The 144,179-nt window shown below is 37.8% G+C and overlaps 1 long non-coding RNA gene across 1 annotated transcript; it reads left to right on the top strand.

Moving 5' to 3' along the window:
* The first annotated feature begins 60,116 nt into the window (after positions 1-60,116).
* On the top strand, positions 60,117-62,560 carry LOC131065592 (uncharacterized). The gene is made up of 2 exons (XR_009111434.2): positions 60,117-61,134; positions 61,819-62,560. It is a non-coding gene; the product is annotated as an uncharacterized LOC131065592 (long non-coding RNA).
* Positions 62,561-144,179: the final 81,619 nt, after the last annotated feature.

Raw genomic sequence — 144,179 nt, 5'->3', positions numbered from 1 at the left:
TTCGAGAAAGATATAGGAATGATGTTATTTCCTTATGTAATTGTGAACTGTTAATAATTTCAGTACATGTTTCTAGAATAAGCTTGATTCAGTTATTCATGTGGGGAGCATAATTAAAATCTTCCTTGAATAGATGTCAACGTACGGAAAAGTACTCCCCGTAAATGTGACTAAACCAGTACTGGTGTATTCGTGTGTATTGTAAGAAACCAGTACTTATTATATGTGCCCATGGATTGGTGAAGTAATCAACCATGGAGGATATGTTGCTTATGAGTATGGGAAACCATACTGTTTATGTGATGTTGCTTATTTGTTTCCCTACTGAGTACCAAACCTCGGGTTGTGGGTAACTCAGTATGTTAAGGGGTAGTATTCGAAGTAACCGTTCCTTGAATAGTATGGATTGGCATACGAGTAATGTTGGCGCGAAGCGACTTTAGCTTCTCTACTTCGAGGAATGATATAGTTGTACTATTAAACTGTATCAAAGGTGTACTCAATACTTTCCCTTTTGATGAATCTATTTATAGGTTTATATGTGACAGCCTATTCCTCTCCTTTATTTGAGCATATTGATGGTGATTCTTGTGTATAGTGATGGTGTAATTTGGAGGATCCTTTGCCTTGTCTTCATGAAAGGTAGGTTTATCCACATGAGCTGCCAGTTAGTACGTGTTGGTGGGCATGTGGGTGGACCCTAGTCATGTATACCTCTGGCTACGACGAGTATCCTTCTAGATACGCCGCTATGCGGGACGTGACCTGCGCGTGCTTGTTTCCTCTAGGTACACTACCATGCGGGATTTCTCCGCTTGGGGTATTGCCATGCCACGTGACGACGTGATGTGGGGTGATGTCGAGGTGCACACCACCATGCCATGTGGGTAGTGTGACTATGTCGCACCACATGATGAGCTACTGCAATAGCTAGTCAGTTGTTCCTTCCTTCCTCGTTGGTGGCTAGACGCTAGTCACATAGTGGTGTTATGTGCAGTTGTGATATTCTTATTATTTCTTTGGGGATCAGCAATTTATTTTACTTTGACTTTGAAGGTTTAGCCATGAGCTTGTGATCTTTTGCACTTTTGATTTGGTGTTGCAATTCCGGATTATTTTCTTGCCTTACTGTTGGAATTGATGATTTATTATCTTTATTCATCTGTACTTTTGTGGCTAAACTGGTTTATCCTTATTGTTTTCGTATGCTGGTCTTGTGTTGAAATGTGAAATTCCTCTCCAAAGACGTATGATACGGACTTGGTAGAGTGTGTACGAGGAAGTGGACGTAAGGAACCTTGAGGATGGGGGTATGTGAGGCTATGATGCAGCTAGGATCCACTACCTACCTATGTGTGGTGACTATCTCTTGGAGGCTAACCACCTTGCTCAACAAGGGATATTCACAAAGGTCTTGTATGGAAGGTAGCACCGCTATGGTGTGCCTAGCACCATCGAGCCTTGAGTGAGATATTGGATATTTATGATCATATTGTTGTTCTGAGATCAGGCATAGAGATGCTGATCGTACATGTTATCTTTGACCGAGCATTAGACATGCTCACATATGGCCTTTGAGTTGTGCATTCCAGTTATGTGGATGGTTATTATGTGTATCATGGAGTAAATTGTGTTAACTTGTCACTATGTTATGGGACATAGTCTTTGGAAAGGTTTTCTTATGCCTGGCAAGTGTAAACAATTGAGTTATTTGCGTTGCTCTTATTTCATGAAAGTTAATTTGGTTGTAGAAATTGATATTTGAAGCTAGTTCTATGTGATAAAGTTTTATGAAAAAGATGGATTGGTAAAAGAAATTGATCATGATGACATGTTTTCTTGTCATTTTTGGTAGATGATTATGGTAATTGTTGTTTACCTCTTTGTAATGCTTTAATTTGGTGTAATGAAAGAGAGAAGATTCTTATTTCTCTACTATGATTGTGGATAATTCCTAGAACGTTATAAGAAATGTATGTATTTAGATGTATCTTGCCAATGGGTAATGGCATTCGTAAAGGATTTTGCAATAATATTTCATTTATTTATGGAAAGATTCCTACGTGCAATTTAATATTTGTTGAATGAGTTTCAGGGCTTATGCATGCGATATGTTCTCCATCTAGCCTTACGACTTCCAGGAGTAAGTCGGAACCTAGGGGGGAAGAATGTAGTACCCCTGCCCTAATCAATTTCCAATCTCGGTTTAATCTTGGTTAGTTTATCATAATATAATGATTATAGTCAGATGTGTTGATTTAGTGCATATCCGTTAATGTGGTTTTCGCATCAGTTGTATGCAAGTTGTTTAGTGTTCCTATTTCATGGTATTAATATCGGGCTAACGCTTTCATTAAGTTTATATATGTATGCATGTATGACTCTTGGTTGCAGGAGATTTCAAGTACAACATCGCATGAGTGCAAGGTTTGAGTGTACCTCTTTAATCCTTAGAGTTGGATTAGGTGGTCGTAAGACCCTAGTTGACCATAGTCGTGCTCAAGTGAGCATCGTCAGTCATCGTCGGTATTCCCTTTTTGTTTGGGTTTGCGAGTCATCTGTCTGGTTGACCTTCTTGGTTTGTGTGTTTGGTGTGTATGGTTAAATTGAGTAATTTAGTCCCTAGTATTTAATTTGATTAAATATGTGTTCGTGCATTAAAGATTAATAGACTAAATTAAACAGGGTTTCATTATGCGATTATCGTTAATATTGAATTGCTCGTGTCAGTTTAGGAGCAAGTTAAATTACATGGTTGATTTTAAATATTAAATGCATTTTGTATATGCTGTTGAAAAAGAAAGTTTTGTATTTAATTGCAATAGAATTAATTGTATTCTGTTGGCTTTTTAAATTAGAAAGGTTAATTTCAGTTAATTGAAGAAATCAATTTTAGATTGAAAAACAAGTAAATATATTGATATAGTTGGAAAATAAAGATTTTTGTGATTTATTTTAAATAAAAATTTTAAATCCAAAAATGAGATTTTTGGTCAAACTTTTCCTTATAACCTAGACTTTTGGAAAATATTGAGGATTGAATTTTTTGGAAAAAAAAAAAAAATTTGGAAAAATATTTTAGGATGATTTTGGGGAAGAATTTGGGGAATTTCTGGTGGAAGGATTTTGGGTATTTTTGCAGGTGGAACTCATCTTCAACACCTCCAGGATAGCATTCAAGGTTGGTATTTTGGTTAATCCTTTGTTCTTTTTTGTTGAATTTGCTTGAATTTAAAGGAGCTTCCTGTGTGTGTAGCTGCCCTTCTTTCTTTAAGAAAACCCCTTCATTTTGGAAATGAATTGAACAATTAATTTTGCATTGAATCCTTTGTTTCATGGATGCAAATCCATTTCTTCATTTTGAAAAAGAAATGATGGGTTAAATTTAAAGTGCTGTGTGTAAATAGGATTTGTAAGAAATCCAAAATTCCTCCAATGAATCCTGCAATTTGGTTTATAGATTGTTAAATTAGTTGTGGGAATGAAAATGTTTTGTTTTAAATTGATTAAATTCATTTTCTGTTTTGTCTCAGAAAATTTCTGAGTATATTTCATTTGGGGTTTGGTTTGAGATTTTTTTTGTTAAAAAAAAATGTTTATTTATGCCTGAGGGATTTGAAATGAAAATTATTTCCCAGAAATTAACTGAGAATTTTTTGTGTCTGTTCATTCTGTGAGGGCAGAATTGTTTAAATTTATAAAAAAAAATTCAAAATTTAAATCAACCAAAAAAAAAAAAACATTTTTATTGTTTTACGTGAGGTGCGGGAACCAAGGCTCAACCCCAACCTCACGCTTGGGCTGCCAAAAGCCAAGGCTTTGGGGACATCCCTTCCCAAAGGAAAGGGGAACCACATGGGTTTCCCCTTACCCTTTTTAAAAGAAAAGAAAGTTTCTTTTTATTATTATTACTTGTAAATTAATGTATATTATTAATAATATTTTAATTTTTAATTACTAATTAATATATATATATATATATAGTAGTGAATTATAATTAATGAGTATTATTAATTATATATTAATTATCTTTATTAATTAATGTATATTTTTTTTAAATATATATTAATTGCGGTTGAATTATGAATTTATAAATTATGGTATATATAGTTAGAGATATATATACTAATTATTATTTTAGGTTTGTATATTTGTTTAAATATATGCAAGGAAATATTTTGGGTAATTTGAGAGATGTTTATCTATTTTTGGTTTCTTTAAATGTATATTTCCTTAATATGAAGAGAGTAACTTGGTTCTAGAAAAAAATGAATTTTGAGAAATTGTTTCCGACCCAGTGTGAGAATGATGTTTTATTTTGATGAATAAATATCATATTTTAATTGATTTATGTTTATTTATTTATATTCATGTGAATTTGGTTTGAAAACTCATGATGACGTATTTATGTAGTTTTATGATGTGAATGAACTTTACTGAGTTAGAAACCATGAACGACCTGTGCCTAGGCAAGGTAGACAAATTGCAATCAAACTTAGATCAATTAGAAAATTGGATCGATTTTAATGTTTAAATCAATATGGAAAAAGATTGTCTTTCTTTCGGTTATTGCCTATGCGAGTTTAATTTCTGTATTCGCTTTGGCTTCAGTAATGGCAAGCCTTGCTTTGTTTGATTGGACCCTGTCGTATGGTTGATTTGGGTACCTGTTTCTGTCCTCGGTCTCGAGTTGACTGTTATTTTGTTGTGGTGTTGTATTGGTCATATCCTTTATGTGGGTGTCGAATAATGATTCATGGTTGACCATAGTTGGTCAGGTCTTTGGTTAGAGTACCGTCAGTAAGTGTACCTCTTTTGAGTCGTGTTTGACCAAATGGTTGTTCCCTCCTTTTTGAATTCCGTTGGCTTGACCATGTGTGTCCTTGATGTCTGAGGTCGCTTGAGTATAGTCTAGTGTCGTATGGGAAAGTGGCTGCTGGGTAACCCATTGAAAGTGAGTTTAATAAGTGATAACCTAACAGTAGGTTAGAATGTTAATCTCTAAGTAAGATAATTGTGCCTCACACATGAGACGAGTGCTAACACAGACTCGACATGCTATGAGAAGGCCTGAAATGGCAAACCATCATCCTTGTCTTCACGAGAGGATGTGTGGGTCCGCATGAGGCTTGGATGGGCTGGAGGTTCGGATTAGGTTGCCAGGGTAACCCAGTGTATGGGGCCGGAACCTATGAAGACCTACCAGGGTAGCCATACCAGGTTGTGTGATGACACTTGTCCCTACGTTCGCTAGTGTGTTGTCATATTGTCCTGTTAGGAGCACGTTTGTGGGTCGTCCTATTGTCTATCCCCTTGTGAGTACCGAGTTGCATGTTAGACCTTGGGTGGTGATTACTCAGTTTTGTGGATGCTCTAATGGACCTTGGTATTAGCTTCGATTGTTGTTCAGCTGGATCCTTTCCTTTTCAAGGATCCTTTATGTATTTATTGACCGATGCGGTCGCTTGTATATTGTTTATGTTTCGCCTTGATGGCAGGATTGTAAATTATGAGAACCTCATGTATTCTTAACTTTATTAATTATCAGAGGGGTCTTGCAGTTGAGAAGACCCGGAGATGTAGCCCTTTAGGGGTGAACTCCGAGATCATCTTGGTGTTATGTGATGCTTTTATTCTTATATTTCATGTTTAGTGTTAGCATGCATGAATGCCATTTTGATCAAATGCATAAGTGGTTTAGATGAGATTTATCGTAGATGCATGTATGTAATCATCTTTTAAAATGCAATAAATTGGAATATGAAAGAATGTAACTTAGAGTAATGGAATCTATTCAGCTGTTGTTAAGGAAATTAAATATGCATGGAAAGATCTCATATGTTTATGATAAAATTCTAGTGTGTTAGAATATTAGATGCATGGCTTATATTTTAATGAAAAGCTTGAATGAAGATTATGAATAGATCTTAATGGATGAATCTTGTCTCGTGATTTATATATTTCCATCTTCTGAAAGAAATTATCCTTGTTTAAGAATTATCTCATTTTTAAGATAATCAGCTTATTGGATTAATTGAGAGTGTTAAGTTAAATGTGTAATTAAATAATCTCGTTTGGAAACTCTTTAGGTGTTAGTTGATCTCTTCCACTATGTAATCTGAATCTTTGATATCTCGTTGTATCTTAATGTTGTGTTTATCTTAAAAAAAAAATTATTGCACTCTATTCTTGTGTTATGGCTTAATCCCTTCGGGGTTTCCTGGCGGGGCATTACAAGAGGAAAGCTACGAAGATGTCAAAGCTGATTAGAGATGATTCGGGATCAAGAAAGTTGCAAGTAGCCACTCCAAGAGTTGAGGAGTACGAAGGAGAGATCACAGCTGATGAGTCTGACATGGAGACTATTGATTTGGGTCTACTCACCTCTGAGCAAGCTATAGGTGATGCAATTGATTCATTGAAAGTAGTCAATGACATGTTGAGAGCTGAAATAGAAAAGAATAGAAGATTGGAAATGGAAATAAATGCGTGGAGGGCTTATGTCCAGCAATTTCAACAACCATTGAGGCATCAGAGTCCAGCAGCCACACCACCTCCCTTGCTTCCTCTAGAATTAGTTGATCATATGGAGAAGATGAGGAACTCCGCACCATTGATGGATGCATGGATAGAGGATTCATATACTAGATTTAGCAAATTCATGAAGGAAATAATGAAGATACTCAAGATGGTCATAAAAGTCCTTGGGAGAACTAATGTTCTCATAGAAGCCTCCAAAGCATTTGCTCATGCTAGAGATATCATCATTCTAGTACTTCAAGTAATCAGGAAAACACCGAGGGAAGTCTTATCAAGAGAAAAGATAAGGAGAGAAGGAACAACACCTAACCATTTTACAATGGAGTAGCTTACTTCACATGAAGAAGATCATCTTTGAGGAGATTGGAAATGGGTGTAGTCAAGTTCAAGATGATATGCACTGAATCCATGATAAGATAGTAGAAGTAGCACATATTGTTTTGGAAAGAAAGATTGATCTCGGAATGATTATAGAAGCTAAGGAGTTGGAGGAAAAAATAAGAGCTATCTTCCATGGGACTGATGGAATGATCACCAAGGAACAGTTGAATAATATGCTCGAGTTCGTAGTCTTAGCAAGCAAAACTCAAGAACTCGAAGCTAAATGGGAGGATGTCATTGCCAAAGCTTTCAATGAGGTCATGCACATGGAGGAGCAATTGAATTCTCTACCTGAGATCTTGATACGGAGATAGATGATATGGTGACCTAATTCATCGAATATGCCAAGAAGGAACGTGACAAAGAGAGCCAGATTCTAGAAGATAGTTTGTTATGATCCCACTTAGCATTTCATTTTCCTATTGGAGGATGCTTCCTCGATTTTCATGTCAACACATGCTATTTTCTCATTGGTTGATTTTGTAGCAATGTTTATCTAGATAGGGTTTCATTTGTATCAAACCCTAATTAGGGTATAGGTGGCAAGATCTTGGCCCTTGATCTTCATTCGATCTCGGCCCTTCATTGTATTTGGGAGTTCTATATAAACTCTACTCATTTCATTTGTAAAGGTTAATAGAATAGGATAAGATTAAGAGCAATAGGAGAGAAATAGGCTAAGGTGATAGAATAGTGACAAGAGAAAGACTTGAAGAATTGTTGTTGTTTGGCTATTGGATAAATAAAACATTGAAGTTATGGTGTTTTTATTCAATCCTTGAAGTCTATTGCGTGGTTCTTTATCTTCTCAAGTCAATCTTTGATGTTAGTTTAAGCATTAGATTAAATAATGGAATGTTGCACTTGATATATTGTGAAGCTCGTTATCCATACCACTAGCTTCTTGTTGATTGTAAGATAGCCTTGTGTGGTCAACTGGAACCTTTAAAGTTGTTTAAGTTCGATTATTGCTCAATCATCGATATGCATTCAACTAATGGTGTCTATGATTAGTAGTGATTTGAAAATCTCCAAACATCCTTAGAAGATTGCACTAGTTCTAGTGGAGTTGTTCATGTATGGCGATACTATGACTAGTTGAGTTTCACTTGTGTCATTCTTCATCCATTCATTTTTAGGATAGCTTAGAACCTCTTTAAACCTCTATCTTTTGCCATTTTCTTTGGATAATCATTCAGTAGTATTAGGAAGAAACTTCATTGCATATCATTCGCAATGTCCTGCATGAAACCTTTTGTAACCACAAATGCCCCTTGATGAAATAACAATTACAACGACCAACGAAACTTATCCACACGTAGTGACCCTACATCCATGAACCTTGGGGTCTATCCATGAACCTTGGGGTCTTCTCGAATGATCCTTAAGCTAATCTTCAGCATCCTAGAGATTTTGTTCAAGAGAGGATAAGATACTTAAGGTATTTTATTTTGTGTTTGCGTGTGCCTAAAAATACATCAACAAAATTGGCGCTAGGAGGGGGGTTGCTTTGCTGAAGTAAAAGATTTATGGTAGATCACGATGCAAAATGGTATTGCCTGAAGAATATCTCATTTTAGGTGAACAACAAGATATCATCTCACAGTTGAACACTCTTTCTTGGAGAGACCAAAGAAGTCACGTTGAATTCCGACAAGAGTCGTAATTGATAAAGAAGAACATTTGGGAAATCTACTTTCAGTCATCATCATTTCTAGAGCAAGAAATACCAAGAATCTACCGGATTCCAATCAACAAAGAAGAAACTGAAGTTAGACCAAAGGTTGTTGTGTTGACTATGAATCACTATGGTGCTACCTACTCCTGCTAGAAGAGGCGAACCTGCTAGAGAAGGTGAATTCAGACAACCAAGCTTAGGAGACGAAAGAGATATTATAGCCAGTTTGAACAACCTTGCTTGGGAAGTGAAAACAAGTGCACCACAATACATTGGAGTAACTTTTGTGTTGGACAAAGAAGAAGAAATAGTGGATAGAATTGAAGCTCAAGTTGAGAGAGATTTGGTCACCCAAAGATTGCAAGATCGTGTTGCTCCCAAATAAGTCATTAAGAAACAAGCTTAAATCAAGGGATCGTCATTTTCAATGGTATTGCCACATAGAGGATTGGATGAAGTAGTACAAACTTGGAATTAGGCAACGTGCAAGAAGAAATCCTCTTAGGATTGAACGACCTAGCTTGGAGAGTCAGGAGAAGTGAAGGAGAGTACACAAGAATCCAAATTTTGCTAGACCGAGAAGAAGCAAAAGCTGAAAGAATTCGAAGAGTTGTCGCAAGAGCCCTTTTCAATCAACAAAATCCACTGTGAGTTTGAAAGGATAATCACTTCACGCTGGAGCGTATAGGTTCTTTCTCACCTGAGAAACACCAAAGGATATTGAGATCTATCCTAGGAGAAAAGGAGCTCACTGAATTGCAGTTCACTTCAAGATCAAAACACGCAAAGAAAGGAGAAGCATCAAGAGAAACTGTATTGAGAATACAAGATCTAACTAGTTCATCTAATCAAACCAATTCATCTCAAACTCCATCACTCCAGGAGCAAGTTCAAGTTGCAATTCAGACGAGTATTCAAGCAATCACACAATCAGTAAGTCAAGCAAGTTCTACTTTGACAAGTTCTCATTCTACGTCATCAAGCTGCCAATCAACATCGCGAGCAAGCTCTCAGTCGGCCACCCAATCAAGTTCACAAGGAGAAGGAAGTAAGATCTCCCAACAAGCACCTCGCCCTCCTCCTCTTCATGCGTTCAATGGAGCTACGTGGCTGGTCAACAATCCATCCCCACTGGAATTTGCAGTATATCATGAAATGTTGAAAAATCCGGAGAATTTCTGCCCTAAGTTCAATGCAAATGATTTCAATCGGACAACAGAAGATCACATCAAGATGTTTGAAGACCTCCTACACAATAGGCAAATTGAATATGGAGATGTAGCATGTAGACTTTTCCCGTACTCACTAGGAGAGGAGGCATACTTCTGGTTCATTCATCTACCTATAGGATCAATTAGAACATGGGATGCGATGAAAGATGCATTCATTGCAAAGTTTGGTATTCCAACCACTCCTGTTGAGTTGTATAGACAATTCGTGGAAATCAAAAGAAGAGAACATGAGCCTATCACCTCTTTTAATAACTGGTTTCATAGAGCTTACACGATGCTGCGATCTTCCTATCTCATCGTGGATGGAAGAGAAATTTACTATGGGGCCTTGGATCATTTGACTTCTATGTTCGTAAGAGCCTTCCTTGCACCAAATGATTTGAATGCAACATATACAAAGGCTATCAAAGTGAGCAAGAATATGGGGGAAAACATCACTGGACCATTGCTTCACATAGGACCTACCGTGACACCTAATCAAATGCAAGCTATAAATCAAGCCTTGATGCATCAAACTCCATTCCTAAATGCAATTCCGCAAGTAACATATCCTAGCATGCAACCATCTAACCAATTGGTACTTCACCTAGGAGTCACACTCTCTCAAGCTCCACCAGCACATCCAGTCTACCTGCAAAATGCATCAACATCCACAAGAACACAGGAAGAAAAGGATGAGATGAACGAACTAATTGAACAAGTCAAGAAGTTATCTACCAAAGTGACGTATTAAGAAATCAAAATAATCAGTTGCAAAACATGCAAAGGAGTAATCAAAATTATCAAGCAAACAATCAAAATTATCAATGAGGTAATAATCAAGGATTCAGGAGTAACAACCAAGGATATCAAAGAAGAACATGGAATACAACTCCTAACAATGGAAATGTAGTTTCACCGCTAGATAATCCACCTAGCTCGCAAAATCAAGAAAATCGTCCAACTGACAAAGTATTCTTAGCAGAAGCAGCATTGTCTAGTTGGTGTCGATTACATAATACAAATCAACACTCGGAGCTCCAATGCCCTCAATTCAAGATAGCTGCTGACATATTTCAACAGGAGATGTGCAACACAGTGGCACTTGAAAATCCTCCAACAACAAGCTATGAAATGGTTCCTACAGCGCGATATGAAATGGTTCCTACAACGCGATATGATCAAGCATTAGTTGTTGAAAGCTACAAGCCTGCTTTTGCATGCTTAGAGGATCAATATCCCAAAGCTCCAATGGTGCCACCAGGTTCTCCATTTCCACCTGCTTTTGCAAACGGACCCTTTGAAGACTCAAAATATGTCTTTCCTCCTCTCAACAACAGTGTCATAGTTGAAGGCATAAAAGTACATACACTGCAACAATCATTGGGAAATCAAGGAACAAAAGTATATCAGAGGAATCATAGAAATCAAGATCCATTGACAATGTCAATTCCTCTGAACAATGCCAACAATGTTCCAAGCTATCCACAAGATGCATCAGAATATAGACAAAGGAACATCCCTTCTCCTCCCAGGGACGAATTGAAGAAACTCAGCCTATGTGTGCTCGAGGAGTTCAAGAAGGTCAAAGTCAACCTATCATTATTTGAGTTGATGAAGTTACCTGAAATTAGGGAAACATTGGTCAACAACTTGAGTGATGCCACAACAACAAGGCCAAACAATCATAACACTTCCAACACTTCAAGGGGAACAACCAACATTCATCAAGCTAACATAAATGTGATTCAAGAAGAAGTGATTAAAGAACAACAACCAGACAATGACAAATGCATGGTCCAAATTTCATCCTTCTTGCCAAAGAAAGAAGATATGTTAGAAGGAAAGACGCTGCTTAAAAGAGACAATAAAAGGACCTCAAAGACCCTGATAGTAGAAGAAAAGCCCTCTTCGAGTGAGATTGTTCCAAGAAAAGAGACTACCATAAAAAGAGATCCAATCAAAGGAAAAACATCAAAGCAAGAAAATCATGTTGAAAGTGAGAGTTCAAAAGAACATAACAATGTCAACAGAAATGAATCAAGTGAACAAGAGCAGAAAGACAAATCTATAGTTCTATGTCAAGGGAAAGATGAGCCAGCTCCATTCCTACTTTCAATAGGAATTTTTGGGAAACTCCTACATAACTGTTTGTACGACTCATGAGCTTCAAGCAATGCAATGCCTTTAGCTATTTGCTAGAGGCTGGGAATAACTCCTACACCTACTACCAAGAAAGTAACTCAACTAGACAAGTAAGAAGTTCCAGTAGTAGGAGAACTCAATAATATCCACATGCAGTTGGCAGCGGACCCTAGAGTTCAACACTTCATTGATATTTCAGTTGTAGAGAACCCTGATACCTATGACATGCTTTTAAGTAGGGATTGGTCATGCAAATTGATTGGCTACGTTTCAACATATTTTTCTCACATGTGGCTACCATGGAGAGGAGTTCCTAACCAGATCAAGATTGATAGTACTCCCAGGTTGAAGCTGATGATAACAAAATACGGTGAGAACAATGAAATTCTATTCCTTGAGACAGATCTGGGAACCTACAAGCCTAAGGTTGAAGAAGTCCTAATGCTACAAGGTCATGATGAAGAAGATAATACACAAGAAATCGTGGAGTCAAATAAGGCTATTGTTGAAAGAGACCGTGATTCAGATAGCGAAGGAATGTTTGAGAATTTCAGAGGATTTGTCCACAAGAACAATCAACAAGGGATTGAGTTTGGAGGTTCGGCATGTATCCAAGATCTACTATTGCCAAATTGGTGTAGGATACATAACGCCTTTCATGTGTCCGAACTTTCATGTGCCATGTGCAAAATTGCTTTGGAGCAAGTTTACAAGAAGATTCTTGAATCTATAGTACTAGAAGAGATTGAAGTTCCAGAGATTAACAGTTCATCCGAAGAAGATACTTCATCCAATGCATCAGAAGAGAGCAACAAGGAAAATCAAATTCTACCAAAAGAAGAAAAGGAAGACGAAGATCAAAGCTTGGACTCTAAGATTTGATGGTTCAAAATCAAAGCAAGGATCAGGAGCCGACTTTGAGTTAATTAGTCCCTCAGGAGAAACATATTTGGCTGCCCACAAATTACAATTTCCTTGTACAAATAATGTTGCCGAATATGAATCATTGATTTAGGGGTTATTGCTAGCTATCAAAAAGAAAGCAAGGATCTTGCATGTGTTTGGAGACTCAAAAATTGTCATAAGGTAGAAAAAAAAACAATGTGTGTCATGACAAGAGGCTAACAAGATACCGCAATCGAGTGTGGGATCTCATTGAGAGCTTTGATGCTTTCAATATCAAATCACTATACAAACACAAGAATCAAGTAGCTAATTCTCTTGCTAAAGCTGCCAGCTCATTAGCCCCACTCGCCATGGAAGGATTGAAGAAATTCACGGTGGAGTTGACGCCAGTGCCTTCAGTTCCAGTAATGTCACAAATTTTCAAGTATTTGAAGACGACAAACATATATTGGACTTCTTGACCAACACAGATGTCTTCTTAACCCAAATTATTGATGAAGAAGATATAGAAGGTGCCGAGTTTGATCCAGAAGGCATCCTGAATTTGAAAACAAACACTATTCTAAAGGGTATGATAGAATTGGAAAGAGTTTTCAACCGAGATAAGTTGCAGGCAATCAAAAGTCATAATGTGGAAGGAAACGCATGTGAGACCATCAACTTGGGCAATGAAGACAAATCAAGAATGTATTCATAGGCAAAGCTTGCACACCGCAAGAAAAGGAGGGTATGGTATTTTGAAAAATATGAGATTTCCTTGATGTTATTGCATGGAGTTATGAAGATCTCAAGAAATATGACACTTCAATCATTACCCATACAATACCCTTGAAGTCAGGAAGCAAGCCATTCAGACAGCGGCAAAGACCTATCAATCCACTTTTGGAACCACTAATATACCAAGAAGTCAAGAAGTTGCTCTTAGCAAAAATCATTTTTCCAGTAAGACATTCGACGTGGGTCGCCAACTTGGTTCTTGTACGGAAGAAGAATGGAGAAATCAGATTATGCACGGACTTTAGGAATCTCAATAGAGCTTCAGAAAAGGATAACTACCCGTTACCTTCGTTGGATGAAGTATTGCAAATTGTCAACAGATCACAAATGATGTCTTTTCTAGATGGATATTTAGGTTACAATCAAGTGATGGTTGAGCCTGAATATAGATTGAAGACAACTTTCACAACCAAGTGGGGAACATTTGCTTACAAAAGAATGCCTTTTGGACTTATCAATGCAGGAGCTATCCAAAGAGTCATGGATATTGCATTTAGGGACTTGATAGGAAAATGTATTACCATTTACATGGATGACATTACAGTATTTTCAAGAAAAAGAGAAGAACATGTGGAAGATCTCAGAAAGGTTTTTCAAAGATGTAGAAGATATGGAATCTCATTAAACTCGAAAAAATGCATGTTTTGTGTCACGGAAGGAAAACTGTTAGGACACGTTATTTCTAAGAAAGGGATCTCTATTGATCCTGACAGAGTTAAAGCAATCTCGACAATAAATCTCCCTGCAAGCAAGAAAGATCTCAAGTCATTCTTTGGCAAAATCAATTTTGTTAGAAAATTCATCATTGATTTTGCAGAAATAATCAGGCCACTAAATGAAATGTTGAAGAAGGATGCCAAGATGGAATGGACTACACCAGCCAAAAAGGTGTTTGAAGAAATTAAACAAGCAATTGTTGAAGCTCCAGTCCTAATCAACCTAGACTACACAAAGCCCTTCTATCACTTTCGCCTCAGAACACACATGTGCAGCTATTCTCACCCAGTGAAGCGAAGAAAAACATGAGAATTGTTGAGACATGGACCAGCTAGGACTCAAACCTAGGACCTTCCATACGCTATTGGAGTACTCTACCACTGAGCTACTAGCCCATCTTGGACCAATCCATTGTCGGTCAGGGTGTGTCTTATTTCCAACACCAACACCCCCCCTTAAGCCACACATCTCGTGTGCTTGGGGCTCCTAGCCTGGACCTGGCTCTGATACCATGTTAATTTTTAGTGATTAGATTAGCAATATAGAATAGAAAATCAGAATGCAAAGTAAATCATACGCATAACACACACGATACCTTGGGAAAACCTCCCTCTTGGAGGAAAAACCCAACAACAACAATCTCAGATCTGATTTGATTAAGAAGATTACAAGTTTACCCTTCCAGGGCATAAATCAACTATAGAAAAACTTATCTTAATCTGGAAGTCAGGGTGATGTGCAGATCACTGTCAAATTTAGACAGCCTTTGGGTAGCCTTGACATGCTCCAGCAGACCTTAGGCAAATTCGACAGCCCAAAAGATCTTCGCCCAGCCTAGTAGACAAATCACTGACTGATAAGCATTCACTGCCCTAGAGTGCAGCTCCAGATTTGCTGATCATGGATGCTGATCAATGAAGGAAATTGCCGATCACATACAATAGAAGTTCACTAACCTTGCAGAGGTAATTCGCTAAGTGTGTATATATTATGTTGATGCTTGCATTGCCTTGAATATATATGAGCTTTTTACATTTTATTTGACTTAGGTCGGCCTTTTGTAAGGCATCTAAAGTTGGCGCCCAAAATAGAGTCTGACCCATAATAATTACAAGTTACATATTATAGGGTCAGCCCTATCACATCAACAAGTTACATTATATCATCCATTTAGGGCCCAACATGAATCACAAGTTACAATGCCCATTTAGGGCCAGACCAAATTACAAGTTACACAAGTTGAGCGCCCAAATAGGACCTGCCCTTTAACATTCACAAGCTACATAATACATAAGTAGGCCCATCAAACATTTACCAAGCTAGGTCAGCCCAATCAAGGAATACGACCTAGCTATATTTCAACACTCCCTCTTAGCTAGGGAGGATTCCTTGAATAATCACGTTACACCGTGATCATGTGTCATGGACTCTTTCCATGATATCCACTCAAAGATGCAGAATTACGGTATCCTAACATTGAAAAGCAAGCTTATGTGCTTGTGAAAGCAATCAAGAAGTTCAAACATTACATTTTAAGGAGCAAGCTCTACGTAATAGTGCCTGATGCAGCAGTAAAAACCCTTCTCATGCAGAACGAACTAGGATAAAGAAGAGGAAAGTGGGTCGCCACTATCCAAGAATATGATATTGAGATCCAGCCAATGAAGCTAGTTCGAGGACAAGCTCTCGTGCAAACTCTGTTTGTAGAAGGACCAGGATTGATTCAACAAGTCTATGAATTAGATGATCTCACACCAGATGAATGGTATAAAGATATTGTGACTTATTTGCTCAACCATAAATGTCCCGCACATATGACTCCTACACAAAAGAGAGCACTCAGATTGAAGAGCCAACATTATATGCTCCAAGGCTCAGTTTTATATAGAAAGAATCATGAAGGAATTTATTTAAGGTGTGTTGGCAAAGATGAAGCAAAGCAAATCATGGAACACTTTCACAATAAATTTGGAACAGGACATGGAGCAGGCTTAGCTACGACACATCATTTATTAAGGGCTGGATACTATTGGCCTACACTATTTAAAGATACTCATGAGCATGTAAAGACATGTCACACCTGCCAAGTAGCAGCTTTTCGCAAAAAGAATCCAGCAATGCCACTGCAACTAGTAATAGAGTCCCGACCTTTCGCTAAATGGGGACTAGATTTCATTAGTATGATCAATCCACCTTCCTCGGCACAACATAGGTACATTCTAACTGCTATCGACTACTGTACTCAGTGGACGGAAGCTCAAGCCTTGAAATTTTGCAATACTGATGTTGTAATTAAGTTTGTGGAAGAAAATATCATAACTAGGTTTGGATGCCCTCATGCATTAGTATGCGACAATAGTCCTGCTTTCACATCATTAAGATTTTCCAATTGGGCTTTTGAATATGGAATTACCCTCAAGTTTTCATCCAATTATTATCTGCAGGGTAATTGGTTTAGCAAAATCTACAAACAATAACCTGTTGAGCATAATCGAGAAGCTATTAGAAAGGAACCCGAAGGATTGGCACACCTAGATAAGATTTGCTCTTTGGGTAGATCGAACTCGAACTAAAAATTCCTTAGACTTCCCCTTACTTTCCAGTTTATGGACAAGAACCTGTCTTTCCGGTGCAATTGAAAATCACAACATTGCAATTCATGTAGGAATATATGGAAGGCGACGACAAAGTACAAGCATGTTTGGCACAACTTATGAATCTGGAGGAAAAGAGAGATGCAGCGTTGGAGAACTTCGCTAAGCACCAAGGGGTGGTGAAGAGGTGGTTCGATAGACAAGCAAGGATCAATGCCTTTAGAGTTTCCGATCTTGTGCTCTATTGGGATAAGGCCCATGAGAAGAAAGGAGAACACGACAAATTTGATAAACTTTGGAAAGGTCCTTATCAGATCTCAGAGATCTTGGGGGAGAATGCCTTCAAACTTAAGATCTTAATAGGAGAGGATGTCCCATTGCCTATCAATGGACAATTCTTCAAACACTATTTCCAATCATGAATCCCTAAGAGGTTTACCTTATACATAGTTAGTCTAGGTTTCCTTCTTTGTTTGCCTTAGTTTAGTTGTTGCGTGTTTTTCTGCGTCTTTGTGTGTTTGGGTTCTGTTTGTGTGGGTTTGCCTTAGTCCTAGTTTGCTTTTGGTTTGGTTTGGGTTAGTTGTTTTGGCCTGGTTTGGGTTTGCACTTTGCTTTTAGGGTTTTGCTTTAGTTAGTTGTTTTGGTTTGCCTTTCTGGGGATATCTATTTAGAGAAGGTGAATGTGTTATGATCCACTTTGGCATTCCACTACTTTTTGTTCAAGTCTATTTCTTGAATAAGAATCCATGAAGACTGTTTGAATCCAAGGACATTTTATCGCCGTGGTATCATTTGTTTAGGATTTGTACACAACCTGGAGAAAATCTTCTATTTTGTCTTCATACTGACATCTTAGTGATTACTATATCTTTACACACTAATAAACTCTGAGTCATTATGGTTTATAGGTGAAGCCGTGGTTAGTGAAAAATCCAAAATCTCGCTTCAGTGCCACCGCAATCCTCAAACCCTAGTAAGTTTCGTTGCTTACAAGCCAAAGGAATTGACAGAATCTGGAAACAAAGAAAAGTTATATTCAAAAGAAAAAGGGATGAAAAAAGAAAATCAAAATAAAAAAAAGAAAAATAGAATGAAATGCAATATCAAAATTGGCTAATGGGAACATGCGAGTATTTCCATCGGGGCTATGGATGCTCGACTGGCAATGGAGAAATATTCGTGAGATTGCGACGATAACCACGTCGGGGCTATAAACGTTTGACTGGCAGCGAGGCTCTATCCAAGATGCTTATGAAGTGGAGATAAAACTATGAGGCTAATTATGAGGGAACTTGGAGGTCATAATTGTCTTGTTGAAGGGAATGAACTCAAGTGCACACACATAGATAATCAAAGATTAAGTATTTTGATACAATTTGAGATTTTTTGTCTTGTTTGTGAACATTTTCTAACCTTTTGTTTCATTGGATAGAATTCTCCAAGTTCAAAGGTATGGATTGGGTTTTATTCTTAAATATTCAGTAACATTTTCTTAGTGGAGTCACCAGATGTTGTGACCATTTCACACATCGCCCCATCAAAATGGGGACCCCCTTTTTTTTTGAGTCCTAGCTACTTAGTCTAGTCTCTCTCTCCTTTTGTAGAATGAAATGAGTAAGTTTGTAGGGTTTGGGTCCAGATAAAGGTCTAAAGAAGTTGCTAGTAGTGACAATCCAAGAGTTCAAGGTTGTAAGTAGACTCCATTGTTTTAGATATCTTTAGTCGAAGTTGTTCCCAAGAGTCTTCATCTCACAAGATTGAAGTGAGAGAATGAATCAAGGTGATATGCAAATGAGCAATTTTAAGATGTCAAATAAGATTAGTCTCCAAGCCTCAAAATCGTGAATTTTTCCCTTGAGTACATTGTTTGAGAATACGTGTAAGTATGATTTTGAGCATTTGAATGAATTATTTCAACAATTGAATTCTTGTGCAATGTAATGGTCAATAAGCTCATTTGTAATCTGTCTCATCTCTAAGTCTTCCCTAGGTTTTTTTTAACTTCATGACTTGACAACTTGAAGTGAACTTCATGAGTGAGAGATTTGGAGCAAATTTCATGTTTGAAAGGTATGGAGCAAACTTCATGAATGAGGAGATTGGAGCGAATTTGACTATTCAAGCATTCATGAACGAGTTTGGTAATAAAGGAATGACGTGAAGGATTTGAGAACACTTACTTCGTGATCAAACACTCAGGAGCGAACTTCATGAGTTGCACTTTTGGAGCGAATTTCCTACATCATGAGTTGCACCTTTGGAGCAAATTTCCTACTTCATGAGTTGCACTTTTGGAGCGAAATTCATACTTCATGAGTTAAGATATTGGAGTGAGTTTCACCTTCAAAACTTCATGAGCGAAATGAAAGATAAAGAGATGAAGGAAATTTGGAACTACTTACTTCATGTTCAAGCATTCACAAGTGAACTTCATGACTTGGCATCTTGGACCGAACTTCATGACTTGACATCTCGGAGCGAATTTCCTACTTCATGAGTTGAGCTTTTGGAGTGAATTTCCTACTTCATGAGTTGAGCTTTTGGAGCGAATTTCCTACTTCATGAGTTGACCTTTTGGAATGATTGAAATAAGACTCCATGTGCACACAACTTAGAGAAAATTTCAAACACACTTCATGAGTTGATGATCTCAAGCGAACTTCATGAGTTGACAAGTTGGAGTGAATTTCAAGTTGGAGACATATGAAGCGAACTTCATACTTCATGAATCAAGAAAGTGGAGTGAATTTCATGCAAAGATGAACTTCATGAGCTAACAATTTGGAGCGAAATTCATGATCAAAGGTAGAGGAGCGAACTAGAGTGTGAATGCACTTCATGAATTTGTATATTAAAGCGAACTTCATGAGTTGGTGATTAGGAGTGAATTTCACATAAAATGCACTTCATGAGTTGACAAAATGGAGTGAAGTTCTGTTGTGACCTTTTTCCACACATCGCCCCATTGCTATTGGGGACCCTCTGATTTTCCTGCTTTCTAGGGTTTTGTTAGCATCTTGTGACCTTTTGCTGCAGTTTCACCAAGCCTTCTCCTGTTCAGAGCATTTTAGGCCCTAACGATAGAAAGTTAGTTTTTGCAAGTTATGTGATTCTGGAGTGTGACCACCACCAGAGTGCTTAGAAAGGCCAAAGGACGAAGATCGCAATCGATTTGGACGAATTTGGACAACATTCTATTTTTTGAAAGTTTTCTTTTTTGCTTTTTCCTATTTTTTAGGAAGTTTCGTTTTTGGCATTTTTAGCCCGATCCCCGGTATGGCTATTTTTAGAAAGCTTTTCCTTTTTTTAGGAATGTCTGCTTTTTGCTTTTTCGGGATGCAAACCTAGGGTTTACACTTGCACCACTGACCAGCTTCGACCGGAACTCAAAAATTCCAAGTTTTGACCTAAAAAAGCTAAATCCCTAGATTTTAGGCTTTTTGCTTTTTCGGGATGCAAACCTAGGGTTTACACTTGTACCACTCACCAACTTCGACCGGAACTCAAAAATTCCAAGTTTTGACCTAAAAAAGCTAAATCCCTAGATTTTAGGCTTTTTGCTTTTTCGGGATGCAAACCTAGGGTTTACACTTGTACCATTGACCAGCTTCGACCGGAACTTGAAAATTCCAAGTTTCGATCTAAAAAGCTAAATCCCTAGATTTTAGGCTGTTTGCTACTTCAGATGATTCACCTAAGCATGGATTTCAAATTTCAAGTTAATCCGATTAAATTAGTTTAAATTTTAAAGTTTCTCTGAAAAATTATGCTAAGTCTGGCTAACAAAGGTTTTTTTTGCAGGTTCAAACCCCACCATGATGCAAGAGAGGCCATGAAGGAGCCTTGCCTGAAGTCCGCCATGCCTTAGAAGGCTGTGTGGGTGCTCACCCTGAAGTCCGCCATGTCTAGGGAGGTCACATGGGTGCTCACCTTGAAGTCCACCATGCCTTAGAAGGTTGTTTGGGTGCTCACCCTGAAGTCCTCCATGTCTTGGGAGGTCACATGGGTGCTCACCTTGAAGTCCGCCATGCCTTTTGGGGTCACATGGGTGCCAAGCCAGAAGTCCGCCATGTGTTGAACAGGCCATGATGGCCAACACCACTAAAGTCTGCCCAAGGGCTAGAGAGGTCATGTGGGAGCTAAGGCCAAAGTCCGCCATGCCTTAGGAGAGTCATGAACAGGGACCTTCAAAGTCCGCCCCAATGCCTTAGCCAAATTTTCTCCTTGATGGAGGCCATGAAGGAGCACACCTCAAAGTCTGCCCAAGGGCTAAAGGGGTCATGTGGGTGCCAAGTCTAAAGTCCGCCCAAGGGCTAGAGAGGTCATGTGGGTGCCAATTCTAAAGTCTGCCCAAGGGCTAGAGAGGTCATGTGGGCGCCAAGTCTAAATTCTGCCAAGGTTGGAGGCCATACTGGAGAAGTGTTCAAAGTCCGCCCAAGATCTTCACAAGGGAAGAGGCCACCAAAGTCCGCCCAAAATAAGAAAGCCATGGAGGAGCCAAGTCTAAATTTTGCCCAATGTAGGAGAGATGCCTAAAGTCTGCCATAGGCTAGGAGGGTCCTGAGGAGAGGTCACCAAAGTCCACCCAAGGTGGGATAGATGTCTAAACTCCACCCTAGGCCATATTGGAGATGTGTTCAAAGTCCGCCAAGGGTTATGAGGCCATGAAGGAGCAAAGGCTGAAGCTCGCCCCATGCCTTAGCCAAAATTTTGCCTTGAAGAGGGCCAAGAGGAGAGGTCTCCTAAGTCTGCCATACCTTGGAAAAGATGGAGATAAAATTCCAAAGTCCACCTACACATTGAAAAGTCAACATGATGTCACAAAATCCACAGAGATTTCAAAATTAAATCCAAAATGAAGAAAATATCTAAGAAATATCTAAAAATCCTCAAAATAAATCCAAAATGGAAAGTTTTTTTTTTAGAATATTAAGAGAATATTAAAAAATTATTGAGATATTAATTCAAAATGGAAAGTTTTTTTTTGAAATGGAATATTGGAGGATTGATGAATATCTTCAAACTTAAATCAAAATGGAAAGTTTTTTTTAAGAATTAGAAGTATGAGTTGGATGATTTTAGGGGTTTTGCTTAACCTTGTCTACAAATACTTCATTATCAACTTCATTATTACACCAAGAAGTCCAAAATTACTAAGGAGAGCTTAGTAAAGTATGTCAGTTTGAAGATCATCTGGAGAAAATTCTAGATATTGCTGGAAGTGGGATAATATTTTTTGGCAGAAGGTTTACAGATTTCTGGAGAAGGCAACTGATACGAAGAAGAATCGTCCGAGCTTTTCTAAATTTTTTGAATATTTTGGAGAAAATTCTAGCCTTACTCCTATCCAAGTCAAAGGTGAAATTAAAATTGTGAATTTTCTGAATATTTTACAAAATTTAATAAATGATTTTTTTTGGAGGAAGAAAATCATTTTTTTGGGCTAAGTATGAATTTTTTTGAAAGTTTTGACACTTGGTGGTAACCACAACCAACCTTAAGACTGAGGGTTTTAAGGTGAAAATTCGATTTCTATGGCTAAGTATGAGAATAAAAAAATAGAAAATTTTCCAACACTTAGCCATTTCGCAGCCCCGTTATTTTCAAAACTTTGCAAATCCTTTCCTAACTTAAAAATTTCCATTGTTTGCCTGCAGGCCTTATACATTATGAAATTCCAGGTAGACAAAGATTCTCCTCCAGAGTCGAGGATGACTTCAAAGTGGAAGAACATTAGTGACACCAACCTCAGACACATCAATCTGAGGGAGTTTAAGAAGCAACTGTTCGGTCTGGACAACCTTGTGCCTACCACCATTGCGCGAAAAATGATGAAGAGTGGTATCGTGCACGTTGTCGGCTTCCTCCCCACCATGCAGTGCAATGAACTAGTAGTTGAATGTGCCAAACACTACAACCCCATCAATAAGGATATCATTGCACCTGATGGAAGAGTGTTGGCGAATGTCAGTGATGAGGCCATCAGAGAGGCCTTCAGGATCCCTGAGTACCACAACGCAGTATATATGACAAAGGACGAAGCTGACAGTCTGTACCACGACCACCTGGAGGAATATGATGCCATAGTTAACCATTCCTGGCTAGACAAGCCGAGGAAGGGCACCTCCAAACTCTAGAGAAAGAGCCTAGTGCGTGCATACTTCAAGGAGGACATTGGGGACATGATTGTCTTGCTCAATAGAATAATAGGAAATCCTCAGGGAGCTCCATTCGAACCCTGGATGTATTATTTCATTAATGAAATAATCAATGGAGTAAAAATGATAGACTGGGCCCGTATGATCAGCGACAACCTAGACAGCAAGCTAAAGAATCTGGAGGTGAATAGGACTTTCTTCATGAGTTCTTACTTGTTCTATTCTTTGGCCAGGACCTATAGGTACAGAGGTCTCACTTGTAGAGGAGAAGTTGGGAACAAGGAGAACCAATTTCGAGTATATGATTGCTATCCCCAGCTCCACATGGAGGAGAAGTTCCATTTCAAAAGGGTGAAAGATACCTTCCTGATGCACATTACCCAGAGCCTTCAAGATGGCCTGCACCAGAGGCTCTCTCAAGAGTCTATGGACTTCATCAGTCGGTTCGGGTGTTGGTACATCCAATATCCAAAGTTCACTTACCTCCGAATTCAGGGATTCTATGGGCCTCCATACAAGCTTCCAACTTACCCTACCAAACGAGTGGTACTGCTCGAGGTTGTGAGATAATTGGAGGAGTATATAGTGATTCAAAGGGATAAGCAGAAAAAGGCAGGGACGTCCTCACTTACAATTGGTAATGGGCTGGAAACATGTCCATCATCACAGGCTGCAGCCACCGCTGAGAAAGAACTGGCTTGGTATCCCTTCTATCAATACAAGGCAAGAAAGGATTTCGATCCATTCCATAGGATAAATAAGATCGAAGGGACAACGTTTGAGCACAGACTGGATCTGGAAGACTACTAGGCTAATGCAGCCGATAGTTTCGAGATCCGGAAGAGGTTCTAGTCAAGAATTCCTCTGAGTATGGTGAGAGCAACAGAAGTATTCAAAGTTGCCGATCAGGTAGAAGAAGGCCTAGAACTTTAGCAGCCAGGTTTTGAGAAGATGAAGGATGAACCCTTAGTCTTGATAGATTGGACAGAGGGAGAAAAATCAGATCTAACAGACCTCATGAGGTCGGTGGTTGAGTACTGAAGGTGGTGGGCGTCCGAAAAGACAAAACAGTTGAAGACCAAAGGTGTGGCTTTAACTTATGAATTAATGCGAGTAGATGATACTCTATCCATCAATCCTTATACCTCCGTCGGTGATGCTCGGAATCCAGAAAGTGTTGGGTCTCGAAAGAGGAAGGAGTTGGCTGGAAGCTCCACAAAGGTCACAGGGAAAAGGGTTGTAGGTGAGAGAAGAGAATCCAGTGAAAGCCACTCCATCCTAAGTGCTGCTTCCATTGCGCTTGATCACAGTACAATTGGGGAGCAAGAGATGAACATCTATGTGATTGATGATGAAGTAAGAGTGCTTTCCTAGCTAGTTGAGGAAGTGGTGGAGAAGGTCTTCCGAACTCCAGACAGGGGGCAGATTGAGGCCCCTACAATCTTCTTGGATGGCATACCAACGAACCCAGGAGAGGCAGATGATGAGTTTGATCGGAACACTGTAGAACAATCAACCATTCTGGATTGGCTGAGAGCAAGGATAAAGGCCAAGGTTCCCAAGGAGGCCCACTCAACCGAGGAGGTCACCGCAGCATTCCTGGAGAAAGTGAATGAACCCGCTATAGCTAAACTGCCCAAACTAGTGAGGAAGTTTTCCCTGATTTAGAGAGACAGTGCCGGATTTAGGACAGTCCAGATATCAGTGCCCAAAGAAGGGAAGACTAGGGACAATGTCACCGCAGATGATTACAAGGTTACCACCATAGAGATGGGTAAACCTACCCAGGACCAAGAGATCCAATATTTTGTTGACTCCTGCAACGTTCTAAAGATGAGGCTGGCTCATGAAAAGGAAAAGAGGAAAAAAGTGGAAGAAGAGAACCGACAGTGGAAGAAGTATGTTCTCCATCTTACCAGCTCGCTCAACCATGAAGTCTCGGCTACTCCACCACAACCTCTTCAACAGGGATCAGTGAAGGACTATGATGATATGAAGGGATTGTACACTCAAGAGAAGGAGTGGATTTCAGATGCTTTTGTATGTGCTGACACCCTGGTAGAAAACTTAGTATCGGTACATGAGGCAACTTCTTTGTTGATTGATCGTATCCGGGATCTAGCATCCAATTGGGAAGAACTGGATGAAATTCAAAATGAAATACTCCCTCACCTGAAGGTTATCCAGGGCATGTCAAAGAGGAGCTTAGTGGATGCAGGCATCATACAGACAGGAGACAGGTATGACTTTGGCACGTGGTACTATGCTCTGGTCACTCGGATTGAGGTTCTGAAGAAATCCGAGACCAAGTGTTTTGAGACAGAGGCAAGGGTTAGAGAGATCCTGGGCAAGGTATTCTGTGTGGCGTCAGAGATCTGGAAGAAGGAAAGCCTAAGGGAGAAGCATTTACAAGCAGAGAACCTGAGAGCCAGGATTCAGGTGAGCTTCTTCCGAGATTCAGGGATGATTAACAAAGGCGATCTTTCAAAGATTGCAAACTTCCTCTCCGTCGATGACAACTTCCTCACCCAAGCAGTGGAGTGGGAAGGCATCCTTGCCACATGCGCCGACGATGTGGACCTCATCGACTTCCAGATTGGTTGTTTGCCAAGTGTCACCATGGAGGAGATCAAGCTCGTTGTGTCCAAATACGTTGAATCTCTGAAAGAGGAAAGTGGCCACTCACCTCAGTAAAATTAGCAGTTGCGCCACTTGTCACTCTTTCATTTGCTTAAACTGATAGTATTTCGGGAAACCCTAATTAGGGTTTAGGACTTTCAATCTTGGCCCTTGATCACTATTTGATCTCGGCCATTCATTTATTTTTGAGAAACTATATAAGGTTGCCTCCTCTCATTTGAAAAGGGTGAGGTTTTTTGATGTATTGTTGCTTAAGGTCATTTCTAGATAATATATTGCATGTGCGCTGCTTTGTAATCTCTATTATTTGAATGATTTGCATGGTTTCAATTGCCTCAACACTTAGTTAGAAATAATTCTTATTTGCTTTCATTGTTGTTAATTTGAATGAAGGATTTGATAAGTGTCAATTGATGGTGTATTTCCGCTCATACTTTTGGTAAATGGATGATTTCCATTCTACCTTGCAAAGTTAGTTTGAGCCTATCCCCTGTGCATCCCGACATCTTGATCATAAGAAAAACCCATTGAAGATTGCACCGGCCTTGTGTAGTTGTCCCTAGTGTGGCGAAGCAAGGTTTGGTTTCTCGAAAGCACCCAGTTGATACCATCTCCGGAATTCGTAGGACTAGATTAGCCTTCCTAAACCCTATCTCTTTTTCCCTTTCTTTTGAAAGTCTAAATCCCAGAAAATCCCGAAAAAAAAAGAAGAGCCTAAAATTGCTAAGTCCATCTAAGTCCAGCAGTTCAAGAATACTTGTCAAATGTAAGTCCCCCTTGAAAATTTCAGCATGCACTACCGAAGAAGCTATTCCACTAAAGTCGCTTGTTCGCACATATAGACCTTGGAATCAGTAGTGATTTTTCAGGAGAGGATAGAATACCTTCGGATATCCTATCCTAATGTTTGGTAGATGATAAAATAGACACTAACATAAAATGGTGCTAGAAGGAGGGCTGAACAATTGACATCTAGATTCTATCAATTTATGCTTGTGGGAGTAAATTTTAAGGACTTTTTTTATAACCCTTCTCTCAAGCGCAACATAAAATGGCGCTAGAAGGAGGGCTTGATCATTATCAAGTCTTCACCAGCTGAACTCGAGTTTGTACTTGCAGAAGTCGTCCACAAATTTTTCTTTACTCTCCTCCCATGCACCGACATAAAATGGTGCTAGAAGGAGGGCTGAACAATTGACATCTAGATTCTATCAATTTATGCTTGAGGGAGTAAATTTAAGGACTTTTTTTATAACCCTCCTCTCAAGCGCAACATAAAATGGCGCTAGAAAGAGGGCATGATCAAAATGAGTGATATTTGTAGCTTTTGAACAATTGACATCCAGATTCTACCAATTCATACTTGTTAGCAATTACCCAGAGCTTTTTAACCCCCCTCTCAAGCACAACATAAAATGGTGCTAGAAGGAGGGCTTGATCATCGTTGAGTTTGGACCAGCTAAAGTAACCTATTCTGGACAGTAGATATGAGGCAGCATGGTATTGCCGCATGAATTCCCATTCAATCTGCCTCTTGAACAACCTGAACAAGGACTAAATCAGTCCTGCATTACAGATCAATTGTGAGCACTTGCTTGGAAATCAAAAGTAAATTACTCTCAGTTCAGACAAGTAAGTCACATTATTGCCACGGAAGAAGAAAAAGGAAGACAAATAGAGACTGTGATCAAAGAAAATCTAGAGAGACAAAGGATTTCTACCCTTCACAAGCAAGTTCTGAAAGAAATCCTACAATTTTCTTCCCAATCCACTAACATGGTAAGAGATGGGTTTGCCCATCAATCCTCCTGAACCAGAAAGAGACCCCAAACCAGTAATACAACCAGATTTGAGCTTCAACGATGAACAAGAAGACACCACCATTGAGTTATATAGCTTAGCCTAGTCTGTGAAAAGAAATTATCCTGACTAGTGTCGAATGTGCTTCATCCTAGAAAAGGAAGAAGAGATTGCTAACCACATCAATGCACAAAATCAGAGAGAACAAGAGGAAGTTAATCCAGCCCCTGAACCTGCTCCTGCACTGCCTCAGCAAGAATAAACACTACGCTGGATCACATAAGTTCTTTCTCCCCGGATAAATTTCAGAGGATCCTTAGATCAACACAAGGTTCATCCAAAGAATTCATAGAATTGGAACGACCCACCAGATCTAGACAAAAAAGAGAAGTTTCGCCAGAGAAAGGAGAGAATCAAGCAGAAGAAGATAGACCAGAGGTGGAAGACATTTCCAATTTATTCCAAACCCCCTCCCCTCAAGTCCCAAGCACTTCGCCTTCAGTCTCCTTTACACCAATTGTCCAACAAGTTCAGCGAGTGATTTCCCCAGCAAACATCCCAATGGCGTGGCGCCCGGCCAATGCATCCCCTATGGTCTTCACAGCCTATAATGCAATGCCAAAGAGCCCTAAACACTTCTGTTCTAGGTTTCATAGTGGTGACCTAAGTCACTCAGCTGATGAACATATCAAGATTTTTGAAGATCTCCTGCATAATAGAGATATCTAGCATGAAGACGTGGCTTGTAGGTTGTTTCCTTACACCTTTGATGAAGAAGCCTCTCACTGGTATATCCACCTGCCAGCTGACTCCATTCATAATTGGCAAGAGATGAAAGATATCTTCTTAGAAAAATTCAGATTGCTAATCTCTCCATCTGAATTATATCGACAGTTTGTGGAAATAAGAAGACAAGAACATGAACCTATTAGCACTTTCAATAATAGGTTTCACAAAGCATATACAAGACTAAGAGATCCCTACAACCTGAATAATGTTGTTGCACTGCCTGTTTACTATGCAGCATTGGACCGCCTCACTTCTATGTTTGTAAAAACAAAAGGGACCCCCCCAACCAATTCGAAAGAAGCTTATGCTTCAGCTATTTTAGTTAGCAATGATCTGGAAGTAGGTGCCGCTACAGGACCCTTGAACTATCTAGGAAATCCCGCTGCACAAGGACAAGTCCAAAATATCAATAGAGCATTGTCTCAGAATACTCCGGTGATGAACCCAATTCCTATAGCTAGTAATCAGTTGGTTCTTCACCCTGGAAATCCTATCTCGCAAGTACCTCCGCCGCAGCCAGTATATCTCCAAAACACGACAACTTCAAGTCGGACCTCAGAGGAGAAAGAAGAAATGAGGGAATTAATCAATCAAGTAAAGAAACTGTCGGCGGAGGTAACCTATTTGAAAGGATAGAACAACCAAATGCAGAGAAATTATCAAGGAAATCATCCAGGACAAGGTTCTTCCGGATATAGAAGAGACGGTCAAAATTTCCAAAGAGACAATCAGAACTACCAAGGGAATAATCAGAATTTCTGAAACAATAATCAGGTTCCCCATAAGAGAACATGGAATACTGGGCCCAACAACGGTACTGTACCATCCCCTTTGGATAGCCAACCTGTTGCAGATAGTCATCCCGCAGACAAAGTATTCCTAGCAGAAGTTGCACTATCAGGATGGTGTAGGTTGCACAGTACTTATCAGCATTCCGAGTTACAATGCCATGAATTCTAGGTAGCAACAGACATTTTCCAAAGTGAGAGAAGGAATTCAGGAGTAGAAGAAGCTCCGCCGACTGGGTATGAGATTGTTCCTGTAACAAGATATGATCAAGCTTTGGTCATAGAAAATGTCAGGTCCCCATTCCAAAATGGTCTATCATACCAGCCTAACCAAATATTCCCACCCACATCTGCTAATAGCCCCGTGGAACTGCCACAAGGTCAAGTTAAGCCTGAAGTCCAATTAGTATCGAACCAGCCAACCACCATCAATGGCTGTAACGTCCCCCCATTATATGATAGTATTTTAGTTGAAGGCACTAGGGAAGTACAAGCATTCCAACAAACGTCCGGAAATCAACCTCGTGTATACCAAAGGAATGCTCGATACAATGAGCCTTTAACCACATCTATTCCTCCCAACAACTTTCAAACCCCACCAAATCCCAATGCCACCAATGCACCAACACCTCCTAGGGATCCTCCTGAATATCACCAGCAGAATGTCCAACCTAGTAGTTCAAAACCTGTCAGTTCCCATCAAGTTGACCAAAGGCGACTAACGGATCCCCAGCTAGGGCCCGTTCACACCCAGACAAAAGACAGCCCTAAGGAGGAATTAAAGAGGCTAAGTTCCTTTGTGTTAGAAGAATTCAAAAGGATAAAAGTCAGTCCGCCTTTGATTGAATTGATGAAAATGGGACGGTCAATGTTCCCGCTAATACCAATATTGTGTCATCTGATGTCCCACAACAATCTCCAAATTTTGTAGGCATGATGTAGACTTCAGTTGAAAACCAAGAAAGCATCACACCAGAAGAAGTCCTCATGGACACAAACATATTCCAGGAAGAAATTTTAGCAAAAGAATTATCACAAAGCTCACATAGAGGGGATTCTTCCTTCAAAGAGCAAGAAGAAGAACTAGGAAAGAACCAAGTAGTTTTCTACCAACGAAAAGATGAACCTGCTCCATTCCTGTTGTTGGTAAGGATATTTGGTAAAATGTTGCATAATCACCTAGTAGACTCCGGGGCCTCCAACAATGTAATGCCACTGGCCATTTGTCAAAAATTAGGACTTGTTTTGGCAAGGACTAATAAGAAAGTCACACAACTAGATAAGACTGAGGTACCGGTGATGGGAGAGCTCAACAATATTCACATGCAATTGGCAGCAAACCCGAGAGTGCAAAGTTGCATCAATATCTTTGTCGTAGACATCCCAGATGGATATGGCATGTTGCTAAGTAGGGATTGGTCCAGAAGATTGAATGGATACATTTCCACTGACTTCTCTCACATGTGGTTGCCATGGAAAGGGGTTCCCAATCAAATCAAAATTGATAGTACCCCAAGACTCAGACTAATGATTATAGAATATGGAGAAAATAACGAGATATTGTTCCTTGAAACAGACCTAGGGTCCTATACACCTAGGGCCAATGAAATTCTGACACTACAAGCCTGCTCCATAGGGGAAACCAATGGAAACAGGGCCAACTTCACAGTGATGGATGATCCAGATAAAGAGAAAAGATTGTTCGAGAGTTTCAAAGAATTCATATGGACGAACGTGTGTCGGAGAGCTGAGATGAGGAGTAAGATTCATGAGCTATTGCTGACCAATTGGTGTCGGGTTCACAATGCATCTCATTCAGAATTCACTTGTAAAGAATGTCACAAAGCAATCACAGAGGTTCGTCGGATGCTACAACAATTTGCAGATCCCGGAAGTGACACCGAGAGTAGACAAGTCCATCAGAGATTCTCCGAGCCTCAGCGGAATATAGAGATAAATATGGAAGAAGATCAACTACAAGATCGTTGGAGATGCACCTTTGAAATACAAGCTTCACCATCCTATCATACAGTCGAACAAGAGGTTGAAGGTGAGATCAGTCAGATATTAGAAGAATTCAACAAAAATACCATGGAAACCCAAACCCTACCACCCCCACAGGAGGAAATGGAAGAGCAAGCTCCAGTATGGTCTCAATATGAAGAGGTAGCATGGATCCTGAGGTTTGACGGATCCTATTCCAAGAAAGGGGCAGGAATTGGTTTTAAGTTAACCAGTCCTGACGGGGAGATGTTTCTCATAGCTCGTCGACTCCAATTCCCCTGCACCAACAATGTAGCTGAGTATGAATCGCTAGTTCATGGATTATTGTTCGCCATAAGTAAGGGAGCTAAAACAGTACAATCCTACGGTGATTCAGAGAGAGTGGTCAAGCAAGTGAGAAAGCAATATGTTTGCCATGATAAGAGGTTGTCCCATTACCGTAACAGAATCTAGGATCTTCTGGAAAGCTTTGATGCCTTCAACATCCGGTCAATAGGGCGAGCAGATAACCAAATTGCGAACACGTTAGCTCAAGCAGCCAGTTCACTGGAACCTCTTACCATAGGAAACATGGATCATCTGTCCATAGAGTTGTCACTGAATCCCTCAATCCCAGATAACATCACAAATTTTCAAGTATTCGAAGACGATGGTCAAATCCAAGAATTTTTAACAAGCTCAGACATATTTACAACCCAAATGATTGATGAGGAGGAAACAGAAGAAGAAGCAGAATTGGACGATGACGGAGTTTTGAACTTGAAAACAAATTTCATCCCTAAAGGAATGATACAGTTGGAAAGAATGTATGATCAAGACCAAATTAATGAGATGAAAGGTCAAAAGACTAATGGTGACCAATTTGAAAAGGTCAATATGGGGACTGAGGACAATGCCAAAAATGTGTACGTAGGCAAAATTTGTACACCAGAAGAAAGGGTCGGAATAATTCAAGCCTTAAAAGAATACTCTGATATCATAGCATGGAGTTATGAGGACCTAAGGACCTATGATACTTCTATCATTACCCACACGATTCCTCTCAAACGAAACAGTAAACCTTTCCGGCAATGCCAGAGACCAGTCAACCCATTACTGGAACCTCTTATACACCAAGAAGTTAAAAAGTTGTTAACAGCAGGGATCATATTTCCAGTACGCCATTCGACGTGGGTCGCCAACTTGGTCCCAGTCAGGAAGAAGAGTGGAGAAATTAGACTGTGCATTGATTTCCAAAATTTGAACAAAGCCTCTAAAAAAGACAATTACCCCCTGTCATCCCTCGACGAAGTATTACAAATTGTGAATGGTTCACAGATGATGTCCTTTCTAGATGGATACTCAGGTTATAATCAAGTACTTGTGGAATATGAAGATAGATTGAAAACCGCGTTCACTACAAAATGGGGAACATTTGCTTACAAAAGAATGCCCTTTGGGCTGATCAACGTTGGACCTACGTTCCAGAGAGCTATGGATATCGCCTTCAGAGAGCTGATTGGGAGGAGTATAATCATCTACATGGATGATCTTACTGTATTCTCAAAGGAAAGAGAGAGTCACGTTAAAGACCTAAGGAGGATATTCCAAAGATGCCGAAGGTATGGGATTTCCTTAAACCCAAAGAAATGCATATTTGGGGTCACCGAAGGCAAGCTGTTAGGACACCTGATCACAGAGAAAGGCATATTGATTGATCCTGAGCATATTGATGCTATTTCAAGGATCAATTTTCCATCCAGCCAAAAGGAGCTGAGGTCTTTCTTTGGAAAGATTAATTTTGTCAAAAAATTTATCACCGGTTTCGCCGAGATAGTAAAACCTTTAAATGAGATGTTGAAAAAGGGTGCAAAGATGGAATGGACACTGTCATCAAAGAAAGAATTTGAAGAAATCAAATTGGCTATAGCCGACGCACTAGTTTTGGTCAGTCCAGACTACACTAAGCCATTCTACTTGTACTCCTTTGCATCTAAACATTCGTGCACCGCAATACTCACACAGCGAACTGAGGAAAAGGAAGAGCATCCTATAGCCTTTATGAGCTCGCCTCTCAAGGATGCAGAGTTGAGATACCCAAGTGTTGAAAAGCAAGCTTATGCTATATATTAAGGAGTAAGATCTTCGCCATTGTACCTGATGCTGTAGTTAAAACACTCCTGATGCAGAACGAACTAGGGAAAAGGCGAGGAAAGTGGGTCGCCACCATCCAAGAATATGATGTAGAGTTACAACCAATGAAATTAGTCCGAGGGCAGGCTCTAATGCAGACTATGGCAGTTGAAGGACCTGGACTAATACAACAGACATATGTCTTGACTGATGTCTCTCAGAAAGAATGGTACTATGATATCGTGTCATATTTAACAGACCACAGATACCCTGCTCCCATGAATTCTGTACAGAAATGAGCCTTCAGACTCAAGTGCTAGCGATATATGCTCCAGGGATCAGTGCTCTACAGAAAGAATCATGAAGGTATATACCTTCGATGTGTTGGGTACGATGAAGCCAAGAGAATAATAGAACATTTCCATTCCAAGTTTGGAACGGGCCACAGAGGGAGTCAAGCCACTGCCTTTCAAATCTTAAGGGCAGGATATTATTGGCCTACTATTTTTAAGGATGCCTATGAACACATAAAGACATGCCACATTTGTCAGGTTGCCGCTATTAGAGAAAAGAACCCCGCAATGCCATTGCAACCAATCACAGAGGTAAGACCATTCGCCATGTGGGGGTTAGATTTTATTGGAGCAACAAACCCACCGTCATCCGCGTAGCACAAGTACATCCTGACAGCAACCGATTACTGCACCTGGTGGTCTGAAGCCCAGGCATTGAAGAACTATACGACAGACATAGTAATCAAGTTCCTTGAAGAGAACATTATCACCAGATTTGGATGCCCTCATGCTCTAGTGTGTGATAATGGCTCCACCTTCACTTCTCTAAAGTTTTCCAACTGAGCATTCGATTATGGCATCACTTTGAAATTCTCATCGAATTATTACCCCAAGGTAATGGACTGGCAGAGTCAACCAACAAAAAATTGCTCAATGTGATCAAGAAGTTGCTTGATAAGAACCCGAGAGATTGGCATACACAATTGAGGTTTTCTCTATGGGCAGACAGAATGAGAGCTAAGCAATCTCTAGGCACTTCCCCATACCACCTGGTCTACGGACAGGACCCGATTTTCCCTATTCAACTAAGGATCTCGACTCTAAAGTTCATGCAAGAATTTTTGGATCCAGAAGAGCGAGTCCAAATTCGTCTCTCCCAACTACTTTTTCTAGAAGAACAAAGAGATCAAGCCCTGGAGAAGTTTGCCAAGTACCAAGGGACAGTCAAAAGATGGTTTGACAGATGAGCCACTACGAAAGCATTCAGGATCTTGGATCTGGTCTTGTATTGGGATAAACCCCACGAACGAAAAGGGGATCACGACAAGTTCGATTGCTTATGAAAGGGACCATACCAAATTGCCAAGATATTGGGAGAGAACGCTTTCAGGTTAAAGACTTTGACAGGTCATGACATTCCTTTGCCCATTAATGGGCAATTCCTGAAGCATTATTTCATGCCTTGAGTTCCGTGGTGGAATTCATTTGTACATAGCTAGGGTAGTTTTGCTTTGGTTGTGTGTCTAGTTTAGTTGTTTTTATTTCCTTAGTTTAGTTTGCTTTGTCAGCTTAGTTGCTTTCGCTTGCTTCCGCGTGCTTTAGTTTAGTAATAAAGGAGGATTCCCTTTGGTGAGAAGGTGATGTTGCTTAAACATGCACACATTGTTTTGACCCCGCTAAGCTATGTTCGGGGTATTCCTTTGATGAATATTTATGAAGAGCTTTTAAAATTTTAGATTAATTGTTTCTAAAGTATCTCAAAGTTAGGACGAGCATTTGACTAGAAAGGGAATCATCAGTTGTATCTCGACACTAAGTCTTTTAGTCATTATATCTTGTACACTTTAAGAATCCTCTGAGTCATTTTTGACCTCCCACAGTGAAGTTATGGCAGGAAAACATAAGGAAATTCGTCAAAAGTCTTACTTCAGCGCCACTATAATACTCAAGCCCATGGTACACTTCATTGCTTACACGCCAAAGTGTGGAAATATGTGAAAAGAAAAGGAAAGGAATATCAAGAAAGAGTAAAAGAAAAGAGAAGAAAATCAAAATTCTTGGCATTTGAGGTGTGCGGAAATCTCCATAGGCGTATCCTTCAAATCAAAGTATAAATTTCCGGAAGTAGAGAAATCTCTGTGAGATTATATAGATAACCTTGCTGGGGCTATGGATGCTCGTTGGCAGCGAGGCTCTATCCAGGGATGCTTTTGGAGTAAGGCAAAGCACTTAAAATTATGCAACTTGGCATGATGGAACCAAAGAGTCATAATGATCGTAAGAGATGGGAATGAATGCATTTTGCACAAACTTATAATTGAAGGATGAAAGATCTTGATGCAACTGAGGATTCCTCTTTCCTTTTGAATGCCCTTCCAAGCCGGCAAGTAAGTTAGTTATAATTAATTTTTCATTATAAATGTTCAGAATGGGTTTTATCCTAGGAATATTTAGGAACATTCCTCTTGTGGAGTCGCTAGATGTTGTGACCTTTTTCCACACATCGCCCCATTGCTACTGGGGACCCTCTGATTTTCTTGCTTTCTAGGGTTTTGTTAGCGTCCTGTGACATTTTGCTGCAGTTTCACCAAGCCTTGTCCTCTTCAGAGCATTTCAGGCCCTAACGATTGAAAGTTAGTTTTTGCAAGTTATGTGATTCCAGAGTGTGAACACCACCAGAGTGCTTAGAAAGGCCAAAGGACGAAGATCACAATCGATTTGGACGAATTTGGAAAACTTTCTATTTTTAGAAAGTTTGCTTTTTTGCTTTTTCCTATTTTTTAGGAAGTTTCGTTTTTGGCATTTTTAGCCCAATCCTCGGTATGGCTATTTTTAGAAAGCTTTTCCTTTTTTTAGGAATGTCTGCTTTTTGCTTTTTCGGGATGCAAACCTAGGGTTTACACTTGTACCACTCACCAACTTCGACCGGAACTCAAAAATTCCAAGTTTTGACCTAAAAAAGCTAAATCCCTAGATTTTAGGCTTTTTGCTTTTTCGGGATGCAAACCTAGGGTTTACACTTGTACCACTCACCAACTTCGACCGGAACTCAAAAATTCCAAGTTTTGACCTAAAAAAGCTAAATCCCTAGATTTTAGGCTTTTTGCTTTTTCGGGATGCAAACCTAGGGTTTACACTTGTACCATTGACCAGCTTCGACCGGAACTTGAAAATTCCAAGTTTCGATCTAAAAAGCTAAATCCCTAGATTTTAGGCTGTTTGCTACTTCAGATGATTCACCTAAGCATGGATTTCAAATTTCAAGTTAATCCGATTAAATTAGTTTAAATTTTAAAGTTTCTCTGAAAAATTATGCTAAGTCTGGCTAACAAAGGTTTTTTTTGCAGGTTCAAACCCCACCATGATGCAAGAGAGGCCATGAAGGAGCCTTGCCTGAAGTCCACCATGCCTTAGAAGGCTGTGTGGGTGCTCACCCTGAAGTCTGCCATGTCTAGGGAGGTCACATGGGTGCTCACCTTGAAGTCCGCCATGCCTTAGAAGGCTATGTGGGTGCTCACCCTGAAGTCCTCCATGCCTTGGGAGGTCACATGGGTGCTCACCTTGAAGTCCGCCACGCCTTTGGGGGTCACATGGGTGCCAAGCCAGAAGTCCGCCATGTGTTGAAGAGGCCATGATGGCCAACACCACTAAAGTCCACCCAAGGGGTAGACAGGTCATGTGGGAGCTAAGCCTAAAGTCCGCCATGCCTTAGGAGAGTCATGAATAGGGACCTTCAAAGTCCGCCCCAATGCCTTAGCCAAATTTTCACCTTGATGGAGACCATGAAGGAGCACACCTCAAAGTCTGGCCAAGGGCTAAAGGGGTCATGTGGGTGCCAAGTCTAAAGTCCGCCCAAGGGCTAGAGAGGTCATGTGGGTGCCAAGTCTAAAGTCTGCCAAGGTTGGAGGCCATACTGGAGATGCGTTCAAAGTCCGCCCAAGATCTTCACAAGGGGAGAGGTCACCAAACTCCGCCCAAAGTAAGAAAGCCATGGAGGAGCCAAGTCTAAAGTCTACCCAAGGTAGGAGAGATGCTTAAAGTCCGCCATAGGCTAGGAGCGTCCTTAGGAGAGGTCACCAAAGTCCACCCAAGGTGGGATAGATGTCTAAACTCCGCCCTAGGCCATACTGGAGATGTGTTCAAAGTCCGCCAAGGGTTATGAGGCCATGAAGGAGCAAAGCCTGAAGTCCGCCCCATGCCTTAGCCAAAATTTTGCCTTGAAGAGGGCCAAGACGAGAGGTCTCCTAAGTCCGCCATACCTTGGAAAAGATGGAGATAAAATTCCAAAGTCCACCTATGCATTGAAAAGTCAACATGATGTCACAAAATCCACAGACATTTCAAAATTAAATCCAAAATGAAGAAAATATCTAAGAAATATCCAAAAATCCTCAAAATAAATCCAAAATGGTAAGTTTTTTTTTGAGAATATTGAGAGAAAAAAAAAATATTTGAGATATTAATTCAAAATGGAAAGTTTTTTTTTGAAATGGAATATTGGAGGATTGATGAATATCTTCAAACTTAAATCAAAATGGAAGGTTTTTTTTTAGAATTAGAAGTATGAGTTGGATGATTTTAGGGGTTTTGCTTAACCTTGTCTACAAATACTTCATTATCAACTTCATTATTACACCAAGAAGCCCAAAATTACTAAGGAGAGCTTAGTAAAGTATGTCAGTTTGAAGATCATCTAGAGAAAATTCTAGATATTGCTGGAAGTGGGATAATATTTTTTGACAGAAGGCTTACAGATTTCTGGAGAAAGCCAACTAATACAAAGAAGAATCGTCCGAGCTTTTCTGAATTTTCTGAATATTTTGGAGAAAATTCTAGCCTTACTCCTATCCAAGTCAGAGGTGAAATTAAAATTGTGAATTTTTTGAATATTTTCCAGAATTTAATAAATGATTTTTTTTGGCTAAGTATAAATTTTTTTGAAAGTTTTGACACTTGGTGGTAACCACAACCAACCTTAAGACTGGGTGTTTTAAGGTGAAAATTCGATTTTTATGGCTAAGTATGAGAATAAAAAAAAAGAAAATTTTCCAACACTTAGCCATTTCGCAGCCCCGTTATTTTCAAAACTTTGCAAATCCTTTCCTAACTTTAAAATTTCCATTGTTTGCCTGCAGGCCTTATACATTATGAAATTCCAGGTAGACAAAGATGCTCCTCCAGAGTCGAGGATGACTTCAAAGTGGAAGAACATCAGCGACACCAACCTCAGACACATCAATCTAAGGGAGTTTAAGAAGCGAATGTTTGGTTTGGACAACCTTGTGCCTACCACCATTGTGCGAAAAATGATGAAGAGTGGTATCGTGCACGCTGTCGGCTTCCTCCCCACCATGCAGTGCAATGAACTAGTAGTTGAATGTGCCAAACACTACAACCCCATCAGTAAGGATATCGTTGCACCTGATGGAAGAGTGTTGGCGAATGTCAGCAAGGAGGCCATCAGAGAGGCCTTCAGGATCCCTGAGTACCACAACGCAGTATATATGACAAAGGACGAAGCTGACAGTATGTACCATGACCACCTGGAGGAATATGATGCCATAGTTAACCATTCTTGGCTAGACAAGCCGAGGAAGGGCGCCTCCAAACTCCAGAGAAAGAGCCTAGTGCGAGCATACTTCAAGGAGGACATTGGGGACATGATTGTCTTGCTCAATAGAATAATAGGAAATCCTCAGGGAGCTCCATTCGAACCCTAGATGTATTATTTCATTAATGAAATAATCAATGGAGTAAAAATGATAGACTGGGCCCGTATGATCAGCGACAGCCTAGACAGCCAACTAAAGAATCTGGAGGTGAATAGGACTTTCCTCATGAGTTCTTACTTGTTCTATTCTTTTGCTAGGACCTATAGGTACAGAGGTCTCACTTGTAGAGGAGAAGTTGGGAACAAGGAGAACCAATTTCCAGTATATGATTGTTATCCCCAGCTCCACATGGAGGAGAAGTTCCATTTCAAAAGGGTGAATGATACCTTCCTGATGCACATTACCCGGACCCTTCAAGGAGGTCTGCACCAGAGGCTCTCTCAAGAGTCTATGGACTTCATCGGTCGGTTCGAGTGTTGGTACATCCAATATCCAAAGTTCACTTACCTCCGAATTCAGGGATTCTATGGGCCTCCATACAAGCTTCCAACTTACCCTACCAAACGAGTGGTACTGCTCGAGGTTGTGAGATAATTGGAGGAGTATATAGTGATTCAAAGGGATAAGCAGAAAAAGGCAGGGACGTCCTCACTTACAATTGGTAATGGGCTGGAAACATGTCCATCATCACAGGCTGCAGCCACCGCTGAGAAAGAACTGGCTTGGTATCCCTTCTATCAATACAAGGCAAGAAAGGATTTCGATCCATTCCATAGGATAAATAAGATCGAAGGGACAACGTTTGAGCACAGACTGGATCTGGAAGACTACTAGGCTAATGCAGCCGATAGTTTCGAGATCCGGAAGAGGTTCTAGTCAAGAATTCCTCTGAGTATGGTGAGAGCAACGGAAGTATTCAAAGTTGCCGATCAGGTAGAAGAAGGCCTAGAACTTTAGCAGCAGGTTTTGAGAAGATGAAGGATGAACCCTTAGTCTTGATAGATTGGACAGAGGGAGAAAAATCAGATCTAACAGACCTCATGAGGTCGGTGGTTGAGTACTGAAGGTGGTGGGCGTCCGAAAAGACAAAACAGTTGAAGACCAAAGGTGTGGCTTTAACTTATGAATTAATGCGAGTAGATGATACTCTATCCGTCAATCCTTATACCTCCGTCGGTGATGCTCGGAATCCAGAAAGTGTTGGGTCTCGAAAGAGGAAGGAGTTGGGTGGAAGCTCCACAAAGGTCACAGGGAAAAGGGTTGTAGGTGAGAGAAGAGAATCTAGTGAAAGCCACTCCATCCTAAGTGCTGCTTCCATTGTGCCTGATTAGAGTACAATTGGGGAGCAAGAGATGAACATCTGTGTGATTGATGATGAAGTAAGAGTGCTTTCCCAGCCAGTTGAGGAAGTGGTGGAGAAGGTCTTCTGAACTCCAGACAGGGGGCAGATTGAGGCCCCTACAATCTTCTTGGATGGCATACCAACGAACCCAGGAGAGGCAGATGATGAGTTTGATCGGAACACTGTAGAACAATCAACCATTCTGGATTGGCTGAGAGCAAGGATAAAGGCCAAGGTTCCCAAGGAGGCCCACTCAACCGAGGAGGTCACCGCAGCATTCCTGGAGAAGGTGAATGAACCCGCTATAGCTAAACTGCCCAAACTAGTGAGGAAGTTTTCCCTGATTTAGAGAGACAGTGCCGGATTCAGGACAGTCCAGATATCAGTGCCCAAAGAAGGGAAGACTAGGGACAATGTCACCGCAGATGATTACAAGGTTACCACCATAGAGATGGGTAAACCTACCCAGGACCAAGAGATCCAATATTTTGTTGACTCCTGCAACGTTCTAAAGATGAGGCTGGCTCATGAAAAGGAAAAGAGGAAAAAAGTGGAAGAAGAGAACCGACAGTGGAAGAAGTATGTTCTCCATCTTACTAGCCCGCTCAACCATGAAGTCTCGGCTACTCCACCACAGCCTCTTCAACAAGGATCAGTGAAGGACTATGATGATATGAAGGGATTGTACACTCAAGAGAAGGAGTGGATTTCAGATGCTTTTGTACGTGCTGACACCCTGGTAGAAAACTTAGTATCGGTACATGAGGCAACTTCTTTGTTGATTGATCGTATCCAGGATCTAGCATCCAATTGGGAAGAACTGGATGAAATTCAGAATGAAATACTCCCTCACCTGAAGGTTATCCGAGGCATGTCAAAGAGGAGCTTAGTGGATGTAGGCATCATACAGACAGGAGACAGGTATGACTTTGGCACGTGGTACTATGCTCTGGTCACTCGGATTGAGGTTCTGAAGAAATCCGAGACCAAGTGTTTTGAGACAGAGGCAAGGGTTAGAGAGATCCTGGGCAAGGTATTCTGTGTGGCATCAAAGATCTGGAAGAAGGAAAGCCTAAGGGAGAAGCATTTACAAGCAGAGAACTTGAGAGCCAAGATTCAGGGATGATTAACAAAGGCGATCTTTCAAAGATTGCAAACTTCCTCTCCGTCGATGACAACTTCCTCACCCAAGCAGTGGAGTGGGAAGGCATCCTTGCCACATGCGCCGACGATGTGGACCTCATCGACTTCCAGATTGGCTGTTTGCCAAGTGTCACCATGGAGGAGATCAAGCTCGTTGTGTCCAAATACATTGAATCTCTGAAAGAGGAAAGTGGCCACTCACCTCAGTAAAATTAGCAGTTGCGCCACTTGTCACTTTTTCATTTGCCTAAACTGATAGTATTTTGGGAAACCCTAATTAGGGTTTAGGACTTTCAATCTTGGCCCTTGATCACTGTTTGATCTCGGCCATTCATTTATTTTTGAGAAACTATATAAGGTTGCCTCCTCTCATTTGAAAAGGGTGAGGTTTTTTGATGTATTGTTGCTTAAGGTCATTTCCAGATAATATATTGCATGTGCGCTGCTTTGTAATCTCTATTATTTGAATGATTTGCATGGTTTCAATTGCCTCAACACTGAGTTAGAAATAATTTAGATTTGCTTTCATTGTTGTTAATTTGAATGAAGCATTTGATAAGTGTCAATTGATGGTGTATTTCGGCTCATACTTTTGGTAAATGGATGATTTCCATTCTACCGTGCAAAGTTAGTCTGAGCCCATCCCCTGTGCATCCCAACATCTCGATCATAAGCACAACCCATTGAAGATTGCACCGGCCTTTTGTAGTTGCCCCTAGTGTGGCGAAGCAAGGTTTGGTTTCTCGAAAGCACCCAGTTGATACTGTCTCCGAAATTCGTAGGACTAGATTAGCCTTCCTAAACCCTATCTCTTTTTCCCTTTCTTTTGAAAGTCTAAATCCCAGAAAATCCCCCAAAAAAAAAAGAAGAGCCTAAAATTGCTAAATCCATCTAAGTCCAGCAATTCAGGGATACTTGTCAAACGTAAGTCCCTCTTGAAAATTTCAGCAGGCACTACCCAAGAAGCTATTCCACTAAAGTCGCTTGTTCGCACATATAGACCTTGGAATTAGTAGTGATTTTTCAGGAGAGGATAGAATACCTTCGGATATCCTATCCTAATGTTTGGTAGATGATAAAATAGACACCAACAAGTTCATATGATGTATTAAAATTAGCTAAACATGATTTTAGTGCCCAAAATAAAATTTGAAATTAATCAAGAGATGTAGGTCAGCCAAAGGTAATTTGTTATTTTGTTTTAATTTAGCCAAGTCGGCCTCCATAGGAAAATACATTAATTTCACCTTGATCGCCTATAAGAGGGTTTGAAATATCAATTTCAACATCAAATCAAACGAATTATTCCTTCTCTCTTGAGCGAATTTCATCAGCAGCCAGCAATTTGTAGCGAATTTCATTAGCAGCCAGCAATCTGTAGCTAATTTCATCAACAGTCAGCGAATCTAGCAGTAAGAAGGCAAATTTACCACAAGAGCAGTGACAACATCATCCTTTGAAGGGCGAATTTAGGCAGATTGGAGGGCAAATTTCATCCTCCAGTGGCAAAGGATTAAGGATACAACAAACTCTTGAGCATTAGCAGTTGCTTCATTAATTAGATTTTGAAGTTTAAGTTCTGAAAGCAGAAGTAAGTTCATTATTTAGGCTGATGTAAAGTAAGGAGCAGATCTGATTTGAGATTGATAGTCATTTTGTTAAAGTAAATTAGACCTTCTTAATGCATGTAATGAATAGATCAGTCTTATTTTGCAATTGATTTCACATTTAAAGTGCAAAACTCGTTTCATAGTTAAGTAAATAGGCTTCATTGCATAAGCACTACTCTAACTTGCACATCTCTCATAGGTAAAAGATGGCGGCTCCTAAACCAAACAAGACTCTTTCCCACCAAGCGCTCATCAAGGAAGATTTGAAGGGGACTGCATTCAAAAGAAGGATCACGTCGAATTGGAGCAAAGTAGGAGACACTTATCTCGGGAAGTTCGACACCAAGAAGTTCCACCACACATCATACATCAATGAACCTACAGCTACATCCCAAGAAGATGATCGAAAGTGGAATCATAAATGCAACAATCTTTCCTCTTGCGATGCAATGCTACGAGCTCATTGTAGAATGTGCTCAACACTATGACTCTGCCTCAAGGAGAATTGTGGCGAAGGATGGGACAATGCTCGCATATCTCTCGGAGACAGCAATCAGCGAGATATTCCATCTACCCGAGCCCAAGGACATGATCTACATAAGCTTGGAAGGAGCTAAATCAGCCTACGACGATGATCCAGATGCTTGTGCAAATATCATTGACAATTTTGGTTGAAGAAGAATAGAGGAGGAAGAAGCAGGTGGCCCGATAGACTCCATAGGATAGACTTCAATGATGAATAGAGAGACTTCATCACCTTACTTCATCGATTCGTTGGTGCATCTGAGGCTTCATACTTTGAGGATTGGATGTTCTACTTCATTGAGACTATTACCCATGACAAGAAGGCAATCAATTGGGTGAGACTCATCAGCAACAACATTGATAAATAGTTAAGGAGGCTAATGCGCACCAAAACATTCTATATGATTTCTTACGTCATATATTCCATTGCGAGAAATTTTGATTATCTGGGACTCATGTACACGAGCATAGTTGGAAGGAGACCTGGACAGATTAAGGTATATGACTGTTATCCACAACTTAAACATCCACCAAAAAAACACTACAGGAGGGTGAATGATGCATTATATCACGAGGCAGTTTCGAGGTGGATCACAATTGAGAGACTCTCCAGAAGCGCAGGCATTGGTAGAACAACATGGTGCATGGTTCATCCAGTTCCCAAAGTTCACATACATCAAAGTTCAAGGATCTCCTCTTCTTCCCTACATGTTACCGCGCTACCCAAAGAATAGAGTGGTGCTACTCGAGGTGGTGAGACAATTATTGGCATACATCAAGGCATATAGACACAAGCATGGACCCGATATCTCTTTTCCTATCACGCTTGGAGATTCCATTGAATCATGCCCATCCATTCATGCAGCAGAAGATGCCGAGCAAGAATTAGCACCACATTCACTCAAGCTATTCACAACCAGAGATTTTTTTGATCCATATGGTAATGTGAAAGAAGTCCTGGGAAGAAAGAATGGACACCTCTGGCATCTTGAAGATTATTGGATGAACGTTCAAAATGATGTGGAGGTAAAAAAGAAGATGTATTCCAGACTACCTCTCGATTTCATCAGGGAAGGCAAGTTGTTTCATGTAGCTGATGAAGTTCAAGACAGTGGTAAGTATCTCCAAGGAGCCTACGCCAAAGAAGATAAAGAGATCAAATTCAAATGGGCAGATATAGAAATTGATGACTTGAAAGAATTAATGAAGCGAGACTTGGAGTACACTCGCATATGCATAGATGTACAACACCAGAAGTTGAAAGAGCAGAATATAGCACCGACATTCCACTTAGAAGAAAGGGCGGATGGTGAAGTTGAAGCTAGTGCAAGTGGGAGTGCACCTCAATCATCTCAGTCAAGAGGATCAAAGAGAAAGGAAGATCGTGGTGAAAAGGATCCCTCAAAGAAGAAGCATAAATCAAGTGCGAGTCATCCTTCCTCCAGACAAGAAGAACAAAGGATGGAAAAGACGCCGAGTCAAGGAGCCAATGAATCAGCAGAGTCTAGAGTCCACAATGATAAAGGCAAAGAAAAAGCATCTCAAGAACAAGAAGATCTCACTCATCTCATTCAAGAGATCGAAGAAGGCAAACAAGATAACGATGAAACTACTTCACCACCGAGAGATGAACAAATGTGCGAAGAAGCACAAATTCAAGAAGGAATATCTTCTATTCTGGAGTGGTTAAAAGAAATATTAGCTCAAGAGGTGATAGTGGTTGAAGAAGAACAAACATATGATATAGCAAGCCTTCTAAGCCAAAATCGAGAAGCCATTGAGAAGAGGAAAGCTATGAAGATCTCAAAGGTGATTAGAGATGATTTAGGATCAAGAAAGTTGCAAGTATCCACTCCAAGAGTTGAGAAGTACGAAGGAGAGATCACAGTTGATGAGTCTGACATGGAGACTATTGATTTGGGTCCACTCATCTCCGAGCAAGCTATAGGTGATGCAACTGATTCATTGAAAGTAGTCAATGACATGTTGAGAGCTGAAATAGAAAAGAATAGAAGATTGGAAAAGGAAATAAATGCGTGAAGGGATTATGTCCAGCAATTTCAACAACCATTGAGGCATTAGAGTCCAGCAGCCACACCACCTCCCTTTCTTCCTCCATAATCAGTTGATCATATGGAGAAGATGAGGAACTCCACACAGTTGATGGATGCATGGATAGAGGATTCATATACTAGATTTAGCAAATTCATGAAGGACATAATGAAGATACTCAACACGGTCGTAAAAGTCCTTGGGAGAACTCATGTTCCCATAGAAGCCTCCGAAGCATTTGCTCATGCTAGAGATGTCATCAATCCTATACTTAAAGTAATCAGGAAAACACCGAGGGAAGTTTTATCAAGAGAAAAGATTAAGGAAAAACACCTAACCTTTTACAATGGAGTAGCTTACTTCGCATGTAGAAGATCATCTTTGAGGAGATTGGAAATGGGTGTAGTCAAGTTCAAGATGATATGCACCAAATCCATGATAAGATAGTAGAATTAGCACAGATTGTTTTGGAAAGAAAGATTGATCCCGGAACGATTATAGAAGCTAAGGAGTTGGAGGAAAGAATAAGAGCTATCTTCCATGGGACTGATGGAATGATCACCAAGGAATAGTTGAATAATATGCTCGAGTTCGTAGTCTTAGCAAGCAAAACTCAAGAACTCGAAGCTGAATGGGAGGATGCCATTGTCAAAGCTTTCGATGAGGTCATGCACATGGAGGAGCAGTTGAAGTCTCTACCTGAGATCCCGATATGGAGATAGATGATATGGTGACATAATTCATCGAATATGCCAAGAAGGAATGTGAGAAAGAGAGCCAGATTCTAGAAGATAGTTTGTTATGATCCCACTTAGCATTTCATTTTCCTATTGGAGGATGCTTCCTCGATTTCCATGTCAGCACATGTTATTTTCTCATTGGTTGATTTTGTGGCAATGTTTATCTAGATAGGGTTTCATTTGTATCAAACCCTAATTAGGGTTTAGGTGGCAAGATCTTGGCCCTTGATCTTCATTCGATCTCGGCCCTTCATTGTATTTGGGAGTTCTATATAAACTCTACTCATTTCATTTGTAAAAGTTAATAGAATAGAATAAGATTAAGAGCAATAGGAGAGAAATAGGCTAAGGCGATAGATAGTGACAAGAGAAAGACTTGAAGAATTGTTGTTGTTTGGCTGTTGGATCAATAAAATATTGAAGTTATGGTGTTTTTATTCAATCCTTGAAGTCTATTGCGTGGTTCTTTATCTTCTCAAGTCAATCTTTGATGTTAGTTTAAGCATTAGATTAAATGATGGAATGTTGCACTTGATATATTGTGAAGCTCGCTATCCATACCACTAGCTTCTTGCTAATTGTAAGATTTCCTTGCGTGGTCAACTGGAACCTTTAAAGTTGTTTAAGTTAGATTATTGCTGAATCATTGATATGCATTCAACTAATGGTGTCTATGATTAGTAGTGATTTGAAAATCTCCAAACATCCTTAGAAGATTGCACTAGTTCTAGTGGAGTTGTTCATGTATGGTGATGCTATGACTAGTTGAGTTTCACTTGTGTCATTCTTCATCCATTCATTTTTAGGATAGCTTAGAACCTCTCTAAACCCCTATCTTTTGCCATTTTTTTTGGATAATCATTCAGTAGTATTAGGAAGAAACTTCATTGCATATCATTTGCAAAGTCCTGCATGAAACCTTTTGTAACCACAAATGCCCCTTGATGAAATAGCAATTACAACGACCAACTGAACTTATCCACACATAGTGACCCTACATCCATGAACCTTGGAGTCTTCTCGAATGATCCTTAAGCTAATCTTCAGCATTCGAGAGATTTTGTTCAAGAGAGGATAAGACACTTAAGGTATTTTATTCTGTATTCGCATGTGCCTAAAAAACACATCAACAGATCCCAAGTTGGGTTAAACTCTTTGATGTAGTACGTCTTTTTTCGACCTTTACAATTATTCAACATGGCAATTTGAAACTTTCCTATGACCAACTTTTTTATTTCCTCATTGGTATTCGGACATTCGTGCAACTTGATGCTCCATTTATTCAACCACTTTTTGTTTTGTTTCATCCAAGTTTTTTGCCTATGGTTAGGTCCCTCTTCCATGGCAATTTTGGGCCACCGTTGATTATCCGTGATTTCCACCTTCTTCAGATAACTTATTAACCTGGTTATCGCTGAAGCCTCCAATAGGAAAGTATCTGCTTTCGCTAAAAGGATTTCATATGGAACTAATGTTTTAACTTTGAGATTGCTTGTGATTAGGTTTTTTTGAACCCTCTCTAATTCTCTCCATCCACAGTTTGACATGCTGCCTCCCCAAACTTTGCAACCATATAGAACAACCAACGTAACCACCAAACCAAAAAGAGTTTTCTTGGTTTTCCAATCCCACAATTCAGCTTTTCTGCACCTATTTTGGAGTAGAAACGATGATTTCCATCCTCCCTATACCCTTTTCGCTCTACTAGTCGCCCAGCTAAGCTTATAGTGGAAGTCAATCCCTAGATATTTGTATTCTTTCAAAATTTCTAGTGGGCTGCCATCAAAAAGGAAGGTAATTTGCTTTTCTTTCCTCTTTAGAGAGAAAATCATGATCTTGGTTTTAGTAATGTTCACCTGCATCCCTACCTCCTGACAAAAGTTCTCTAGTGCTTTTAAGTGCTCTCTGAGCCCATGAGCTGTTTTAGAAATTAGGATAAGATCATTGGCGTATAGAAGTAATTTCACCACATATCTCGCAAGTTGGACGCCTTCTCCCTCTGTTTTGTTCAACCATCCTTCTAATTTATCAATGTATAAACCAAATAAAGTCGGGGATAAAGGACATCCCTGTTTAACACCAATATCGCTACCAAAACACTCAGACATTCCATCACTACTTCTGACTTTAGCTCTAACTTTCTCATAAAGTCTATGCACTGCAACTCTATACATGTCGGGAACACCCAATTCTTCCATTCTATTCCATAGCTTGTCTCTAGGCACTGTGTCAAAGGCTTTCTTAAAGTCCACAAAACAGCAATATGCTTCTTCCCCTTGATTGTCCAATATTTTCTCTATCAAATGCTGAATAGTGATGCAGTGATCAGTGATGGAATGCTTCGATCTGAAACCTGTTTGTCCTTTGGCTCTTTTTCCTTCATTTTCTGCCCAACTGCTGATTCTACACTCTATCATGCTCCCAAAAAGTTTGCGTAGAAGGGGGTTGACTATGTGTTGTGACCATTTCACACATCGCCCCATTAAAATGGGGAGCCCCTCTTTTTTGCTTTTGTTTTGCCTGTTTTTCTCTCTGCTTTAGGGTTTTGAATTAAATGAGTGAGTCGTCTGGATTAGGGTTAAGCTTTAGGAGTTGCCTTTTGATATTTTCAAGCCGAGTCCAGTCTAATTTTGAAAGATTATTGAGCATCCTCGCTGAGATTGCAAATTTTGAATTAGCTTGAGTCTGTCAGGAAGTTGAGTATGTCTCAGGATGAGTCTAGTCAGAATTTTGAAGGCACATTCAAGTTATGATTAAGTGTTAGCATTTCAATGATTGAATTATGCAATTTTGTCCGGGTGAATTTTGCCCAAATTTTTGAAGGTTTGCTAACTTTCCCCTGGCCTTGGAGATGACCTAATTTTGCCTTGTCAAGTGATTGAAGACCAAAAATGTGGATATTTTGGCCTACAGAGGTGAAATCGCCCCTGTCCCTCACCCAGGGACCAGGGCGAAAGTGATATTTTGTGCATATTGGTTATTGACTTGTTTAAATTGTTTTGTGCAGGATCGCCAGGGGATATGATCGAACACAAATTGAAGATTTTGAAGATTTCGAAGACTCAAAAACGATGAATTTTGAAGATTCAAGACAAGTTCGCTCCTGTCCCTCACCCAGGGACCAGAGCGATTTTCCTCAAACACACCTTCTTGGACATTTTTTTGGATTTGGACTTTGTTCATAACTTGTGAAATGATGGTATCTTCCCCAGCAAAGGAAATTTGAGATGATAATTATGAAGATTTGACCCTAAGGACCAAAATCGCTCCTGTCCCTCACTGAAGGACCAGAGCTTGTTTTTCAAAGTTGCACCGTCCTTGCAGGGCCAAGACATTTTTTTGATTGGAAGAGGTCAAGGAGGGCACGTTTTGTCCATTGAATATAATTTGAGCGACCAACTAACAAGGAAATATGCTAAAATGACAAGGATCGCTCCTGTCCCTCACTGAAGGACCGGAGCTTGAATTCCAAACTTACGTTGTCCACACAAGAGTTAAGTGATTTTGCGATTTAAGGAGGTCAGGAGAAGAAGGCTCTGTTCATTGAATATAACTTGAGCTGTCTACGAAGTTGAAAATCAACCCAAATTGGCTAAGGCGCTCCTATCCTTGACCAAGGGACCAAAGCGAATATCAAAGGTAGCTCCTGTCCCTCTCCTAGGGACCAGAGCGATTTTCCCTCAAGACATGTTTTTGGCCAAAGTAAAGTGAATTTCAAGATTGATATGAAGGAAAGAGGGCACAATCAACCCGTTGAAGATAATTTTGAAGGTTGCAAAACGCAAAGTAAGCCCATAATGGCCAAGGCGCTCCTGTCCCTCTCCAAGGGACTAGAGCGATTTCCTCATAAGGCAAATTTCCCGCAAAGTTAGAACGAATTTCATGTTGGAGATGAGTGAAAGAAGGCACAATCAACCCGTTGAAGACAATTTTGAAAGTTGGCGAAACACAAGTGAGCTTATAAATGCAAGATCGCTCCTGTCCCTCTCCAAGGGACCAGGGCGAAATATAGATTGTCTAGATTTCCCTTCCAAGTTTGGTCGGATCCAAGCCAAGGCGCATGATGGAGATGATATTAGGAACGCTTCGAAGAGGAACAAAGTTGCAAAGACCATGAGAACTTGATGGAAATGGCCAAAGCGCTCCTGTCCCTCTCCAAGGGACCAGAGCGAAATATTCAAGTATGCCTAATTTTAAGAGGCCACTTTCGTTTCAAACATTCAAGATGGAGTAAGCAATAACATTTTACGCCTTGAAGACAATTTGATATCAATATGATTGAGGATTTGCGCCATGGACTAAAGTTCGCTCCTATCCTTCACTGGAGGACCAAGGTGATTTCTATTAAACTAGTCATTTCCTTCCAAAACCATATCAAGGCGAAGTCATGCAAGGTCCGAAATGTCTTTAGGAAGACGATGAATAAGGGATTAACGTCAAAAGTCAACAAATTCAAGCTCAAATGCAAAGTTCGCTCCTCCTGTCCTTCACTGGAGGACCAGGGCGAAAATCCTTAGAAGGGCTCGTTTTGTCTTGAGAAGGCGAATTAAACATGCATTAAGCGGACAATAGAGATCATTGATTACCTCACATCATAAATTGACAATTTGGAAAACGAGGATCAAGGACAAAAAGATGAAATCGCTCCTGTCCCTCACCAAGGGACCAGGGCGAAAATGGTTCTAAAGAGCATTCATTCAAAAATTGAATAGAGCAAACTCAAAGTCACGAATGAAAACCCCATTTTGGACGTAAAGAAAGAAATTTCAAACGTAAAAGGCAAGAAGTATGAGGTCTAGAATCAAATCGCTCCTGTCCTTCAGTCAAGGACCAGGGCGAAATTGCTTTAAAACAAGTTCCTTCCAAAGATTAAATAAATTAAAACCCAAATGCCAAGCAAGAATGCTATTTCGGACATCCAAGATGGGACTTTGAACGTGAGAAGCGAGAGATACAAGGCTAAAATGAAGGGGCGCTCCTATCCCTCTCCAAGGGACCAGAGCGATCTTGTTAATATCTATTGTTTTCCATGCTTGGGCGCCAATATCATTCAAATTGCATTAAATGCCAAGTTCGATAAAACCTTGAAACATTTTGAAATTAAAATGACATTTAATAAGTACGCATGGTATTTAATAATTAATTTTAGCCTTTTAAAAAATCAAAATTCAATTGCAAAGGCATTTAATTAATTAATTAAATTATTAAATGAAAGGAGTGCGCTTGGGGTTTTATTTTAAATATTTTATAAAGGTCGGCCTCCTTTTTATTTAATTTTGTTTATTATTTGCTTCATTTCCACCAAGTCGGCCTATGGGAGAGTATAATGGTGAGCGCCTATATAAGAAAGGTATTTTGAAACATTTTGATCCATCATTCAATCATTGTTTAAATGCGATTTGGAGAAGCAATAGAAGGAGCGAAATCTCATCCAAGGAGGAGTGCGAATTTTGTTGGAGGTGGAGCGAATTGTTCCTCAAGGCGTTGAAGACCTAAGGTGGTGAAGTTGATGAAGGAGGCGCCTTTGCTAGAAGACTTCGATCTTCATTTTGCCTAGCAAATCTCTTAATTTTTGCATCTTTTTTTAGAGCTAGTTCTCCAAGAAAGGTATGGTGAAGATCTTCCTAGCCTAATTTTGAAATTTTGAATTTCCAATTGCATAATCGTATTTAGGTAATGATAATTCAAAGATTTATCATGAAGTTTCCTAAATTTAAAGCTTAAACTTAATCTATATTTCTACGTTCCAAGGTATATTGCTCATTATGAAATGTTGTGTAGGTGTCAAGATGGCGACCCCAAAGCCAGGAGCATCCACCAGTCGTCCAGCCCTTATGAAGGAAGATCAAAGGAACAAAGAAATGGAGACCAAGATCGTATCAAAATGGAGCAACATTGGAGATACCAACTTGGGAAACTTCAGTGTGAAGAAGTTTCGAGAGGTCCCCTACATTGGAAAGCCATCACCTGTCGCAAGGAGAATAATTGAGAGTGGCATCATCAAGGCGGCTGGCTTCCCTCCAGCAGTCCAGTGCCATGAGCTGATGATCGAGTGTGCTCACCATTATGACCCACAGTCAAGATCGATCGTGTCCAAGGAAGGAAACACTTTGGCTTATCTTTCAGAAGAGGCTATCAGTGAAGCTCTCCATCTGCCAGAACATAAAGATATGATTTACAAAAGCTTGGAAGGAGCTAGATCTATGTACAAAGATGATCGAGACACTTGCTTGAGCATCATCAACAAGAATTGGTTACTCAAAAGTCGTCCTCGCCTGAGCAAGATTCCCAACACACCACATAGGATCGACTTCCAGGAGGAGTACAGAGATTTGATAACCTTACTCAATCGAGTTACAGGGGCTCCTCAGGCCTTCTATTTTGAGAAGTGGATGTTCTTCTTCATCCAAGTGATAGTTCAAGGAAAAGGAACAATTCATTGGGCTAGAATTATTAGCCATTGCTTGGACGTACAGTTGAGAAGACAGAAGGCTACTAAGTCTTTCCACATGAGTTCATACATCATATATGCCTTGATCAGGAGTTTTGAATATGCAGGACTACCTCACAAAGGATCGATTGGAAGAGGACCTGGAGAAGTCAGAGTTTGTGAATCTTATGTTCATTTGCATCATCCACCTGGGAGTAATTACAAGTTAGTCAATGATACCTTCACAATGAACATCACCAGGACACTGCAAGGCGGGATTCATAATCGGCTATCTCAGGAGGCACAAGAACTTGTAAAGAGGTATGGTGCTTGGTTTATCCAATTCCAGAAGTTTACATATATTAGAGTTCATGGGTGTCCTTCACCTCCATATATGTTGCCAAGATATCCGGCAGACAGAATAGTACTACTTGAGGTGACTAGGCAACTGGCAGCTTATGCGAAGGCATTCAAACACAGGCATGGAAATGGGATTCCTGTACCTATCATACTAGGAAATTCAGTTGAGGTATGTCCTAATGTTCTAGCTTTAGATGATGCAGAAAGGGAGTTGGCCTTGTATTCATTTTCGTTCTTTTCATTGAGAGTGAATTTTGATCCTTATGGGCATATAGAAGAGACAGTTGGTAGAAAATACAAGCATGAATGTCAGGTAGAAGACTTTTGGATGAATCTCTCAGATGATTTGGAAGTGAAAAGAAAGATGCATTCCAGATTGCCTTTGGATTTCATCAGGAAATGCAAAGTTTACAGAGTGGCCGATCAGGCTCAGGACAGTGGCAGGCACCTCCAATCCTCTTATGATAGAGAGGACAAGGCAGTAAAGATAGATTGGAATGAACCTGAGGTTGTGGACTTGAAGACTTTGATGGATCCAGTTTTGTCCTGTACTCGCAAATGGGTTGATGTGCAACATCAAAAGTTGAGAGAGCAAAATATATCAATGACTTTTACTTTGGAGGAAAGGTCGGCAGAAGGAGCAAGCGTAAGTGAGGGCCATCCTCATCCTAGAAGCACAAGCGAAGGCAATCCTCACCCCAGAAGCGTAAGTGAAGGCAATCCTCATCATAGAGGTGCGAAGAGAAAGGAGAGACCTAAAAAAAGGAATCCTCCAAGAAGAAGCAAGAGGCCAATCGAGATCGTTCATCCGGCACATCTTCTCGACAAGAGAAGAGGACACTTGAAGTTGAGGAATCTATGGAGTCAATGGTTCAGAATGATAAACCTGAAGGAGGACAGGCATCTCAAAGTTCATCAAGTCAATCTCCCCAGGTCAATGAACTACATGAAGACCAGAATGACGATGAAGCGACGTCTCCTCTCCGGAAAGAAGAGTCACTACCTAAAGAAATACAAGGTAGAGAGACAAGGTCCGCCATTCCAGATTGGTTGAAAGAGAGACTAACAAGGGTGATTGTGATCGAAGACGAAGATAATGTGATTGATTTAGATAGCCTTGTTGGAGATTCTCAGGGAGTAACAGAAAAGAGGAAGGCCACCAAAATGTCCAAAATGATCAGAGATGAAACAGGGTCCAGGAAGTTGCAGATAGCTACACCGGCAGTGGACAAGTACGAAGGTGAGATCCTTGCAGAAGAGTATGATGTAGAAACCATTGAGCTTGGTCCACTCACCACCGAGCAAGCATTGGATGAGGCAACTGATTCATTTGAGGTGCTTAAAGATAAACTTAAGGAAGAAATGGAAAAGAGTAGAAAACTTGAGAGAGAGGTCGGTGCTTGGAGAGGCTACTTTAGCCACCTCAGTCAGCCTTTGGGACGTCAGGATCCAGCAGTATCTCCTGTGCAAGCACTTCCCCTTGAATCAGTTGGTGAAGCAGAGAAAGTTAAGAGCTTGGTTCAGCTTATGAGCTCTTGGATTGACAAATCCCATACCGTTGCCATTGAGTTCGCAACAAGAATGATGCAGACCACCCATCGAGCTATCCAGGTCCTTGAGATCATTCATAACCTAATGATAACAGTAGCCGCCTTTGCTCACACTAGAGATGTTATCATTCCTGTCCTGCAAGTAATAAGGCAAACATCAAGGAAGATCCTAGCACAAGAAAAGATAATGGATGGAGGATCTCATAGTTTACTCCAATGGTCAACTTTACTCCAGATGAAGGAAGTTCTTTTTGAGGACATCAGTAACAAATGCAATCAAGTTGAAGAGATTATCCATCTGATCTAGGACAAGGTGTTTGAAGTATTATGTATTATTCTTGGCAGGAGGATCGAAGTTGAGACAGATGTGGATTTGCAAGAATTAGAAGAAAGAGTCAAGGCCATCTTTTGCAAAGATGAGAATTTTATTACGGATGAGCAACGGGATCAAATGTTTGCTACCATGCTCCTGATTGAGAAAATTAAAGAACTTGAACCTGGATGGGACACTGCTCTTCTCAAGGCTTTCGATCAGGTCATCCACTTGGAGGAACGAATGAGGAATCTTCCTGAGATTCCTATTGCTGAGATCGAGGGAATCGTGTTCAGATTCATTACATATGCTAAAAAGGAGCATTGGAAAGGGAATAAGGTTCTAGAAGAGAGGTTGTTATAGATGACATGGCACCTTAATTGTCATTGGTCTATGTTTCCTAGATTTTTGTGCCAAATTAAATATTTGGCTATGCATTTAATATTGTGCAATAAAAAGGGAACTTTTGTAATAAAACCCTAATTAGGGTTTAGGTGTCAAAATCTCAGCCATTGATCTTCTTTTGATCTGGGCCATTCATTGTAATTGAGGATGCTATATATACCCTCACTCATTTTCATTTTGTCATGAGAGATTAGAGAGAAAATAAGAAATAGTTAGAAGTTTAGAGCTTTTTGGAAAGAAGAAAGTTATTTTTGTAGAAAGATTGAGCATTGAAGAAGGAATTTCAAGCAATTGTTGTCTATTTTGGCTTTGAGATCAATAAAATATTGAAGTTATGGTGTTTTATTGCAATTCTTGTGGCTATCTTCATGGTTGTTCATTTTCTTGAATCATTCTCAGTTGAAGTAGTATTTAAGGTTGAAGGACTAAGTGTTGGGCTTGATTTTGGTGAGATTCACGTTCCAAACCACTAGCTTCTTACTGATTGTGGGAACGCCTTGCGTGGTCAACTGGAGATACTTAAATTACTTAAACCTTCAATCGTCATTGAGCTTTGGATATGTGCCTGTGTGGTAGTGTCCATGATCCTTGATGAATTGAAAAAAATCATTTGTTACCTTAGAAGATCGCATCAATTTCAGTTGGGTTGTTATTTCATGGCAATATTGAAATTGGTAGAATCTTGCCAAGTCTAGCCTACATTGGGTCATTCATAGGATTAGATTAGAATTTATCCCTTGTAAACTCTACCTTTTGATCTTTTTGAGAACTTGTTAGTTTTAGGAAATTTCTGTTCCTGCAAATCGGAGGACGTAAGGCCCCTTGATGAAACAGCATTCACAACGACCACTGGTGCTTATCCACACGTAGAGACCCTACATAAAAGAACATTGGAGTCACCCTGATTGATCCTTTTTTGCGACATCTTCAGCAATCAGAGGCTTTATTCAAGAGAGGATAAGGTACCCTTGGGTATTTTATTCTGTGTATGATTGTGTACAAAATACACGTCAACACTATGATAGTGCAATAGTTAGATGGATTGTTCTTATCCCCAACTTTAAAAAAGGGAATAACCACACTAGTTGTCCAATCTACTAGAAAACCATCTTGAATGACACTATTGAAGATTCCCTTTATGTGAGAAGTGTGAAGTTCAACTCCCCACTTTAAGAATTCAACTTGCAGCCCATCAATATCACTCACCTTACCACTTGCTAAATTCTTTATTCCCTGTTTGATATCCTCAATTGTGAATAGCTCCACCAAAGTGTTCACTATGGGAGGAGAGTTCCTCTCATGTGACCGCTCGTAAAAAAACTTAGCATATTCCAGCCATTGTGCAACTATAATATTGTTCTCAATTTGCTTTCTCCTTTGTTGTAGTTCCTTCCAAAAATCTTTGGATTGTGTTTACCAAGATAGATTAACTCTTTCCTCCTTGCGTTTACATATTCTTCTTTTTTTGCTTGAATCAATTTTGCATACTTCTTGTTTTCTTTACTCGGATCTTGCCCCTTTAAAGATCCTTTGGTTGCCTTACATTCTTCATCATACCATGGATTTGTAGGAAAAGTATTTGTGGCCCTCTTCTTATTGCAAGTCCTTTTACGTGCTCTCAAAGCCTTGTGGATTATAGAGATTAGTAAATTGCTATGAACATGGTCCCCTTTCCTTAATGACCTTTTCATCAGCCACAATATTGTTTATTTCATGAAATTGTTGCTTAAGAACAACACTAAAGATGTCCTTGTTTTTCGTGATTTATGAGGATTTTGCCTTTAGTAGTTGTTCTCTTTTGCATGTGAAGAAGCTTCTCATTTTGCGAGCTGCTTGGTGCAATGTCTAATTTAACAAAAAGAGGCATATGATCGGATTTCATTTCTATGGGGCATTCTCCATTGTTAAACTCCAACACTCTAGTTGTAAGGTTTTGAGAACAAATAATGTAATCTACCACACTCTGACCATTATAGATTTTGCAAGTGATATCCCCTGAAGTAGGTCAGATCTTCATTCCGTTGCAAATAACCATATCAAACAAACTACACAACCCCAACAATTTTGCCCCAAAGTGTGAGATATCCCCATTATTATCCTTTGAAGCTCTTTCCCAAAATTGATCCCTCCCTTCTTCCAACCAAAGAGGATTATTTTCTCCTTTCTCACCGTTGCTCAAATGTAAAGATTGGCTATTGATTGTCCTTGCATTGAAATCTCCTATTAGCATTATGTCTCCTAAGGTGCTGAATAAGGAGATATCCTTTTTTTGAGATACATATGGGTCTTCATTATCTAAATTTTACCTTTTGTTTGGATCCTCTTTTTCAACTTTTACGATTCCATACCACTTCTTATTTACAAGCATTGTGACTTTGCCATGCCCTTTACCTGTTCCATTCCCCTTGTTCCATATTGAAAATTTCTTGTAACCTCCAAAATCCGAGACCATGTAGCCATCATGTTCATGCATTTCGACAAAAATGATAATACCTTTCCCCTCAGCTATGGGCCCCACCTCAAAAGCTCTTCTCCATGGATAGCCTCTGCAATTCCAACTCACTACACTTAAGCGATCCCGTGGGGCCCCTATTTTCCTATTTCTTATTTGAGAAACACTCTTTGATTTGCGCTTTCCCATTTTGCAACCATGCCCACTTTCCTTCATTTCTCGTTGTCTTTACTTTATCCCATTCCTTTCTTTGCTCATCTTGTTGTGCAAAAGTCAGATCCTCGTGCAAATAGAAATGTGAACCTCTAAGTAGTCTTCTAATTTTAAGGATCATATTCGTATCCTCTATAATTCTCATTGTAACTTTTATATGTCTATCTCGTCCTCCATTTATCTCCTTTCCTATCCTATTAGCTTGTTGAATACCCCTTTGTCCACTCCAATTTATCATGAAGAAAGTCTCTTATTAGCAGGTCAGTTCTCTCTTTTACTCCAAAGTCTTTCAACCCTTTGATAATGATATTTGCTGCCTTGCACCACCTGTCTTGTTCTTCCTTTATTTGTATTTTGATTTGCTGCTCAATAATTCCCTTTTGTTTGTTTGTTGATCCACTAACAAACTTGAGACCAAGATTTGGCCTCTTCTACCTGCTCCCTTAATTTAGACTCTTTAGTTTCCAAATCAGCTAAGGTGTAATGTCCCCAAGTAAGTTTAACCATTTAAGACATCATAATTCCAATATTCTCAAAGCAAATAGAAATAGAAATAGAAATTAACATCACGATGGAGTTCAACTTACAAACCTTACTACCAATGTAAGTTTGGAATGGATTATGATCTTGAATAGGATGCTTTGATACCTCAGCGTGACGACTCCCTCAGGGTTTTTGGATCCAAGCCCAGGCCTAATTTTGGGACGACACCCTCAAGGTCTTACATGGGTCGTTGATCTCTACCCATCTTGGGATAGACGCCCGATGGTTTTACATAGGCCTTTCCCTATTCATTCATACAACCTTCCGACTACATTCATATCAAGGATTAACAATTTGTTTTTGTCTTGTTTAATTGTTCTAACTTGTTCATTTGCTAGTTACGGATAAGAGTTTGTATGATAAAGAATAAATAGTTCTGGATTCATACATGTGTTACAGATAAGAAATTAATTATTGAATTATTGCGATTTTATTAAAACACTGATATATTTGACATCCCCTTTACGGTTTATTCTAGTAATCATGAATTAAATTACTGATGTTGTATTTTGCTGTATTATGGATGACTTGCATTAAATATATATTTCTGTGTAAATTATGTGTACCTTGGCAGGATCGCAGCGAAATTCCTGTAAACTGATCCTAGACGCGTATTCTCAGCCTAAGGAAATCGTATGCAGTGGATGTCAACCAATGGCTAGTGAATAGAGCAGCGTATATTCAGACTGAAGTCCAGATGTGATTTTTCCTCAGCGATTTCCTCCCCTTTATATCTCTCAATTTGAGGGAGAGGTCACACCTCTTCATCATGTATGCCCTTTGGAAAGAGTGCAACTCTTCATTATTTCTACCCTTTGAAAGGGACACAACATTTCATAATCAGATGTGCAATTATTATTTAAATCAGATCTGCACTTCTCATTTCCAAATTATCCCCCCTTTCAAATGAGGTTCTCTTCTCCCTTTTATATCTCATTGTTGAGGGAGTCACAACTTTTCCTTTCATGTCTTTTGACTTTTCATTAACTTAATTAATTTTTTATTAGTCATATTTAATTATATTATTTTATATTTTAATTTAATTTTTAATGTTTTAATTTTATTATTATCATTTATTATTAAATTCTATTTCAAAGTGGGGACATTACATAAGGCCAATTGAATTTCCTTCACTTGGATAGTCTCCTCCTTCTATCAATTCCGGTCCCTTATCCTTATGTAATTTCCATTGTTCTAGTTCTTGCTTTATGTTGCCCAACTCTTGCTGTCCTTCTTCCATTTTGGTCTGCATATTTGAGATTTGCTCTTTAAGGCTTTTGTTTTCTCTCTCTATTTTGCTTGTGTATTCAATTGCTTCATACATTTTGTTCTCTTCTTCCCAATTCCTTGTTTCTAGTGTCTCGAGCCTCTTTTTACATCCATGAGTTCCTCCACATATAATTCAGAAGACCACAATAGTGGTGTTGTTGTTGGGCTGTAATTTTTTTTTTTTGCCTTGTTTATCTTCCATGCCATCATCTTTGCCTGATATGTCTACTTCTGATTGGAACAAATTTGACTTGATGTTCTCCTTAATTTCTGCTTGTACTTGAACCCCCTCCATTTCGTTCCCTTTATGCCTTGATTGTACCATACCTATTTGGTGAGTTAAATTGTTCACTCTCAGAAGAATTGTTGCAAAATGCCTCTTATGTGTTTGCTTTAACTTCCGAAACTATCTACGCCTTAAGATACCTTTGTACTGTTTTGCATTTACCAGTATAAGTCTTTCATCTGCGTTGCTTGCTTGCTTTTGTGAAAAATCTGTCATGACAGATTCCCAGGACCCTGTTAAATCCTCAAAACTAGCCAATTTTTTTTGCCTTGTTTATCTTCCATGCCGTCATCTTTGCCTGATATGTCTACTTCTGCTTGGAACAAATTTGACTTGATGTTCTCCTTAATTTCTGCTTGTACTTGAACCCCCTCCATTTCGTTCCCTTTATGCCTTGATTGTACCATACCTATTTGGTGAGTTAAATTGTTCACTCTCGGAAGAATTGTTGCAAAATGCCTCTTATGTGTTTGCTTTAACTTCCGAAACTATCTACACCTTAAGATACCTTTGTACTGTCTTGCATTTACCAGTATAAGTCTTTCATCTGCATTGCTTGCTTGCTTTTGTAAAAAATCTGTCATGACAGATTCCCAGGACCCTGTTAAATCCTCAAAACTAGCCAAAGGTTGAGATGCTACATGTCGAGTTGCAGAGTGTTTCCATCCTTTTTTGACTTTAATAGGATTTGAATAAATGTAAATTCACCGGAGGTCAGGGTTGTCATATGGTTTCTGTGTTTGCGAGATGTTTCTTTCACTTTGGCTGTAACCTAGCTGGTAATGGCATCAATTTATTCAAAGAAAATTAGTAGAGAAAGAAATGAGTGAAAAATTTCCATTCACAGCAATGGATATATTTACTTTCCTCATAAAGAAAATTATATTTTAGCGTGCTGTTTTAGTAACAATTGATCTTTATGTTGAAGTTGGACTGTAATGGTGATTTACATATTATTTGCAGAGTCCTGCCGAGCTTTTACTGAGATTTATTGCCTTCTCTGAGGCTGATTTACACACTCTTGAGGTTTCTATGGTAAGATGATAAATCCAAGCCAAGCCGTTCTCTTGATGGGATTGAATCCCATCACCCATAGCTAGTGTAAGAGTTTCTATTCTAGTTTTAGTATTTACAGAGTTCTTCTAGTTTTAGTATTTACCCAAGATGATTCCATTGTTTTACAGTTTTTTAATTGCAAAATCCAAGTTTTGGATATGTCCATTCTCTGAGTGGGCTTCAGAGTTCAATGCCCAAAATTAGTGTAGGAGTTATTTTCATTCTAGCTTTGTTAGTTGAATGATCCCAAAGTTGAATAATTCCATGGTTTTGAGGTTTGCATTTGCAATGGTAAACATTTGAAAACCAAGCCAAACCGTTCTCTCGGTGGGCTTGAGATTCGATACCTAAAAACTAGTAAATGAGTCACGCCATATGGGGTTCTATTAGTTGGAAAGTCATGCCTGAATTTTTTTACTTCTGTCAGAGGAAATGTGCAACGCTGGTTTCACAGTTTTGAGGTGTACAATGGTAATAGCCAATTCATTAGGGAAAAATAGTATGAGTTTTATTATTTGCTAGAGCCTCCTTCCAGTCCATATCTGGACTCTGTTATGTGCAAGGCAGTCAAGTCTTCAATACCATGGACTAGACTAATGGTTTAATTTTAATCCTACGTTAAAGGGGTTTCTGATAAGATTTACGTTGTTATTACATTCACAGTGCCTGGAGAGGACTCTTGATGCTCCCGAGATTGTCGATGATTATTACTTGAACCTCATAGATTGGGGTGCACTTGGAATACAGGGGAGACACATTGCAGTTTCTGGAGTACTATACCTAGCGCAATAATTACAGTTGCACATTTACTTACCCTGTTTTTAGTGAACCTGTGTCTTCCAGAAGCTTTCCAAGTCTAGCTTTTTTGTTTGTTTATTGTTGAAAAGTAACAAGCTCTATATTTCTCAGAGTTCAGATGGGTACACAGTGGCTTCTGCAGCAGGAAATGAAACCCTCAGATTTTGGCAAGTATTCGGAGCACAGTGGCTCCAGACACTCCAAAGAATACTAGACCCGGTACAGATATTGCAGGGGAAGCTTTTAAAAACTATCTTAGTCACATTCGTTGAAGAAAATGGGAGACTTAACATATCCTTCAGGGTATCAGGTGCGCACCAAATTTGTATATTTTCTTATTTTTTTGTTCATATTGTTTTCTCTTCTAAGCACTGACTGTCAATATCTATTGATGTCTGCCACAATAATACATTCCCTGGCGTTTATAAACACCGCCAGTTTATTGGCAATTGATTAGCTCAACAGCATTCTGCGACTGGTGATCAGGATGGTAAAAATTGATGAATGATATTACCCTGTTTTTAATGAACCTGAGCTTTCCAATCTATTGGAACTTTTACAAAAAACTGTTGTACATTTCTGATCATTCTCAGAGGTTTTCATGATACCTTTGTTTGTTTATTATTTGATAAAATGTTTAATCATTCTCAGCAGTTTTCATGATACCTTAATTTTATTTATTTATTTGATCAAATGTTTCCACACTCGACCAGATTGAATAAGAAAGCTTTTAGGAAAAACCTGAGTATATTAATTTTAATCATTCGGAATCACCCTCAGCGATCCATCTTTCTGCAACTGGTGATCAGGTTGTTTGTAAAAATTGATGGATTGAATAACCTGAGTTGTACATTTCTAGTCATTCTCAGAAGCTTTCATGATATCTTAATTTGTTTATTTATTTGAACAAATGTTTCCACACTCAACCAGATCGAATAACCTGAGTACATTTCTGATCATTCTCAGAAGCTTTTAGGAAAAACCTGAGTACATATTACCCTCAGTGATCCATCATTCTGCAACTGGTGATCAGGTTGTTTGTAAGAATTGATGGATGATATTACCCTGTTTTTAATTAACCTGAGAATTCCAGTCTATTAAAGCAAGAAAACTTCCCAGAAAAAACTGTTGTACATTTCTGATTATTCTCAGGAAATTTTTTTAAAATTGAATAAAAAAGCTTCTAGGAAAAACCTGAGTAAATTAATTTTAACCATTCGGAATCACCCTCAGTGATTCACCCTCCACCCTCTGCGACTGGTTTCTTCAACTGGTGATGAGGTTGTTTGTAAAAATTGATGTTGATATTACCCTGTTTACTTGCCCTGCTTAATGAATCTGAGATTTCCAGTTTATTGAAACGAGAAACTTCTAGAAAAAACTGTTGTACATTTCTGATCATTCTCAGAAGCTTTAATGATACCTTTATTTGTTTATTTGTTTATTTATTTGACCTACATTAAAAATTTAATGATTCTAATGGGATAAAAGTAACTACTCTGCCTTTTTAGTTTGTTAATCGAATTAGCGAATAAAAAAAACAAGGTCTATGGGTACACAGTGGCTTCTGCAGCAGGGGGAAGCCCTCAGATTTTGGCGAGTATTCGGAGCTCCAAGACACTCCAAAGTGTACTAGAACCAGTATAGTACATTATTTTTAAAATAATACACGATTTAAGCACATCTTAGGGTTTCAGGTGCTATACCTTGTTATTTATTTGTGTACATATTTTATTTTCTCTTCTAACAATCTTTAAGCACTGACTGTCAATATCCAGTGATCTGTCGCAATATGCATTCCCTGGAGTTTACTGGCAATTTATTTTTGTATTACTTTTTTAGATTGCTTTTATATAATTATTAGCGATCTGTCGCAATATGGCATTCCCTGGGAAGAAAAATAATTATTTTTTAATATGTAAGTTATAATTGTTTTTTATATAACCTTGTTTAAATTAAATTAAAATCTTAAGAATAGATGAAATTATTATTATTATGTTGAATTTTTATTTATTTATTTATAGTGATTTATTTTCCATAAACAAATAAATCTTAAATAATATAAGCAATCCATTAAAAATCTAAAGCAACAAATTTAGTAATTGATGCCACAATCTTGGGAAAGAGAAAACCTTTTGATTAGGAGTTTGTGGGCATTTTAGCAATCAGCACAAAAGAGATCTTACACCATTATGGACCACCCAATAGAAGTTAGGAATATTACCTTTAAACATATGGCTATAAAATTTCATATTTTAGATTTTTTTTAAAAGATTCTCTATTAAAAAATTAATGGACCTCTTAAGAATCAATTGCATAATTTTCTACCATTTTTGTTCTAGATTTGTATTCATTTATTAGCCTACCTTTTCTCTAAGGGCAAGGTTTTGGGATGAAGATTGTCAACTCTAGCATCGTTAAATATTTCTACATATACCCTGCCTTGATTAAAGAGGGATTTTTCTTTGTGTTGTCCTTTCTCTATAAGGGTGATGTGAGAAGATGTGTTGAGGAAGAAACATCAAATAGTACTTTAGAATGGTCTTCTAAATTGAATTTTTGTCTTTGAAGTTGGCACAACCAAAAAGGAGAATGACATTAGCAAATAAGAAATGAGTGATTTCTTCAAAAACTATTAGGATTGAAATACCCTTCTAGTGTCTCTAGGTATTCTTGGATAGTATCATTTTTCTTAAATAAAAATTCCCTTAAGTAAAAATTGAGGTGGAATATTTTGTGTTAGGCCTTGAGTTGATTTGAAGAATCCAATTGAACCATCATTAACTAATACAACTTGTTTTCTTCTAAGATACAAGAGGAAATCTATTTACACCATACTTTCGAAAATAATAACGATCTCATAAATTAGCTTGTTACAAGCTTCAAGGAGTCTAATTTAAGATCCATAAGTGTAATATTTGATGAATTTTGCAACCAAACAAACAACAAACAAGAACACTTTCCACAATCAAGAGCAACAAGAAATATTTTTTATATTCCTCAAAAGTAAAGAGTATAGAATACATGAAAAAGGCTTTCTTTATACAAAAAAAAATAATGAAAACCTTATATATAATTAGAGAACTAAAAATAGCTCCAAAATCCCTAAGTTAGCTTAAGCTAATAAAATCATGTTTTTCTAAATTTTGAACTTGCCAATATCCTCTTAAGTGAAACTCAAGGTAGTGAAAAAGAATGCATGTAAATGAAAAGATGTCTTGAAAACTAGTCTTGATAAGGTATCCATGTACAAAAAAAAGTGAATCTCTCATAGTTAGAGAAAAAGAGAAAATTACATGGGGAAAGTATCATCTTTTAAGAGAAAACTACATGGGAAAATTTATAGTTAAATATCATAATAATTATTATGAAAAGTTTCATAAATCTATTTAATATATTAATTTATAAATTATTGATTTTGATTAAAAGTATAATATAAAGATATGTTGAATTGAAAAATATGAAATAATTATAAGGTTGATGTGGATGGGAAGCCACAATGAGAAAAAAATGATATAGTTTCACCAATGGGAGAAGGATAGAAAGAGGATTCAATGTGACCCCCCCAAGGAATCTGTCTATCACATAAGTACAATAGATGTCCCCCTATAGGAGAGAGAAAATGAGAATAGCAAATCCCCTTAAATAATTATCTCCTATGTCAATAATAAAAGCTTGGAGACATAACACGATCCATTGCTTGCAAACAACATGTATCCTCAGAAGAAGAAACAAATCCACTAATGATTGGAGATTCCATTGCCATAAGCTAGAAGAATTAGGAATCCAAATCCAAATTATGTGTGGGTCTAAAAATTGCTAAAATTTCCTCATGTTAGAATGAGATGATGTCAATATATAAACTTATGAAGATGAATGTAGAACAAGCTCCAAAGACGAGGAAGATGTGTTAACAACATTGATGTGGCTATCATGAAAGAGGAAATGAATGTCGTTGAGCTAATCCACCAAACCTATCATCTAAGAGTTTAAAAACAAGCATGATCTCTCTACAAGATATGAATCCCAAGTAGCTATATCTAGAAGCGATAAAGATGGGATGATAACATGGATGAGGCTATCAACAAATAGGACATGATTTTCCTCAAAAATAATCTTCCAAATATACAATTTAAGACTCCACAAATAAGGATAATATGGCTGCAAGATGTGAATTCTAGGTAGCCATGTCTAGAAGAACAAGGTGGCAATACCAAGTTGATCAAGAACAATAGAATATGACGATTGCATCTCAATTTGAGGATTAGGAACTAGGAGACAAGTCTTTGATCCATTAGGACATGTAAGACTCGGGATATAAAAAAGCTCCACAAAAGTATCATTATCATAGGGTATACAATGTAGACATGAAAGGAGAATGATACAATCTACTCCAAGATCATCTAAGAATGGAGACATATTAAGGTCTTCATATATGTACCAGATTCTAGTTCAATATGTGTGGAGACAATAAATGCAAGATGCAAAACATAGTGTTAATATTGGCAATGTAATAAAAAACTCCTACAACATGATCAATGATGTGACCCTAAGAATATACACCCCTTGGTGTGGTTGGAGATGCAACTCATATGATATGGTGAGGAGATACATCTTGACATTGTATTCCTAGTTGACAAAGACTACATGTTGATGGAGGCCATAGAACCACACACATCATAGATACCCCAACTTCCATATGAAGTTAATAATGTGAAGATTGATTATTATGCTACCACATTGATTCAAATATGAAAATATACAAAGTTAAAAATTTCACAACCTATTAGGAGTATGTGAAAAATTTAGCCAAGAAATTTTTTAAAGAACATATGAAAAATAATAAGGAAAAAATAAGAGAAAAATGGGAGCTCGAGAAGGAAGAGCCAAAATAACAAAGGACTTATATAATATAGAGATCAACAAGATTGCATGTATAATCCTCTCTTGTTTCATACATGCAATCAATAGAAGACAGTAAAGAAAAATGGAAATTACCCACCAAACCTCCATAAAGGGAGTCACCTATAGAAAATGCCTTAGAAACACTCCTAAAAATGGGTGTGGAGAGAGGAATAAGTGACAAAATAAGAAGACACATAATTGTTTTTTTCAATAAGAGGAAAGCGGAAAATAAGAAATATCCATGGCAAAGAAACTAGAGATGGGTGTGTGCAAGAAGTTGAGTCCACTTTTTGACCAAAAAGTGGAATTGTTTTTCCTATTTTTAAAAATTCATCCCAATCAACCTAAAAATGTGAAGCACTTAAAGAATGAATACTAAAAAAAGTCAGTAATATAAAATGTAGTGCTCAAAGTCTATTCTCCAAATATGTATTTATTTTAATACCCAGATGATGCGAATTATTTTCAATCAACATTTCTAAAAACTATAGTTTAAAAGTCACTTTTTCAGGAACATACCATGTTCGTGTACGACAAGCATAATTTGACCTAAATAAATGTAATTTTTTAAAATTCTTTTGCTCAAATATTTTCAACACGTTCACTTTGATAAGGATATTTTTTTTGTATATTTTTTTTTGTTAATTTTGTATTCAACATAATTGTTGTTTTGAAAAATCCCAAGCAATTCTTGACCGAAAACTATCACTTTTTTTTTTTTCCAAAGTGTATAAAATTGTCTCTAGTTTGATGCCATATAATTTGTTTTTCAAAAAGCTCATAAACAAAAAAAATTATAAAATAATAAGAAAAACCTATTATTTCAAGTGTATGGACCTCTTTCATCATAAATTATTTAAAAAAATTAAAAATATAATCCAATTTAGGAAAGTTACATTTTTGAAATCTAGATTGTTGTTCAGTAATGAGTTTTAATTTCTTCAAAAAATAATGCAAAAAAGGCCTTCAAATATATGTCCAAAGTTTGTATTTTGTATGGACATTGTCATGGATTTCAAGTTGCAAGTCAATCTAGGTCCAAGGCTAAGGATCAACTCTCCAAGCCTTTTCCTAAAGTGAAATCCAAAGGGAAAACTTGACCAAAAATTCAAATTTTTACAAACGGGATCTTGATTCCTAATCAATATCCCATGTAGGATTTCGGATCTCATTTGATTTTTTTTTTAAATGAAAGGACAAAAAGCAAATAGAATCTTGATTAGGATACAAGATCCTGATTCAAAAAAGTAAATGGGATCTCGTTTACATGTTCTTTTGTACGACGTACATCAACTATTTCTACATTTCTTTATGATTCCCATCTTGTTTTCTTTTTGAATAAAGGGGTAAAAACTTTATTGAAAATCAGACACAAGAATTACAAAGAGAACCAGAGCCCCGAGGCCTCAGAAATGAACCACAAAACCAGCCCCAGATCAGCCAACTTCATAACTATCCATGTCCTTAGCAAAAATATTCTGCAAGTCCTAACAATAATCCGAGGAGAGATGCTCCCAACCTTCAACTTTCCAATCAATACCATGTTCCAAGGCCCACTTGGCCAAACAATCAACTGCTTTATTCCATTCACGAGGAATGTGGATGAAAGACACCTGCTTCATTAAAGAACTAATTTGAAGAATCTGCTGAACAATCCCTACCAACTGCCACTGAATCCCACTCACCTTCTACTCAGTCAACAAGTTAACAACAATTTGTGAATCCGATTCACAAATAACCTTCCTTCGTCCTAGCTCCCAAGCACACTCTAGGGCATAGAGAATCGCAAATCCCTCCATAAAATTATTAGACTGCCACCCTTTATGCAACGAAAAGAGGAAAACCACCTCCCCCATGCTATTCCTACCAACACCACCAACTCCAGGAGGGCCCGGGTTACCCCTAGAGGAGCCATCAGTGTTAATCTTGATAAACTCATCCTGAGGGGGTATGCACTTTCCCACCCTTTGCACCTTCTTCATAGCACGTCTACCTCTCCTGACACAAGCTGAGGCAGGAGACAACTCCTGCAAACCAAACCTACTCACAATATCTGCCTCATCTCTACCTAGAGAAAATTCACCTCACATTTAGCTTCCACCGTCTCCCGGATCATAATAATGATCCTATTCCATACTTCTTGAACAAACAATCTGACCTCACGAAAGATCCTCTTGTTCCTCTCGAGCCAAATCTGCCACAGAATGAAGATGGGCCCAATATACCAGATAGTCTGGAGGAAGGAGGACAAGATAGGAAGTCTGCCCAAACTGCTCCAAAACTCCACCAAAGAATCCGTGTGAACACAAGGATGCTTCCACACCCCCCACCAGTAATGCCAAATAAGCAAAGAGAAGGGGCATCTGAAGAACAGGTGTGAGGAATCTTCCTCCCCATTACCACACAAAACACAAATAGAAGGCCCCAAGAATCCCCGCTTGCAGATATTGTCCCAAGTTAGGCATCTATTCAAAGCCAAAGTCCAAGCAAAGCAGTTACACTTCGGCCAAGAAAAATTATTCCACGCTTGTTTCCACCAGTGCACCTCTCTTCCCTCTAGTCTTTGGTTCAACAGTTCCTGGTATCCACTAGCCACAGTAAAGACACCCTTAGGATTTGGAGACCAAGCAAGCCCATCCCTACCCTTGAGGGAACTATAGTGTCTACTCACCAGAATGCCATGCAACTCAGCACACTCTTCCTCCATCCCAACAACCAACCACTCATTAGAAGCCTTCCACTACTCCAACTCCAACCGCCCACACCTATAAACAACCTTGAAGTCACTCACCCTTGACCACCCTGCCTCCAAAAACCTCTGGCACAAATTCCCAAGGTTAGGAAACTGATCAAGGATGGGGGGGTATCCATCCCAAGAGTCATTCCAGAAAAGGACCTCTTCCCCCCTCCTACAAATCCAAAAGAGTCCTGCCTTAATGAGAGAAGCCCCCCTCTTGAGAGCATACCAGATCGTTGAGCCCTTTCTGTTGGCATTATGTGAACTGGTATGAGGACATAATGATATTGTATGTTGTCATTGATGTCAATATGTGATATGAAGAGAGAAGTGACATATGTGAGAACCAGTATATATGCCAAAGTAAAGCGGTATATTTGTTCAAGGTGAACTGACATGTCAAGGTGAACCGGCATGTAGTCATGGGAACCGACACATGGAAGCATTGGATGACTACCGGTTGGTAGGTAGTTTCCACTTCAGGATTTCTGGTTGGAGTATCTTAAGCCTGTGTGACTCAATCGGTGATCTTTATGTGATGAAGTTAGCATGATAACGAAGAACAGATAGTGTTGCCACGTAAGCCTTGTGCGCGTGAAGTATCTTGCATAAAGAAGAGTGTTCCTATCTAGCTCGGGAATGTGCGAAGTCTGTAAATGGTGATAACGTGTGATGGGTTATCAGCCGCCATGAAATCGGTGGAAAACAAACGATGGAGAATGTCTTGAGATTGGATCAAGACTATTGCATTCAATACAGTATGATCAATGGTCAGGATTGAACTGTTTGAATTCCTTAACCTATTAGGTTTAGGGTTTAGGGTTTATGCTTCCAACCTAACTATTTTCTATAAGGTCGATGTTGTGATTCTTTCAGAGTTTTGTTGGCAAAGGTTGTGTGTGTGTATCTAAGAGAAGAGATACGTGATTCTTGCCAGACCAGAGGAGAGAAGTCATATCTGCAGAGTGTAAGTGCAGAAGGTGAAGAGGAGCTTAAGCGGATCTGCATTGGCATTGAGTGCTATTATCAGGTCATTGATATACCTATTGATCTTTAACTACTTCAACAGTTGTGAAATCCCCTAACAGGGTAGCCTTAATCGACTTGTTGAAAATCCTCTAACAAGGTAACTCGAAGCTACTGAGTCATTGATATCCTTTAGCTATTGAGTTCTTAAAATCCTCTAACAAGGTACCCTTAACAGGGTTTAACCCTTAACCGAGTATTGTAGCCATCCCTTAACCGGGTGATCCCTAACAGAATCAGTTCCTAACAAAACCTATTATATCTGTCTTTAACCGGACAAGGCTCCTAACAGAGCGGACTTCCAAAGAGTTCAAAAACAAGCTTGTGGGTATTCATCCCCACCGTGGTTTTTCCCAGTTGGGTTTCCACATGAAAAATATGTGTGTCATGTGTGATGTTATGATTGTTTTCTAATTAAGTGGTGATGCATGTTGATCTTGCTGTAATATGTACATCTTTGATGGTAGATTGTCTGCTCATGCATTAGAGTGAAATGGGAATGAAGAGTTAGATTATATGAGAAGATAAGTGTCAACCAGTCTTTGCTCGTCTTAGTTACACTGGGTTCTGTCGGTTGAACTCTGTTGAAGGACCAGTGTTGTTGTTTGTCTGCCAATGCATAAGTGTTAGTTGACAAACCGGTTTAAGGTTGAGTTTTTGCCTGTACTGATTCACCCCCCCCCTCAGTACCGGTTTGGTACTATTCGTTCATCATTAAGTTATCACTTTCCCTCAAGCAGATATCTAGGGATTTCCTCCATCAGGATCCTCTACATATATTTGTTGGCCAAAATCCTAGCCCAGTCTCGATCCTGCCCAACACACCACCTCCAGTACAATTTAGCTGCTAGAGCTTCCCCAAATAAGATAGACTGCCTTAAACCAAGCCCCCTCGACTGCTTCGGGCTACACACCAAATCCCAATTGACAAGACTCCATTTGGAAGAGGAAAGATTGCCTGCCCATAAGAATTGCCTAGTCAGAGAATCCAAACCCTTCAAGAACCACTTAGGAGCCACTTGAAGCATACATCGATAGATCGGAAGAGCTTGAACCACCGACTGAATCAGTTGAACCCTCCCAACAAACGATAGACATCTATGAGTCCAGTGTTCAACCTTCGTGCGAAATTTATCCAAGATACCCTACCATGACTCCCTAGGAGGGTTACCAGGAGAAATAGGAATACCCAAATAAGTCAAGGGCAGAGAGCCAACTTGGAATCTCAAGATAAGAGCAATCCTCCTTTGAATAGTTCTACGAGTGTTGAAAAAGAGGATAGAAGATTTATCCTCATTGATCAACTGGCCCGAGGCCGCAAGATAAAAATCTAAAACCTTACGCAGATTAGTAGCTTCTCTGAACCGAGCAAGTCCCATAAGGGTCGTGTCATCAACAAACTGCAAATGAGACTACGGCTGCAAGTCATTACCCCAACTCCAACCCTGAATAATACCTAGACCCACATTATGCTTAATCAGCCTCCTCAGACCCTCAACTAGAAGAATGAATAAATAAGGGGAGAGGGGGTCCCCCTGGCGAAGACCCCTAGAAGCACCAAACAACTCAGTATGATCTCCATTGATTAGCACAGAGAAAGAAGTAGACATAACACAACTCATAACCCATTGGATCCATTCATCAACAAAGCCAAAATCCCTGAGGATCTTCAGGAGGAAGGACCACCGAACTCTATCATAAGCCTTAGCCATATCCAGCTTGATAAACATAGCTTTTTCCTTGGAGGTTGCCATAGAATGAATGGTCTCTGTAGCAATGACCACACCATCCAAAATTTGGCGCCCTTGCACAAACCCACTCTGCTCCTCAGAGATAACATCCCCCAGACACTTCTTCAACCTATCCGCTATCAGCTTAGAGATGATCTTATAAATCACATTGCAGAGAGAGATAGGGTGGAACTGGCCTAACCGGTCGGCCCCATCACACTTGGGGATTAGAGCAATGAAAGTCGCATTAAAAGCCTGAAGCATTTGCTTATTCCTCTGGGGCTCCTGGACTACTTCCAATAAGTCCAGTTTGATAATATCCCAGAACTCTTGAAAGAATTCTACCGGGAACCCATCTGGTCCAGAAGATTTTCCTTTCCTCATGTGAAAAACAATCCTCCCAAGATCTTCCAATAAAATAGGACCCAAAAGTTGCTCATTCATCTCCCCCGTGACAAAAGAAGGAATGCAAACAAGAACCTGATTCTCCTCCACCATTTCCCCCTTAGAGTCCTCACTGAAGAGAGACCGGAAATACTGTAACGACTCCCTAGAGATCTCCTGCAAGGATAAACACTGCTCACCTCTATCATTGTCCAGAACATGTTCCATGTCTTGCTTTCACTGAGTTGAAGAAGAAATCAGTGTTCTTGTCCCCCGCCTGAAGCCAATCAATACGAGCTCTCTGTTCCCAGTATATTTCTTCCCTAAGCTCCCATTCCTCAATCACCTTGACAGCCTTGTCTTCCTCCCTAAGAAAGGCCTCAGACAAACCATGCTCTCTGATTTCACTGGTGATGCCATTCAACACAATTTGAGCAGCTTTCTTAGCATGAAAAATGTTCTCCAAACCCTGGCGGTTCCACTGTTTAAGCTGAAACTTAACAAATTGCAACTACTTGGCAAAAGTGTACATAGCAGTGCCAAAGGTCGGCCTCCCTTTCCTCCACCACTCTGCTACAAGAACCTGCAAAGTAGGATCCCGAAGCCACATAAGTTGGAATTTGAATGAAGGAGAGCAAGCAACCCAAGCCGAAGAAGAAACCAGCTTAACGGGCCAGTGATCTGACCCTTTCTAGTCAAGAATATCAGAACTTGTGGACCACCCCCCACCAATCCAAAAATTAGAAACTAGAAAGTGATCCAACCTCTCTGCAATCCAATACTCCCCCACCCTCCTATTGTTCCAAGTGAACAAACCATTACCAAGCTTAATGTCAACAAGATGCAACAAATCATCTTGTTGGAAGCTAAAAATATGAAGAATATCCTGAATACTTATGAATTTGCCTCTGGTCAAAAAATCAACTGGGATAAAAGTTCTCTGTGGCATTCCCATCCTTCTTTGGAAGCTCGTATTGCTGAATGGTGGAATTCTAAAGTGGAGGGTAAGGCTCTTTTTAGAATAGCCAAAAAGCTCAATATCCTAGAGGCCAAAATTAAAATTTGGAACAAAGAGAGTTTTGGGGATATATTCAAGAGCAAAATTCAAGTCAAAACTCAAATAAAGGATGTTCAAGATAGAATCCAAGAGGCTGGGCTATCTGAAGATCTTAGGATGGCCGAAAATGTTCTTTTGTTTAAATACCACACCATTCTCTCCAATAAAGAGACGTTCTGGAGACAAAGATCCAGAGCCTTGTTCTTAAAGGAAGGTGATAAAAATACCTGATTTTTTCACTTAACTGCTCTCAAGCATAGGGCAGCTAATAGAATATCCAGATTATCCTGCAATAAAGGCATCCTACTAGAGGATAATGATATTAGGTAGGAAGCTCTTGAGGATTTTAGCACCATGCTGAGAGAAGTGGATAACTTGGATATCAGCAATCAAAACACCCTATTACAAGCTATTCCTTCTATCCTGACTGAAGTTGATAACAACCTTTTATCCTGTATTCCCTCTAATCAGGTAATCAAAAAGGTGGTGTTCTCTTTTTAGGGTGACAAATCCCCTAGACCAGACGGTTTTCCAATGTTTTTCTTCCAAATTTTTTGGCACATCGTGGAGGCTGACATCTGCAATGGTGTTAAAGAATTCTTTGTCTCTAGAAAGCTCCTTAAGGAACTGAATGCCACCTTCATTGTCCTTATCCCGAAGGTCCCTGGTGTTGATTCTCTCAACTAGTTTAGACCCATTAGCCTGTGTAACTTTGTGTACAAGATTTTATCCAAGGTTCTGACTTCCAGGTTGTTGGATATTCTTCCAAGAATTATCTCTGTCCAGCAGAATGGCTTTGTCCCAGGTAGACAGATTCTGGATTCCATTATATCCGTTCATGAAAATATCCACTCCCTGAAAGTGGCGAATAACTAGGGCTTCTTCCTGAAGTTAGACATGGCTAAAGCTTTTGATAGAGTGAACTAACAGTTTCTCCTTAGGATTATGAAAGCATTTGGTTTTGGTGGCAAAGTTATTCAGCTCTGTTCTCAACTTATGGAAACTTCCTCATCTGTTGTTATAGTCAATGGTTCCCCGTCCAGTTTCGTCAAAAGCTCTAGAGGTCTTAGACAGGGGAACCCCATATCCCCTATCCTGTTTACTATTCTAGTAGAATGCCTGGGTAGATTTATTCTTAAAAATGTGGAAGATGGCAATCTTAGGGGTCTGAAACTTTCTTCTTCCAATGTTGTTTGTTCTCATGAACAATTCGTTGACGATTCTATTACCATGGGGGAAGCTACCATCTTGAAAGCTAAAAATATGAAGAATATCCTGAATACTTATGAATCTGCCTCTAATCAAAAAATCAACTGGGATAAAAGTTCTTTGTTCTTCATCAATACCCCAGTCCAAAGGCAACTAAGGATTGGAAGAATTCTTGGCTGCACAATTTCTGAGCTTCCCTCTACTTATCTAGGGCTTCCTCTATGTCTCAAGCCCGAGGATTCCTTCTAGAATAAGCTGATAGATAGACTTAACTCGAAACTTGCTAGTTGGAAAGGGGTTGTCCTTAGTCAAGCGGGCAAAATTACTCTGCTTAAAGCCACTCTCCAAAATCTTCCTGTTTATGCTCTCAGCTTGTTCAAAATCCCCACAAAGCTTGCGGAAGCCATTGAAAGAATCCAAAAAAAGTTTCTTTGGTCGGGAGTGGAAGTCAAAAATAGAATTCCCCTTATTGCCTGGAATAAAATTTGTTCCCCTAAGGCCTCTGGTGGGTTGGGCTTAAGGAATATCGGTACTATGAATAAAGCTTTATTAGCCAAACAAATATGGAGATTGAAAGGAGAGGAAAGAGAATGGAACTCAATCTGGAAAAACAAATATCTCTATATGCAACCTTTTGGGGAAGAATTCCTTGATAATTCTTTCATTGTTTAAGGTTCGGCTATATGGAATGCTATACAATTTGCTAAAAGTTGAGCTGCTGCTGGTCGAACTTGGAACCTTGGGGATGGGAGGAGAATAAGATTTTTGGACGATAGATGGATTTTGGACAAACCCCTAGAGGAAGTTCCAATCCTTAAAGATTGGAAAGACTGGTTCAAAAGTAGGTTTGGTGAGCTGGTCAGAGATTACTGGAGAAATGGGAACTAGATTGATTTTAGCCACCAGTGTCCAGGGCTCAAGTTCCTTCAGATTGCTCTTTCTGCTAAAATCCCTATAGACAACAAAGATGACATATTGATATGGAGGGAAACCCCAGATGGGAAATATTTTGTTTCTTCAGCTGTGGCTATTCATAATGACTCTGTGGAAGAAATTCCTATCTGGGCTAAAGTTTGGAACAAGAAGTTAGTTCCTAAGGTTAATATCTTCTTTTGGATTTTCATCCAAAATAAGGTTTTAACCCTAGACAACCTTCAAAAGAGAGGTTTTGTTTTTCCTAATAGGTGTTCTCTTTGTTGCAGGGAAGAAGAGACAACTTGCCATATTCTCAATCAGTGCACTTTTAGTCAGGATATCTGGAAAATCATCTTAAGCAGGTGGAACCTGAGTTGGGTTTTCCCGAACTCCCTAGGGGATTCTTGGCAGCAATGGCACTACCCTAATTCTAATCCTAAAATTGTGGAGATTTGGAGACTTACTCTGCCGATTGTTATCTGGAATATCTGGAAAGAGCATAACAATAGGATTTTTAGAGATAAAGGGGCTATTCCTGAAGTAGTGGCAGATAAAATTTATAGGAGTATATTTGAATGCCTCTATGGCACTGATTATGGACTAGCTACTAAAGATGACTTCAAAGACAAGTGGAACCTCTCCACCACTACTACTAGCAAGGAGAAAGGAAGAGAAGGTCTCGTTTGGTGTTTTCCTCCTCAGGGGTGGATTAAGGCTAACTTTGATGGGGCCTCAAAGGGGAATTCAGGTAAAGCCGGATACGGGGGCATTGTCAAGAATTTTGCTGGAAGTTGTTTAAAGGCAGTAGCTGGCCCTTTGGGGAATCAAACTACTCATTTTTCCAAAGCCTCAGCTGCATTGAACACCTTAATTATAGCCAAAAGTCTTAATTATGATAAATTATGGCTCGAGGGAGATTCACTTAATATTATTAAGTGTTTGAAGGGGGAGTCGGAGCCATCTTGGTCAATTGAAAATATTATCATGAAAGCCAGGGAGATCATTGCAAGTTTTAAAGAAATTATTATTCAACATGCCTTTAGAGAGCAAAATAGTGTGGCGGACTGTCTAGCAAATATAGGAGTTTATTCTAACTCCTAATCGATTTGGCATGGGGAAGATCTCAATTTAAACCTTAAAGAGCTCCTTAGAAAGGATTGTCATATGGGGAGAGAAGGACAGTATAATCATGACAAGGAATATGAATAATTTATGCCTTGATGGAAAGGTCATCATTACTTGGCAAAGCGGCAGATCCCCAATAATCTTTAATTAATTGCCGCACGCTTTGTGGGTTTCCTAGTTCAAAATCTTGAGCAACTTCGGGAAAGAAGGGCTTAGTTTGCAGAGAAACAGAGCAAATAGTTTGAATCCGAAGATGGGAGGAGACCTAAGGAGGGAGGAACTAGACAATACGTTGAATTGGAAAGCGATGTCAAAAGTGTGGGCGAAACTGGAAAAGGGTTCTCTCACAAGCTTCATGGAGAAGCTTGTGGATTATGATAAAGGTAGGGTAAACCTCGCTATTTCCAAGATTTCCGAAAAATTGGTCTAATGGCTCCTTTAAAATCTATGAAGTTAAGTTCAAGCTGGACGTTGGGCTCATAGCTACAGTGACTGGTATGCCCCACACTGGGCTTAATTTCTTTCGAGACCTTAAAGTCTCCAACAGTGCGGTCAATCTGTTCCCGCGAAAAGAGAAAGAGAGGGTTAGAATCGACAAAGCCACTGGGGGCTACTACGAAGCTGCTAATATCAAGAAACTATGTGGCTGGGTTCTGAATGCAATTATAGAATACATCACGGTTGAGGGCTGATTCTCCAGGGCCCACACCTACCACTTCGTTCTCTTAAAATATTTAAGACACGAAAAAAAGGTATCTCTGCCCTACTACCTTTTTAGGTCCCTTTCTAGGTCCCTCAATAAACACAGTAAAAATCCTTCTAGCCCAATTCTCCACTGTGAGCGTTTGCTGCTCATCTATGAGCATTGTAAAACCCTCGCCCTACTGGAAAACAAGAGGATATCCGCCTCTCCGGGTAAGAGAAAGATGGAGGGAGGAGACTCCAGCAAGGAGAAGGTGTCCTCTAGCAAAAAAAGAAAAAGTGCCCTTGGGATGGAAACAGAGGAAATTGATAAGGAATGCAGTGAAATGGAGACAGATGACTCCAATGGTGAAGACAATTGGAACGATGAGGAGCTAGGTAATGAGGAAGAAAGTGGTAATAATGAGCCTGGTAATGAAAGCCCTATCCTTAGTGATTGCCCTGGTAAGGACAACAACCATCCTATGGAGGATGTGGATTTCAAGGATAATGAGGAAACTGATGTGAATTCTGAGAAGGAAATGAACAAAGATTCTGAGAAGGACCTGACTAAGGACATGGTTAGTGAGGATAAGGAAAGTGCGGGTAAAGGGTTACTCTTGGATAACCTCAAGAAACTCACTGAGGCAAGAATGGATTATGACAAATGGACCTATGAGCTCCTGAAGAACCTGGAAAAAAAGGGGAAAAACATATATGAGAAGAGGGAGGATGACAACATAGATCAGATAAAATGGAAGCATAATATGGAGGATAAGGTTAAATCGCTAGAAGAAGGGAGAGAGGCGATGAAAAATCTGATGGGCGTTATCTCGAGTATCCTATCAGCTGTCACTAAAAACTTGGAGGATATTGCTAAGGTCTTTGATCATACCAGCTCTCCTAAATCGTTAGTGGAACTTGACTTGGATGAAGAGTCTATCCAGACTGGTAGCAGTGAAGCTACTCCGGTTGGTGGCGCTGCGAAGAGGACCAGGGCTAGTGTCAAGAAAGTTGTAACTGCTTCTGCAAAGGATCTCCCTAATCTCAGGGATAACATCAAAGAGCTGCATGAAATTAGCAACACCCTAGCGAATGCCCTAGAAAAAATCAACTAGTTTCTCTCTTATCGATGGCATTTTCTGGTTTTCTTTGGTTTTCTGCTGGCTTATCGATGGTTTGTTCCTTTTTGTATCTCTTTGCTTTTTCTGTTTAATTTCTGCTTGTAAAGGGTTTCGGGGCCCCTTCAAAACCTGCTTTTTCCTTAATCAAAAACAAGATGCAACAATTATATACTATCCTGAAAAAGGAAAGAAGGAGGTTCCAACTGCATACCACCCCCCTTCTTTTCACTCAACTCAAGGATGGCATTGAAATCTCCCGCCATAATCCAAGGATGAAAAGGGACCAGCCTTCACATACAAGAAATATGAGACGATAAGTTTTGCTTACCCTGAAGATCAGTAGGGGCATAGATGTTAGAAAACAAGATGAATTCCCCAGTCTCAAGACTAGAGACAATCCTGAATAACGAAGATTTGGAGGCAACCCACCAGACAGGGTGAAACCTTAAAGGGTTCCAAAGACAGGCCACCCCTCCAGAGGAACCAGCTGCCCCAATACATTGACACTCACCTCACCCCCACAGCTTCGGCACCAGACCCATCATACTCTCCACCAAAAGTTTAGTTTCTTGCAAGAATAGGGCATCAGGTGAATGATTCCTAATCAATTATCGAACAACTTTTTGTCTAGGGCCACTGTTCAAGCCCCTCACATTCCATGAAAGCACAATCATTTTGGAGGATTGGAAAAGTGAGAATCCAGAGTCTTTACTGACCCTGACTCAACCAAATTCTCCCCCATCAATTTGATCTTATCCAAATCCTTGTTTTTGCCAACCTTTGAGTTCTTCTCCAAAGCACTTTTCTTAATATCTTTCTGATGTAGACCCATATGAACGGAGGACTTATTACTTTTACCCCCAGCCGGTTCCAATTTCAGAGCTGATGGAGAACCCTCCCCCCCGACCACATTCACCTCCAAACCATAAGTGAGTCCCAACTGGACCCCTACTAGCTGATCCATCTCCATTTGTTGGCTTCCCACCACTTGCTGAGCCTAGGAAAAGTCCTCAATCACTCTTTCTGAAGCCCCCCCTGATGCACCTTGGTCCAAAGGGGTTAACCTCGGGTTCACCTCGTGCTGGCTAAGGTCATCTAGGGCCTCGAATCTATTAAAGGTATCCTCCTCCTGTCTCTCATGTAAGGACCTCTTTTGTCCTCGATTCTTGTTCTTTGTCTTAATTGAGGCAAAACCATCAGCACTTGCAACCTCGACCGACATAGCAACTTTTCCTTTATCAACCCCATCAAGGCTGTGGGCCGATAGTTGAGGTTGGCGCACAACCGATTTATATCTAGGGCACTTGCGCTGTAAATGACCATACTCATGACACAGACGACACCGAAATGGTAAAGTCTCATAATCTAACTGTTGAACCCAAGAATAAGAGCCTACACACATATCTATAGCATCTGGTAAAGGTTTACTAAGATCAATTTCAACACAGATACACACAAAGGTCATTACCTTTCTCCCCAGGGTTTGTGTTGAAGATCCCATTGGCTTCCCAAGCAGTGCAACAAGCATCTGAAGCACATCCTCCTGGCAACATTCCACTGGAAAGTGTGGTAAGCGAACCGACACTGGAACCCTATTCGGGAGCTCCTCTGAAGGGTTAAACCCCACATGCCAAGGTTTGATGAACGACCCCACTTGGTTGTAAAAAAATGGGCCTCCTTCAAAAACCCTATTGCAATCCTCCATGCAGTTGAAAGTAACCATGAAGTAATTGTTTGCCAATAGCATAATCTCCATTTCCCCTTTCGGTGCCCAAGTCCTCTGCGCCCGGTTTTCCAAGAACTGCAAAGAAACTCTCATTCCCAGAAACTTGCAATATAGCGAGTGTTTTGAAAAGTACTCAACATCTTCAGCTATCATCTCTGGAGGAATAACTAGCCTCGACCTCTCACTGCATCTCTCCAGACAACCATTAACCTTCATAATGTGAGAGCTACCAGCACTACCCGACCCCGAATCTGAGGAAAAGAGATTATTGTTAAAAGTCTTCATGCTCTAGGATGGGGATTTTGAGCCCACTGCAGCATGAAAATCCACGACGGGAGGTACCTTCGAGGCCTCACCTCCAAAAATCGACATTAGATCTCAAAAAAGAAAAGGAAACCGCATCCCAAAGGGGCCTGCTAGAATGCACGGCACCCAAGACCCCACCCCGCGCAAGCACCACTGGGATGAAGATCCAACCAAAGCCCCCAGCCCCATTGGAACCCTTGGCCTACATAAAAAAAGAAGAATCGAACTGAACCCCAGTCACGCAGCCTACACCCCTCCTGTAGCCCACCGCTCTACTCCCCACACCCTCAGCCTCTCCCCGCCCTGCACAGTCCTCCACTGCCCACCCTCGGCACCCTGCACGCACACAACACTCACAAGCTAGGGCAATGATGCCCTAGCTCGACCCTCTGCAACCTCCCACACTCACGACACCATCTATTACACCTCAATAAGCTATGATTCCCATCTTGTTGATGCTCTTTTTTTGTAATTTTTTTATCTTTTTTTTGAAAGGAGTCAATCATTGGATATCTTTAGAGTAGAATAATGTACATGTGATGATCTATTACGAAGAGGAGGATTAACTGGAACAATTTTTTATTTTAGAATTCAATCAAGTACAAGCCATAATTTGTTAATCATTGAATTTAAATAACATCAAAACATGCAAGGAAGGAGGATCATGACCCATGAGGAAATTCAAGCATAGAGAGAGAAGGAAACAAAATGTCAAAGAGATAGAAGAATGAGGATTCAAGAAATGAATGCTACCAATGCTTTTGGATCCATGACAGTTAAAGAGAAAAATATTGAAGATGATCACATGGGGGACATAAATGATGCCAATATGGAAGATGTTCATGTGGAAGATAATACGATTATAGAGACTAATTCTAGTACATCCTCAAATCCAAGTACATCTTCAAATTCACCTTTGAAAAACATGGAAAATATGATTATGGATGATATTTGTGTTGATCATTTATTAGAAGCTGGATATACCAATGTTGAGATTGATATTGTTTGTGAGAAAATGGTACAAGAGATATTGAAAATGAAATCCCTTGTGTCGGTGAAGATGAAAATAATTTTGATGTTTAAAATGAAAATCCTTATGAACATGGTGAAAATGAAAATCCTCTAGTTGTTGAAGATGAAAATATTTTTTTATCAATTGAAAATAATGTTTTGGTTAATCAATTATTAATTCAATACATTTTTCCATCTTTATATTTAAAAATATATTATTAAGCCATTATACTTCCTTATAACACAAGTTTTAATTGTGTGATTTTTAAATAGTATTTAAATTTATTTATATACACATGTATTTAACAAGCTATTTAAGAGAATAAAGGCACAAGAAATCTAAATTTTCAATGTGTTAAAATTACAAATTGCTTGGAGGTTATCTGTCACACAACCTAGCAACTCTTGCATGGAAGTATGTGGCATTTTATCTATATGTCAATGTTATCATCATGATTGCATTTCACAAAAACCTAGATGCTTTTAATTCAACACCTCAATTAACAAACTATACAAATAATAATAAAAACTATTTTTTGTAAAAACTATTATAAATTTATACCAAATATTTTTTTATGTTTATTATTAAATTTTCAATTAAACTTTTATAAGTTTCATACCATTGATATAACTTCCTATTTTTTTATTTATTAAAAAATCAATTGTGTACACATAATTTATATGCTCACTTACTTACTTCCTATTTATTTATTTATTAGTCATTTATTTTTATTTAATAAAGAGAATTTATTAATAAAAAAATAAACAAAGGGACCATTAAAAGGGTAGATGGATATAGTTTAATTCTATTGTAAGACGGAGAAACTACTCTTAAAGGGATTATACCATTATAAAAGGTTTCTTTTGTTTTATCTTATTTTAAGGGGCCTACTTTAAATGGCATAGGTACCATATATATAACGCCACCTCTCCACTTTACAAATAATAGCATTTTTCATATTTCTTGGTTGTTTTGTTTTGTGATTATTGAGATAGTAGGTAAGGTGGAAATTTCACTATTCGGGTAAAATTAATTAGAATTGGATAACTATCATCACACTTTTTACGAAAGGAAAGTTGGAGAAATTGAAGGTCTACAATGGTAAGAAATAAATAGAATGTAAGGTATGATAAATAGGTTAAATTTAAAAACTATTGTTCACCTTTAGGCAATTTTGGACACTATTAAAAAACAAAAAGACATGTAAGGTGGCAACAAGGAGTTTTAGAATGGTGAATAAATTATATTGAAAAAGTTTACTATTTCTTTTTATGGGATATGTGTATAAACATATTAATCAGATAATAATTTTTTCCAAAATGACAGAAATGAAATATTAAAAAGTGAAAATCTTTAATAAAATTTTTATTTCTTTTATTCAAATAAAAAATATAATTATATTTGAACACAAAGTTTAATAATATTATATTTTATACATTGATCCATCTGTTTGGCATTGTAGTTGTATAGGAAAAATCATTAAAAAAATCAAGAAAACAGAATAATTGAAATTATTTCGATGAATTAGAAAAACAAAGGATGCAGAAAAAACAAACCTAAAAATCCCACTTTGTTCAAGTTGAGGTGACTTTGCTCTTTGAAGCATTCTTTTTTGCAATGGAATAAAACATAAATTAAAGAACAGTGAAAATGACACATATTCTTAGATGCTACCAAGAAATCTTGTTCAACAAATAAAAGTCTATCTGTTAAAAATAAAACATGCAAGATACATAACACTAGATAAGTTTGTCCATTAACTATAAAACATACTAAATGTACATATACTTATTCAACAAAAAGTTTGTTAGGAGGAGCAAATCAATTTTTCTATCAATATCAAATTAACTTTTGGAGATTACTTTTCCACTACATATTTTTCTGTACTTGAACTTTAGATTTAGATTGTTCTTGAATAACAAGTTCTTGAAATTTTGAAAGAATAGATTACAATAGGAAGAAACTTAAAATAATATCTAAAAACACAAATAGACAAAGTGCATAACACTAGATAATTGTTCATTTGACTATAAAACATGTAAACTATACAATATTTATCCAACAAAAAGTTGGTTAGAAGGATCAACTCACTTTCTCCATCAATACCTAATTAATTGCTTGAGATTACTTTTTCCACTACATATTTTGTTGCACTTGAAATATTATGTTTAATTTGATATTACGACATTGTACTCTTGTTAAATGACAAATTCCTAAAATTTTGAAAGATCATATTTTAATTGACAAAACCTCAACATGTAATACATTTTCCACACTTTACTTAAACAACATATCCGTCAACAATCAATAATAATTTCACACTTCACATCTCCACCATCTTCTCCTAAAATTCAATACCTTCATGACCTTCCATCAACACACTAAATTTTTTTTTGGTACAATTCCCTTGATCTAACTTTTAAGTGAAAGTATTGCCTAAGTAGGGTGACCATTGGAGCAAGATATCAATAGAAAGCAAAAAAAATTAGAGTTTTCAGAACTTTTAGCTGAAAATTAGGGTGACCATTAAAGCAAGATATCAATAGAAAGCAGAAAATTTTAGAGTTTTCAGAACTTTTAGCTGAATTTTTTTCCCCAAACAGTTGATATTGAGATTCAATGGTGTGTATCCTTTACTTAAAGCAGGTTTCAATAGACATGAGAAACCATCAATAAATATGAACCATTAGAATTGAAACATCATCTGGTTCAATCATCCAACTGTTTGAATTGTCTGGTACACTCATAAAATATTCATTAAGATTTTCCAGGTTCGATGGCTATAACTAGTCACATCCACACAAGTATCAATCATCTATTTTGTTTGGGTGGTCTGAGCAGACTTCCATAAAATATTGACCATTCTTGATTGTTAATCATTAATACTTTCCAGGTTCATGGACTTCATACAATGTCTATCAGTTGTCACATCCAGATGGTGAATTGGGTCTCACAGGCACGCCACTCATGTCCCTTTCATCATTTGAAGCACAGGAATCCCCAAAATTGCCCACCACATCTCAGGAATCGATTGGAGGTGACAAAATTTGGTGGACCATCATTGTATATAAATAGGACCTCTTGCTTGCTTGTAAAAATCTTTGGCTGATTGTGTTCGAAAAATGTTTGTAGCCATTGAGTGCCCAGTACCTCATCATGCAGAGTCCTATAACTTGAAGATTTTTTGTGTTTGCTTGTGATCCTTTGATTATTACAGTTCAGAATGTTCATGTGAATGTACGTCAACTTTCTCAATTTCATGTGATTGAATCCATTGAACTTTAAAGATTGGTTCAATTAACCATGATAGCACAAAAGCATAGGAATACAATCGAAAGGTTGAAGATTGAAAGGAGAGTTAAATTGATCATAATTTTTTTAGAATTGATTATAGAAGTATAATTATTTGTTGTATCTAGTAGCAAATAGTTTTGTAAATCAGTTTTCTTATTACGTAAAAAGTCTTGAACCTTCTTAATCCTGGTCAGAGAATGGTTAGGTTCTTACATTCTCACAAGGGCTTCTTTTTCATCCCTCCTTTAAAGACGACTCACCTTGTATGCAATAAGGATTCAAGTAGGAGCATCCTTTCAAAACATAGGGATCGAGAGGGTGCTAAAAGTTTGAGCGGAGATGAAAACCTTCGTTTGTGATTTATTTATGAAGACAAATTTAGGCAGGGTTTATGGTCAAGCATTTGACCATAAAGAGGTTCCTAGATTGGTATTTGGACTTATCGATTAAAGTCATGAAAGTTGTGAAGTCTCTTACGGAGATAAATCAAGAGAAACAAATTTCACGGATTTTGAAGATTATTTTTATGATTGTTTTGGAGATTATTGATATTCTTCTTATGGCTATAGATGTGGTCATGACGATTATTGATATTCTTCTTATGGCTATAGATGTGGTCATGACAAGGTGTGAGTTTGGAATAATATTATAATATTTCTAAACTATTTTTACTATGCATAGAAGAGTTCCTCCTTGGTGCATGGGCTTGTAACCAAATCGTGGGAGTTTGCAAAAGAGGTGAAGAAAAAAGTGACTTCCTTGTTGGACAATATCTTCCTTAGGCCAATGCCATTGTTCCTAGCTGGTTGTGGTCTTTTATTGTCGTACGAACTTTACTGAAACCATTCGAAGTGAACAAGGAACCATGGATGGTGAAGAAGATCTAAAAAACTTCTCCTTAGATCATTTGTTGGGCGTGATACTCAATTGGTCAACTTTAGTACACTGTTGTGAGGATGTGAGGCATTTTCCCTCTCTTAGCTTATGGTTTTAAGTTATTTCACAACATTTATGAGAGTTATGGAAAGTTGGTGGGTATCTTTATGTGTTAGTCATTAGGTTTGTTTTGAATAGATAAGTACATGAAGGGCTTGGACTCATAACATGTCAGTCATTAAGGCAAGAGGAGAAAAATATCACAAGAAGTGAGATTGGAAAAAGAAAAAGAGAAAGCTTTTGACTGGAACTAGGAATGGCGGCTGACAAGGGTCCCCAACTTTAACAACAAAATTCTCTTTCACTAGACCCAAAATAGCAAGGGAAGAAAGCAAGGCTATCATCCTCAACCCTGTTATCCCCAATTTTAGTTTTGATGAAAACATGGGATAACCCCTACAAATTTTGTCTAATGTGTAGCCCATGTGCTCTAAGCACATTGATTGAGGTAAATTTCCATTTTTCTCATTCGCGACTTAGCCCTCGAGAAATCGTCTCGATTTGAGTCTTGATTTGTCAATTCTAAAAGATTGATGAATTGTCTTTTTAGGGGTTAATTTTTATTTCTTTGTGCATAATCGGAGTTAAAACTCTAACTTTACATGAGTCTCATGAATAGGTGTATTTCAGTGTTACAAACCCGAAATACACATATTCATACATTCCCACATATTCTTTGTGACATATACCACAAGTGTAGTTTGGAGTTACAACTTTGAACTACGTCAAAGTCACCCTCTTAGTGTAGTTCGAAGTTACAACTCTGAACTACACTGAAGTCACCCTCTTAGTGTAGTTTAGAGTTACAACTCCGAATTACACAAAGCCTATGCATTCACAAGATGTTGTTCGGGGTTGTAACTCTGAATTGCACCCAAGCATCATATTCAAATGTAGTTCAAAATTATAACCCTAAACTACACCTAACTTATCATTTTACTTGTTATCAAAACTGTAGTTCAAATTTATACCCGATTTGCATTGTCAAACTCTCAACCAAGTGTAAATCGATGTTATAAGTCCAATCTACACCTTTGTATTTTCTAAGTGTAATGTGGGTTTTTTAATCCAATTTGTGTGAATCCAAAGCATGATTGCAAATGATCCTCCTCAAGCAAGTTATTCAAATTGAAAAAATATTATATTGGTTTGGAGGTTTCCATCACTCGGTTTTGGTCATTACTAGTCACACCAATGGACCTGATAAATTGCAGATGAAGATTGCATTGCAAAAGTTTGAAAAGTTTTTGAAACAAGATCATAATGGAAAAGAAGTGTTTGATGACACTTAGTTAATTTTATGCTTTTAAGTTGTAGTTGCATTTTTGTAATTTGCAATCGACATCTTAGATGTCTTTTTGTATATAGATTTTTACACATAAGATTGCACAAGTCCTAAGTCAAATAGAACTCTACTTTTGATCTACTTTTGACTTAATCATGGTTAGTTGAACTTTTTCCTAATTTTTCTCACAACCCCTTTCCTATATATATGAGGGTTCTCATTGTTAATAATAATCTTTTGGCAATGCAACAAAACTTTGTCGATTTGAGAAGCACACTAAAACTTTTTTTTTAGATGTAAATCAAATTACAATCAATAAAAGAGACAAGTTTCTTTCAATCTTTGTGTTGGAACAAGTTGTAATGTGATGACATTATTCAGAGTTGATTGTGAGTATTGTAGTGTTATTTGAAAGAGATTCAAACCCAATCTTTTAGTCTTTGAGTTGCTTATTGTGTTTAGAAATAATGTTATGTTGTCAAACTTGATCTTGTAGTCTTTGAGATACTTATCACATTGAAGCTAATGTTCCATGCTCAAGCAAAGAGATAATTTGTAGTCTTTGTGCTACTTTTATCTTCTATGTTTGTGCATTTAAGGTAAAGTGTATGTTGAAGTCTTTGAGCTACACATATTTCATCTTTGTTCCTAAAGCTTTAAAGGAAGTCATGGAAAGTCTTTGAGCTTTCATGAGCTTCTTGGTTACTAATTCTTCTTGGTTGTACTTGAAAGTTTATTGTAAGGAAGAACACCTATTCTGAAAAAAGAGAATACAATGAAAGTAACAACTTATTGATTAGCTTAGTGTACATAATTTTAGCTCCTAGTTAAGTTTTAGTGGTTTTTAGTGGCAATAAACAGGGGGAGCCTCCCCTTACAAAGAGGAGAGAATATGTTTTAGACACTGTGGTTGAAACTAATTTTTTTGCAATTGATTGAATCAAGTTAGTTGCAAAATATTCACCCAACAAACCTCATGACAATGGGAGCCAAAAAGTGATCCCCTAATAGGAGGATCAACAACAATTGAGGAGGGTAGAAAATTATGGGATGAGAGATTGTCAGTGACCACAGGAGGAGGCAAAAGTTGTGAGAAAGCATCCAAAGCACCCGACACACAGAGGAGCCACATAAGGAACACATGGGCAAGCCAAAGCCACATTCAGAGTAACATCAACGTCCTTAAACACAAGGAGATAAAAAAACTTTGATGGTCAAATGATCTTTCTTAGCATTCTTCCAACCGAAAGTAATTCATTTGCAACACAAAAAAGAACAATCCAAAGCTATTTGACCAATAACAAAGCAAGGCAACAACAAAAGGGAAACCCCTTGTAATCCAGCGGTTGGGTGTGTTACTTCTACAAATCATGAGGCTTTATTGACAACCCATTCTTCTTGCAAAGGTGTTAGTATTACAACTGGACGTCTCCATTTTATAATCTACTATGATTGTGTGGGACGTGTGGAAAGGAAGGGTGTTGTTTGGCTCTTGCCTTATTCTAGCCATTGTCTACTTTGGGACAACACTATAAGTGTCAAATTTGAGAAATATTATTGCGGACTTAGTTTTATCTACTGTTATATTTTTGAAAATGGTTACCCAGTTTTTAAAATACATCAAGATATCGATATCCTTCTGTATTCTCCATTGCTAACGAATTCTAAGTCAGAAATTATTTATGAACCCATATGCAATTTTCTCTCATTGTAATGACATGATTAATAATAGTTGATAAAAAACAGATATGCATATAATAGACTTCAGTTTGAATTTATTTCAGTTTGGTTTCCATATTTATCTCTGTAAGTTGTATAAAGTTTATAGAAGTTAAAGTATTTATCTTTTACGAATGCATGCAACTTCTCCATGTTGAAAGTGCAAAAATACTGTGATATTGATAATATTATAAACTCATAAAAGGATACCTCTAAAGTTGCAAACATAAATTCTTCAGAACAGTGAATGTAAATATTTTGACAAATAATGATATTTCAATAAGGGATCTACAAGCTATGCATATTAAATTCTAAAAATCATATGAATTTCACATGCGGCAACTATTCGACATTATGCTAAATACTAAAAATTGGAAAGTGAAAAGGAAAGTGCAAAAATTAGTAGCCATTGGGGTGGCTTCTTACATTTAGTTTTAGATGTATATTGTTTTTGATTAAGTGAAAAACAGGTTTTGAAGGGACCCGAAACTCTTTACATATCAAACTAGGGATAGAACTTGACTTCTCAACCAAGAGGAGTGAGCCACAACCAAAAAATAGTGTCTGCCTCAAGAGACAACAAACAATCCATCCTAGGACAGGGCCAGAAAAACCAGCCCAAACAGCCCACTACAAGGGCTCTCAAGATTTACAACTGGCCTTGTGGAAATGAAGAGTCATATCAAAAGAAGGCTTGGACGTCTTTGAATTCTTCCCTTTTACAGTTATCCAACCCTCTTCAACATTAGCTGCTGCAACACACCAATCCAAAGAGCCCAGCACCAATCTATTCAGAGTGGAAAAAGGAGCAACAGTAGAGGGAGCAACAACCGTCACAGGTACAAGACCCCCTTCAGCAAATGGGGCAGAAAAAGTGACAGCACATAGTGGAGCAGCCGATGGGGTAAGAGACAACAAACCATTTTCAGCAGAAGAGACAACAACAACCTGTATCCCAACATTTTTAATCATCGATCCATCCTTAGTGGCATCCGAAGAATTCACCATAACAAAGTTTGAACCAACCATCAAAACCCCAACATCCAACGACTCAATAGAAGAGTCCAAAGATTTCTTAACCGTGTAATGCAAGTAAGAGGCCTCGACCACCATGAAGTCACAAAAATTTTCTTCTCAAGCCCACGATTCCCAACCACATGGCTGGTTTTGAAGCATTTGCGACACCTGAATGGAATACCTTCGTACTCCAAAGTTTGGACCCAACTGCCAAAAGAGGAGTTAATGACAATCTCAGCAGGTAGTCCCTTAGACACATCTATCTCCACCAGAATGTGATCAAAAGTAGTGTGAGAAAGCTCAAAGGATTCATTATCCACCATAATGAAACTCCCAATAGCATCACCAATCTCCTCAAAGAGAGAGTCAGCCCACAAATGGATAGGAAGATAAGGAAGCCGAACCCAAATCGGAATTTTGTTGAACTGCCAGGGTTTGGCCAAAATCGACATTTTATCTTTCTCATAGAAAAAAATTTCAGACGGGATTTTTTTTCTATCTTAAATGTGTATTGTTATTTAAATATATACATTCTCTTTTTCTTTTTTGATTATTTTTCTTTGTACAAAGTTCTTTTAATTTTACTAATTGTAACATCCTTTAAGTATAGAAACTTCAATATTTTTAGATTCAAGTTTGCAGTCTTTAACATCTTCACAATAATCAATGGTAAAACATCTTTTCTTCTTAAAATCTAAGTTTGACCATCTATCTTTTGGAACCTTAAAAAAAAGAATCAGATTAATGATGAATCTATTAATTTTCTATTTGATGTCTTGTTTTCTAGCACTAAAGTACTTAACATAGAACTTGTATCCTAGATAAAAAATAGTCAATGTACAATGTATTTTTGGTTTGATCTGATAAAATTCTATTCAACCTCATAGCAACTATTTTTTTAGGTGTATAAGGTATTGTCCATAAGATCATTTTTCCTTCATTGAACCATCTTAATAATTGAACATTTAATCAATTTAAAAAACAAAAGATTCTTTTATTTGTCAAAAGATGCTCTATTTATGTAAAAATATACTTTATTTTACTTTCAAAGAAAATAATTAACAACAAATACATTTTAAAAAAATTACAACTTTATGAAAAAAATGGATTGATGTAAACTAGATATAATTAAAATATAATAAAAGATCTAGAATTTTTAAACAAGTTAGGGTTGGAGAATGAACTTTTGAATTCGTAAATTTTACTTAATTTTTTTCTATTAATATAATAAAAAGGAACATTTCTAAATTTTAAAAGAATATTCATTTTTTTTGTAACTTCCTTTCCTTATCCATTCTTTGTTTTTTTGCAAATCTGTAAGGATTTGTTGCCACGTTTTCATTTTTAGCAATTGAATTTCTTGTAGGACCCCATCTATTAGTGTCTTAAGTTGTACTACAAGAGGTTGGGAAGAATCCCATTTAGATGAGGACATTGGCCTTGTATACCATTCACCATATTTGGCAGAGGAAGAAGGTGTGCCAGAGGTCTGTAGAGGAGAGGGGACCCTATGGTCTATAGTTTTTGATTCAAAAGAAGTGACCTTTTCATATTTTTCTTCTTCCTTGTAGGGTTATTTGTAGGTCTTGAAGGTAGCTCATTTGATTTCTATTTTCTCTTGTTTGGTAATCTCTAGCTTTCCTAGCATCAATTTTTTCAACTTTTCTTTGACCACAACTCATTTTTCTAATTTTTTCATTGGCTTTTCTTCCCAAACTGGAGAGGCAAAAGAAGCCACCTTTGCAATGACTGCTTATTTCCTATTCTCCACTCCCTATGCAGTGTGTTCTGTTTTGTGCTTCAATGGGGAAACTAATGTTGGTATGTGGTGACTGATCATGCAAGTACTATACACTCGTAATGTACTTTTTTTGGTGTTTTTTGTTGTTGAAAAAATCGACATTTGAAAACCCTAAAAAGACGACTTTGTAGGTTGCCCTAAAATCGCATGTTATAAGCACGAGGGCTTCACTGGCTAGGGAATATTATATCACGTGCATTCATATTGGGGGGTTTAATATCCAAAAAATGAGGGTGCAATATATTGCATATCGATGAAAATAGGGGGGTTTTTAATTCGGCTTGTGTATTGGAATGGGTGACAAAAAAGGAGTTTAGGGCAATATTTTTAAAAAATAGGGGGATTCTTTAGTATGCCATGAACGCATGTGCTATAACCTAGGTTCACTAAGTGATGTCCCCGTGGTTATAAGCAGTTGGAATGAAAAGGGCAATGTAATGGTGTTGTATTATTTTATTGGGTACTAAGAAAAGATTGGACAATTGTGTTTTAGGGATGTAGCCCATCTTGGGCGAACCACATTAAATCTTTGTGTTATTTGTGTTGTGTATGATTCTTCATCTTTTGTGTATTTGAATGTGCATATAATTGTTAATTCGTATTTCCTCTGGATCTGCCTAAACCCTAACAACTAATTGGTTTAGGAGACTATTCATAAAGTCCTCTAACATAGTTGTAGATGTTATCATATATCTGATAACTCAATGATGAACGATTAGTACCAAACTAGTACTGAGAGGGGGGGGTGAATCAGTACAGACAAAAACACAACCTAAACCGATTTGTCAGCAGACACTATGCATTGACAGACAAACAGTAACACTGGTCCTTAAATAGAGTACAACCAACAAAACCAAGAATAACTGAGGCAAGCATAAACTGGTTGACACTTATCTTCTCATACAATCTAACACTTCATTTCCATTTCACCCTAATGCATGAACAAGTAATCCACCATCAAAGGTACACATATAAGCAACTAGATCAACATGATTCACCGCTTGATAGAAAGCAACAAAACATCACACGTGACACACATATTTTTCATGTGGAAACCCAATTGGGAAAAACCACGGTGGGGATGAATACCCACAAGCTTTTTGAACTCTTTAGAAGTTCGCTCTATTAGGAGCCTAGTCCGGTTAAAGACTGATACAATAGGTTCTGTTAGGAACCAATTCTGTTAGGGATCACCCGGTTAAGGGATGGCTATAATACCCAGTTAAGGGTTAAACCCTGGTAGGGGTTACCTTGTTAGAGGATTTCAAGAACTCAGTAGCTAAAGGACTTCAATAACTCAATAGCTTCGATTTACCCTGTTAAATGATTTACAGCAAGCCGGTTAAGGCTACCCTATTAAGGGATTTCACAACTGTTGAAGTGGTTAAAGATCAACAGGTATAACAATGACCTGATAATAGCACTCAATGCCAATGCAGATCCGCTTAAGCTCCTCTTCACCTTCTGCACTTACACTTTGCAAGTATCACTTCTCTTCTCTGGTCTAACAAGAATCACGTATCACTTCTCTTGGATACACACACAACTTTTGCCAACAACCTCAAAAAGAAACATAACATCAACCTTATAGGAAAATAGATAGGTCGGTAGCATAAACCCTAAACCCTAAACTTGTTAGGTTAAGGAATTCAAACGGTTCAATCCTGACCATTGAGCATACTGCATTAGATGCAACAGTCTTGATCCAATCTCAAGACATTCTCCATCGTTCATTTTCCACCGATTTCTTGGCGGCTGATAACCCATCACGTGTTATCATCATTTACAGACTTCGCACATTCCCGAGGTAGATAGGAACAATCTCCTTCATGCAATATCCTTCACGTGCACAAGGCTTTCATGGCAACATGATCTATTCTTCGTTACCATGCTAACTCATCACACAAAGTCACCGGTTGATCCACACAGGCTTGAAGCACTTCAACTAGAAACCCTAAAGTTGAGACCACCAACCGGTAGTCATACATCGCTTCCATGTACCGGTTCCCATAACCATATGCCAGTTCATCTTAAACAAACACACCACTTCACTAAATACCAGTTCACTGTGTTATATCGGTTCTCACATATGCTGGTTCTCACCTATTCAGCATATTGACATCAATGACAACATACAATGTCATTATATCCTTATACCGGTTCTTATACCGGTTCACATATTGCCAACAATCTCCCCCTTTGGCTTTGATGGCAATATACAAAGACATCTCTCCACTTCACATCTTCTCCCCAAATTTATGCAGATATCTTCTCCCCCTTTGACAACAATGCCAAAGTGGAGGCACAAGCTTCCCTGTTCCATTATATTGCTCCCCTTGAGAAGTAGCATCCTTCAACACATCAATCCTGAAAAGATTTGATCATGCAATACCCGACTGATGTGGAGCACATACCTTTAGTTCACCTCCTGAAGGGGTAGCACCCCTAATTCACCTCTCAAGTGGGTAAATGTTGCCTTTGGGAGAGGCTTGGTGAATATGTCTGCTAACTATTCCTTGTTGGAAACATGTTCCAATGCAATCTCTTTGTTCTGAACCTTTTCCCTCAAGAAATGATACTTAAGCTCAAAGTGCTTGGTTCTAGAATGTAAAACCGGATTCTTGGAAATATTGATAGCACTTGTGTTATCACAGAATATGCTTACCGGTTCAAATACAGGAACTTTGAAGCCATTTAATACATGCTTCATTCAGATTGTCTGAGTGTAGTTCATGAAAGCTGCAACATACTCCGCTTCTGCTATAGACTAAGAGATGCAACTCTGCTTCTTACTCATCCATGAGACCAATCTACCACCGAGAAAGAATGCACCACCGGTTGTGCTCTTTCGGTCGTCCACATCACCAGCCCAATCAACATCTGTTAATACTTTCAAGTTGAAATCATTGCTATAAGGATACCACAATCCATAGTCAACTGTTCCCTTTAGATACCTAAGAATCCGCTTGACTGCAACCAAGTGGGATTCTCTTGGACTTTTCTGGAACCTTGCAGTAATGCCAACTGCATGAGCAATATCCGGTCTACTATGCACTACATAATGCAACTTACCAATCATTGATCGGTATTCCTTCTCATCAACCAATGCTGAGTCATCCTCTTTGGATAGTTTACAACTGGTCACCATTGGTACCAACCGGTTTGCTATCTTCCATGCCAAAGGTCTTCAACACCTCTTTGACATACTTGGACTGAGTGATAAAGATTCCATCTTTCATCTGCTGAATCTGCAGTCCAATGAAGAACTTAATCTCCCCTATGAGTGACATCTCAAACTCCTTCTTCATCTCATCTACAAACTCATGACTCATCTTATCATCTCCACCAAAGATAATGTCATCAACAAATACCTCACAGATCAAAATCTGATCTCCTTCAGTTTTCAAGTAGATATTGCTATCTTCACTTGTTCTCTCAAATCCAATTTTCACAAGATGGGAGTGCAGACGTTCATACCATGCTCTAGGTGCTTGCTTTAGACCATATAAGGCTTTATGTAGCCTACACACCATGTCACTGTCTTCAGATAGGGCAAACCCATCTAGTTGCTCTATGTATACCTCCTCTTCAAGTACTCCATTTAGGAATGCAGATTTTACATCCATTTGGTATACTTTGAATCCTTTAAAAGTTGCATATGCAAGAAGCATACGAACTCCTTCCAATATTGCTACTGGAGCAAAGGTTTCTCCATAATATTCTCCTTCTTCTTGTGCATACCCCTTACACATCAGTCTGGCTTTGTTTCTTATCACTATGCCATCCTCATTCAGCTTATTTCTGAAAACCCATTTGGTTCCAATGACATTTTTATACTCCGGTCTAGGTACCAAGGACCATGTACTATTCTTCTCTATCTGGTCAAGTTCCTCTTCCATTGCTTTGATCCAGTCTTCATCTTTATGTGCCTCTTCGAATGAATTAGGCTCAAATTCAAAGATCAAACATGAGCTTTCTCTGACCTTTCTTCTTGTAAGGATTCCAGCATCCTTATCTCCTATGATCTTCTTAGGATCATGATTCAGCTTGACATACCAAGGAATCGTCTTAACAGATTCCTCTTGCTTTTCTTCTTCATCCTCATCTCCACCAGTGTCAGCATCTACATCTGCCAATGTAGGAACACTATCACTGGTACTTGGTTGACTGACAACTGATTCCTAGAAGGTTACAACCGATTCATTTACCGCTTGCTCACTACTGATTTCCTTAGTTTTCTAGAGGTTTCATCAACTCTTACATTGATACTTTCCATAATTCTCTGAGTCTTATTATTGAAACACTTGAGAGCTTTGCTCTTGGTGGAATACCCTAGGAATATTCCCTCATCACATTTCGCATCAAATTTGCTCTGGTGTTCACTCCTCTTGAGGTAACATTTGCTACCAAACACTCTAAAGTAGCTAACCACAGGTGTCTTACCGGTCCAATACTCATAAGGAGTTTTATCCTTACCTTTCTTGATGAGTACCCGGTTCATTGTGTAGACTGCAGTGCTCACCGCTTCTCTCCAAAAGATGTGAGCTACCTTTCCTTGAATCAACATGGTTCTAGCTACTTCGACCACAGTCCGATTATTCATCTCTGCTAGGCCATTCTACTATGGAGTCCAGGGGGCAGACAGTTGCCTCTTGATGCCATGTTCTTTATAGTACTTGTTGAATTCACTGGAAGTGAATTCCCCTCCTTGATCAATTCTCAAGCACTTGATCTTTTTGCCGCTTTCCTTCTCCACTAATGCTCTGAAAGCTTTGAATTTTCCAAAAGCTTCAGACTTATCTTTCAAGAATGTGACCCACATCATTCTTGAGCAGTCATCAGTGAGAATCATGAAGTACCTATCACCCTACACACTCCTAGTTTTCATAGGAGCACACAAGTCAATATGCACAAGATCAAGCAAATTGTCAGCAGTGAAAGGTTTACCTTTAAAGGTTGAGGAAGACATTTTCCCCAATCGACACTCTCTACACAAGGTATTATCCAGTTTGCTTAGCACTGGCAACCCTCTAACTGCCTTGATCTTACTAGCCTTCACAATGTTATCAAAGTTTACATGGCAGAGTCTCCTATGCCATATCTAGCTATCATCAAATTTGGCCATAAGACATGTACTTATATTTGCATTCAGCTGAAATAGGTTACCTTTGGTCTACATGCCAGTGGCCACAATTTCACCATTCTTTCCTTTGATTTTGCACACTCCATTCTTGAATTCCAGAGTGAGACCACTGTCATTCAGCTGGGCAACACTCAGAAGATTGTGTCTGAGACCATCAACCCAATACACATTGTCAGCACTACTCTTTCCATTCAGAGAGATGGACCCTCTACCTTTGACCAAGCATGGTGCATCATTACCAAAGCGAACCACACCACCATCATACTCTTCCAAGGATAGAAACTTCCTTCGGTCACCAGTCATATGGTGAGAACAACCACTATCAATGATCCACTGATTGGAATTATCAAACCGGGAGACAAGAGCTTTCTTGTCTAATACATCTTCCTTGACAGCAACAAACACAATATCTTCATTTTCTTCATCCTCTGATTCCTCATCTATGACACCTTCATCAATTGCCACAAGACAGTTTCTCCGGTTTCCTCCTTTGAATTTCTTGAACCTTTCTGGTTTGCCCTTGTTATCACCATTAGGACAGTTTACAACAATATGTCCTATCTGGTTGCAAGAAAAACATTTCAAAGGAAGCTTACCTTTGTATTCCATTAGAAATTCCTCATCATCCATTACTCTGCCCTGTCTTGTTCCATCACTGGTGCTTACTTCTTTTCCTTTTCTAGATGGTACAACAAAAGCTTTAAATGTTGATTCAGTCTTTTGAATACTGCCATCAAAACTATTTAGCTCATAGGCTGTCAAATTTGCAATGATGGAGTGTAGGTATACCTTAGTCTTGTCTATTGATCTCAACTCCTGAATAGTAGCAACCCTTATTGCATAGACCAGTAATAGGGATCTCAGGACTTTTCTTACCACAGTGGAATCTTCCATTTTACCACATGCACTCTTGATATCTCCAACAACAGTTTTGATTCTTATTCCATACTGTTGAATGGTCTCACCTTCAACCATCCGCATGTCTTCAAACTTCCCTCTAAGGCTTTCTTCCTTAGCTTGTTTTACATGCTCATCACTGCCATAGATATTTTCAAGAGTATCCCATACCTCTTTGGGATTTACCTTATCTTGGACATCAATAAACTCAATGTCAAATAAACTGCTAATTAGGGCTTCCATGACTTGCCCATTCTCCTGCATTTCTCTCTTTTGGTCATCGGTGAGAGTATTGGTAGGGGCAACATAGGCATTCTCAACATAGCTCCAGTGTTGAGCATCCATGCTTCTGATGTATATCTTCATTCTGTCTTTCCATATACTGAAATTTTCTCTATTAAACTTTGGACCTTCCCTCTTCATCATTTCAATAGGATCTTTTCCTCAAGCGGTTAAGCTTACAACACAGAGGACTTGCAGGTTTGCTCTGATACCAATTGATAACTCAATGATGAACAAATAGTACCAAACCAGTACTGAGAGGGGGGGGTGAATTAGTACAGACAAAAACACAACCTATACCGGTTTGTCAGCAGACACTATGCATTGACAGACAAACAGTAATGTCGGTCCTTAAACAGAGTACAACCGACAAAACCCAAAATAACTGAGGCAAGCATAAACCGGTTGACACTTATCTTCTCATACAATCTAACACTTCATTTTCATTTCACCCTAATGCATGAACAAGTAATCCACCATCAAAGATACACATATAAGCAACTAGATCAACATGATTCACCGCTTGACAGAAAGCAACAAAACATCACACATGACACACATATTTTTCACGTGGAAAACCAATTGGGAAAAACCACGTTGGGGATGAATACCCACAAGCTTTTTGAACTCTTTAGAAGTCCGCTCTGTTAGGAGCCTAGTCTGGTTAAAGACTGATACAATAGGTTCTGTTAGGAACCGATCCTGTTAGGGATCACCCGGTTAAGGGATGGCTATAATACCTGGTTAAGGGTTAAACCCTGTTAGGGGTTACCTTGTTAGAGGATTTCAAGAACTCAATAGCTAAAAGACTTCAATAACTCAATAGCTTCGAGTTACCCTGTTAAAGGATTTACAGCAAGCCGGTTAAGGCTACCCTGTTAAGGGATTTCACAACTGTTGAAGTGGTTAAAGATCAATAGGTATAACAATGACCTGATAATAACACTCAATGCCAATGCAAATCTGCTTAAGCTCCTCTTCACCTTCTGCACTTACACTATGCAGGTATCACTTCTCTCCTCTGGTATGGCAAGGATCACGTATCACTTCTCTTGGATACACACACACAACTTTTGCCACCAACCTCAAAAAGAAACATAACATCGACCTTATAGGAAAACAGATAAATCAGTAGCATAAACCCTAAACCCTAAACCTGTTAGGTTAAGGAATTCAAATGGTTCGATCCTGACCGTTGAGCATACTTCATTAGATGCAACAGTCTTGATCCAATCTCAAGACATTCTCCATCCTTCATTTTCCACCGATTTCTTAGCGACTGATAACCCATCATGCGTTATCACCGTTTATAGACTTCACACATTCCCGAGGTAGATAGGAACAATCTCCTTCATGCAAGATCCTTCACGCACACAAGGCGTACGTGGCAACATGATTTGTTCTTCATTACCATGCTAACTCATCACATAAAGTCACTGGCTAAGCCACACAGGCTTGAAGCACTTCAACTGGAAACCCTGAAGTTGAGACCACCAACCAGTAGTCATACACTGCTTACATGTGTCGGTTCCCATAACCATATGCCGATTCATCTTAAACAAACACACTGCTTCACTTTGGCACAAATACCGGTTCACTATGTTATATCGGTTCTCACATATGCCGGTTCTCACCTCTTCAGCATATTGACATCAATGACAACATACAATGTCATTATATCCTCATACCGGTTCTTATACCAGTTCACATAATGCTAACAATATCTCATCAATTATTTTTTCCAATTACCTTATTAGGTGCCACATTTCAAGGGTCTTTTCCAAAACCTCTTTCTGAAAGTCTGCTATAGATTTGATCTGTGTTCACCAGGGGCTCTACTTTCTCTTTAATAGGAACTTCCTCTTGTGGGCTCTCTTCTTCCTCAAGGGATGCTTCTCTACATGCATTTTCCTTTCTTTTCTTCTTCTTTGCACTCATTTGCATAATGCTTCTAAGGCCTTTTCCACCAATGGCTTCCTTTGTGGTGTAGTGGGTAGATTTCTTTTGGCTTATTTGGAGCTTCCCTATGAATAAGTAGACTCTGTCGGTGATGTACCCAAGTGTAAGCTTCTATAAATCCATGGAGTAGTAGTATTTGTTCCTCTTATTACTTCTTTGGAAAGATCCATTTTTCCTTGAGTTTCTCCCTATTTTAATCCATGTGCTCTATGTACTTCTTCTTAGCTACATTGTCCATAAACTCCCAATAGGTTGTAAACCTTTCTTCTTGTGGATAATGAGAGAAGCTAAGTAGTATTGCCACATAAAAATCAATCTCTACATCAAACACCTCGTAGGTTAGCTTGGGTATCCAAGATGTCCATAATTCAATTGCTTCCATTAATGTGAAGTCTTTGTCTACTAGGAAAACAATTGTATCCATGTACTTCTAGACCATACCATAGGAGATCCTTTCTCATCTCTACAACCTTTGTTGGAGGGATTTGAAGAATCCCTAGTATATGACAATGTCTAACATTAAATCTTGGAAATGCTTCAAATGTTCCTAAATTTGTGCGTCTATTGATCAAGTCATGTTCTAGATCTTCCCTGCAAATGTCAATAGCTCATCCATAAAATATAATTCCAAACAAATGATTAGATGTTGTATTGAAAATGACAATATGATTAATTGGTGCACTCTACATTCTCCAATATTTCTTGTTGCACATCCTCATAAAGTTTGGTATCTTTGCCTTCAACCACCATTTGATATGTTGCATGGATAGAAATTGTAGTTGTAGAGTCTTCTTGATTGATGTATTGAACCTTCTATGCTATTCCCATGGCAATATTCTTTACTATAGGGTTTGTAATTTTTGTGACATCCAAACTTTACCCATTGTCGATAACCCCAATCAACTTAGTTACTTCTGCATTCTTGATTGCTTTCTTTGGTAGTACCTCCCCTTGTGCATATAGGCCCATGACTACTTGGATAGCCTCCTTGGTAATACAATATGGTCAATCCAAATAGAGATATTTGTAATGGATCTAGCTTAGAATAATATAGACCCACCTCTCTTCTCATGTGAAATCTAGAAACTCCTTCCATACATCTATCCTTTTCTCTTTGGTGGTATTATGGCATGCATTTTTATGTTTTGGGTTGTATAAAAGTAAGTCATAGAGTTTCAAAATTCATATAATCTATCTATGTTAATGTTGCATGTATGTATTTTTGGATTTACTTTATGTAAATGACATTTGCGGATACTTGATAAAATGCTCCTTTTGGGTTTGTCTCCATAGATTTGTAGGAATATTTATTATACTTAGGTTAGGGCTTCTAGGAAATATCAACAAGGATGGGGGCTATCATTGTTATGCAAGGGTTGAGAAATACTAGGATGTCATAATGTGAGTGTAGTAGATTGTGGGAATACCAAGTGTGGATGAGAAAGAAAAATAGTTTGTTTGTGATCTATGCAAGTTCTATTTAGAGAGGTAGAGTTGGAGGAGTGTATTAATGTTGTAGCCATTATTCCACCTTTCCGCATTTTTCTTCTTGTAAACTTTTCTATGGCTCTATTTTGATGAGTGAAATATTAGTATACTATTATACAATTATTATCAACTATAATACAAATGTGTTATCATGTCACCAAGTGTTATCTTAGCATGTTATCAAAACTTATTTTTCTAATGCACTGTTCGATATATTTATGGTTATGTTCAGGAAATAGATGTTCAAAATCAAACCTTACTATCATTGTCAACTTCTTTCCTAAGTATTTATTGTATGTTAGATGAAGAGAACCCATTTTTTATTATTCTATATTTTTGTTTTGATTCATTTTCACCATGTGCATTCTTTCTTTGTTTCGACAATACTTGAAAATACCTCTTTTTTGGAATTGATTTATTTGTTTAGATATTATCAAATTTACTAGACTCTACTTTTTGTAGTACCATCCTTTTTTGGAAATGATTTGTAGAGGATTCTTATATTGTTTCTATATCATGAATGCTCTCCAGTACCCATACATGTTCTAGAAAGTTAGTTTTTGCTAATCTCATATCCATGCACCTAGTACTTCATCATTGTCTCTACTAGTATTATCATTGTCCAATTCAATTTCTCTTGTACTATTTGGATGTTCTATTTTATTTGTGGTAGGTAATTTGGAAATTGAGTAAATCAATCTAGAATTATCTTCTTCATCTTTTTCCTAAGAAACTTCCTCTACATTGACTTTATCCTCATAATCACCTAGAGTGATGTGTAACGCCCTATTTTTATCTGCAAATAAAATTTCCTCTTTCTAGGAATCTTTAATATCACTACATTTATAAACCATTTCAGACCTAGCAATGCCTTGAATGCATTAAATGGTTCTTTTAGTTTTTCTATTTCAAACTCTTCTAGCTATTTTAGACCTTGTATGTTCACTTCCACATTCTTTCATGTCCCTAATGTCTCCATTCTAGACCCATCTACTCAAATGGAGTTTTTACAAACATAGGTCACCCTACTCTCTCCTAAGCGGTTGTCAGTATAATTTTTATATATACATCCAAATCCACTATGACATGTTTTACCTTGAAATTATTTAGGTGTGCTATGATTAACAAAGGTCCATTCTATTAGGATCAAGGTGTTTCAACCTTTGCAAATCCTAGCATTAATCATTGCAATATTTGATATATTTATTTATTATTTTATTTAATTAATTGCTTAATAATGACTAGTCATCTAGTAGGACTCACATGTTTGGTGGCATCCTGCTTGGTAATGATTGTATAGAACATATGTCACACATGGAAGTAGGCTTCCCACTTTGAGGATCTTGTATTTAGTATATGTAGATGATGAGTGTCATGTTATTACATAATCTATGATGATTATTATGACATGCTTACATAAGCCTATGACAGATTCTATACTGAGATGATGTTACCGAACTTGAACCATCTCTAGCTAACTAACCTTTTATCTAAAACCTACCACTTATTAATCAATACTTAACCCTGCCGCCAATTAGAGCTCAAGCTATCAAGAAAGCTCGCCTACCCAAAACATCAATCGGTATAACCCACCATCAATGGCACTGTCAAACAATATTTCCTATGCACACTATCGAAAGAACTCGGAGGTGGGTCCATCGAGAGCTATCACCCGGACTCACACTAGCCCCGTCCACACAAAATGGACAAGTGGTAGGAGATCTACCTTTGCATGGAGAAGGTAGACACCCAAGTTGGGATATGATAAACTGTAAGAGAATGTTCTATTTATTGCTAGTTATGGAAAATTCTCTTACATCTGTAAGTGTTGTAAATTATGAAAATATTTATGACAGATTCTTATGATAGCTGCAACATATGTAAGAACATCTGTCATACCTTAAGATGGTGAATTTTGGGCACCCAACTTAGGAGGTTTGAATGGGGATTCATTTGGAGATGCACATGTGTCATTTGCATGCTTTTAGGTAGTTATAAAATTGTGTCATGTTTTGCACAACCCCATCTTCTTACTTCATCTAGAAGCTTCCTTCTTTGTTGTATTTTTCCATGTAAAGTGGCCTTGGGGAGTATTAGTTATGTTATGTTTTGCAGGTGAAGTGCTATGTTGCTAGAATTAATCCACATTGTATGTTCTCATGTTGAAGGAGTTGAGTTTGGAAATTGTATTGTAACCATTAGTTTACTAGAATATAAATTACTATTCCTTTGAAGTGTGGGTTTTTCTTTTGAAAAGGTTTCCCCCATGATATATCTTATGTGGGTGAACTCACAATTCTAGTTCCCACTTTTTGGTACATCCTGATTTTTGCTGAAATCATACATTTTTAAAAAAATATAATGATTTAAGGTTTAAGAGGTCCCATTTGAAGTAATTAATTGAAGAGAGTTAGATCAAAGACTCTTAGATCAAAATTTCTTGGATAGAACCTCTCTACTTCTAAATCATACTTGCAATTGAGTCTCCTTTGCATCTATCAAATGCTGATAAAAAACCAATTTTACATTAGCTTTTGGAGAGTAAAACGAATTCATTTAGAAGTTTTGTCTTTTTAAGTATTTAGTCCTTATTATAAGCTTTCCAAATAGTATAATTTTTAATATATTTAATTTCATTAATATATTTTTATTTTATTTCTTATGAATGTTGGTTTTTCACCGAACATGAACTTCTTTGTTCAATGCATTGGGAAAAATAGTAAACTAATTCAAAAAAATTCTGAAAAATATCTATGCACTAGGTATTGATGTCTTCTTTCTAACAAAAAAGATAAAATTGAATTTTGATATATATATAACAAGTTACGTGTTCAAACGTACACCTATATCTAAATTATAATTAGTTGGACTCAAAACTTAATAAAATGAAAAATATTCAACATATCACCATCAAACCAACTGCATGACCTGGTTATTGATGTTACAAACCAAAATTCAAAAGAATTAAGTTTTTATCATTTATAGAAAAAAAGTTTTGTGTTTCGGGATGCACATTGTATACACCTAAAAATGGTCTGAAGATAATTAAGTGAATAAACAATTATTTAATTAATCCCGCTTCCCCATTTAATTGAATTCATTAGCAATTTGATTAAATTATCCCATTCATCTACTTATTAATAAATCTAAGGATTTAATTAATAGGTTCATCTCAATAGTTCCCTTTGATTAATTAATTCAAATTAATTAATCCTCCCCCATTTCAATCAATTCTTCTAACCCTCTAATTAATTAAAGTAAATCAATTTATGAGTTGTTGAAAATTAATTAGTCTTTTCCTATGAATTTTTAAATTTAAATTACCCACATGGCTCCTAACTTCTAACCACCTAACTTGGTGCAGGGGAACCTCTTCAACAAGCTAATCATGCAACTGATGATGAAGACTAGGATCGTAGGGTCATTGTGAGTACCTTTTGTGTGTGAACTTTTCATGTATTCAATAAAGACCCCACCATGTAAACCAATGTCACAAATTAGGCATCTTGATAAGCCAATTTGGACAATTTGGTCAATAGGGGTACTAGGATGTTTGTTTTGGTGTTTTATAGGTTTTTAAAGTGTCTTAATGGTGTTTGGTTGATCCAAGTTGTGTGGATCCCAAGCTCGTGGTGGTTGACAACTTTTGTGTCAAAATGCAACTTTTGAGAGCAAAAGTGCAACTTTTCAAAGTTGGGTTGTTGTAAGCCTCTCAACGGCTCCAACCTCTTCAAAATTTGGTTGGAAACCATTGGAGAGGGATATAAACCTTGTGGACATGATTCTGAGGGTTAGATGGATTGTGGTTTGAAGTTTGGAAGCAAATAAACACTGAATAAACTAAGTTTTCCCATAAACTCTAAGTTTGCAAAGATTGTACGTCCTTGTACGGATTAAATTGGACAAAAAAATTCATGGAATAGTTGGAGGGTTGAATCACCTTTGATTTGGTGGTGGTCTGAGGTCCTGAACATTTGTGAGTAAGGAGAACCCTTCAAATTTTTGGCTATTACCCGGAAAGTAAGGGTTTGGCTAGGTTTTAGCCAAAAATGGCCATATCTTGCATTCCTTTCACCTAGAAGTTTCTTCCTTTGGTGGAGTGTAGGATTGGCCTATGTATTCTAGGATTTTTAGGGGTTCTTGCAGGGAAGACTTGGTTGTAAGGAGTAATAGACAAATCTAGGTAGGCATCTCCATGTGACTACCTCATGCAAAATTAGGACAATCACCATAAAACCTTGTAGCGGTGGATTCCAGGTATGAAACCTTGGAATTAGAAGTTATTTGCTATCCCCCACATTCATATGTAGTTGGTTTTGCATTTTGGAATGAATAAATGATGGTTGCTTGTAAAATAGGCCTAATCGCCCTAATTAGGTCTCTAGGCTTATAAGGGGTTTAGACCCTTAAAGTGAAGATCTTGCCAAACAATTTTGGGGATGAAAGTAACTCCCAAAAGTGTATCTGAAAAGGCAAGTAGTTTGCTAGGGTGTATGTAAGATCTTGGAGTTAAGGCCAAATCTCTCGCTAAAGCTAAATAGGGCTACTAGCTAGAGGGGTAGGTTTCCAAAGGAGGTATAAGGTATTGAAGACAAAACCTAAAACTAATGTTTGGAACAGTCCTTAGAAAGAATGAATGGACCAATTCCAAATCCCCCAAGTGTAGGAGTCATGGAGTGGTGCAATAGAGAAGTTGAAGCCTTTTACTCATCTTGAGTAGATACTAGCATAGTGATTTGTGAGTAGTTCTACCCATAAGGTGTGGAGTCCTTCCTTGTAGGATCCTTGTGGTCATTGGAGAGGTCAAAACCAAACCCATTGGAATTTTCCTTAGGTGTGTGACAAGGTCTCGACATCAAGTGGTATCAGATCTTAGGAGTGTACTTTGGACCAGAAAAGAAGACAAGATGTCAGAGGAAGAGGGATCCCAAGATATCCTATCAAGGATGACCAATGCTGAGTTGGATGTCTTGGTGAAGAAGCAGATGGCACAGAGCAGAGCAGTCAGGGCTGAGAATCAGGCCTTGAGGAATGAAATGGACTAGTTGAAGGGCAAAGTGGAGAGGGGAGAGAGAGACTCTGGAGGAGATGAAGAAGGGGATGAAGAGGAGATCCCTAGGCAGGAAGAACTGGAGGATCTTGTAGACCAGAGACCCTTGATGAGTGTCCTCAAGTCCATGGAAAGAAGAACAATGGATGTGAAGTTGGATCTTCTAGTGTTTGTAGGCAAGATGGAGCCTGATATAGTGATGGAGTGGATATACTCCTTGGACAATTTCTTTGAGATTGAAGACATACCAGAACACCAAAGGGTGAAGATGGCCCAATCCAAAATGAAATGGCTGCACTAACTTGGTGGAATTTCATCCAAGATGAGAGGGTGAAAGAGGGAAAGAGAAAAGTGGCTACATGGAAGAAGATGATGGCTTTGGTGAAGGAAGCCTATGTCCCAATGGACTATAATGTCCAATTGTATAAGAGAAGACAAAACTTGAAGCAGAAGGAGATGGACGTGAGTTCCTACACAGAGGAGTTCATGAAGTTGTGTGTGAGGACTAAGGTGAAAGAGAGTGAAGATGAGAAGGTGGTGAGATATCTCAATGGGTTGAGATTTTCCATCCAAGAAGATTTGAATCTCCACACCTCAGAGAAGGTCCAAAAATGCTTTCAATTGGCACTCAAGGTGGAGGAGAAGTTAAACAGAAGGTCGGAACAAAATAGCAGAGGCAAAGGGAGACAAAAAAGAGGGGGAAGAGGCCCTGTCAGAGGTAGAGGAAATGGTTTTGGATACCAAGGTGAGTCTAGAGGAGAGAGTAGAGGAGGATACCAAGGTAGAGGAGAGAGTAGTTACAACCTAGGAGGAGGCTACAATCTAAGAGGGAACTTTAGAGGTAGAAGACCATCCCCTAGAGGAAGATCCCAAGGAAGAGGACCTCCTAGATGCTACAACTGCAACCAAGAAGGGCACATGGCCAATAGGTGTCCGGAGAAGGCTACAAGCTCTTTGGGAGAAAAGAGGAGCAATTTGGTACAAGAATCTGATTGCCAAAGTGTGGCAAGTGCAAACACCTACCAAAGTGTTAATGCTCCTGATAGCTATGGCTACCCTGAAAGAGGAGAGGTTTTGATGATGAGGAGAGTAGTGACCACCATGAAGGTACTTGATAAGGAGCCCCCACAAAGAAATTCTCTTTTCAAAACTACCTACAAGGCGGAAGGAAAGGTGTGCAAGGTCTTGATAGACTCCGGGTCTACTGAAAATTTTGTGTCACTTGAAATGGTGGAGAAGCTTAAGTTGAGAAGGTTGCCACATCCTTACCCCTATAAGGTCTCATGGCTCATCCAAGGTCAGCAAGTAGTAGTAGAAGAGAAGGCTTGGGTAGAGTTTCAGATAGGATCATACAAGGATATATTGCTTTTTGATATAGCCAAGATGGATGCATGTCTTCTCTTATTTGGGAGACCCTAGCAGTTTGATTTGAAGGCTTATCATGGTGGGGTTAGAAACACCTATTCAATCACCAAGGATGGTAAGGTGATAGAGATTTTACCCCTGATGGAGAATGAGATGGAACCTAAGGGGAAGGATGCCAAAGTATTGTTGATAGAAGGGAAGCAGTTCCTGAAGAAGATTGCAGAGAAGGATGCATTCTGCTATGCCCTCATTCCCAAGTCCAAGGTGAGAAAGGAGTAGTTTGTAGAAAGGAAAGAAGAAGGACAAAGGCACATAGACCCTGTAGTCAGACAGTTACTTGACAAGTACAGAGGCATCATCTCTGATGGAATGCCAAGATCCCTACCACCGGTGAGAGACATAAGTCATTGCATAGATATGATCCTTGGATCTACCCTAACAAATAAGGCACATACAAGTTGACCCCAGATCAAAATGCAGAGATGGCAAGACAAATTGAGAAGTTGCTAGAATCGGTGATTTTTGGCAAAAGTCTAAGCCCATATGCAGTACCTGTTGTCCTTGCACCCAAGAAAGAAGACACTCGGAGGCTATGCACAAAACCAAAGGCCATCAACAAGATAACCATAAGGTATAGGTTTCCAATCCCTAGGATAGAGGATTTACTTGATTGCTTGGGGAGTGCAAAATATTTCACCAAAATGGATCTAAAGAGTGGATAACATCAGATTAGAATAAGGCCAGGGGTTGAATGGATAACAACTTTTAAAACCAATGAGGGGTTGTATGAGTGGAAGGTCATGCCATTTGGGTTGTCCAATGCACCTGGTAGCTTTATGAGGTTGATGAATGAGGTCTTGGTGGAGTTCATACGCAAGTTTGTGATAGTATACCTTGATGATATCTTGATCTTTAGCGACTCAAGGGAAGAGAACCTCAAACATATAGATATGGTCCTCAAGAGGTTACATGAAGAGCAACTAATGATAAATTTGGATGTGTTTGTTCATGCAAGAGGAGATCATCTACTTGGGCTTTGTGATCTCACAAGGTGAGTTGAAAACGGACCAAGAGAAGGTAAGTTCTATACTATCTTGGCCAACACCTAAAATTATGAATGATGTCTAAATTTTCCATGGCTTAGCAACTTTTTATAGGAAGTTTATAAGGGGATTTAGTGATGTTTGTGCACCAATGTTTGACACCATAAAGGGAGGAAAAAAGTGCAAGTTCAGTTGGACCAAGGAGGTAGATGACTCATTTGAAACTTTGAAGAAGAAAGTTGCAGAACAACCAGTCCTTGCCCTACCAAACTTCAACAAGATATTTCAGGTGGAATGTGATGCAAGCCACATGGATATTGGGGTAGTGCTCAGTCAGGAAGGAAGGCCAATTGGCTTTTTTAGTGAAAAGCTAAATGATGCCAAGAGGAGATACTCATCCTATGACTTGGAGATGTATGCTTTGGTTCCATCATTGAAGAAATGGAGGCACTATTTATTGGCTAAGGAGTTCATAGTTTTTATTAGATAATCAGGTACTCAGTTTCATAAACAGTCAAGAGAAGTGAAACCATAGGAACATGAAGTGGGTAGAGACCCTACAAGCCTTCACCTTCACCCTCAAGCACAAAAAGGGGGTCAAGAACAAAGTTGTAGATGCCTTGAGCAGGATGGTCTTAACTATCAATCAAATCAAGATGGAAAGTGTTGACATTGACTCCTTGAAGAACATGTATGATGTATGATGGGATTGTTATTCAAAGGTGGACAATTATGCATTCCTAAGTGTTCAATGAGACTAAATATCATTAGGGAGAAGCATTATGGAGCAATGGCAGGTCATTTTTGGTCTTGACAAGACCCTCGATCTGGTGAAAAGATACTACTACTGGCCTAAGTTGTAGGCAGATGTAAGGAAGTTTATGGAGACATGTGTAATCTGTCAGAAAGCCAAGGGGAAATCCACCAATGTAGGCTTGTACCAAACCTTACCCATTCCTTCTAGGCCATGGGAGAGCATAAGCATGGATTTTGTGTTGGGTCTACCTAGGACAAGGAGGGGGTTTGACAGTGTTTTTGTAGTGGTGGACAAATTTAGCAAAATGGCTCATTTCTTGCCATGTAAAACCTCTTGTGATGCCTCATATGTTGCAAACTTCTTTTTCAAAGAGATAGTCGAGATACATGGGTTGCATCTAAACATAGTTTCAGATAGGGATGTGAAGTTCATAGGGCATTTTTGGAGGACCCTATTGAAGAAGTTGGGAACCAACCTAGCTTTCTCATCCACCTACCATCCCCAAATGGATGGACAAACTGAAGTTGTCAATAGGTTCTTGGGGAACCTATTAAGATGTTTGACAAGACAACATGGAGAGAAATGGGACAACATATTGTCACAAGCAGAGTTTTCATACAATGACACCATAAATAGAAGCACTGGGAAGTCTCCTCTCCAAATTGTGTATGGCATCCGCCCAAGAGGTATGTTAGAGTTGAGAGAGTCACCCAAAGAATAATTCATCAATGCAGATGGTGAAGCTTTTGCATCATCTATCAAGGAGGTACATGATCAAGTGAAGTCTCATCTCCAACAATCTGCAGAGAAGTACAAGGCTCATGCTGACAAGAAAAAGAGAGATGTGCAGTTTAGTGTTGGGGACTTGGTATGGGTACATTTGAAGAAGGAGAGACTCCCAAAAGGAAAGCACACAAAGATAATGTAGAGGAAGATTGGACCTGTAATACCCTAAAATTGGTCATCTAAACCATGGGCCCCTAATCTCAACAACATCACCAAGGTCCTAACCAAAGGGTAATTAAATCAATCTTGAGCACATTATTAATTCTTTAATCATCAAATATCACATGGCAAAATCAATTATTCAGTATTAATTAAATATTTATTTAATTAATTGAATCATTCCAAGAATATCATTTTGATCAATTATAGCATATTTAATTAATTAATTAATTAATTAAATATCCTAGCATATTTAATTAATTAATTAATTTGCCATTCAATCATGCAAAAAAAAGAATTAATTTATTACAAAAGAAGAATTTATTACAAAACAAGAGTTGAATTGAAAATTAAATAAAAGAATTGAATTGAGAGAAATCAAACTTGAGATATTATTTCTTTTTCTAAATTGAGAACCTGAAATCAGAAAAGCAATTAATTGAATTATTGAATATTCTCTTAAATTGGAACTCAAAGCTTTTCAGAAAAAGAAGTTTAGTTGCATTAAAAAGATCTTTTTCTTGAATAAATCAAAGAATTATCTATTTTTATCACAATTGCATGGAATTAATTTAATAACAATTGCATGGAATTAATTTAATATTCTTTTCTAATGCAACTTGAACTTCTAATTTGAATGCATTTCAATTAAACTATAATTGGAATCTATCTAAAGGTTAACCAGAACCTGATTTCTCAATTATTTTCAATTAATCCTAAATTGAGCTTTTTCATCATCTCTCTTGAGGATTCTCTATAAATTCAGCCTTCGGCTCTCATTCTAAACACCCCAGAGATTTTTGAGAATATGTCATTATTATACTGATTTTGCTCTGGAGTCATTGATTATTGTGCTTTTTAGATTACTTGCATCCATATTTTAGTTTATTCATTATTGCTTGCATCCATATTTCTTGAATTTGTTATTGCTTGAATTATTCGTCCATCTTGCATTCATTTAGCTTAATATCATTCTCATATAGATTAAATCCTTCATCTTGGTGTAGTCTAGTCACTGGTATTGCTTATAAAAATCTAAGAGCAATCTTATACTCACATCTTTTAGAAGGCAATTGGTCGATTTGTTATGGTTTTCTTATTTATGCTTATATTTGACTAACCATGCATATAATGACTAAATTGAAGTGTTATGTATTACAGATACAGATCCTTATTCCACTTTTCACACACACAGGACCATGTCAGATTTTGAGGAAATGTGGGCAGAATGCTTATGAAATACAACTTCCTCCTAATCTTGGATTGTCACCCATTTTCAATGTGTGTGATCTTACACCTTTCAAAGGCAATGGACATGAAGTGGAGGAACCAATGCAGATTGCAACAGACAATGATATTCCAAGGCATGAATCACCAAGATTGAGAAAGTTTCTAGACACCAGAGTCACAAAGAGAACAAGGAACAAGGAGTATGTTGAGTATTTGGTGGCTTGGCAGGGCAAACCAGACTCTAAAGTAGTTTGGATGATAGATAAACAAATTTCCAACCATGGTGCAAACCTCCAAACTCTGATCTCAAGTGGGCTTGAGATCTCTTCTCCCAGGGAGTATGGTGCAGGGGACCCTCTTCAACAAGATAATCATGCAACTGATGATGAAGAACAGGATATTAGGGTCATTTTGAGTGCCTTTTGTGTGTGAAATTTTCATGTATTCAATAAAGACCCCACCATGTAAACCAATGTCACAAATTAGGCATCTTGATAAGCCAATTTGGACAATTTGATCAATAGGGGTAGTAGGATGTTTGTTTTAGTGTTTGATAGGTTTTTAGGGTGTCTTAATGGTGTTTGGTTGATCCAATTTGTTTGGATGCCAAGCTCGTGGTGGTTGACAACTTTTGTGTCAAAATGCAACTTTTGAGAGCAAAAGTGCAACTTTTTAAAGTTGGGTTGTTGTAAGCCTCTCAATGGCTCCAACCTCTTCAAAATTTGGTTGGAAACTGTTAGAGAGGGCTATAAACCTTGTGTACATGATTCCCAAGGTTAGATGGATTGTGGTTTGAATTTTGGAAGCAAATAAATACTGAATAAACTGAGTTTTCCCAGAAACTCTAAGTTTGCAGAGATTGTATGTCCTTGTATGGATTGAATTGGACAAAAAAATTCATGGAATAGTTGGAGGGTTGAATCACCTTTGATTTGGTGGTGGTCTAAGGTCTTGAATGTTTGTGAGTAAGGAGAACCTTTCAAATTTCTGACTGTTACCCAGAAAGAAAGGGTTTGGCTAGGGTTTTAGCCAAAAATGGCCATATCTTGCATTCCTTTCACCTAGAGTTTCTTCCTTTGGTGAAGTGCAGGATTGGCCTATGTATTCTAGGATTTTTTAGGGATTCTTTTAAGGAATACTTGGTTGTGAGGAGTAAGAGACAAATCTAGGTAGGCATCTCCATGTGACTACCTCATGCAAAATTAGGGCAATCACCCTAAAAAATTGTAGCGGTGGATTCCAGGCATGCAACCCTAGAATTAGAAGTTATTTACCATCCCCCACATTCACATGTAGTTTTTTTTTTATGGTTTCTTTGTAAAATAGGCCTAATCGCCCTAATTAGGTCTCTAGGCTTTTAAGGGGTTCAAACCCTTAAAGTGAAGATCTTGCCAAACCATTTTGGGGATGAAAGTAACTCCAAAAAGGGTATCTGAAAAGGCAATTATTTTTCTAGGGTGTGTATAATATCTTGGAGTTAGGGCCAAATCTCTTGCTAAATAGGGCTACTAGCCAGAGGGGTAGGTTTCCAAAGGAGGTATAAGGTATTGAAGACGAAACCTAAAAATAATGTTTGGAAAAGTCCTTAGTAGGCATGAATGGACCAATTCCAAATCCCCCAAGTGTAGAAGTCATGGAGTGGTGCAATAGAGAAGTTGAAGCCTTTTACTCATCTTGAGTAAATACTAGCATAGTGGTTTGTGAGTAGTTCTACCCATAAGGTGTGGAGTCCTTCCTTGTAGGATCCTTGTGTTCATTGGAGAGGTCAAAATTAAACCTATTGGACTTGTCCTTAGGTGTGTGACAAGGGCTCTGCATCATAACCTAACTATCCCCTAACCTAACCCAGTCCAACTAACCCTAGGTTTAACTAACCCTATCCTATCTTGCATATCCTAACCTCCTTATCCTAACCTCTCACGGTGTGGATATTCTCCCCTTTAGACACATGGAACTTTTTCCACATGTCTCCCCCCTTGGACACTTGCCCTCTCATGAGCAAGGCTCCTTGACACTTGTCACCACAGAGATGACAAGTGTCCCTTCCTCCAACCTCTTCTCCAACTTCCTCAATCTTGGCCCTTGATATCTTCAGATCAGATCTGGACCATTGATTCTTGCCACCTTGGCTTTGGCCTTGGAATTCCTATAAATATCCCCCATTTTGGAGCAATAAGGATCTCTTGCATTCATATTCTTATCATCATTGTTATAGGCAATTTGCATTTCAATTATCTAGTAATTAGCATTTTGGATTAATCATAGCATTGAATTTTATATCATTTGCATAATCAATCATGATCAAGTAGCTACTCAACTCTTGAGTTGCCAGTTTGGAGGTCATTGCTCCGTTGAGAGCCAATCAATCCAACACCTTCAAGGTCCTCAAGAATAGAGGAAAATGGGACATTTCAAGGAAGGCTTATGGTTTGCATTTTTAATCTAGTTTTCAATGAAGCTTTCCATTATGTTTTATTGTCTCATTATATGTGTATGCCTTTCTATTTACCACATTTTTAGCATCACACACATCACTCTTAAAAAAAGTTGTTTGCTGTAAAAAACTACTTTTTGAGGGAGATGGAAAAATCAATAAAATTGTATTAAAAAAAAAATTAAAAAAAAAAATTTAGAATCTACAAACAAGATGTTACAAATCACTAGTCTACATCATCTTCAAACTCATAACGGTTTAAAAGCTATAGGTGTTGAAAAGTGAAGGTTTTTTTTCTAAATGTTCATCAAAGTGTCAAAGTTGGTCAAAAAGTGGGAACCAGTATTGTGAGTTCACCCATGTTTATTATGTGTATCTATTTGCATGTCATATATCTCCTTCAATATATGTTTCTTATTCTATAATAGTTTAATATTTATCATAAAATTTGCATTATATCCCCCACTAGATTAGTGTTAGGAAGCATTTTATATATGCACCTTAGCTTCCTTTTAGTTGGTATCATAGTCTGATCAATTTTGGCCCCATTGCTGGGTAGCAAGTTTTTTATATTGATCTCAATATGAGTGGGAGATTATGTCACGTATTTTCAAAATATTTTTGCAAGAAGAAGATGGAAAGCACATCCACAAAAGTTGATATGGAGAAGTTCAATGGTAAAAAAATTAAATTCTGAAAGTTAAAGATGGAGGATATGCTCGTAGATCAAGCTATGTGGGCTACAATATCTAGAACAAAACCTCAACCTACAACACAAGGTGTTTGGGATATGATGGAACAAAAAGCTAAGCACCTCACAAGGATCTATTTAGTATACATTGTTCAAATAAATGTCCATCAAGAGAATATTGTGAAAGATCTTTGGAAGAAGCTTTGAGATGTTTGTTAAGCTATATCCCTAGTAAACAAGATTTCCTAATAAAGAAGATGTACTCTCCAAAGATAGAAATGGAGGATTTGATGTTGGTCATCTCAATGCATTCAACATTATTATTACTTAGTCGAGTTAGATGTTGGTGACAAGATTGAGGATGATCATTGCATGATTCTACTATGTTCTTTGATTGACTCAAGGGAACACCTTATTTTGGCTATTGGGATCACAAGCACCGAGTTCAAGATGGATGAGGTGGTAGCATCATTACTTTTTGAAGAGATGCCGTGGAAGACTTTTGAGTCAACTAAGGAGGCTCTTCTAGTTCATTATAGATCAAAAGAGAAAGGCAAGAAGGACAAGAAATATGAAAGATGAAAATCCAAGTCATGTGGGAGATCTAAGTCTCCTAGAAAGTCAAAGTATACATTTTGGAATTGTGGCAAAATTGGTCATTTCACAAAAGAATGTGAGGAGAAAAAGAAGAAGAGACCCTTTGATTCAAATTTAGTCAAGTCCTCTAGGGATGACAATATAATATTTGTTAGAGCCTTCATAATGCATGCATCAAAACATGTGTGGTTGATAGATTCAAGTGCATCTTTTCACATGACCTCACATTAGGGTTGGTTTTTAAAGTATGAAGAATATGATGGTGGGAAGGTGTATCTTGGTGATGACTCACATTTGAAGGTTGGTAGCTATAGAAGAGTCAAGATTATATTCCCTGATGGTAGAGTGAAGGGGATTGATGGTGTAATGCACATCCTGACTTTGGCACAAAATCTACTCTATAAGTAAAATGAATGATGCAAGTGTGGGTTGTTTTCTTGCAATGAGGATGTAAAATTCCTAGAGATTCTATGGTGCTTACCAAGGGTGTTTGGATTGGCACCTTGTATAAGTTGAATGCATGCATGGTTCAGTACAATAGTGCTCCTATGTTGTCTAAGAAGAGGGCTCTAGATTCTTCATCCTCACCATCAAATTGAGCTATTGAGAACAATGTTTTTTCTACATGTGATGGTCATGCTTTTTGGGTACCTAAGGGTGTCAATTCTTTGGAGGTGAAACTCCCAATAGAGAAGAAAATTTTATGACACCAAAGACTTGGCCACATTGATGAGAATGGTCTTAAAACCTTGAAAAAATAAATGCCTCATTGAGGAGCTTGATGATTGCAATCTTGAGTTTGATTTCTATGAACATTGCATTTAAGGTAACCAAAACCATGTTCAGTTTTACTCTAGTTCTCACAAATCTTCTAAGTTGTTGGACTTGATACATTCTAATGTTTTGGTCCTCTTAATTTTTATTTGATTTTAAAATTTGTGTATTTTGTTTCATTCATTGATGACTATATAGTAGAAGGGAATTTTTAATTTTCTTAGAAGTAAATCTGAAGTCTTTTGCCAGTTTAAGGAGTTTAAGGCTCTTGTTGAAAATCAGATTTCTAGAAAGATTAAGTGTTTGAGAACTGAAAATGGTAATGAGTTTTGCTCAAAATTTTTTGATAGGATCTTTAAGGACCATGGGATTTAGAGGCATAAGACAACTTTGTACACCCCTCAACAGAATGAAGTTGTAGAGAGGATGAATAAGATATTGACTAAGAGGGCTAGGAGTATACTTAGTGGTGTTGACCTCAAACACTAGTTTTGGGCTAAATTTGTAGCCACTGTCTTCTGTCTGGTAAATATATCTCCTATATCAACACTTGTTAATAAGACACATATGGAGGTGAGGTCAAGAAAGAAGCCTTCTATGATGCATCTTAGAGTATTTGGTTGTGAATCTTATGCTCATGTTTTGAGTGAAAAAAGATCTAAGAGAACAAGATTGTTAAGTGTATCTTTATAGATTATGGTATTGGTGTAAAAGGGCACAAGCTTTGGGATCCAGTGACAGAGAAGGTTCTCTATAGTAGCAGCATCATTTTTAAAGAGATGAAACCTTCCATTTTGTATTTGTAGCTAGAGAAAGAGGAGAAATAAAATAAGGAGGTAGTTTAGATTCCTTCTACCCCTGGGAAAGAAGAACTACTAGCTCCTATTAGACTTGATGATGAGTAGATATCTCTAGCAGCTTTGAGATCTCAAAAGAAGATGAAGAACCCAAACCTCAACCTTTGAGGAGGTCTACAAGAATCAAGTGACAACCAGATAGGTTTGGCTATTTTTTTAAAGATTCTAGACGTATTTTTGCTTTGATTGCTAACACTAAATGATCCTAGGAAAATTAGATAGGCTATGAGTATGATTGATACAAATTCCTAGATGGAAACCATGAATGATGAGATTACATCTTTGAAGAATAATAATAATACTTGGAATCTAGTACCTTATCCTGAAGGATGTAAGCTTTTGGGATGCAAATGAGTGTAAAGAAAAATTTGGGTCTTAATGGTAGTTGAGAAGAATAAAGAATGATTGGTCACGAATGGGTATTCCTAGGTTGAGGGAATATATTATGGTGAGATTTAATCTCCTGTTGTAAATCTAAAATCTATTCAGCTCTTGTTATCACTTACTATAGTTCATGATTGGAAAATTGAGAAAATGGATGTGAAGACAATATTATTTCATGGTGATTTGGAAGAAGAGATTTATATGTCACAACTAGAGTATTTCATAGTGAAAAGTAAAGAAAATATGGTTTGCAAGTTCAAACAATATTTGTATGGTCTAAAAAAATCTCCTATGATGTGGTACCAAAAAGTTTGATAAGCATGTGTTGAGTTCAGGATTTTCGAGGTCCAAATCTGATCATTATGTTTACTTTAAAATTGATAATGGTTAAATTATCATTATTACATTATATGTGGACGATATGTCATTTTTAGTGAATGGATATTTTATTTTTGACTTCAAGTCTCAATTGTCAATATAGTTTGAGATGAAAGATTTAGATGCAACTAGGTACATTCTAGAAATGGAGATCGGAAGAGACAGAGCTAACAAAAATCTTTGGTGTTAAGACAAAGTAAGTATGTGAATTCAATGTTCGATGAGTAAGTGGAAAGATGTAGTCACTTTGTCCATGATAGAAACAGAGTATATGGTAGCTACATGTGCTTGTAAGGAAGCCATTTGGCATAAACAGTTGTGTTCATATATCAGGTTTGATGCAAGATTGATTAGTATCTATTGTGAGAGTCAAAGTGTCATATTCTTAGCAAATAATTTGACTTTCCATGCTAGAAAAAAGTATATTGATGTTCAATTTCATTTTGTTTGATGTATGACAGAGGATGGGAAGGTAAAATTAGAGAAGCTTGACACTTTGACTAATGTTGCAAATGCATTCAAAAAATCAATGAGAACAAAGAAGTTCAAATGGTGCTCTAGTGCCATGGGCCTCTTGATCCACTCTAGTTGATCTACGAGTTACTTGATTGGTCTTCAAAAAATGGAAGAATGTTGGAATTAAGGTGTCTCAACCTTTGCAAATCCTAGCATTGATTATTGCAATATTTGATATATTTATTTGTTATTTAATTTAATTAATTGGTTACAAATGTCTAGTTATCTAGAGGGACCCATGGGTGTGGTGGCATCCTACTTGATGATGATTGTATGACACATGTGTTGCACATGTGGAAGTAGGTGTCTCACTTTGAGGATATTGTATTTAATATATATAGGTGATAAGAGAATTGTTGCGACAAAATATATGATGATTATTATGACACAATTACATATGACCATTGACAACCTATGACAGATTCTATGACAAAATGGACAAGTGGTAGGAGATACCTTTGCATGGAGAAGGTAGGTGCCCAAGTCGGGATATGCCATGCTATAATAGAATGTTCTATTTATAGTCAATTATGACAAATTCTCTGATAACTGTAAGTGTTATAAGTTATGACAATATTAATGATAGATTCTTATGACATATGTAAGATATGTAAGAGCATATTTCATACCTCTAGATAGTAAATTCTGGGCACCCAAATTAGGAGGTTTGAATGGGGAGTAATTTGGAGATGCACGTGTGTCATTTGCATGCTTTTAGATGGCTATAAAATTGTGTCATGTGTTTTACACGAACCCATCTTCTTGCTTCCTCTATAAGCTTCCTTATTTTTTGTATATCTCTATATAAGGTGTCCTTGGAGAGTATTAGCTATGTTATGTTCTGTAGGTGAAGTGTTATGCTACAAAAAAAATCTAGATTGTGGGTTATTAGTTGCAAACTCCTATTGAAAAAGTTGAGTGCTAATATTGTATTGTAACCATTAGTTTACTAGAATATAAAGACAATGCTTTTAGAGTGTATTTTTTTCTCTAGAAATATTTTTCCCCATAATATATCTTTTGTTTATTGTGTTTATCTATTTGAATGTTGTATATCTCCTTCTACATGTGTTTCTTATTTTATAAAAGTTTAAGATTCGTAAGAAATTTTGAATTATCTCCCCCACTAGATTCGTGTTAGGAAGTGTTTTCTGCACCTTATCTTCCTTTCACATTCTTTTAGTTCTCATCTTCTGTTATTTTATTAATTATTAGTTGCTTTGTTTAATTATAATATTTTTCTAGTTGCTTCAATTTTAGTAGAAAATATTATTGTTGAGCAAAAGAGGCTAATCCTTTTAGCATGAACACCTCTTCTTCTAAAAAATAAGCTATATCTTTTTTTGTTTTTGTATTATATGTTTTTTAGAATTTTTTACCACTTCATCATGATGTTTCTTTGTAGGCTAGAAGTAACCACATTCATACTCTTTTGGTCCAAATTCTTCACTTATTTCTTCAATTATCTTCTTATTTCTCTTGATATCTTTCCCTTGGCAAGTTAGTATTACAACTTTATCCTTCTCATTACTTCGATTATTATTTCTCTTCTAAAAATTAAGCTATATCTTTTTTTGTTTTTGTATTATATGCTTTTTAGAATTTTTTACCACTTTATCATGTTGTTTCTTTGTAGGCTAGAAGTAACCACATTCATACTCTTTTGGTCCAAATTCTTCACTTATTTCTTCAATTATCTTCTTATTTCTCTTGATATCTTTCCCTTGGCAAGTTAGTATTGCAACTTTATCCTTCTCATTACTTAGATTATTATTTTTTGGAGGCTTCTTATCTATTGTTGATACTCTTCTCTAGAGTATTCACCATTAGATGTGTTTGATGACCAATTTTCCATTCCCTAACATCATCTAACGCCTTGTAAAGGGATTTCCTAATAACCGACTAGTACAAAAACAATATTTGACTTTAAAAACTACTAAAAATTGCATATAAATGACTAATCTCGGTCACGTGACCATTAGTAGTTTATTGTCGGTCATTTATAACGTGACCAAATTTATGAATAAACCATTTTAGTAGTTTATTGGTTGTTATGATTGATCAATTTGGTCATTGATTTAGTCATTGATTTGGTTGTTAATTTAGTCATTGATTTAGTCGTTAATTTAGTCATTGATTATTGTTAACTGGAGATTTATTTAGCTATGGTAATGATTTATTTAGTCATTAATTTAGTCATTTATTGTTGTTAACTGGTCATTGATTTAGTCATGGTAGTCATTTATTTAGTCACTACTTTAGTCATATATTCACTCATTGATTGTTGTTAAGTGGTCATTTATTTAGTCATTGCAATCATTAATTGTCGTCAATTGGTAGTATATTTAGTCAATTTTATTCACTGATTTTCATCCATTGGTAGTATATTTAGTCATTTTTATTTATTGGTTTCCATTAATTGGTAGTAAATATAAACATGATATGAATAATTTATTAAATACCATAAATTTTATAATGCAAAAATAACATAATATTAAACTACATGGTATGGGAAGTTTTAACTTTTTGAAATAAACTTATTATTTCCAAAGATTTCTCAATCCAAATTTTAATAGTCCATGACAGTTTTTGTTGGCATATTAAGCATTGAATAGTGTTACTAGGGTCTCCCTCAAGCCAAACTAAATTGGCATTGATGCTCTTCGCCAACTTTAGCCCATGGTAGGCCGCAATAGCTTCAACAAGGTGGTTTGTCTAAAATCCCAAGGGAAGTGCCACCGCTGAAATAAACCTACCATTTTTGTCTCTAATCACTCCCCCACACCTAGCCGACCCTGAATTTCCTTTAGCCACCCCATCAAAGTTAGTAATGCATTGTTGAATCTTTTTTTGCATGTTAGTAATGCATTGTTAGTATGCCACTGCTGAAATAAGCCTACCATTTTTGTCTCTAATCACTCCCCCACACCCAACCAACCCCAGATTTCATTTAGCCACCCCATCAAAGTTAGTAATGCATTGTTGAATGTTTTTTTTGGCCTATTATTTTGTATGTTAGTAATGCATAATTGAATCTTTTTTTCCACTGATGTGAGATCTCTAAGTTTTTTTATTTCTTCTCCTTTAGTTGGAGTATTGGACATGCTTCTTGTCAACTTTGGATGTGATAATGTATGCTTACATATTGCATCAAAACTCAAGTTTTGGATAATTATTTCATTTATATTTTTTAACGCTATTAATTTCTTGTTGCAATAATATTTTGTTAGATGCCATAGGGTTGCAAATTCTATTTATTTTTTGATGCTATTAATTTCTCCTTGCCACAATGTTTTGTTAGATGCCATAGGGATGCAAATTCTATTTGGTTAGCCTTTTTCATCATCATAATATATTAATATGTTTATTGTAGAGAGATAAAGAAATATGTTTAGATTACATAAGATAATTGTAGTTTCAAACCCCTTGCAATTGGCTATGGTGTTATGAGAGGTTCTAGATCATAATTTTGATGGAAATATGAGCTTATATGGTTGTAATTGATGTAAAACTTGGTTGTCCAGATAGATTTTTGGTCTGGATATGCCCCTTTTGTTGTAGTTGTGTTTTGGGTTGCAATTGAGTTTGATATTTTGGTGTTGGTTGTGGCATTTTGATTTTGGTTTATAGAAGCTGGTTGTTTTCGTTCTGTGGCAATAAGAGTGTCAATCAGACTGAACCGAAAAATATTTAGTGGCCTTTGGACATGCTATAGTTTGTGTTGCGGTCTAGTGGATGTGATTTTATGGCTTGTATGTTTCTCTCAGTGTTTTTTATTAAGGGAAAACAGATTTTGAAGGGCCCTTGAAACCCTTTAGAGCATTAGATCAAAAGATAGCCATTAAATCCCAACAAAAAAGAAAGAGACAACAAACATAGAAAAGATAGGTGACCAACAAATAAAAATCCAGCAATAAAAAGACACAACAAATAAGACCTATAGAAAAAAAAAAAAAAAGCCAAGGCTAGGTAAAGTTATTAAGCATCTCGGCAACTTCCAGCTCCAGTTGCTCCATATTCTTAACAGTCCGCTTAATTACCTCAATCTTCCTACTTTGGCTTTGCTTTTTTCTAGTGCTTGCGTGAGTTCTTCTTCCATGACCGGTCTCCTTATCTTCAAGGTGTCTTCTTTCACCTCAATGGTGTCCCCGGAGGCCTTTTCCCCTTGATCACTTTCAAGCTCGCTGATAAGAACTTTAATGCTTTTAGAGGCGACCTTTAAGATCTTATGAATCCACAATCTTTTTGAGCGTATTCTCAACCCCTTCAAGCCTTTTCAGTGGCCCCAACTCTATTTTCCAAGATTTGGAAGCTATTACGTTGGGCATTAATGATTTCCTCAACATTACTGATTGCCTTGGTAAGCTCACTTAAACAATATGGGAAGGAGCTGAATTTACCAATACCAATAGCTTCTAAAGTTTCAATTTTTTTGGCTTCCTGGGTATGTTTCTCTCAGTGTTATTCTCTAGTGGATTTCCCATTCTTCAAGAGAGCTATGATGATTTGTGTTTGGATATTCAACTATGTTTTGGTTTGATGTGTCTAGATGAGCTATCTTGATTGGATTGTGTTCAGTGGTCTGAATATGCATTGGAGAATGAGTTTAGAATATTTTTATGAGTCTCACCATTGTGTGCAAAGATCTATGTGAATAATTTGCATCTAAAGATGTCTTTTGGTCAACTGTTTGATGAGTTCTATTGTTTATCTACACAATACATTTGATGGTGACTTTGGAGAATGAGTTAGCATGTGTGGATCATTGGATTCATCTTGGATGGATGTGTTATTATGTATTTAGGTTCTTTCTTTCTCTTGGAGTGGACTGCCTTGAGTATTTTTGGTCCAAGTGGCTTATTTTGTGCAATGTTGTTTATTCTGATTATGCCCAATGCTTAGTTAAAGTTCTGATGATCTGACTTATATTTAAGGAATATAACTATATGAGCTATGTGTGGAATGTGTGTGAATTGATGAGAAGTGTATGCAAATGATATGCAAGAAGATCTTAGAATACAGATGTGTGAAAGATAGTGAAGTGTTTTGAAGGTGATATATTCTTTGAGATAGTGTATTGATATACTGATAGTGGTTAGAGATTTTTTCCATGATGTTGGTTGCTTGATACTAATTTTCAAGGACAATTTCATGTCCAGGAGATCCTTCTCATATTCGTTCTACTATTTCTTTTATTGTTGAATGATAGTGGGTCCTTTAGAATCATTTTTGTATCTTGCCTTAAAGCAGTGTGCCTTAGCTGTGCAAATCCATGTATCTTTTCCTAAGATAGTGTGCCTTAGCATTGCAAGTCCTTTAGGTTTTGTTTCTCCTTGGCAGTAATCCTAAAACATTATAATCATTTCTATTCATATTGTGAGTTTGGTTTTCACAGTGGTTTTTTCCATGTAAATCTGGTGTTTATGTATTAATGATTAATGTGCTTTCAATATTGTTTTTGGATGGCTAGATGCAATTTATTATTAGCTTATTTTAAAGTTCCAAATCGATTCATCCCCCCTCTCAGTAATGCCTTGGGTTCAACAAATTTAATGATAAATTCATGTGGTTACTTAGTCAATGGTGTCTTATTGGTTGGATATCATGGTTTTACTTTTTATTTTAGGATTTCTTAGTGTTGTTGAATTTTTTGATTGTGTGAGAACCATAAATGTTCTTTAATCAAGAGATGGTTATCAAAATACTACAAGTTCCTCAATATCATTTTCAATGGGATCTTTGGTAGTGATGTATATATATCACTTTGTAATGGATGCTATTAATGATTTTCGGGATGTTGGCATGTTACTTTAGATAGATCTTTTTTTTTTGGTTGAGTTGTGGTTGTTACATGTAAATCATGATTTCATGGTAATTTTTAGATTCTATATTGATTATGCAAAATCTACTAGATGAGTGGCATTATTTTTTACTTGTGATTTTCTTTTTATTATAGAGTTGTAGTTAGAGTTAAATTGACATGGGATGATGGTTTTGTTCTATACTAGATTACACTAAGGTTGAAGATCTCATTTTTTAGGATCATGTGTTGGAATAGTGTCTCTTGACTTGGTTTTAACTCAAAGATCAATAATCTTACACCTAGACTTAGACATGAATTCAACATAGACTTATTAAGGATATTGCACTTCATTCAGAAAATGATCTCATACCCTACACATAGTTTGCTTGGTAGTGAATGTTGTAATAAGCATTTCCCATCTATGTTTCAGTTGCATTCTTAACTTATGTCTTTTCTTTTTATATGTTTTAGTATGGAGTTATGATGTTAGTTTTAAGGCCTATTAGAAAAGATTCATGGTTATGTTTTTTTATGTCTCCTTATGTTTGGATTTTGAGTTGTCATGTCAATTCTAAGGGTAGTTTTTTAAGGAGTACACCACCTAATTATTGGCTTTGCAATTTTTTTATTTTTATGGGAATTTTTTTTTTTTGTCCTCCTTCAACTTGACAAATTTATGCTTATTTATGTGTTTGAGCTTGGAGTTGAATGGTTAGATGTTGATGACTTTTATGTTTAGGGATTTGGAAGATCTTATTATTACATCTTGAGAATGCATTGGTGTTCGTTGGCATGGTTTGATTTGAACTCTCTCTCTCTCTCTCTCTCTCTCTCTCTCTCTCTCTCTCTCTCTCTCTCTCTCTCCTCTCTCTCTCTCCTCTCTCTCTCTCTCTCTCTCTCTCTCTCTCTCTCTCTCTCCTCTCTCTCTCTCTCTCTCTCTCTCGTCTCTCTCTCTCTCTCTCTCTCTCTCTCTCTCTCTCTCTCTCTCTCTCTCTCTCTCTCTCTCTATCTATCTATCTATCTATCTATCTATCTATGGTATCTTGTTAATCCCATTGTGGTGCATTTCATATGGATTTAGAGTTTATGTAGAGATAATCAAATCAATTTGTGTATGTTTTGAATATATTGGTGACTATTTATTAGTATTATACTTCACTATTTTGTATTGATGGTATAAATATTTAAGACCCTTTAATATTTATTTTCTATTTGATTTAAACAAACTGAGAAAACTAAGATGATGAAAGGAACTTTTTGTGGCAGTTTAGTTTAAAAGTGTGCAAATCAATATTTGTTCTTTGGCATTGCCATTGATGACTTGAGCCACATCCTTTATGTGAGTGTTGTTGGAATTTTAGTTGCTAAGACATTTACCATGTAAGGGGAGTCCTAGGAAGGTATGTGTCATTGGACTATGAAATAGATGTCTTAAAGTATATTTGCATATTGGGTTTATATAGGAAAATAAAATATACATGGATGTGATTATAGTTTGGGTTGGATATGTGGATAAGGAAATATCTACTTGTGATGCATTTACCCTATTTTTAAGGTAAAATATTAGCTAGATATGTTTGTGATAGGATTTGGTTTCTATTATGGCTATTAAGTTGAGTATTTGAGTATTCTAGCTATTAAGATGGACTCAATGTTTGTGTTTGGTTTTAAGAATTATGTAGTGGTTTCTTGGTGAAATTAAAAGTGTGGTATTGGATTGGGTTTCTTATATTTCATGCCTAGACATGGAGGATGGAAGTGTTGTGGTCGAGATGGTCACTTGAAGGATGTTTTAGATAACTTTATTGACCACAAAGGAGTTAGTCAAGTCTACACACTTTTCCCCAAAAGGAACATGATCTTATTAGTTTTCTTTTGATTTAGCTAATAAAAATGTTCAAGCTTGCATTACACAAGAAAAACAAGCACCAATTAAAGACTATATTTTCATACCTCAAGCTTTAATTACTATTAAAAGTTATATATTATGAGATGATGAACTTAAAAATGGTCATTGATAATTGACTTCCACTTTTTAAAGGGTGTTTTTGTAATACTTCTAAATCAATTAAATAATTGTGTAATAGTTTACATAGATGTGAGTGTTTTATTAGAAGATGCTCTTCTATATAGTTGTATTTCTAACACTCCTCTTATGTTCATAAGTTAATGTCATCATAATAATAGGGACAATGAGTATCTACCTAATGATGATAATAATTCCCATACTAAAATAAAGATATTTAAAAAATTCATTAGATTGGACAAGCCTCCACATGTTGTACTAGAACAATATTTGTAATACAATCTTATTAATTTACCTCTAGTTCAACCAATAAATATGTCTAAGCTTACATCACATAGATAAGTAATTGTTTTTATCATTATACATATGGTCATTTTATTGAATTAAACTCTAACATAAAATTTAAGAACTTACAAACAAGTAGATGATAGAATTTGAGCATATTCATGAGATGGACATCTATTTCACTTAATTAGTCTATTCATCTGAAATCAAATGACGAAGATTCTTCAAATGTTACTCTTTTGATTTTATTGAGCATAACACATTCTATGTTGATATTATACATGATATAAAAGAGAGAAAATAATATAACATCTAAGTTAATTCTTTCCAAGCCTACAACAAACTTGACATATCTACATTATACTTTTGGTCATGGGGATGCATGGATAACTCTATAGGTGTAATTTATTTTGATATACATTTTTAAAGAAAATAATAAACACACCTAATAGGAATGATGTCATTGGTTGATCTCTTCACCTATCTCTATTATTGCTTGCCAAATTGTAAATGTTTGCTTTACGCTATTCTTTCCATGTTCTTGGTTTACACGTGAATGAAATAAAAACACCTTCGATGGTGGATGTTGATAAAAGTGGATTTAAACATGAGTTGTGTGGTCTCTTATTATCCTCCTTTGCTTATTCTTCCATGTACTTATATGTCCTTACACTTTGGTGTTTTGTGTATGCTATGTTGTGTGTCTCCTATTCTCATTTCATCTTCTATAGTATGCCTTATACTTCATTTTCTTACTTGGGGGCTACTTTTCTTTTTTAATCTTTCGTGTTTTAATAATATTCTTTCCTATGTTTTGTGTTTATCTCTCACTCTTTCTTACATTCATTAACTAGTTATCAATCTGTTCTAAATTTGTTATTTAGCTCCTATACTTTCATGTTACATGTTTATCTCCTTTTCTTTCCTAGGTTACTTTTTCAATTTATATGATTTACCTTTTTCTTTTCTTTATGTCCTCCTATGTCTATGTTTACCACATATGTTTTAACATTGTCCATGTTATGTTACTATGTTACATTTTTTATGATGCTCTTTTGTAATGTCCCCTTCACAGCTCTAGATTGTTAGATGGATCTTTAGCCTATTTTGGAAACCCACAGGCTAAACAGAGACTAAATTAGGGTTTCCATCTTCAGGGTAGATTTTGAAGGAGCATTTGCTGGAGTTTGGTAGTTTTCCTTCTGGGTTTTATTGGGTTTCTTGAGAGATTCAGAGTAGTATTTCATGCAAGATCATCAAAGAAGATTTTTGAAATTACTATTTTTAGTAAGTGATGAATACTGCTCAGAATATGCTCAAATGAAGATTGGAGTCACTTACTATTTTTAGCAATATGTTATTTTTAGTAAGTACAATTTTTACTAGTATGGTACAACTATAACGCCCCGCCAGGAAACCTCGAAGGGATTAAACTAAAATGCTTGAAAAGCGTGTAAATATTTTTTTTTTTAAACTTTAATAAGTTAAATGATGCATTAAGTTAACATTACCTTTAAATTACACAACAAAAGACTTAACTCCTAATGGGTTTCCCAACATGGTTTACATGATTTAAACTAAACATTGTTTAATATTAATTAATCCAATAAAGATGATTTAATCATAAAGACATAATTACACTTAAACAATGATTAATCCATTCAATTGTATGATATATCATAACATGTCTAAGTTCCATTCATGATAATTCTTTCCATTACATTACATTTGATATTCTAATTAAACATGTACATTTAACCATTTAATTTCCATCCATACATATATTTTGCATCATATGATTGAAATAATATTCATTGCACTAAATCACTAAGTCTCATAAATACACATAATGTTTACATTTACAATTACATCTTGGCATGAAAGCATACATAACAAATAATACAACTGACCATATAAGGTCCAAGATATACAAAGAATGATCCAAGATAACAAATAGGATCCAAATGGAAGTACAAGATGCTCGAATCCAAAGAGCAATTGGAACACCTGTGAAGCCAACTCCCGCAAGAAGGAACAAACACACCCGATAGAAAGTGGCACTACCACCCGATCATGTGGCTCAAAAAGAACCACCCCACCGTGCTAGGAGATAGAAATAAGATCCACTAGCAACCTACAAGGTATGCACACATGGTCTAAACACAACATCAGGAATCTCACATAAAGCATAAACTCACAAAACATGACTCCACAACAAAACTCATGTGATACCAACAAAGCTACACACTAGTGACCATAAGGGAAGAGTGCCATCACATAGCTTGGTATGGTTATCCTAGTAGGCCTCCATAGGTCCCGACCCCCATCTTGGGTTATCCTGGTAACCTCTCCCGAACCCTCGACCCCATCCAAGTCTCATGCGGACCCAAACAATCCTTTCGTGAGGACAAGGTTGTTGGTTTTCCATTCCAGGCCTTCCCACTACATCCTGAGTCTATGCTAACACTCAACCATGAGCGGGGTACAATTATCTTACTTAATGTTTTAGCTACCCAACCCGCTAATATATTATTAGGTTATCACTTACTTAACCAACTTTCGAAGGGTTATCCTGTTAACCTATTTGGACACGGCCCCAACTCGAAAGCCACTCTTCCTTATGACACTAAACAAAAATTCCCCAAAAGAACTCCAACACAAAATACCAAAACCAATACACACAAAGGAGTTCAAGATAATAGAGGAACACTTGGTCATACAAGCCCTTGCACATAGATTCAATCAACTGACAAACACAGTCAACTCACATGACCGACCAACGGAAAAGACCACATGAAAAAGCCTAATTCCATTTAAAACTAAGGACTTACAGTTTTAAATTAAATGCGAAGACAGTCAGAATGAAACAAACACCTTCGCTAATTCAAAATAAACAATTCATTTTTCTTTCCTTCAATACACAATTGACCAAGGTTTCTAGTTTTCCAAGTTTCAAAATTCACCATTTCTTAATAATCATTTCGCTAATTCAGTTAAAAATATTCCATCAATAATACTCTATCCATTTAAAATTTAATAAAAAATCATCTTAATCACATTTGCTATAACACAAGTATGTATATAAACAAAAATCTTAATTTAAAAATCTGTTATTTTCCTTTTCAAAATAAAATACCCTTTTCTTTAAAAAAAGATAATAACTTTCCAACTTATTAATATATATATATATATATATATATAATAATTAAAAAAAAATTAAAGAAAAAAAAAACCCATGCGATATGCTGCCTCCCAACCCCTCAAAGGGAAGGGGCAATGGCCTGTGGGGCCACAACGTGGCACCATGGTAGCGAGGAAGCCACGACTCTCCACTCCATGGGGATGTGATACCCAGCGCCCCCCCTGCCCCCCAACGTATATTAAAATTTTTATTTTTATTTTTTTAAAAAAATCAAACCCAACCAAATGCAAACCTAGAAATATATGCTTTTTATTCACCAAAAATTTAAAAATGAAAACCCAACAACATTTAATAAACAACCAATTTTTTTTCTTTTGACAACAATTTTTTTATTAAAACAGGGTTTTGATAAACACTACAGGGTAAACTATTTTTTTTTCCGTCTCCCTAATTTTTATCAAACACCAAAAATTTTCAAAATCCAAAGCCAATTCCCAGGTTTGTCCAAAATAGGAAAATTTTGGCAGCATAACCCCCCATTAATCAACAATGGAGAAGTTAAAAATTTAACAACAACACGGAGAGAAATCAAACACAAATTCAATCTTATACAAAAACACAACACACAGCAGCTATAGAGGTTTGGATTTCACAAAAAATTACAAATATGGAAAGTTTAAAACACCAACTTGGTAAGCTTTCTAGGAAGATTAAGTTTGAAGAAGAGAAAGCCTCCAACTACAAACCAGAATCTCCAACCACAATTTCCAGCCAAATCCACTCACAGAGAATTCCCAGAAAATTTCCCCAAATTGTAGAATGAAATGATATTTGAAAAAAAATAAAATTATAAATAATTTTCTCACACAAAATATCTCCTTTTAGGTCAAATTTCAATTTTTAAAATGAAAAATAGAAAATAACATTTCTTTTCAAAACAATGCATTTTCAATTAAATTTCTATTTTGAATTCATTTCATTTTATTTTTAAAATGAAAAATCAATTTAAACATTAACATATCATAAAAGTATAATAACTTTATTCTTTTTTTTAAAAAACAATTGGAAAACATAATATAACATTTCATTAATAAATCTACAATTTGATTTTTAACTAATCCAATAAAATAATCGATTAATTTATTAAAACATAAAAAATACACTTATTTATTTCTAAATTAATTTTATAAACATAATATTTATTAATTATCAATATCCATAGGGTATTAATAATTAATTACTCATTAAAAACATAAGCAAGAATAATTTAAATTCAAAGATGCATAACACACAACCCAACAAAGCAAAACAGAAACACGACCCGCATACCAACAAAAAGCAGGTTGACCGACGACTCACAATGCTCAGTGACGAGCAAGGCTAAGGGTGAAACTTAGGGCCTTAAGACTATCTCCTCCACTTCCATCAGATTATTTAGGTACGCTCAGACCTATGGAAACAAGTGAAGTTAGTACCTTGTACCTGTAATTCCTGCATCACCAAACCACGCATACATATATATATTGAAACACGGTACACACGCCGGCGAAGGAGAATCGTGGCGTTCCTTGTCTCACTGAAGTGAGTGAAGGAAAATCATCTCCTTGCACCCCATACACTTTACACACATACATGATGACATATACATAACGCACCTCACACATAAAGTAAATGTGTTAGTCCATGGTTAGTAATCCAATAAAATTAACATCTAACCATCAATAAAGAAATGATGCATAAACAACATTCACTTAATCTCAAATCAAAGCATAACACAACATAGCATAATATCTGAATAAAACATCACCACATAATGTATCCACTAATATCCACTGAAAAAGTCAACCATAGTCAAAATAGGTATCTAAAAAGTCTGATCGAGGGGTACCACATCCTCCCCCCACAAACTAGGCTTACTCCTAGAAGCCTAAAACAGATATGAGTAAAGCTCTCTCATCTTCACTACATCCTCCCATGTAGCTAAGGTCTCATCATTTGGGTCCCATAGGACCCTTACCTGGTCGATGGTACAAACCTTGAGGGTCAAACCCCGACGCTGCAAAATGTGCATGGGCTCCATGGAAAGTTGCCCGTCCTCGACCTGCAATGCATTCCAATCAAGAACATGGGTCACGTCAGGATGATAAGGTCTAAGAACAGAAACATGAAAGACATCATGGATGCGAGATAGGCTCGGTGGCAAGGAAAGATGGTAGGCAACAAGTCCTATCCTCTCAAGGATCTCAAAAGGGCCAACAAAGTGAGGCGCCAACTTAGAACCCTTTCCATAACGGATCAGACTCTTTCACGGATGAAGTCTCAAGAATAATCGATCGCCAACAGAAAACTGATGATCCACTCTGTAAGCATCGACATACTTCTTTTGCCTTTCATGTGTTGCTACCAAATGCTCATCAATCTTCTCAACCTACTGCTCCATCTCTCAAAGCATATCCGACCCTATACACACCCTATCCTCTAACCGATCCCAACTCAAAGGAGTATGGCAAGGACGACCATACAATGCCTAGAAGATAGACATACCTATGGAGCTATGATATCCATTGTTATAAGCGAATTCCACTAGATAAAGATATTCCTCCCAACGCGACTGCTACTCCATAACATACATGCAAAGCATTTGCATGTCCTCCAAAACCTGATTCACACGCTCGATGTGACCATCGGTCTTTGGGTGATAAGTTGAACTAAAGTTCAACTGGGTCCCTAAAGCATGCTGAAGTGAGATCCACAATGCTTAAGTAAAGATAGGATCTCTATATAAAATGATCCGCCTAGGAATCCCATGTAGCCTCACCACATCTTCCATGAAAACACGTGCCACCACTGCTGTTGTATAAGAAGATCGAATAGGAACAAAATGAGAAACTTTGGTCAATCTGTCAACAATGACCATGATGTCATCATGACGACATGAGAAATCAGCAACCCCACTATGAAATCCATGGAAATGATGTCCCATTTCCAATCCAGTACCAAATTAGCCTGTAAAAGCCTTGCAAGGTGCTAATGCTTCGCCTTCACCCCTTGACATTCTAAACAATTCGACACAAAATCAGCAATGTGTAATGCCCCGCCAGGAAACCCTAAAGGGATGAACCTAAAACACACAAAAGGAGTGCAATAATTTTTTTTTAAAAAGTTAAACACATCATTAAGATACCACAAAGATATCAAAGTTTAGATTACATAGCGGAAGACATCAACTAACACCTAAAGAGTTCCCTGACGTGATTACTTAATTACACATTTAACTTAACTCACACAATTAATCCAATAAGCTGATTATCTTAATAACAAGATAATTCTTAAACAAGGATAATTTCTTTCAAAAGATGGAAATATAAATCACAAGATAAGATTCATCCATTAAGATTTATCTATACCCTTCATTCATACTTTTCATTAGAATATAAGTCATGCATCAAATTTAACAACACACTTGAATTTTATCATCAACAAATGAGATATTTCTATGCACACTTAATTTTCTTAACAATAACTGAATATAATCCATTATCCTAAGCTACATTATTTCGTGTTCCAATTTACTGCTTCAAGAGAGGACTGCATACATGCATTTAAAATTAATCTCATCTTATCCACTTACACATTCTATCAAAATGTCATTCATACATGCTAACACTAAACATGAAACATAAGAACAAAAGCATCACATAACACAAGATGATCTCGAAGTTCACCCCTAAAGGGCTACATCTCCAAGTCTGCTCAACTGCAAGACCCCTCTGATAATTAAATAAGTTCATAATAAAAAGGTTCTCATTATTTACAATCCTGCCATCAAGGCGAACATAACCAATATACAACGACCATATCGGCCAATAAATACATAAACGATCCCTGAAAGGAAAGGATCCAATTGAACATAATCGAATCAAATACAAAGGTCCATTAGAGCATTTGCAAACTAAGTCATCGCAACCGAAGGTATAGCATGAAACCAGGTACTCACAAGAGAATACGCAACAGGATGACTCCACATAAGTGCTCCTATCAAGACCATACAACCACACACTAGCGAACGTAGGGACAAGTGTCATCACACAACCTGGTATGGCTACCCTGGCAGGTCTTCATACGTTCCGAACCCATACACTGGGTTACCCTGGAAACCTAATCTGTACCTCCATCCCATCCAAGCCTCATGTGGACCCACACATCCTTTCGTGAAGACAAGGATGATGGTTTGCCATTTTAGGCCTTCTCACAGCATGTCGAGTCTGTGTTAGCACTCGTCCCATGTGTGAGGCACAATTATCTTACTTAGAGATTAATATTCTAATCTATTGTTAGGTTATCACTTATTAGACTCACTTTCGATGGGTTACCTAGCAGCCACTTTGGGCGCGGCCCCCAATCGAAAGCCACTTTCCCATATGACACTAGACTTTACTCAAACGACCTCAGACACCAAGGACACACATGGTCAAGCAAACGAAGTTCAAAAAGGAGGGAACAACCATTTGGTCAAACATGACTCAAAAGAGGTACACTTACTGACAGTACTCTAACCAGAGACCTGACCAACTATGGTCAACCACAAATCATCATTCGACACTCGCATAAAGGATATGACCTAATACGACACCACCGCAAAATAACAATCAACTCGAGACCGAGGACAGAAATAGGTATCCCAAATCGACAGAAACAAGTATCCCAAATCAATCCATACGAAAGGGTCCAATCAAGCAAAGCACGACTTGCCATTACTTAAGCAAAAGCGAATACAGAAATTAAACTTGCATAGGCAACAATTGGTAAATGCAATCTTTTCCCATAATGATTTAAACATTAAATGTCGATCAAGTTTTCTAAATGATCTAAGTTTGACTGCAATTACCCACCTTATCCAGGTACAGGTTATTCTTGGTTTTCTAACTCTCTAAGGTTCATTTGCATCAAACATACATAAATACGCCATTATGAGTTCTTAAACCAATTTCACATGAGTATAATTAAACAACCATTAACCAACTAACTATGATATTTAATCTTCAATTAAAACATCATTGTCATACTGGTTCAAAAATAATTCCTCCAAATTCGTCTTTTCTAGAACCAAGTTATACTATACAGATCAAGGAAATATATATTTAAGGGACACAAATAAAGGTAGTCCGTTCCCAGCTTAACAATTATTTCCTTATGCATACATAGAAAAATTACCAAAATTAAATATTAATTACTATATATTTATTAATCCGCAATTAATAAAATATACATAATTAATAATTGACAATACACCATAACCCAATTAAATATTAAATAATATATATCTTTATTAATCTTCATTAATAAAAAAATATATTAATAATAATTAATATTGCACAAATTCAAATTAATTATTAATTAAAACATATATACATATTAACTTTCATTAATAAATATATATTAATATTAATTAATAATTAATTAAAAACTTTATTAAAAAAAACTTTAAATTTAATAAAAACTTTTTTTTTTAAAAACCTAAAAAAATAATTAAAAAAAACATGGAAGGGCGGTGGGGGCGGTCGGGCCCACCTCCCTTACGCGAGGGTTGGGCGACCTTGCCCTAGCTGCAGGGTGGCGCCACTGCGGCGGTCGCAGGTCGCGCAGAGCCCACGCAGTGGACGCAGGGACCCTGCGGCCACCGCTGGAGTTGTCGTTCCTTGCGGCCACTGCGGGGGCACTGCTCCCTGCAGCCACCATGGTGGTCGCAGACCACCGCCGACTGCAGCCCGTGCAGGGGGGGAGGCGCGAGTAGAGCCTCCGTTCCCCGCTCCTCCAATCCCCAAACAAAATATATATTTTTTATTTATTTTTACAAACAGTTTAAAATTTTGGTTTTAAAACAACATCGATTTGGTTATGAAAATATATTTTGTTTTATAAATTTCCTTTTTAAACACATAGGGTATCAAATACCCAAAATTGAAGAATATCTAAAACTCACAATTAAATTTCTTCAACAAAAACCCATATTTGGGCCAAAAAAAAGGCATTTTTGACACAAAGATTCAACTGTTTTGCAAGAACATAAATTGTTATGAATAATTTTTTACAACCCCAACAGTAAATTTTTTGCAACAAAGGAACAATTAAGCATTCCTACCTCCATAGGCAATCCTGGATGAGAATTGCTGAAGAGCCCAATCCTCCAGCTCAAGAAATTATTTCTCCTCCCAAAACCCCCAAATTTTTCATCCAAAAATATTTTTCCAACAAAAATTCAATCTCCTTAATTTTTCCAAAAATCTAGGTTATATGGAAAAGTTTGACCAAAAAATTTATTTTTTGAATTAAAATTTTTATTTAAAATAAATCCCAAAAATCATTATTTTTCAACTATATCAACAAATTAAACTTGCTTTTCAATTTAAAATTGATTTTTCCAAATAACTGAATTTAACCTTTCTATTTTAAAAAGCCAACATAATACAATTAATTCTGTTGTTCTCAAAATCTAATTCACTTTAAACTCCTTAAGATGATATGATAACTCTGTGTGTAGGTGAGAGATTAGAGAGAAGAAGACCTTCAGGACAACATATGACAAGGTTTGATTAACCTTCTACAATTCGAACTTACTCAATGTTCAAGTGGGTATACCTTTGTGAAACTAAATTCACACTTTTAAAAGATAAATCCACAGCAAACCAGTCCAACAAACCAGTGGATTTAATCACCTTAAAACTAACTGAAACAAAGGAATGAAAATTGTACTCATGTTCAGTATTGATCTACAAAATATGTAACAAACAACCTTGATCTGTACCAGTGCCTTATCCAAGGTCACAGAGTCATCTCAATTCAAACAATACTCTCAAAATCAAATATCTCTACACATCCCATTAGCTTGGCTTCTGCAGATCCTCATATATGCCTGACACACATAAGAACTTATTCATACCACATCAAACTATGCTCATCAAGATTCAAAGTATCCTACAGAGAATCTACTGGTAGAAATAATTCCCGCATATTTAATTCCCATCCTGAAGAGAAAAGCTAGGAAAAATATCTACTAAAAGTTGCCTTACAACCCTTATTCAAACAAAATAACCCTAGATTATTCAGAATGAAATAGTAAACACTTGCAAGCACATTTGAAGACAACACGAAGTTTAAACTCAAAACCGATGGTCTGTATATTGATATTTCCTTCAAAAGAGTATTACAAAAACTTTCGAATATTCTCCATTAAAACTTGGAAAAGCCCAGACAAATTTTTGTAGAGTTTTCTTACAATATTTGCAATCCTTTCTAACTAGTCCTGGTATCCATTTATAATAACATGGATGCACATAGCTTCGGACTTTCCTAGGAGAGTTTGTTACAATTATTGCTTCTCAAGAAGAAGTTACAAAGCCTTTTACAAAAGCGGTTACAAGTCTTTTTCAACTTCCGCGGTTTCTTCTACTTGTTGTCCAGTTGCAACTTCTTCTACTTGTTGTCCAGTTGCAACTTCTTCTAATTGCTCTGCATCCTGTATGGCATATTTTCTTGTCCACCCATTGTATACATCATCAGCTGGCCACGTGAAGTTAATCACTTTTGTTTTTGCCTTGGCCAACCTTTTCCAAGAATTCCTCATTTTATTAACCTCTGAATTGAGAAAACCATAATTAGATTTGATTCTCTCTATCTCCTGAATTGTTACAACAAAAAAGGAGGCATCATCTAAGTCAATAATTCCTTTTATTCTACCTGACAATTTGGCTTCTAATTCCTTAAGCCATACTTGTTTGTCCTTTAATTGGTTTGGGTTGACAAAACCTCCTGGGAGTAATTCAAAAACTTGATCAGTGTACTCTTTTTTGTACAAATTGATCTTCCTATCCGCATTATCTATTCCTTCTGCTAATTTTACTAGATCCTTTGTGGTGTCACAAGTGGATTTGATAATAGGATCAACCCCTGCTTCATCATAAGATACACAAATAAGCTCCAAATCTTGCTCCCTGGGCTTCCACTTGTCAAAAATAGGCATTAATATAGCCTTATCTCCATTAAGCTCATTTCACATATCTAGAATCTTGCTCATGTTTTTATACAATAATGAGGCCCCTATGGTGTCAGCAAAACTTATGATTGCAGCCCTCACTCTTTCTCCATATTTCTTTGCATACAAGGCCTGAGTCTACTTTAGGTTCTCCAATTCATGGGAAGTGATTTCAACCATTTGAGAACTAGAAGGTGCTGGAGATGGTGGTAACTCAATAATGGGGCTGGTAGGTGGAGGTCTTGCAGGAGAAGAGGAGATCATCAATGTTGAAGACTCACCTTGATGGTACTGTCCTACCAACTGGCTTTGTAGCTTGACAATGATGTTATATCTACCTCTTATCTCATCCTTGGCATTGTTATAAGCTTTTAAAACTGTCTCCAGCTTAGCTTGGAGATCTGCCTTTTCTTTTTCCTCTCTTTCTGCTACTGCAACATTAAACTTTGCAGTTTCTAGCACAGTGCTAGCAGCTTCCACTACCCCAGTGCTCTGCACTCTTTTCACTATCATTCCACCAAGGTAACTTGACCCTCGGGTGTCTTTATTTCTCTTATTTTCATCTCTCTTAAGAGACCACATGACCAATGCAGCATTGTCTTTGCTGAAAGTGACCCCCTCCATAGGTTTGGTCTCTTTTCTCACTGCCTCCAATACCAAGGCATCTGCTATGTCCCACTCGGGGAGAATGAGTACCCCAGCCTATGCCACCATGTCTCTTCCTTGCTCGAGAGTGATGGTCTTAAACTCATCAATCATTTCTTGCTTTATTTCCTCCTCAACCACAACTGGATCTTTGTGGGGTTGTTCACCTTTTCTCTTCTCACACCTTGCATTATATTTGTCAATGTTTTGCTTCCACACAAATTGCATGAAAGCTTCTGATGTGACAAAATTATTATCAACCAAGAAGTCTTCACTGGCCTGTTTGATCTCAGGATCCCACTCCTGTCCTTTGAATTCATTGCTAGTGATGTTCATTTCAGCAGTAAGGGGCTCTTCTGGCATTCCCTCTTCTACTTCATCATATGTGTAAGCTATTTCTCCCAGACTGCCTAGCTATAAGAGTTGCTCAACTACTGCCTGTTCATCTCCTATATGAATAGGGGATTGAGATGGAGAGTACAGAGATTCATCAGATTGTATTTCTTTTCCCACTCTCTATTTCTTTGGGCTATCTTGGATATCAACGACATCCTGTATCTTCCTCTTTCCTTTGGAAGTAGAGGGCTCCCCTATTGTAGGCATTAACACACTGTAATTGGACTTCTTGTGCAACATGTAGTCACCAGGAGGGATTGCTCTAGCATATGTGGACCTACTTAGAACCAATCTTGTTTTCTCAGGGTTGTTTTTAATTACAACCTCCCTCTTTTCTTTCAAAGTTTGCATCACATCCTCAAAACTAAGAATTAAGAACTTTACTTTCTCCTTAAAAGGGTGGAAGCTAGACAATGGGTCATAGCTGGTATCAAATTGGTGTATAAAGTCTAAGGCCTTTTTATAAGCCACCCACTTTTCCTTCCTCAGCTCTTTCTCATCTAGATCAAACTCATTTCTAATGAGGTCTTCAGGAAACTGAAATTGATGGGGTCTACCTTTGCATACGACCCTCTTTCTGAACATGCCATTGAAGAAATCTTTAGGATCGGCACACCAGGATACTATAGTTGATAAGTGATAAGGTTGAAGAAAATCCTCAAAGCATTTCCAACCTCCTTTAGTTATTACAAATTGGTGGGCTACGGTAACTGTAGGGAAAATGGTCCCTTTACCTCTACCTGTCAGCTCTGCCTCTTGCAAACTACCAATCTGTCTAAGGACTTCTGCAATTCCCACCTTGAGAGGGACCTGATAGGGCAACAAAAATGGGGTTCCTTTGAAACCATATACTCTGAACACTGTGGAGACAGGGTATAAGTAGATATCACCCCAATTATGGACAATTTTTATATCCTCAGCAAATTCTTTAGGCCTAATAAATTCCAAAAGAACTTTGGGGACTCTTGGATTCTCTAAATAGATGAGAGTCCTAATCTTAGATGCCAAACACTTATCAAATTTTAAGAAGCTAGCATCTCCTCTATCCCATGACAGCACTGTAGTCCATAGCTGAACTGACATTTTTTCTCCATCCTTCTCTTTTACAAGATCCATCCCATCTGCAAAGTAATCACCACCCTTGAAAAGAAACAGGTGCATGAGGAGGGAATACCATCCAAAGGGCCTATCCACTTTCCCATTCTCTATTCCTATCAATCCTTCATGGATAGCATCAGTGATATAAGGGGCATAATCAAATGTCACTGCCAGAGAAGGATTCAAAATTTGAGCAATCATTAACATATAATGAGTTGGCATGTTTGGTTCAGCATCTTCTCCAAGAATTTGGCAAAGTGACCAGTATAATCCCTTATCTCTAAGGGTGAACAAATTCAAGGAGAAAGGCTCCATAGTATTGGGTCCTACAACAGTTAATCCACCTATTTTAACAAAAAACTCTTTAAGAGGCCCATTTCTAAGGTGATTCCTCTGTGCATTGTAGACCTGAGCCAATGATTTGAAGTTGATGGGTTCCAGATAATTGGATACTTCACTAAGGCCAAATGCATTTCTGAACTCCTCATCATTAATCTCAATGAGGGTTTTTCCATTTATGTCCTTGACACTCTTTTTAATCGGGTCATAATTATGTGCAATTTGAGTTAGGAGGTCTACATCCATGAATACTCCTGGAACTACCAATTTTCCCACATCTAACTCCCAGATGCTGTTCATTAGGGCTGGGGAATTTCTCATGCCAAATCCAACTTTGAATAACCCTAAGCCAGACAACCCAACCTATGGGTCTCTCAACTAGTTACCCTTATCATATAACCCCTCTCCAATTTTCAAGCGAGGAGCTCTTGGCACTAGTTCCTTCACCTTTGATGCCAAATTAGTTGACAATGTCAATTGTTCAAGAAAATCATCACAAATGGCCCTTTCCTGGTAATTAACTTTTCCCAAGAATTCCTTCTTAGGTGCCATTTTAAAATATGCAAGCAACTTAACTATTACCCCTCAACTGGTTCTGTAACAAATCAAGACCTTAATTAACACACACTGCTAAGAATTTGCCAAACAAGAATACAAGAAAACCTGTTTTTAGCTTGAAGAACTCTACTCTACAACTGAATAAGTTTGCTCTGTATTTGAAGAAAATAGCTCTGCAACCGCTTCTCTGCAACAATTCTTTAGAATGATACCTTCATTCAATTGATACGAGATCATATATGGTACTTCAAGCTCTTAACTACAACATTGATACCAACATGCTTCGGTCGTCCCTTCAGAATTGAATTCCTGAAGAATTTGAAATTTTCACTCCAACAGGTCACAACATGCCTATGCACTTTTCTTTTTTGCTGTTTCGCAGAGCATAACCTTCGAGCAATTTTGCCAAGTGAAATCACACCAACCGTCTGATCAAATGAAACTTAATCGGTCTTTACACTGACTTAACAGCTCTGCCTTAGCACCGGGCCCTACCTCCTTTTCGCCATTTCGCGAAAACTAACTATCAAGCACTTTCCCTTCGCTAAGCTACGCCAGGCGTCAGATGGAACTTTAATTGCTCGACATTTAACTCTTACCAGGACAGTCACCTTGTTCACTAACTATGCCTCATCCTTGACAGCTAGCGGTCTTTCGCTATTTCGCATAGCTTAAACCATTTTCAACTTTGGGCCACGAAACAACGCGAAGCGTTGGATCAAATCAGAGTTGACCATTCTTTAACTTCCTGCTTTATCTATCCTTAGGACTGCAAAAACCTTTTCGATGTTTCGTTGGTTTTAAAACACGAGCGTTTTACCTTCGCGAACTCATGTCGACCATTGGATTACATCTGACTTGCTCACTGCTTAAAAACCTAATTGAATCTAGCAGACGTGGGCCCTCTAACTCAACTCTATCCATCTAGCATCTAATCACTTCCGAACTGACATGTCAACCTTTCATTCGCTGAGGAGGAACACTAGACTCCACCTCATCCTTGACACCTGTATCTACCCGGTCACTTTCACACGTCGCGACATGAGTCATCTTCTTGGACTATTCGGTCACGTGTCCTTATCTTACCTGCTGACCACTGTGACTTTCTGTTACATGTCATTATCTTACTCACCATCTTGACTAACTGGGCTGCCTGCTTGGAGCACCACGTCATTTCACCACTTCGCGAAAGCTAACTGTCGAGCACCTTTCTCTTGCGAAACTACGCTAGCCGTCAAATCAGATGAAACTCGCACATCCTTTAAGCTCCTATTAAAACTTCCTTTCACCTGGGCCAAAATACCTTTTCGCTGTTTCGCAGGGTGTAACACGTGAGCATCTATTGGCCACGAAACAACCCGAACCGTCAATCTTTCTTGGACTTGATCACCTTTTAGCTATTTGAAAAGCCTTCACTGCAGGGTCCCACCAAACATTTTCACCATTTCGCGAAAGGTATTTCACTTGCTAGTTTCGGTTGCGAACTAATGCCAGCCGTTAGATCTTGGGTGAGATGGAGCCCTTTTAGACCAGACCAAATGCGCACCATCGAACATGCTTTTCCCTTTCACCATTTCGCGGGTCTTAAAACACGTGCAACTTCACCTAACGAAATAGCGAAAACCATAGATCATCTGAGACTTGCACGACACTTACTGGGCCCAACAACATTAGAAGGAAAGAAAGTATAAGGCATAAATTTTTATGGTTAATTCACCGACTGCCTAGGCAAATGACAAGGGGGGACACTTGATACGACCCCAAGACCCATCACTTAAGTGGATAAAGTAATGTAAGAATAGAAACCAAAGGGTTTTTTTATCAAACACTGAACGATTATAAAAAATGAAACCCTAAACCCTCAGGACCTAACACAGACTTGAAGCAAGTGATAGTGTGTCTGATTCAAAATTTCAAAAACTTAGCCAATTATGGGAAAAGAAAACCCATTTTTTAAACAATGATAACAAATTCTATTGCAATTAAATTCAAAACTTTCCTTTTCTAACAACATAAGCATATTAAATTTACATTAAAATTAACCATTTAATTGAACTTGCTCCTAAACTGAATCAAGCAATTCAAATACCGATTAATCGCATAAAGGAACTTTGTTCAATTTAATCCCTTAATCTTTAATGCGCAAACACATATTTACTCAAATTAAATACTAAGGACTAATTACTCAATTTAACCACACACACCAAACACGCAAACCAAGAAAGTCAATCGGACAGACGACCCGCAAACCCAACCAAAGGGAATACTGACGATGACTGACGACGCTCACTTGAGCGCGACTATGGTCAAATGAGAAACTCCCGACCACCTAATCCAACTCTAAGGATTAAAGAGGTACACTCAAACCTACAAATTCAGGCGGAGACAAACCTCGCACCCATGCGACACTGTACCTGAAATCTCCTACATCCAAGAGTCATACATGCATACATATATAAATTTAATGAAAGCGTTAGTCTGAGATAGTAACACGAAATAGGGAAACTAATCAACTTGCATACGAAATGGCGCAAAACCCACATTAACAGGTATGCACTTAATAAAAACATCTGACTATAACATTACATTATGATAAACTAACCAAGGTCAAACTGAGATTAGAAATTGATTAGGGCAGAGGTACTACATTCTCCCCCCCAGGTTCCGACTTACTCCTGGAAGTCGTAAGGCTAGATGGAGAACCTGTCATATGCATTAGCCCTGAAACTCATTCAACAAATATTAAATTGCACATAGGAATCTTTCCATAAATAAATGAAACATTATTGCTAAATCCTTTACGGATGCCATTATCCTTTGGCAAAATGCATCTAAAACCATACATTCCTTAAAATATTCTAGGAATTATCAATAATCATAGGAGAGATACAAGGACTTTCTTCCTTTCATTACACCAAATTAATGCACTACAAAGAGGTAAGCAACAATTTCCATACTCATCTATCAATCATGACAAGAAAACATGCCACCATGATCAATTTCTTTTACCAATACATCTTTTTCATAAAACTTTATCACATAGAACTAGCTTCAAAATTTAGTTTCTACAACCAAGTTAACTTTCAATAAATAAGAGCAATGAAAATAACTCAATTGTTTACA

The sequence above is a fragment of the Cryptomeria japonica genome, chromosome 7, assembly GCF_030272615.1.
Source record: "Cryptomeria japonica chromosome 7, Sugi_1.0, whole genome shotgun sequence".
NCBI lineage: Eukaryota > Viridiplantae > Streptophyta > Pinopsida > Cupressales > Cupressaceae > Cryptomeria > Cryptomeria japonica.
The sequence above is the reverse complement of the archived record's forward strand: the minus strand, read 5'-3'. Positions and strand labels throughout refer to the sequence as shown.